Raw genomic sequence first — 144,179 nt, forward strand, 5'->3', positions numbered from 1 at the left:
TCCACCACATATGGACCTTTCCACTGCATCAACAGCTTGTTGTTGTCAGTTGGCAGCAAAATTAACACCTTATCTCCTTCCTTAAGTACTCGCTTCTTCGTTTTACGATCATATTAACACTTGTATCGGTTCTGTGCCTTCTGTAATTCTACTCGAGCAATCTCTAAAGTCCGTTCTAACCGATCTCTCAACTCAAACACATACTGGTGACATCTTAAATATGGCATATCAATTTCCACCATGGCGACTGGAACCCTTCTTACAGTACGATCAACCATCAATATATGACCCATCTTTTTTGTATACTGGTCATCTGGTACCAAGCTCTTCTTTACTATAATGCCATTACACCCAGTGTCTCTCAACATGGTCACAGCTGTGTCACCAACCTTCCCTTGACCCACAGGAAAAGTCCTGTCCTCCACAACACCACTCCGTTACATACATGCACCATTCACAACCTTTAACTGCTCCCTCGATGCTAACCACAAATGGTCTTTCTCAATCATTTTAGGCACATCACTGTTAATTTGAACAGCACAGCTAGCACTGATATTAGACTCCTCTTTAACCACTGCAGCTGCACCAGTAGTAGTGCTGGGTTTGACACTCTTTCTTTCTTGATCCCTGTGTTGTCCACTACGGCAGAACTTAGCCACATGTCCCATGGCACCACACTGAAGGCACTGTTTACCTTTGTCATGATTGACATCAGTAACGTGGGATGGACATTTTGCTGCTCGATGACCAACACCCTGACATACAAAACACCGGATACTACTGCCCTGTCCCACATCAGTATCTCTAATGGCAGTCTTATTATCATTACGCCTCACCTGGTCCTTCGTGGATAACTGTCGACCATGTGCCACTAGGTACTGCTTTGCTATTACCGCCAACTCATCTAAATTTTTGGGTGCTCTTTCTTTAAGATAAACTGCAAGATCTCTTGTACAGGCACCAATAAACTGCTCCTTCACCATCAAGTCGGTAACACCACCATATGTGGCTGCAGTGAATGACAACTCAACGCATTTAGCAAAATAATTCTTGAGCCGCACAATTAACTGGTCAGGACTCTCGGAACTTTCAGGTTTAATTTCACAGAATCGCTTCCTGCACCCATCCTCTGTGAAATCGTATCTTGTCAACAGCGCCACCTTCACACGATCATAGTCAACTGAATCAGTGTCGGACATTCTAGAATATACTTCCAGTGCTCTACCAGTCAACAGCGCACTCAATTTTGTGGCCCATCCATCTCTATGCCAACTCACATTCGTTGCAAACCTCTCAAACCGCAATAAATAACTATCAAGTTCATCCTTACCATCAAAAAATGCAAGCAACTTTGGTGACTGTGCATCACTGACCACATTTCGTTGACCGCCAAAATCAGCCTGTTGGAACCCCGGCATTGCTGCTTGCAGCTCTAATTTTCTCAACTCAAATTCTCTTTCCTTTTCTCGCTGTTCTGCTTCCATTCGCAATTTCTCTCTTTCGCCTGCTCCCGCTTCCAGCCGTAACTTTTCCTTTCTTTCCTCAATCTCCTTTTCCTTTTCTCGCTGTTCTGCTTTCGCTTCCAGCCGTAACTTTTCCTTTCTTTCCTCAATCTCCATTTTCCTCACCTCTGCTTCTATTTCCATTTTTGCCTTTCTCTCTTCCCTCGCCGCTTGCCTGTCAGCCCGCTGAGCACTCAGTTGCTCCAAAATAAATTTCCTTTTGTCTTCTCCAGTCATTCCCAGTTCATCCGCCCATTCCATCAACTCTTGTTTCGACATATCTTTTATCTCGCTGGCCATGTTGTCTTCTATATGTCTTCACTGTTCCCGGACGAGCCCCCAGATGTCACACGCAACGTAATATTACCATAATTGGTATAGTACAGGTGTGATGGTTCAAATACCAAAATGGCAACAGTAACAGAAAGACTTCCCTGGCGGCGATGATAAAACACGAACACGGAGCCAACAGATGAGGTTTCAACTGGTACTGGTATTATTATACTCTGCAAACATCAAGTACAATAACGCGGTAAAACTCCACTACTCCAATAACTAGATACTTAAACTCCAATACAATTCAACAAGATCTCCGATCTGATCTCAGTGCTGAACAACTCCCCTATATATACCCCCACTGTCTATAAATAGACCATTACATCAGCATACATAATGAGTCTGGAACTTACTACAAATTTCTAGAATGTTCCATTACCTTCTATTGCCTTCTACAGTGTTCTATTACCTATTCAACCAGTTCCTAAAAATCTAGAATATTCTACCCAGACACAGTACGTTTCTAGAACATTCTCAGTGACACGGAAGTGGTAAACAAGTCGTATGCGAAACATGGTTTAGAAAAACAGTGAACAGAATTCTTCGAAATCCAGTAGTGATTTAATATATACAGTCACAAATTTATTGCAGTCATTTCTGTTAAAAAGGGGCACAATTTAACACCAATGCAGTACTGCTACGGGCATTGTGGACATGAGAAACAATATTCATAATATGCGCCCTCATCGTCATCCAGTGAATGTTATGTCTCTAATTGTAAATGCATTTTCAAACTGCACCTTCAAACTTGTCGAGAGTGAAGAGTCACTTTCTTGTTGGGTCTTTCAGAGGGACATGGATTTGTATAAGAATCTGTGTTTAAGTCTGTTCCATCTTTGTTAGACGCCCGATCACTTCCATATCATCATGATTGCTGATGAATTTTATGTCAGAGGTGTTTGTATCTCTTTACAAACGTTTCAAAAACCTCAGACTACTATAGAATCCAGACATCGTCTTCAAACGACCGATAACGACCGATAGTAGAGTGGCTTAACAGAATAACAACAAGAGTCGCATAGATATATAATACTACACAGGCTGGAAGTCTATTTATAATCAACTCCTATAATAATATGAGGTTATTAGTTACAGCATGCCGTAATTTTGTGGTATTTTACATGGTATTTTCATCCTACCAAAGCAATGGTTGAAGAATCAAAATCACTATACATGTGTAGTGATTGTTCTTGTATGTACCAGAACACATGCATATTAGAGAATATAATTATTTCGTTGCAAAAATACTCAGATGTGTAGCACAATTTAGAAAATCTATTTCATTTCATGATAAAATACAGTCCAATGTATTCATCCATTTATAATCAAACAAAAATATTAAAATTTACATGTCCTCATTCATATTGCATCTTGAAAATTGAAATTGAAAAAACAAACAAATTGAGATTTAAAAAAAGAATTAAACAAGACATGAATTTCACAGTCCTCATTATTTAACCATAAAATACTCATGTTAAAATAATACATGGAACATCTGCAAACAATTGATTTAATATGTACTCTATGTGGGTACAACTCATCATAAAGTGATTTCCCTTAATCTGATAACTGAAAACTTTCATTGACCTGGGTCCAACATCTCAGAGTACACAAGTGCGACCAAACTATGTCTCATACATGCTCAAGAAACTGCATTCACAAATCTGAGTAAACCTTGATGTACCTTTAATAACGACTTGACTTCTTTGTTAATTCAGGTATTTGTATATTACCAGGACCTGGATTCGTTTCATTATCACGACTATAATTCCCATCAAAATGTAGCCCCGACACCCCTCAACATTTCCCACTGAGATTGGTAATGGTACGACCCATCTGTCACTGATTCAGATCAAGGTCATGACCAGGTCATGACATCACTAAAAATCCAAGCATTACAATCTAAGCTAATTATTTATTCTGAGCATGCTCAGTTGCTCTGTCAGTGCAGGAGGGAGGGGTAATTTTGGATGAAAATCTTGAAAGTTACGTGCATACTCGGCAAATTTCAAATTTCATCTATATCTATATCTGAGACGTCACAGACGGAAAATTGAAATAAGAATTAATAGTCGCCTTTCAGACTGCGTATGAAACGGGGACTAAAAGGATAGTTTAAAATGAGTATAGTCATAGACATCTTTGAAAGAACACATATTGGTTCATAAAACATATGTGCCAATCTGAGTGGTTCTAGAGATTAGTATCACAAGATTTTACTCTACTTGATTCAATATCATGTATAACGCTGTGTTGACAATGGCCATACAGGCATCGCTATGCAATCACAGTAGTTTTTTATTCTTTAAGTGGCAGAATTATTAGAAGGAAAACAGAAATTATTTGTTTGAGTGACCGAATTGTCAGAAGTGTATTTTGAGTGGTTGAATTATAGATTAGTATAAATTCTAGTATTATAACTGAAATGCAGGATTGAAAAAGAAAAAGGACTAGTAACTACCATTTCAAGAAGAGAATGCAACAGACGGCAGCACTACATGCACCACCCACAGAGCTTGCCAAGTTTTGTAAACAAATTATGTATTAGTTCATTCATGCCAGTTGTAATTTATAACAAGCAGCCTGTCGGCTGAGATAGCTCCACTGTTAGCAATACACATTGCAATTAAAGAACATATCAAAAGCAATCGGACTTGCTGTTTTCAACAAGAATTCAAAAATATCACTTTTCACCAAAAATATTCATCAAAATTAGATCATTGATATATCACCATGAAATGAACAAATCTGAAAAAGGCCCACATGTAGGACCTATATATGTAATATCAAAGCAATCGGACTTGCTGATTTCAACAAGAATTCAAAAATATCACTTTTCACCAAAAAAATTCATCAAAATTAGATAATTGAAAATATAACCACGAAATGAACAAATCTGAGAGAGGCCCACATATAGGACATATATATGCAATATAAAAGCAATTGGACTTTTAGCAAGAAGTCAAAAATAGCAAAAACATTCGCCAAAATTAGAGAATTGAAGATATCATCATGAAATGAACAAATCTAACAGAGGTATACCCAAGGTACATATACAAAAGTAAAACATTGACACGGACACCGTCTCCACTTTGTCTCCTCATTAGCATAGTTAAAATAAACTCGGCTCCACTTTATTTGCAGTAAACAATAAATGCCTTTAAACTGCCCATGGAGATTAAAACAATGCAGTTATTTACTATATCCATACAAATATTCACTTAAATATATGTTTTGATATATGAATAAAATCGCCCCATTGGTGGCTGCAATAAGAGCAAATAACTGCATTGTTTTAATTTGCATATTTTTGGGAGTGCTTGGTCATTACTGCTAAACGCACATATACTTATTCTAAGGTGTAATCATACCAAATATGAATAAAATCGACATGGTGGTAGAGATAGCAGCAAATAACTCCATTGACCTAATTTGCATATTTTTGGGAGGGTGTGGTCATTACTGCCAAAAGTACATCTACTTGTTCCAAATGTAATCATACCAAATATAAATAAAATCGACACTGGGGGTTGAGATAACAGAAAATACCTGAATTGATCTGAATTGATCTAATTGCATATTTTGGGGAGGGCGTGGTCATTATTGCCAAAGCACATCTACACGTGCCAAGGTGTAATTCTACCAAATATGAACTAAATTGGCCCAATGGTTGCTGGGATAAGAGCAAATAACTGCATTGATCTAATTTGCATATTCTTGGGAGGGCGTGGTCATTACTATTAGAAGCACATCTACTTGTGTCAAGGTGTAATCCTACCAAATATGAACTAAATTGGCCCAATGGTTCCTGGGATAAGAGCAAATGACTGCATTGATCTAATTTGCATATTTTTAGGAGGGTGTGGTCATTATTGCCAAAAGCACATCTACTCGTGCCAAGGTGTAATCATACCAAATATGAATAAAATCGACGCAGTGGTGTTAGAGATAGAAGCAAATAACTGCATTGATCTAATTTGCATATTTTTAGGAGGGTGTGGTCATTATTGCCAAACGCACATCTACTCCTGTCATGGTGTAATTCTACCAAATATTAACTAAATTGGCCCAATGGTTGCTGGGATAAGAGCAAATAACTGCATTGATCTAATTTGCATATTTTTGGGAGGGTGTGGTCATTATTGCCAAAGGCACAATCGACACGGCCGTGGTAGAGATCGCAGCAAATCACTGCATTGATCTAATTTGCATATTGGGAGGGCGTGGTCATTACTGTAGAAGCACATCTACGTGATCAAGGTGTAATCATACCAAATATGAACGAAAGTGGTTGCTGAGATCAAAGGAAATAACTGGATTTAGCTAATTTTCATATTTTATGGGTCGGGTGTGGTCATATTAATAATAACCTAAAAGATGACTTCCGATGATGAGGAAGCTATTTTGAAATTGGGTTCTGAGAAGTTGGTTCTGAAGTTCTGCAAAGTTGGTTCTGAGTTCTGAAAAGTATACACTACTACCGATCAAATACATTTAATGAACTTGTGAATCTGAAATCAATAATTCATGAATCTGAATCTGACCACAGCAATTTATTCTGAGCATGCTCAGTTGCTCGTCAGTGCAGTGGGGAGACGTAATTTTGGATGAAAGACCCACATAGGTTTTTCAGATCTAGAAAAAAAAATACGTGCGTACTCAACAGAGACATATTCATCATATCCTGCACAGAAATGTATATTGGTTATGATTACTAGAATTGTTTTCATTGGTGAAATAAAATCATATCATATCACATAGTCCCCATCATGTTTTTAGTGACTTTGTCAAACAAATGAAAAGCATAGTCAGATTATGTTCAAATATTAATATAATAGTATTTAGCCTTTTCACTACAAATGTGCATTAAACTAATCATGTCTTTGGATTACCTCAATGAACCAAATGAATTATTATACAAATTAAGAAATAATTATGCATAGATTTAGGTCTGTATATTGTTTCAGGGTGCACATTTTCATTATAATGTGATGATTAATAACTAACTAATTTAGTGGAAAGCTGAAAAGTAAATTATTCTGCAAATTGGATAATTATTATAGATGTATATAAACCTAAAATTAATTTGATCATCACATTGTGTTAGAGTACATATGCACCTAGCTATACCAAGTACTGTCACAGACCATCTATGTACGAAGTTTCATTCAAATTTGTTTAAAACCCAAAATTATGATTTATTGCGCAAATTAGGTAATTACCATGATCTGATTTTAATTCAAAACTGAGCGGATCTGTGCATTGTTCTGGCGCATCAATGTACCAAGTTTCATCAAAACGGAATAATTAGTACATGTGATATCAGAGTAAAAGCAAAAAATTGGCTAATTATGGAAATTAGGTAATTAATATGCACTGATTTCGCCTCAAAACTAATCAGGTCTGCATTATCCTAGAACATCTATGTACCAAGATTCATTGAAATGGAATAATCAGTACTTGCGATATCAGAGTAAAAGCCAAAAAAATTAATCAATTATGCAAATTAGTTGATTAATATGCACACATTTGTACTTAAAATTAATCTATGTACCAATTTTCATTGAAAAGTAATGATGTAATAGTACTTGAAATATCAAAAGCTGAAAATTGATTAATTATGCAAATTAGCTAATTATAATTTCACATATCTGTCTCTACATCGTCATATGTATCTATGTAAGTTTCATTGAAATGTGATGATTAATACCTGAGATATCAGTGGAAAAGCCGAAAATTGACTAATTATTATGCAAATTATGTTAATAATATGCATGGTTTTTTAATTAAAACTAATCACATCTGTGCATTAGTCATGCGCATCTATGTACCAAGTTTCATCAAAATCTAAGGAATGCATGGATTTCAACAAAACCTAATCATATCTGCACATTAGCCCAGAGCATCTATACACCAAGTTTCATTAAAACCAAAATACGGTTCTTGAGATATCAGTGGAATGGACATACACACACACACACACACACACAGACAGGGTAACTGCAAAGACTTCCATTGTGTGCTTTGCACACGGGAGTCAAAAACAAGACTATTTGTCATACACGTACTTGCTTCAGAAATATCATTCATAAAACTGAGTGACCCCTGATGTTCAGTATATAGGTATTTACTATACATACAGCATCATTTATTAATAAACTGTAAATACAGAGCCATATTTTCAGGGAAAGTAATAATTCAAGAACACAGTAACAGTGCAGTCATATTTATCAGTGATATTACTAAATTCAAATTACATGTACAATGTTTTATAAGATTAATATTACTGTGCTTGAATAATATGCCTCAAAGGGCAGTACTGTTGATGAACCACTATAGGGTAGTATTGACAAACTACTACAGGGCATTAGTGAAGTTAAGCCACTACAGGGCAATAGTGAAGTTAAGCCCCTACATACAGGGCAAGGTCAATGTTGAGCCACAACAGGGAAATATTCATTAATGTTGAGCCACTACATGGCAATATGTTTAGGATAATGTACTCGTGTCGTGCAATCGTTCAAATATTGAACTTCACAGTGCCGAAGGCCCTAATGCTTACTACTTGAAACATCAAAAGCTGAACATTAATTATGCAAATTAGGTAATTAATATGCACTGATATCACCCTAAAAACTATCAGGTCTGTGCAGTGTCCTATGACATCTGTGTACCAAGTTTCATTGAAATGTGATGATTAGTACTTGATCAGTTGAAAAACCGAAAATTCACTAATCATTATGCAAATTAGGTAATTAGTAATTAGGTAATTTTCACCAAAAACTAATCAAATCTGCGCACAAGTTCAGAGCATCTATATACAAAGTTTCATCAAAATCCAATGAGTGGTTCTTTAAATATCAATGGAACAGTCATGGAACGGCTAAAATTAGCTTATTATCACGCAAATTAGGTAATTAATATGCATGGAATTTTACTAAAACCTAAGCAAATCTGCGCATTGGTCCAGAGCATATATGCACCAAGTTTCATCAAAAACTGATGTATGGTTCTTGAGATATTAGTGAAACAGACGAACACACATACACACACACACACATACATACAGGTGTCCCATGAATTGTGGAGCCACCATTGAATTAACTTTTAATATAGTTGAATTAACTTTTAATATAGTTGCGATATGAACTTGATTAAAACGCGTTCCTATATAGGGTTGCGTATTAATTGGAGTTTAATTAAACTCAATTACAATGCAATACAATGGAGAATTGCACTTTAATTAAGTTTAATTAAACTAGAGTTGAATATCCCGTGACTGAACATAGAAATGTTTGCGAAGCTTAGGTTTAGTATCGGGGTAAGGTATGGTATATTTATATTAACATTAATATTAATATAACGTGAACCATACCTTCCCCGATACTAAACCTAAGCTTCGCAAACCTGACTTAAATTCGATTAAATATTAATATAAATTATGAAACATTGTGGAGCCACCAATTTGGGGCTCCACTTGTACAAAGGGCTCCACTTTGTTTGTGTGTGTCTGGTCTACTGGCTCTACTTCTGCGTCTACACTTTGTTTTAAACAGGAAACAATGTGGAGCCCGAGTGCAAGGCGTCACTTTCAGGAGGGGCTTCACATCGTTGGTGTGTAAACAGGCCAATGGCTCCACATTTCATGGTTTACTAACGCACACACACACACACACACACACATTCTCGCATTACTATATGCTCAGAGGACTCGGTTTCTAGACCAGTCTCCGAGGACGTCACTTTCTAGTGGGTTTACAGGCTTGATATTTAATTACATAATATAATATTATTGTAGGTATACATGGGTTAGTAGAGTTTAGCAATCAGACCATTTCTTCAAGGACCTGCGTTTGACTATCATACTGAGGACCTCCTTTCTGAGGACGCGATTTTTTTCAGAGGACGTGGAAAATCTCGGGGGTGTCACTCCCACATGTGCAAAGTGTCACTTCACATGTCCTCGAACTGATATGAACAAGAGCATAGCATTCACACATATAAGTGCAATTCACAAATGGCAGTATAATTGTTATAGAGAATTGAAACTCGTACACTCAGTTACCAGCAAATGCGAGGTATGTCTTCTCTGTAACAAAAATCAGATCGAAAAAATGAAAAACAATTTGTGATGCCTTGCCCTGTCTATGCCCAGCACAAAAACATTCCATTTATGTATACAAAATATTCACAAATTTGCTTGAGCAATAAATCTCTGTGAATACCTTTAGTTTAATATTTGTAAATCTGTTTTGAATTTAGACAGCAACACTTCCTAAATTTTTAATTTTTTTTTCTTTGTCATGTCACTTTTCATCTATCCATTATCATCCATTCCAATGGATGTTAAGTAATTAAGTGTATAAATAAAAATAGGTGTGGATATTTTTGTATATACAACATCGTCCAATAACTTAGTGGTGCTGAAAATTGGGTAGGGAAGGTAGCTGCTCCCCTCTCGTTCTGCACAATTTTATTAGGGAAGCAAGCATTTCTTTTTAACATTTTTTGTACAAAATGGCAATGTACATCTCCAGTAGGGGACAACACTGATAGTTGCATAAACTGCAACTGTAATTCTCAGAGCAATGAACTCCTATCAGTATTTATCTAGCATTGTTTCCAAATTTTGAATTCGCTGAAATAGAATAGGGTTGGAATCTGGTTGATACAACTTTCACACAGAATATCACGCTATTTTCTAATAACCAACTTTATTTGCAATAGTTTGAAGGAATACATATTCCTTTCTTACATTATAATGAGCAGAGATCAAAGTGTACTTGTTAATAGTATAGGCAGGGAGTTTTCCATAGTTGTGTTTTTTCTCAGCCACATGTGGCATTATGTATAGAAAATTTGTAAATATTTTTAGTATATTTTTTCGTTTCTGTTGGAATGCAATATCAAACAAAATGTTTATTCTTATTTTGAAACTTCCAGCATGAAAAGGTGGTAATTTTCCATCCCAAATTTAGGTGAGATAGAGCATATGGTACTCCAAAATTTAAACAAGACCATGTTGTGGATGACCACAGATAACTATGGTAGTGGAAGGAATAAACCTGTTTGGAACTCAAGTACACCTAAGATCAAATGCACAAAATGATCATTGTAAATGATCTAAATGCTTATGCCCATAAACTTAAAGGGTGGTGGTCGGCGCAGCGGGTGTTTGAATTACACGTAAACAATGTATTTCACACGCATTGTATGCATCGGTACAAGTCCATTATCAACCAGGCCATGGCGCAACGACCACCTTGCTTTAGGATTTATTTAATGAAAAACAAAATATATGGAGGTAGAAATACATGAAAATATTAATTAATCATAACAAAGAACACAGGAACTCCATTAATGGAACCATGAATTCAGTCACTTATTTCAGAATGAGCTCAATTCAATAACATTTACATTAATTTTCTAGAATCCAATTATGTTTTTATAATTCATCCCAAGTAACAAATGATGTACACAGAATATCTCAAACTTGCTATTGGCTTTTGGAGCAAAGCATGATTTTGATTGACATGATTACCATAAGACCAATCAGTGTAACATGTTTTTTAGAATGTAGGACAAGTGCACATGTAGAATACTACTGAGTAGCAGAGATAGGTTTGTTTCACCTGATCACACATTCAGTTCAGTATAAAGACATAAATTTTTTGTGACCACTGTAGTTAAAATGACAATAGCTGCAACTATCGATATTTTCATTTTTATAAAACATTTCCTGCAGACACTGAAAGCATAGCATAAACGGACATTGTACATTAAATCATTGTCAGTGAAATAGGGGGGGGCACGGTTGCGTTATGGTCTCCATCTATTGAATTCCAGTTTTGATGAAAAATTACAGTACATGATAACTTACTGAAGGCCCTGGGTCAAATACGTTCCCAGCTTGAAAGGCTGACCGATCTCCACGCAATTATGTCTAAAACAGTATTTTGGTAATCTTTATGTAGGTATATTTAAACAAAATTTTTCAAAATCTATTGTCGCTTTAAGAACCTGTCACTGTTTCTATAGTACCAGTTATCAGAAATTAATGAAGGTATGACCCAACTGCAAAGGTTACAACAACTTGCATAGATTTGACCACAATATCTGACAGTGTGAGATTCATTGCAATAACAATGAAGTGGCCTTAAGGTATAGATGCATGTTCGTGGGCACTTTGAGTGAATTTTTTTTTTTTTTGCTTTTTCTTACCCAGACAGTCTTGGCTAGATAATGTTAAAATTTTGGAGCATTGTCAATGCTGAAACACTCAAAAAAAAAACGATTTTAAAATAGAGGGAACCGAGGCACACATATGTGATTAAATGTCCCGAAGTTTGTTTACGTTGCTTACAGTTGTAAATGATAAGTAAACAGTTTCACCCTTATCTCGCAACATGTCAACAACTTCTAGCCTGGCATATTGTTATATTACTAAATATTTTTGTTTTCACACATTTTTTTTCTCCCAAGGTATTTTAAAACTGAAGTATACAAAGTAAACATTTTTCGTTTTGCTGTAGAGATCACCCTGCTGATAGCATTGCAATGCAATGGATAAACACCATTGCTGTGCTGTATCGATAACTTTTCAATGGCATGCTCGGAAAAATGCTCGGTTAATTAAAAATAAAAAAATACCCTGGAAATTAGAGAAAAATTGCCAACAAGATTCTGTTTTTAAGCACCACGGAAAAATGAAGCACTCTGTGATGCCATCTTGGTTACCTCAATCGGAAACCCCCTTGTCAGCTAGCATGCACCTGTAGCGATGTCGAAAAGTACGTTCTGCAACCTCTGGTACTAAGGCACTCTATAAATCGGGTACTTCCAGAGGTCAGGGTTCGTTTAATTTTTATCGACCCATCTCATCTTTAGTTGAATGAAACCTGTCTCGATTTACAATATTTTCCCTCCCATTTAGATTTTTTCTCACAGGCAGTTGACCGATTGAGTAGTAAAAACTGCAAATAGCCGTTGTGTAGCAAAATATTACGGCCCATTTCAAACTGGTCGTCTAACTTCGCATGGTCCATTTCACTGGAGATCACGAAAAACTGAGTCATACAATGTATTTTTTTTAAGGTTTGAGGGAAAGTAAATTTAGACTCAATCCGCAATGTTTATATAACTGTATGAATATCTCATCAGCTTTACGTGATCCATTGTGCCCCTCCCTCAGTGGAAATGATAACACGACACCGTGACAGTTTTCGTGCAAGGTGTTGACTCTGCAGACAATTTTACGTCCGTTTCCCTTGAATTGTAAATATTTTTATTTTATTTTTTATCTGACGATTGAACATCAGCAAGCATCGATGTATGATGGATTTTGGCATGTCGTTGTGATGCAATAGCCATTTTTGTAGACGATTAACGTCACTTTCATAAAACAGGCATTATCTCCGTTCGTGTTTTCTGGTTAGTCACAGAGATTGGAAATTAATTAGCTTCCACAGTTTTTGTCAGTTTGTCTTGAAATTCTCACACTATTTTGACAACAACCTATTATTGTTTTGAAAAAAGTTAAATATAGTGCATAATATGGAGATCCCGTCATTACTTTTTTCACCATGTTTCTTTTTGATTATTTATGTATGTAGCCTTGCCTAATCTTGCTAAACATTCAAACAAGCAGCCTGTCGGCTGAGATAGCTCCGCTGTTAGCAATGCACATGGCAATTAAAGAACAGAAGATATCATTAGAAAATGAACAAATCTGAGAGAGGTCCACATGTAGTACCTATATGTATAATATATCAAAGCAATTGGACTTGCGGTTTTCAACAAGAAGTCGAAAATATCACTTTTTACCAAAAATTACAAAAATATTCATCAAAATTAGAGAATTAAAGATATCATCATGAAATGAACAAATCTGAGAGAGGTCCACATGTAGTACCTATATATAATATCAAAGCAATTGGACTTGCGGTTTTCAACAAGAAGTCGAAAATATCACTTTTTACCAAAAATTACAAAAATATTCACCGAAATTAGAGAATTAAAGATATCATTAGAAAATGAACAAATCTGAGAGAGGTCCACATGTAGTACCTATATATGTAATATCAAAGCAATTGGACTTGCGGTTTTCAACAAGAAGTCAAAAGTATCACTTTTTACAAAAAATTACAAAAATATTCACCAAAATTAGAGAATTGAAGATATCATCACAAAATGAACAAATCTGAGAGAGGTCCACATGTAGTACCTATATATGTAATATCAAAGCAATTGGATTTGCGGTTTTCAACAAGAAGTCGAAAATATCACTTTTTACCAAAAATGACAAAAAAATTCACCAAAATTAGAGAATTAAAGATATCATTACAAAATGAACAAATCTGAGAGAGGTCGACATGTAGTACCTATATATGTAAATATCAAAGCAATTGGACTTGCGGTTTTCAACAAGAAGTCGAAAATATCACTTTTTACCAAAAATGACAAAAAAATTCACCAAAATTAGAGAATTAAAGATATCATTACAAAATGAACAAATCTGAGAGAGGTCCACATGTAGTACCTATATATATATAGTATCAAAGCAATTGCACTTGCGGTTTTCAACAAGAAGTCGAAAATATCACTTTTTACTAAAAATGACAAAAATATTCACCAAAATTAGAGAATTGAAGATATCATCATGAAATGAACAAATCTGAGAGAGGTCTACCCAAGGTACATATACACCAAGTATCAAAGCATTCAGGCTTGTAGTTTTCAAGAAGAAGTCGAAAAAGTAAAACATTGACACGGACGACGGACGACGACGACGGACGACGACGACGACGGACAATCACTCATATGATAAGCTCCGCTCGACAAAGTCGACAGCGGAGCTAAAAAGAGAATGTTTGTACCTGTTTTCTATAATTTAAAATCGTTTTTTGAGTATGTTCCACTATTCACAATACTGCGAAATTTTAACAATCTATAGCCAAGACTTTGGATAAAAAAAAGCAAAAAAAAAACAAAATTCACTCCCAAGTGCCCAAGAACCTGTATCTATACCTTAAATCATAATCCTGCTGGAACGAATCCCTTTCTATAAAAAGAGTTTAATACTACCATGGCCGAGCACCTGATGAGGTGAGATGTAGAATCAGGTGTGGTAGCAAATATGAACTGGCGGCTCTTTAGCAGTTCTTTACAGTTTGATGTATACCACATTATTATATAACATCTGGCAGCAAAAATAACAGAATTCATTTATCCTTCCGCGTTTTATGTACCGTAATCAAATTACGAACACAATCTTTTACATTTTTCCAGGACCTATGGCACAAAACTGGATTCTGTTGTAAACAACTACTGCAAGCAGCCTTTCCAGGCACGTGTAGAAGTCTAATATCTTGCGAAAAATAATTTGTAACAGCCATCTTTTCTTCAACACTCCATATCTTATATTCTGCACCTAACACAAAAAGAAAATATCAAGTAAATCTACTGTTACAAAGTAACAAGGTAAATAGACAGCCGCAAATCAAAATCTGTTGCTGCAAAATTGTTTAGATTTTCAAAAAGAAGTTGTTTGAAATAATAGTTGAAAAATTGCCATCACTCAAAATCAAAACAAGGTGTATAAGTAATATCCTATGAGTAATTTCAAATTAAATGACATTTTCATATGTTGATTTTTTATGGTTTTGTAAATGACCACCAGTCAGTCAAACATAACAAAAACAAATCAACATGGATATGTAATAAATGATGTAATGCAATTTTAAAGTAAACCTTATATTTAATTATATTATAGCATTATCAATATCAGTGGATTTTATGATGTCAATGCAGCAGATTATTCGCAATAATGTATCCCATTATTGATCCCTGTACCATGGATTTGATTACAATGTAGTTTTCGAAAATGAATAAAGGAGAAACTATTTAAAAAGAGAAATTGCAAGCATCCTCGTTAGCTCTCTACGTTAAAGCATGCTCGGTTGAAGCATTTCATCTAGTAGGCATGCTTCTAGATTCCACGACTGATGCCGCTGTCATGTCCCTAATCGTGTCAATGAACTAAGGTTAACCCGGGATGATTCATCCAAGCAGATGCTGCTATGTTTACAGAGTGTGAGTACAGAAAAATGAATAGTAGTACTACACTTATTTGTGAAACAAGATTGTTGTCAGGTGTCTTTTTTTAGTCCCTGTTCGAACGAAGTCCGAAAACGGGGACTATCATTTTGGGTTAGTTCCATCCGTCCATCCGTCCGTCCGTCCATCCGTATGTATGTACGTCCGGAGCTATATCTCAAACACCAATTGACTGATTTCATTCAAACTTTACATGAAGACATAATATCTTACATATACGCGTCAAGTTACTTTATTATCGGAGCAAAAATGGCCGACTTGTGGCCATTTTGGATGTAAAATTTGCTATTTCTGATACCTAAACGTGTCTGCAGCAGTTTCTCGGAGATGACTGGGCCGATTTGGATCAAAGTTGGTATGATGATCATACATATTGGTTTGTAGTTGCACGTCATTTTTTTATCGTGATTCGAACAAATATGGCGGCCATCTTGTTTTTCATGGTACCCATGCTACTTTATCTTGAATGCAATGAATGTCTCTGTTTAAAGTTTGTACAAAGATAGTATACCAAGAGATTCATCTGCACCAGCATGGTTTTTGTGATTCAATTCGATATGGCTGGCCGATGCCCAATTTTAATGTATAAGCGCTAAATCGTCATTTTCACATGTCCGAGGCTGTTTCTCAAAGATGACTGGGTCGATTTGGATTAAACTTGGAATGATGATCATACACATTTGGTTATATGTGCACGTCATACTTTTTTCGTGATTCAAACAAATATGGCGGCCATTTTGTTTTTCATGGTACCCATGCCTACTTTCCTATGAATGCAATGAATATTTATGTTTAAATTTTGTACAAAAACAGTATACCAATAGATACATCAACACGAACATTATTTTTGTAATTTGATTCAATATGATTGTCCAATTCTCATGTAAAAGCAATAAATCATATTTTTTTTTACAAATCCATCTCCTATTAATGGTTTCAATCTAATCTCAATGACTTCATCAGCATCAAATTGATATGTCAAATCACAAAATTTTGGACGGGGACTGTGTCGTTAACAATGACTTGTTATTTATACAGCAAGATTAAAATCACTGTTTGTAGGATGGCTAACACCCACTAGCTTTCCAGCCATGTTCACTCACTCGCTACGCATTCGTTTGGCTTGAAGTATTCATCAAATCATGGGCCTCTCGTAGCATTTGAAAATAGCTATTACAGAACTGTAGCCAATAAAATCCACCTCAATGGTTTGAAAACACTTGCTGGATTGGGTAACAATACGACAACGTACATGTACCCATGGTACACACTCCTACGCACAGTCAATTCCGTCAGTCCATAGGCGGCCGTCTAGCATAGCATAGTGCAAGGTCGTGACGGACACCAAAAGTACTAGTCACTGTGTGCCGTTCACTCGGGCGACCACTACAATGCTACTCCACACCACACTGTAAATTATTTAATTACAAGAATATTTGATGGATAAAAACTAGTTTCTTTCTTAGTTTGCCATATGAGATTGTGAATACAATTTTCAGAAAGACATTTTAAATTATTCAGATTCACAGCCAGTGACTGCGAAACAGTTCTGTTCACTGTGGATTTTTCTCGAAATTTTCCATTTTTTAGTGGCAGCAAATCCACTGATATTGAAAATGCTTCAAAAAATAACAATAATAAATTCTTTGTCAACTCATAATGGAGTAAGCTTTCGTCCATTATGGGTTGGCGGGTCGTTCATTATTGTTTAAATAGACATCATAAAGTCATAGTCTATGAGGTGCAATACACATTGAAATTTTGGCAGCTAAAGACATACTGAAACAGTTCCATACCTTGAGGCATCTGTCTGCTTTTTTTCTTTACACTAGATGAAGTCTGAGTGAAAGAAACATCACTTTTGCCAGATGCCCTTCTTTTAGGATAAGCAAGCTCATGCTGAACTAAAAGGAAGAATCAAGTAAAATGTAAATGAAAAAGAAAGAAGAAAAATGAATCCTGCAATTCATATATGTTAGTTATAAATTGAAATTCTGCCAGCTTCATGCATGCTGAACAATTTGAGCCAGAACGAATCAACACCCATCATTGTAAGGATAGTAATATCTCCAGAAAGTGTATATATGAAGGGACTGCACATAATGATAAAAACGTATGTTACTTGATACAAAGCATGTTTCCAACTTACCAATCTGTCAAAATGTGGCACACTTACCTGGATGTGCTTGTTTAGCTTTTTTTTGCTCTTCAGTCTGAAGCAATGGTTCATTTGTGTTTGAGTTTTGCTCTTTAACACCTGCAAGAACAGCCAGCCATTTAATTCATGAAAGTCAATTATAAAAATTTGAAAACAGTGTATTTAAAAAAAAAAACAATATTGGCATACGATATGAACCCAAATGACACTAAATTACACACTATGATTTTAAAAGTTGTTTGCATTTCTGATTTTATTTACTTTCAAAATCACATAAGAACTCAAGAAAAGTATATACTTAAAATTAAAAGGAAGAAATTCTGAATGTGGGTAACAAACATGAAAGCCAATACTATAAAGTTAACACAAGAAAATCCAGTTATTTTTTCAAGAGAGAATGTCTTATTTACCTGATTCTGAGAGCCAATATACGATATCTTCTCTGAGTTCAAAAACTTTGTCCATTCTATGCAATAATTGTGTGTATTTTTCTTTTGCTAAATACTCTGCAAACTTAAAAATTGATATACATGTAAATCATAGAACATGTATAAATAACTACATGCCCACATTATTTTTCATCCGCCAAAAAGGCTTTGACAAAATAAAAATTACAAATAGGCAAAGCAATGCAATTATTATTACTGGCAACAGAAAAATGATCATAGACATCAGAAAGTGAAAAACCTCACAAGATGAAACTAGACAGCAGTCAAAGAAATATGAAATGTCTATTTCCCTCATGCATGAGCCATTTATTTCAGCTCAAAACTTGTTTACCAAAATGTGTTAATGCATGTTAACTTGATGTTAGCTTTGCATCAGTGTAACATAATGTTAGCATATTCAGGGTTGTAAAGTTGATTCTTATTCAAAGTTTTTAAATATAATTAAAATAGTGTTTGAATCAAAAATATAATACATTTGAAAGGGTAAAACACAAATACAACTGTGCTCCAGAAAGATAGATATTTTATACTTTGCAGCCACATGTTTTTTCAGTAATCATGTTTGTCAAATAATGTATCTACTATCATCCAATCCTTGATCTGTACTAGACGAGTGGCAATAGAACTGCTTTGATATAATCTATAGATTTTAACTTGCGTACAATCAAGTATCCGTAATAAATTGGCCATTCTTATTAATACATTCAAAGACTATTACTACTGTTATTTTTACGAGAAGTATTTTTGACAAGTGGAGATCGTTACTGAATTACCCTATAGAAACTTTATTGACATCGTAGCAATGTTGAATTACGACAATGGACACTATTTACATGTAATTTTCGTCCTATATAATGTGATAATAATAAACTATAATTCTCATTTCAAATATGGATTGATTTTGTACAGTCCTTGCGCAGAAAATTCAAAGGGAAGTCATGGACTGATGTTTCAATTCATCTGTAATAAATAATGCATCAAACACAGTAAACCACTGTTGGGTGACAGTGAATGTACCAACAGGGACTGCAAATCTAAATGTTGTCTTGGCGCTGGCATGAGGCCATGGCAAGCAATCAATCAGAGTTGTGAATTTGAATAGTTGTTTTGACAACTTTTTCCTATCCCTGATAAGTAGCATGTAATCTAGTAGTAGTAATCTAGACAACTTATTTTCATTCTGCTATATTTTATGCCCACTGTTTTTATCAACAAATATTTTTGTGAGTATTTCCATACAGTCACAGCCTACTGTTAATACAAAGCTTACATTCAATAATGTAGAGTTAGCAAGGTCATAACACGATTTTAACAAAGCATTAGCACATTAGGTAAGTAAGTATTTAGCTGTACTGTAATATCTATTTATATCTATTAAATTTCAACTGACACACGATGAGGTTTCCTGGCTGTAACACTAATACACATCAAAATATTCAAATGATTCAGGGATATATCCTTACCTCAATGACAAAAACTCCACAAGAGACACTTGCACTGCATGGTCAATTGTTGATACTTTGTAATTTCCATCTTCTTCTTTGTTAACTGCAAATTTACTAAAAAAAAGTGAAATATTTCAATCAAAAACTGTTAGAAGAGTAAAAGAACAGTGGAGGACAAATTTTTAGCTTTCAGAAGTGACAGTATCCAATCACCATAAACTAAAAATAAAGGTGTTTTCATTGCCATAGTCCTGTTCAAATTATGTTAACCAGTAAGTAGCAGATGAATTTACTAATATGATTGCTGTAAAACAGACACAAAGTAGTAAGTGTATTTGCAGAAGTGAAAAGTTACTACTTCAGCATTCATTAAAACCATGTACATGTTGATGCCATGCATGTACTAAACAATTTTGAATGGACGGATGAAAACAAAATATTGACCAGCCACGATGTGCATCACCCCCCCCCCCCTAAAAGGTAAAAGTTTGACTGAAATAAGTCCACACATGCCAAAAATGTGGTTCCAGCCATGAAAAATAGTTTGATTTTTAGATGCAAATTAACAACCAAAACTAATGACAGTCCATCCTTGACCACATCTTTATATGTACAATCATGTATGTCATGTACTATCCATGTACAAAAAATGAATTGAATTTCTTTAGGCCTGTTCCAGATGTGTGTCCTGAATACCATCCATCAAAATAAAAGTGGCCACCAGTTGGCTGTATTAGATCAACAATGGCAGCAAACTTTGACAAAATAAAAATTACAACTCGACAATGCAATGCAATTGTTATTACTGGTAACAGAAAAATGATCATAGACATCCGTGACACTGAAAAACTTCAGCACTGGTAAAATTTGAATGATGTTGGCCAAACTGCATCCAAAAACTGGCTCCCCAACATACTTGTACACATGTGTGCATAGATGGCCAGGACCTTAAGATTTTCCAAAGCTCATACAGGAATGGAAAAATTTAACTTACACATACATGTACCAAAATTGTACACACAGACCCAAGGCTTGAACATCCAATTTTAAGACCAAAAAATTACCTTATCAAGCCCTACAGATCAGAAACAGATTAGTACCAACAGTTGACTTATGGAAAACAATACATGTACATAATATAGACTAATACTCACTTCCAGTTCTGCTGAATTTGATTCATTTTCTCTTTGCTTTCCCCCAAAGAATTGAGATATAATATTTTGCGCTCCATTTGATTTACTTCCTGTCAAAACAATCATTAAAAAAAAGTGTTTTTATATCAGAAGCTTTATCATTAGAAGTATGTGTGTTTCATTTATATATAGACTATTATTCAAAACAACAGAATATATAAATAAGTATATCTATACAGGCAAGTCACATTCAAGAGTTCAACAGATAAACAAAATCTGTGTCAGATGCGTATAAGATATTAAAACAGAAAATGTGCCCCAATTAAAACAAGTCATAGTTGTATTTGGGTGAATTGACATTTGAGGACTAAAAATTATCTTTTGTCTGTCATTTATTGTGGCATTCAAAAAGACTCAAGAGCACAAAATTTCCATTCGGTCAACAGTCAAAAGTAATCAACATGTATACGCATTCACTGTGACACAAAATCGGGACAGGAACATTGAATGTTGGAATTGTTGACATGATGAAAAAAAAATGACATAGTTATGAGGAACAAGTCATTGAAAATTACACAGTCCCCATTAAATTTTTGAAAGTTCTCTTTATGCTCGTCATATTAAAGTGAAGGTGTTGGTTGTTGCGAGCGTGTCCTTGAAACTTGAGTCCCAAGTGGCAAATACAACAGATAGTTTATTTACATCAAATTCGAACATGTGTTGCGTGACAACCCCTCTGGTTTAAGATATAGCAGAGAAAAACAAAGATCACAAGTGAAAGTAAAACAAATTGAGGTGCACTCTGTTATTGCACTTGCTAAAATTGTTTAAAGTATGTTTAAGAAAATGCATGTCTGAAGATAGGAATGAGGCACTACAATTAAAAATTTTGAAATGCAACTCTGGACGGACAGACAAACGTACGAACGCACAGACAGTTGGATGCACTGACGAACGGAGGACATATCCTAACATGTATGATCTATGTAAACAAATTTGAATAAAAACTGAGAAAGCATGTCCAAAATATGACATTTTCAAAAAACAAGATGACTGCCAGTTGGCCATTTTGAATTGAAACTCATTGACTCGCTCAAACTGAGTCTACCATACACATAAGTCGTGATATTGGCATCTTGGAATAATTAGTTCTATTTTGCTATAAATAAGTGGGCATATATTTATGATGTTACTACATACTAAGAACAACATTGTCTTTATTATGACAGGAAATTATACTCATGATATTGCATGTACCATGGGGGATGTGTGGATAAATTCCTACACCATAGAAGCATGTATGCATGTGCATATATCCAATACGATGCATGATGAAAGCTCAAGACCTCACTGAATATAAGCCTCTAAGATTGTGCACTGTTGTCCCAGTTCAAGAAAAAGCTGAATATAAAAACAGTCTGAGTGCATATAAGCAGTATAAACTACCAGTTGTAGTTGTCGTGTGCAGATGAATAGAAATGTTGTAATATCTGTAAGGTAATTTTAGTTTCCAGTGCACAGCAACAGAAATATTTTTCCTAGTTACAGCTACCTGAATTCCTGTATACTGTAACCTGTGCAGTGAGTACTGCCAATATTTAATAATTGCATGTTGCAAAAAACTGTCTATCAAAAAATATATAATGCAAATAGTTATTTTTGCAGTAATAGTTGCCAACAGAACTAAAGTGCATAAAAAGAAATGAATGAAACAATTTTTGCACAAAATACCATTTTTCAAACATAAGTGTTCACAAAATCAGAAGGATGTACCAAAAGATTGACAGGTAGAGGTGCTTTGCACGACATAGCCTCCTATTCGTGTTCTACAAATTCAGTAGACAAGTAGGCAAAGATACTGAGAAAACTGCAAAGTGACAGCAAGATTTAATGAGAAAATTGAAATCAGTGCTTTGTTATCTGTATTACTGAATGAAAGATTATTATATAAATTTGTATATTGTATATACATGAGAATGACTAAGAAAAATTCTTAAATATTTACCACAAGAGTTCAGTGTCCATCTTGTATAATACCACAAATATTTTGTCCACCTTCATACATAGTTCCCATTATCAAGTCATGCTTGGAAAAATCAATCTGTAAGTGTAAATGAAAGTAGACAAGTCATTGTCAATGACACGTCCCCGTTCCGTTCATATTTGAGTGACATATACATTCAAAGCAGATCATGACCGAAATGCACCTGCATATGTACAACACATTGTACTAAATCTGAACAAAATCCATCCATGCATGACTGAGATCCGATTATGGAATTGTGAAAATACGTGATTTTGATGCATTTTCGGCCTTAAAATGGCCATCATTCAGCTATTGTTAAGCGGATCATGAAACAAATGCACATACATATTTGTGACATGATGTACCATGTGTGTGTGAAGTTTGAACTTGATCAATCCAGACATGTCTTGGATACGGATCCAGAACTGAATTTATTAAAACAAAATGGCCACCAGTCAGCCATTTCGAACTTGATCCGAAAAAAAAATGACGTGCATCAAGGTCCTATTATGTTTAATGTATGTACCAAATTTGAACAAAATCCGTCCATGCATAACTGAGATCCGGGTTCGGAATGGTGAAAATGTGCGATTTCAATGCATTTTCGACCTTAAAGAGGCCGCCATTTGGCTATCGTTAATGAAATCATGAAACAAATGCACATACATATTTGTGACATGATGTACCTTGTGTGTGTGAAGTTTGAACTCGAACAATCCAAGCATGTCTCACATACGGATCCAGAACTGAATACTTTAAAACAAAATGGCCGCCAATCGGCAATTTCAAACCCGATCCAAAAAAAAAAAAATGACGTGCATCAAGGTCCTATTATGTTTAATGTATGTACCAAATTTGAACAAAATCTGTTCACGCATAACTGAGATCCGGGTCCGGAATGGTGAAAATGTGCGATTTTGATGCATTTTCGGCCTTATTCGGCTATCGTTAATCGGATCATGAAAAAAATGCATGTGCATACAATGTATGTCCCATATAATGTGTGATGTATGAGTGAAGTTTGAACTTAATCGGTCCATGCACGTCCGCACACACGGACGCACGCACGGACGCACACAGGGCAAAACATAAGTCCCCGTTTTCGGACTACGTCCGAACGGGGACTAAAAGCAAAAATGAGTGAAGAGTATGCAACTTTGATAATAAAAATAAAAATAAGATCTTTTATACATATGCAGAATAGACACATGTGAAATTTCTATTTACTCGACATGTATACTGCTAAGAATGAAAACATACATGAACTAGTTTAGACAAAGTTTTATAAAATAAAGGTCACAAAAACTTTTAAAGCTTGATAATCTTACCTTCTTTGGATAAGTGGTTTCACCCCTCAGACAAATGGATGACATTAAATTATGGTCAAAAAATTTGATTCTCTGAGAAAAAAAATATCAAGAATATAGTTATCAAATTGACTTGAACATCATAGCTTTAATGATGCTCAGTTTAAATCACAAAGTTTAACTTAATTTAGAGCTATTAGTGATATAGAATAACAAATATTTCACAACTTGTAGTCTTCAGCTGGAAAAGTGGTAACAAAATTTACCACATACATGTGGAGCCTGGACATGTATAGGATATAAAACTAAACATGAAATTATGAATAAGAACTCAAATGAAAACAAATGGTGTTCAAAATAAAGTTTGAACTCCTCTGCCATCTAATAATTCTTTTAAGAGTGAGGTTATCTTCAGTTGTCCAGAAGAGAAATTGTTGAGCTATGCATAGCAATAATGTACATTAATGTACAAGAGAAGCTTTAACAAACAAACCAATGCCATTAATCCTGAAATTTAGTTTTTCAGATTTTTAAATTTGCCAAGACACCAATAGGTTGAACACATCTTTCTGAAAAAAAACCGAAATAGTATAATGTCCCCTATTGTATTAACAATTTAAACAAGATTTAATTTAGCTTTTATAATATTATCATTTCTATTTTTTAATTATATTATCTAGCACATGATAACTGTACAGCATGCTATAGTGTACACAAATTATTTCTTATCTAATTACAATGATGTGACACAGACTGTGAAGTAATTAATATAACTTTAAATTAATATAACTTTAAGTTACCTCTCTTTTTTGAGTGGCAGGATAGACAGCAGAATTGACAATATCATCAGAAAGTTCATTCCCATTCTTGAGATTCCTAAAACTGGATTCTAGTATCAAATACGGTTCTATCTTACATACAGCTAAATCTGCTGTTTTCTCAGTAGGTGCTGAAAAAATACCAGGTATAATGAAAGTAATAAAGATTCGGAAATGTACTGATCTGTGACAGTGTGTGCAAACACAGACGCTGTTCATGAAGAATAACGTAATGTAATAGTTTCATAGTTGGATTTTATTTCCCCTTTATAAAAAACAAGCCATGCATGGCACAGTCCCAGTTAGTTATCAAACTTAAGATGTATAGTTTTGTTTATAGTAATATAGTTGGAACATAAACATGTCAGAGATATGGATCCAGAAACTGATGCTTGATTATGATTTTTTTAACACCGAAATGATTGACATTCAGCCACCTTGTTTCTAATCGTCAATCCATCCATAAATTCTTGATTTTCCAGTATTATAACTCTCACATACCTTCAGGAGTCTTGATATCAATCAGCACTGATTCTTCATCATCTGAAATAAACACACATATTGATGAAGCATACAATAGTAATGAGAAATTAATTTTTTTTTGATGTAAGAACATCCATTTTTGTTTAGGCATAAATGTGATTTACGATTTTTAGAATAACATTTAAAAATTTCAAAACTGCAGTTGAAAACCATTTTGCCAACCACAGGAACTGTGGCTTTGGCATAAATACACTTTCGAAATGACTTCATCCAATCAGGAATTACTTTCACGAATATAGGGCGGTAAAAAAGAACATACCATCACCACATTCATTGAAAATATTCTGGCATATATGTACGTTAAAGTAAATCCATACTTACCATTCAAGTCAATCTCTATGTCATCAAGTGATTTGTTCTTGTACTTTTCTACAGATCCTCTTTCACAAGCAAGTAGAATTCTGCTGACTTTAGCGATCTGCAGGGTGTTTTGTGGGAGCCTATAAAACTTCCTATGAACTCTGATGTAATGACCCCAAAAAACAGCCAAAATTTCCTGTCCATTGTCTTTCAAGTTGAAAAGTTGAGACATAGTTGCAATTTGCTTTCTTAAGATTGGTTGAGTTGAAACATTCAGGGCAAGTCAAACCACATTTCTGTGCATATTTGTTCAAGCACATGGTAGCACGTATTGGATTCTCAAGCATAGTGAAGAACCAGATGTAGCTCATGTGTTGAGTTTTAAATCCAGAAGTGCTGAAAGAAAATTGCTGTGGCAAAAGCTAACAAAGGAAATCATGCAAATAATGTTGAAGTACTCAAGGCAGGAAAGGGTTTTCTAATTCCCTTTAAAAAAACCATCATATCAGATAGGTGCAACTAAATATGTTCCCTGTCCAGCCTGTTTGGGATATTTCATCCGAACTGAATTATGAAAACATCACAAATCATGTACAGCCATATTCTGAGTCAGTATTGTTCGTAAAAACATTCGTTAATGGAGCAGCGTTCAAGTGACGATCAGTAACAATCTCAGCTAACGGGCTACTAATTTCATCGGATGATGTGTGGTCTGACGATATGTCACACTGTGGTACTTGACACTGGATTGACTGAGTGGTGATTCCATCTGGTGTTGTGTGGTTGGTATTACATCACATCCTGGTACTTGAGACTTGGCTAACTGACAACTGATTCCATCCGGTGAAATGCAGTCTGGTAATATGTCAGAACCAAGTACCTGAGACTTGGCTAACTGACAACTGATTCCATTCGGTGACAACTGATTACATCTGGTGATGTGTGGTCTGATAATATGTCACACCCTGGTACATGAGACTTGGCTAACTGACAACTGATTCCATCTGGTGATGTGTGGTCTGGTAATATGTCACACCCTGGTACTTGACACTTGGCTAACTGACAACTGATTCCGTCCTGTGACGTGCAGTCTGGTAATATGTCACACCTTGGTACTTGAGGCTTGGTTAACTGACAACTGATTCCATCCGGTGATGTGTGGTCTGGTAATATGTCACACCCTGGTACTTGAGACTTGGCTAACTGACAACTGATTCCGTCCTGTGATGTGCAGTCTGGTAATATGTCACACCTTGGTATTTGAGGCTTGGCTACCTGACAACTGATTTCATCCGTTAATGTGCGGTCTGGTAATATGTCACACCCTGGTACATGAGACTTGGCTAACTGACAACTGATTCCATCCGGTGATGTGCGGTCTGGTATTGTGTCAGACCCAAGTACCTGAGACTTGGCTACCTGACAACTGATTCCATCCGGTGATGTGTGGTCTGGTAATATGTCAAACCATGGTACTTGAGACTTGGCTAACTGACAACTGATTCCATCTAGTGACGTGTGGTCTGGTAATATGTCGCACCTTGGTACTTGAGACTTGGCTAACTGACAACTGATTTCATCAGATGATGTGCGTTCTGGTAATACGTGACACCCAGGTACATGCTGGTATGACATAGCAGATCCTTGTGTTTGTTGCAAGTTTAATATCTACAAAAGCAATACAAATAGAAGAAGACAAAGATTTTAGAGCAATAAATATTTATATTTAATCTCACTCAACAGCATACAAGAAAATCAAGTCATTGGAAATAGCACAGCTATTTCACGTTACTTTTTCAACATAATGTTTTAAATACCATTATATGTGAAAAATGCATATACCATGTAGTAAACAAAATCTGTTCATGTATGAGCGAGATTCAGTTCCATATATATGGAAATGTACAACAGTAAGTTTGATGCTTATGTGATGTTTGAAGCATGTTCAAGCATGTCAGTGATCTGGTAAAGAATTCATAAAAAATGGCTACCAGTCAACAATTTTGTACCAAAGCAAGTCATTTCATGATATGACAAGAGTCATCCTTATTTTAACAGTAAACATAACTGAAATTAGTCAGCCACTTTGAATCAGAGCATGAAAGAAATGACATAGGAATAGTAGTTTGATTGCCATCAATCAATATATGTCAGAGGCATACTTTATAACAGCATTCCACCATTCTGAATCAGATCCATCCTGGTCAATTAATGTCAGATACAGCTCTGAAACCACATTCATTACAACAAAATGCCAACCCCCCCCCCCCCCCACATTCATAACTAACAACAAAATGACCACCAGTCAGCCATTTTGAATCCAGTCTGAGAAACAAAATTACTTGCAAACGTTCAATGTACATGTATGTATTAAGTTCACACAAGATCTATCCATACATGACCAAGGTCTGGAATCGGAATGGCATTGTTCTCCCCAAAAAAGGTGACAGGCATAATGCAAAAATTTTTCTTGTTTTGAATACTTAACCAGCTGCGAAAATTTACTAATGGACACGTGGGATAAAATTAGGTCAGCTTTTCTATAACATATTTCAAAAGCTCTACAAGCCCTACTACCGGTACATTGTTTACAAGTCATTGAAAATGACACAGTCCCCATTAAATTTTTGAAAGTTCTTTTTGTGCTCATCCTATTAAAGCAGAGGGGTTGTCGCGAGCGTGTCCTTGAAACTTGAGTTCCAAGTGGCGTATACAACAGATTGTCTATTTACCGTACTCGACCGCGTTAGCGCCCATGCCCGGGCAAGCGCCCACCCCCCACTTTTGCGCAATTTTTATATTTGGGGTCACATTCGGCAAAGCGCCCACCCCTTCAAAATGCAACTAATTTAAAACTTGGTCTTGCGTAACGAATCTTGGTAAGCGTTTTTATATGATACAGCGTGGACATCGACCGCTGTGAACATGTTGTGAATGCGTAGAACACGGTAACCGTGCGTAAACTATGCTTCGACAATGACCTGTTATTAATTAATACAAGTAAAATGCAATACATATTTCATGCCATATTCAGTCTAATTCTCAAAAATGGGTAGTTACTAGTTTTTTGGAAAAACCATGTCGTTTATTCGCTGAAATCAATTCCAACAGATCGTACTTCAACATCGATTATTCACTTCCGCATTGCGTTACCGGAAAGTCTTTGGGAATTTCCGAAGAATTGCGTCAGTACAACACAGCATTCTGAATAGTTAATAACCAACTTTGACCCATTAGGTCAAACGACGCTGCTGTAGGTCAAATCTGCAATTGCATCATGGCGGAAAGTGATTTTCATCGAGAGTTTGCGTACGATCCAACAACTTCGTCAGTGGAAATAATATGACAATTTTGACTTCGACTGTGTTCCAAAAGACTCAAATGTTTTTAATTCCGTAAATTATGGTGGTACGTAATTAATATTGTAATAAAATGTGCATATTTTTTGTGATCATTTCTGTTTCTTCATTGTGAAAATCAATGACGACGCAAATTAATTTAGTAATTTGATTTTCCCTCAAAGACGTAATCTGTCACTTGATGAATCAAATCTTTCATTTGCACTCCTTTTCGAGGGGGGTGCTCGGGTAAGCACCCACCCCTACAAAATCGTGATTTTCTGAGTTGAGGCCTCTGGGCGCTAACCCGGTCGAGTACGGTACATCAAAACACGTGTTCTGTGTAGTAGTAATATGGCCAAAAATAGAAACAGCCATTATTCGGCCATCTTTGATCTGATTATGAAACACACTGATATGTATGATGTATGTGCCAAATATGAATGAAAATAGTACATAAATTGTGGAAATATTAATAGTAGTAAGGCCAAAAGGTCAGATGGCTGTCATTCAGATTTTGAAACAAATTGTCATGGACATGCATCCTAACATGTATAAAGTACATGTATGTGCCAAATTTGAATGAAAACTGACAGAGCACGTCCAAGATACCGCATAAAAAAAAAAAAAAAGAAGATACCGACCATCTTTGATCCAATTACGAAAAAAATCGGCATGGACATGTAACCTAACATGTATAATCTATGTACCAAGTTTGAATGGCAACTGACAAAGCATGTCCAAAATACAACATTTTCAAAAAACAAGATGGCTGCCAGTTGGCCATTTTGAATCGAATCGCTAAACCACTGCATGTGCGTATCTCCCACATAAGGCACAAGGCACATGCAAAGAATGAACGGAATCGGTCTACAGGATTCTGAAATATGACTCAGAACAGACTGACGCACGGACGGACGAACGGACAGACTCAGGAACTCACAGACGGTCGGGGACATGTATCCTAACATGTATGATCTATGTACTAAATTTGAATGAAAACTGACAAAGCATGTCAAAAATACAACATTTTCAAAAAACAAGATGGCTGCCAGTCGGCCATTTTGAATCGAATCACTAAACCACTGCATGTGCATATGTGCCACATAAAGTACAAGGCACATGCAAAGAATGAACGGAATCGGTCCAAGGGATTCTGAGATACGACTCTGGACGAACGCACGGACTTCGTTCGAACGGGGACTAAAATACACTCCAAATTACAGCATGTTGTAAATTAAAAAAAAACTGAAATGTTTGTCCCATTACCATCTCTGGGGAGAATTTTGCCATTCATGACCTAATACTCCCTTTCGGAATACAACTTCTCAACTTTGTGATCTTAGAAAGACGATTTAACAACTCCTGTGTCTTATCAGTAACATTCACTTCAGTCTTGTATATTGACATAGTTTCTAGCTTGCAATCATGATATCCCAATTCCAAATTGGGCTGTTGTTGTAACCCAATAATCATTTGTCTTGAAAAAACCAGTTTAGCTTTGCTGATGACATTAGATACTAGCAGGATCTTTTGAATATTTGGGGCATTACGCAGTTTTCTGAATGAGAGCCGATTTCTATCTGAAGCAATTTTTTCAACTGATATACTGATTATCCTTTGTGCATCAGTTGTATCCATGTTTCTTTTTGAATACTGTAAAGGGATTAAAGGTACATGCTCAGTGAATGGTGGCCCAAAAAACTTGTTTGCTAAAAATATGTTAAAGATTGGGTGGGGTCTCTCTCATGGGTAAACGGGCATTAACAAATGACTTCTCTGGCAAATGAAAACTCATATTTGGATCAAATGTAGCTAATTAATTAATTAATGTTTCAAATCGTATGGCACATTGTTCATTCATAAATGCAACTTGAACTGTGACCTCTTGTTATATGATTTGAATACTCAGATCTTTGTTATGATTTTAGCAAATTAAATGTAATATTTTATATCATGGAAATTGAAGTCAGCTTATTGAAACACGACTCGAATGACATAATCATGTTCGGTTGTATTATCCACAGCCATTTGCCAGTGTACCACACCCACATGCTCAACCATTTTTAGCACTGAAGTAGGGAAATTCATGAATTTTACGGGTTTGCTATTGGATTTTTTTTTTCAACACTTCAAGGTAATAAATGCATAGTTGAAATGAACCAATACATTGATTTTAATGACTGTTTCACCTTGAGACAACTTAAATTTTTTTTTGGTTTAGCAATGAAAAATCAGAAAATATATATAATAAATAGTACCTCAATAATTATGGTTCTCAGTCGTCACATTGTTGTACATTATTCCCAGGAATTTTAGTCCAGGTTTGTCCTGTTTTAGCTGATCTTGCTGAATGATAGATATTGGTTTTGACTGTCCAAAACTCAGTATGGGCAAACTAATAGCGAACAACATTCCAAAAAATAGGCATTTTCAAACCATTAAAAATATTTTTCTGGATATATCTACTGACATACTGCCATACCATACACATGCAAAATTAACAAATACATGTAGCGAGTGCAAGGTCAGGATGTATTTTAGAAAATTAGAAATATTTCACTCAGTCCATATTCTTTTTCATGGGGAAAACCGGAATAATTATACAAATCTTGAACACATCATGACAAGTCAACGATCAGAAGAAAAAAATATCACACCAATGGACTTTGCAAACCAGACAATCCTACTGTACTTGTGTTTGTGGTAGTACATGTGCAAGTGTATGTGCAATTTCGAATGGAATCAGTTAAAGGAATGATGTGAACAAATATTACCCATTTCAGACTTTCACCAACTTCTCAACTGGAAATTGTATATAAATATATTTATAAGGCATATGCTGTTATAACATTATTATGAAAATAAGCATTATCTTACCTTATGCTCCCATGGTAATTTGACTGGTCCATAATCATATAATATTTCCTCATTGACGTGAATGTCTTTTACAGCAAATAGTGCCAGGTATGGCTGTCCTTTGAATTCAAGTGTTTTCATTCTTGCATTTGGAGATTTTCTTTCATGGTTTACTAGCCGCCCATATTTAGGTCCATTGCCAGGTTCATTAGTAGAATCGATACTGCAACATTGGCAAAATATAGCTTTTGAAAAATATATAGCAAGGTAGATTTTTTTTATGGACTAAGAGTTAAAAGATTATTTTTACTGTCACAATCATTCATTTGATATAGACTTAAGAATGACCAGCAATCCCAAGTTATTGATAATAGTAAATTGCATACAGTCATATATGGTCATCCACTACATTAAAAGAAATAAATGAAGAAATATTCTTTGTGGCTAACATGGCAAAGTTGTTAAAGCTTTACTATTACATAAAATAAGAATTTGATATTTGTTACAAATATTGGTAGATGGGGTTACTGGCCTTATTTGTTCATGTAATTTATTGGTGATAGTAGGTATGAATTAAAAAAACACCACATGTCTTGTGTTTGAGTTTGAATAATTTCTGTGGCTGTGGTACAGGGTCACATAGTAGTCACAACACAGACATGTACACAGTACTATGGGATAGGCTAATATTAAATGCAGTTTAAATGAGTTTCATATGAAAAGATTGTAAAGATGTGGACACTAACCAATATGTCTTACCCTTGAATTTAAAAAAAAGTAACGGAATACACTGCCATCAGAAGACTTCACGAATCTCTCCCTCCGACCCACTAATAAGTTCACCATCGTATTGCAATAAGAAATTTCTTTTATTGAATTGCTTTCCAGCAAGAACACCTCTACCTGGAATAAAATAAACCATAAATGATAAACTAGTCATTACACTTGTGACTTGGATATATTTCGAAATACAAGTTAACATGAAGCAGTGATGAAGCCGTTCAGTTATTTAGGACATTGAGCACCGTGGTAAACGGCAAACAGTCAGATTAAATATATTCTCATCTGAGGGACATCAAAGAATCGTACAACGAACAGCTGAAATACTTGCTGATTATCGCTAAAAACTATAAACAAACGTCTTTTTCAATATACTGAGATCTGAATGCACAAATCTAACGCAGACTGAAGTAAATTTCGATTCCACTGCCATGGTTCGAACGGCACAGGGTCTTCGAAAAACGTGCTGTCAGTCTTTGGTTTAGAATATAATGTGTTGTCAACTGACAGGAAATTGATTGCATATTATTAATCGCGCCGAACTGAGCACAAAAAATTTGTTAATTCTTTACATTATTACCTTCCTGAATAACTCCATTCACAGCATATCAAAAAATCACAGCTGATCAGAACAAAACTGCCATTTTTTATTGGGACCCCCTAAGCTCTTAAGACCAAAGACTCCCTAAGTTTTATTATAGAATTTTGTATTTGGAAACTGGTGTAATATCAGTGTTCTTACGGCTAATCTCATTTTTGTGTCTAAACAATAAATCACAGTTATTTTTGTTTTAGCATGCACTTTCATTGCCGCCAGATATTAATGCGTACTGCCGAAATACAAAAACAAAACAACGAGAACGCGTACAAAATAAAAAAATAATTAGATAAAAAAAATATTGTCACTCAGTTTGAAATTATTTTACAGTAAGTGCACTCTACTATAAAAGTGTTCTGATTAGATTACTAGTATTCGATATGGTAACACCTACGCGCTTGGTCCCAGCATTTAGCACATTGTCGCTGAAGACAGACAACAAATAGAAACAGTAAAGTGAACAGTGGAACGTCTGTTAAGACTTCAAACGTGTCCTTGACTTCAAAAGTGTCCCCCTATTTTCTGTAGAAATTGATTGCAGCATAATCTAATAATACTTGTATTTATATTTTAGTATAAAGTTGTTAATATTTATATTATGCACATTACGAATCTGTTTTGCGGTTCTTTAGTGATAATGCCCTCACTTTAATCGTTGTTTTAACTTTCAATATCATTTTATCATCCGACACTGGTGCGAAATACACGTCGCAATTTTTCACTAGCTTAGGGGGGGGGGCATAGAGAAGACATTATGGGATATTTCTAGTTCGTAGTATGGCCGTTTTTCAGAGTGTCGCTGCATGACTATATTTCATTCACTGACGGTAAGTTGTGGCATTTAAACGTATTATTTGACAATAGGGTTGATACTAGAAACCGTGTACACTCGTGTGTCAGCGAGTGTGCTGTATACCGTATTTTCTATGCTCAACTTAAGTGCTTGTGATACGGCGGTAGTCGGGGACTGTGGTGGTAACGGCTCAGAGATCAAACGCCTGTGATAGACTTTAAAATTTGACACATCAGCATTAATCCTTACCAGAACGAAGAATTCCCGATTTATTCATTACCATAAATTTCGTATAATAAATCAACCAGTAATAATTATCGAAAATTGTTTGTTGGAAAAGGAGTTTGGAGCTATCCGGCAATCAACTGGCAACATCAAGTCTAGTCGCCAATTGTTTGATATGGTCAATTTACTTGCCACTTAGCTGTATGACTCATTTGAATCAAAATTACAATGTTTTGTGTTGGTCCTTCGTCCACAACTATGTCCACACCTCATCATCTCATTAGTCCTTGTTTAAATAAAGTCAGAATACGCTGACTTATAAATTTCACTTCCGTGCACTTCTGTGTCCTGTCCGTCAATCTGTCAGCTTACAGCTACCAGTATATCTCAAACTTCATACATGCAATAATACAGTAACTTCATATATTTTGGGATGTATAATCATAATCTAAATTACGATGGCAACCATTTTAATGCCAAAAATTCATTAAAATCAAGCATGTCTGTCATTTCGGAACCAGATCTTTAAAAATAAAACACACAATTTATATAATGGAGATATTCATGCACATCCTTTTGTTTCTCTGATCAGATTTAATATGGCCGTTTGGTGGCTGTTCCAGAGCTACATGTACCCCGGTATATCTCTGACATGCCTCGAGCAATCATATTTCAAGCTTCACATCCACATATAAAACATGTTGCACATCATGTACACATGCACTTCTACATGTATGTGTACTTAGATTGAAAATAGGCAGAGACTACCTATTTTGTTTGTTTGTTATGGGATACTTATTTTATTTTATGTTCTAATAATAGGTCCAGAAAACGGGCTGATTTTTACTCACTTGGTAATTTGATGTGTTTAAGTAGATACATGTACTCATATTAAGTGTCCAATTTTCAGGTGGTTTATGTATTTGTAATGCTCTGTATGAATACCGATATATGTAGTGAAATTTTAAAGTTGAATCATCTATGGCGAGATAAATAGAGGAAGAAAAGCTTGTTGTACAATTAAATGTTTGTTTTATTCATTGATCGATTTAATTCTCAGACAAAATCCTGACTTTAAATTACACACATGTAAAACGGAATAATTTTACAACAGTGAGTTTTTATGGTATTCAGTGCATTGCACTTGCATGGCATTGTCTGCCGTTTAGTGGTGCAGTTTCACTTCGACAGAAGTTGGAAAAACAGACTGTAGCTGGACTCAGAATCTTTTATTGAATTATTAGTCCCCATTCGGACACAGTCCGAATGGGCCATTCCAGTTTATATCTGCACCCCCCCTGTTGATGAGGTCGGATTTCCAGCACTGTATGATGGGGAAAATACCCCGGAATTCCAACTGTATATGGAGAAACAGAATCTGGAAATCCAGACGTGTATGGAAAAAATTTTCCTGGAAATCCAGGCAGTTATGGCTACTAAATTAAATGTGGCCTTGTTTATCTCGCCACATACCGGTTGATGAGGTTGGATTTCCAACACTGTATGACTAAAAAAACTTGGAATTCTGATTGTATATGGTAACACAATTTGGCCAGTATGAAATATTTATTACTGAAATTAGATAAGGATGGCCACTCAACAGAATGGGTCTAATAATTATCTTTACATAGCAGTTGATGAGGTTAGCTTTCCAACATTGTATGGCAAAAAGGCAAGCTATGGCAGTATTTAAGCTATATCTTTGAACTCAAGTTTAGCTGCCACTATATCAAATGGGAATCTGTTTTTAAGTTTAAACTTAGGAAAAAGATGAAGGAAAAGATGATTGAATCTGTCTGACAGGTACATTTTTTAATCCACCAATTTGTTACATGTATCATGAAATAAATTGCAAACTATCTCCTGCAGGAGCCACAGGGTAGCCACACATCAAATACTCCATGGTTATCGTAACTGTGTTTAATTAAGACTGTTATAAAACACACAAATGATACTACATTGTATTTGATGAAATATTTGTATCTAGTTAACACACTTAATTTGTGGCAGGCATGGGTAATAATATACACCGCCTTTTGGTTTAAGAGTGGTATATGAAATAGTCTGTGCATATAATATTAATATCATTGTTATATTGCTTCGTTTGTGATGTTACTAATGTCATATAATGTTATAGTCTTCATAGTAAGACTTTTAAACATTTTATTGACATTGTAGACACTCTGAAATCATTATAACATCACAAAGACTAAGGAAGTAAACAATTTCATGACTTCAATACTAGTACGGTATATGCACCAGACCAGTGTTTTTTTAAGGGCAGTAAGCAGGTAAATGTTACCGCAGTTCTCCAGCCATTTCACCCCCCCCCCCGAAATAGATGTAAGGATAGGATATGAATATTTTACGTGTTTCCTCCAAATTGTTACTTATGTTTCCCTACCTTAGCAAAACCACTGCATGTTGTAAGACAGGTTGCTCAAATATTTAGAATATTATACCACTGCACATAAAATAAGAATTTTCTTGTGTGCTCACTGGCCAAAATAACACTTTTTACATACCATGTTTTATTTATTCAGCTTTAGGGGAGAGTAGGAAATCAAACGAATGGTGATCACATTTTATGCAAATGTATGCATAGATTCCATGATGCCAGTTGACCACAGTCGTCTTGTATGTTAGTTGCGCGTGGAAAAGGTGAGGCGCAGTTTTATATATGCCACTCAGCGCGTACGCGCAAGTCAGACTTTCGCATAGCATTCTAATCATAATCATCGCTCAAACCAGACTTGCGTGCGGCAATAAAATACAAGTTAGAACAAAGGAAATGTACGCGAAAATGAAATGAAAGCACAAAGGATCCAGAAAGACATAGAAATCAACATAATATAAAATATGATCGCATGATTATGTGAATATACATCATGCATAGTCTAAGAAAATGTTTACAAAGATTAATGTTTCGCGTAGACCATAATCACGCAAAGTATAAATTCAAAGTGTTTTAATACATTGGTGAGAGATCGCATTTTACGTGAACAAGAACATGCACTAAGAAGGAAAAGCAAGCCAAAGTCGAAACGGGGTGTAGCATGGATTACAAAATATGCTGCGACATCATTTTGGAGCGCAAATGAACTTCAAGTACGTCTTTGCGAAACTTGCTTCAGGCGATGCTGACATCAAGTGTGTGTTGGCCGAAGTTTGACCTCCAAGTCACGCGCTGAACTGGCGCGTTACCTTAGCAACCTTTTTCTTTCGTGCTCCGCGCGTCGATCTATTGAAATTGTTATTATATCTCACAGCACTGTAATTACGCAACTCTCATCAGGATATCCACATGAAGTTACACAGATAGAAAAAAAAATGCAATATTAAGACAAGAAAATTATGCTGTTTTTGTCAAGGCTATATACTAAATTCCTTTATTTTGGGTGTACTTTTAAAATGTAATCATAGTACAAATGTAAAGTAAACAAAATTATCGAGTGATTTTGGATTTGTTGGAAAAGTACTTGAAATGCTGTGACATGGTCTACTATTGGTGGTGGGAATTACCAAGCCAGTTTATAAAACAAGACGGTAGGCTGGTTGGCATCCGCTCCGCTCAAAAACAAGTATCATGTTTTCGGCTGTTGCCATGGTAGGACATGAACGTGCAGCTAACGTCGGTTTATAACTAAAACCGGGCCCCGTATACAAGGTTCGCAAAAAAACGTTCAGACCTTAGAAGTCACTTTATTTTATTGCTAGGACGTATTCTGCTGTTAAATTTATTATTTCCAACCGTTTTGCGATAGTATTTTCTAGATTGAAACATGGAGGCATGATTGAAGGCAGCATTTACAGTTCATTCTTAGTTCAAAGTTGCGTTGGGATTACGTTGATAGAGTGTAACAATGTTGGCGCCGGTGATCTCTTACCAGTGCGCAACGTAGCCAAAATAAAAACAAAACATGATCATATAAACACTGCTATTTATAATAATATAAAGACTGGTAGGAGGTAATAAATTTGGGGCGAAAGTATTCAAAAATCAGTTTTGGGCTGTTGCTATGACAGCGGTGAGCGAGAATTTGTTTTCAGATTTTACAACCTAACTAGAGTGAAGGTGTGACTTGCCCGCCAAGTTTGAACCAAACGGCCCAGCCAAAAAAAATCACAGAAGAGTCAAATTTGTCGGTAATGAAAACAGATATCAAAAATTCAAATAATAACTTAGTGCCCACACTCAAGCTGAGTAGAATGAGCTATGTCTGAAGAGTTTTATCCTAAATTTGTAGGAGGAGACTCATTTAGCACGAAGCTATCCAGTTTTTTGGCTGTTACTGTGGCAACGATAGGCCAATTTTTTTCTTCAGATTTTACCTAATAACTAGGGTGATGGTGTGACCTGCCTGTCAAGTTTGAGGGAAATAGGCCAAGCCAAAACATTCACAGAAGAATTAATACGTGAAAACACCGGAAACCAGAAGTTTTAATACATTGGTGAGAGATCGCATTTTACGTGAACAAGAACATGCACTAAGAAGGAAAAGCAAGCCAAAGTCGAAACGGGGTGTAGCATGGATTACAAAATATGCTGCGACATCATTTTGGAGCGCAAATGAACTGTACTGGCTTTGAATATTTCAAAATCGTTTACTTAGTGCGCTGCTTTTCTATTTAGGCAAATTTGTTTACAATATTGTACCGGCTCTGAATAGTTCAACATTCTAATTGCTTTCACAATAATTACGCAAACTCAACGTATTGGGTCTGTGAATATTGATATATTACTGACTTGACAATGCGTTGCATTCGTAACAATTACGCAAACTTAAACATGGAGCATTTAATGCCAATAACATATGAAGATATAAAATATTATAATAAAATGTATACAAGTGTTGTAATGTTCGATGTAATAGCTAGATGTTGAGTTGAGTTTTAAATTTGAATGTGAACTATTCCAGTTCATGGGTGCCAATAAAAGTTGAGAAAAACTGAAAGGTACAAGTCAGACTCTTTGAAAGGAATGAATCAAGAGTATACACATGACTTATTTGCCCCAACACATTGGTTTATTCTTTATTCTAAGTTGCGTCCGTATAAATAAGTATCGGCAGTCGAACTTTTGGGAGTTGTCAACGTATTTGCCAACACCGAAAATCTGGGAAAAATCGCAAAAAGGTGCAAAATAGCTGCCTGCATCGTAAAAAATAAATAAGTAAACAATCTCTTCCATAATCACACCAAAACATGCAGAGATGGCTGTTGATTCATTTGCCCAATGCACTGATGTTGCGTTCTCCCAGTGATAGTTCGCAAAGAACATTCAGTTTTCAGGAGTCACTTCTCTTACCAGCGCGTCCAGGGAGCGCGTCCATCGTTAAAATTGTATTCACGCAACTTGACCTTTTGACATAGATTTGATGATGATTATTTTATTTCAGCAATATTCTGTTTGCATTGTTGAAAAGTTTTTATATTCGATATCGTGGAAGTCGTGGAATACTATTGTTGTTGCGATAAATATACATTCCTCTATTCGCCGAGTTTATCAAACAATGTTTTATTCATTGTTATCGTACACTTTATTGTTTCATGGACGCATATACTCCACATTTTAATAAATTAATTTCATTTTGAACGTTTTATAAAAATAATAAACTCGTTTATTTTTAAGGAAGACATCTAAAATATAATGGAATCGCCAAGGCATTGTGCAACACTTCCGTCCTAGGCTGGTTTGGTTACGTCCCAGCAAGAGCAACGGCCGACGTCAGCTAGCCTTATTATAAAATTTTCGAATTAACTGTATTTTGTTATGCATTCAAAATGTCGTTGTTGCAAAACATGATATCGGAGGGTACAACGCGATGGTATAGAGGTGAAACTAAAAGTAAAATATTCCAAGGAAAAATTGACTGGCAATGGGACATGCCATTAAACGGGAAACTGAGTACCTGACACTCGCAAACCAATATTACCATAGACCTTAATGATATTACTAATACAAAGTAAATGACAACATCAAATATCAACAAACTGCCAATTACTGTTGCTTTTTAATATCCATTTCAGTGTTAAAGCAATGTTTCGTATACCCATAAAAGCAATGGAATAGTCCAACTACGCCGTCTCAAACGACCTCACATCAAAGGCATACCGCGTCCGGTGTTTTGAAGTTCTCAGCGTTTGCAACTACAAGTATTTTGCGCCAGCTTTCCCCACATGCTTGTTCGCGCTATACCAGCCCGGTTGCTATAGGACCGAAGTTGTTTATTTTAACAAGTCTTGTTTCGCCAACAAGCCTGAAACAAATCAGTTGTAAATAATTCACAGGCCACTCGAACTAGTAATGTTAATACTGCAAGGCAAAAAAGTGGCGCGGTGATAAATGTTTCTGCGAATGACAGGCATGAAACACTGTAAAATCAAACGAGTGGATGTGTATCATATTTGATACACATACATTTTACGTACAGCTGAAATTCATTCATCTCCACAATTAAGAATGAGTAAAGCGGACCACTGTGTTGTATTTCGTGATTGACTGAAATAATAATTGGAAGTTTACCAAAGCTTAGGGATTGGTCAGTTACTTCGGCCTAGGGGGGTCGGTGGATCAGTGGGGGGGGGGGGGTTACCCTGTTTTTGATATCATGTTTTCCAGAATTAACACGTGCTCATGCATATATTTATAATAATTTTATTTCAGAACAAACGATAAAAAAGTTAGTCGTACAAATGTATTCTTAATAATAACTATTACTTATATTGCCTATAAATTTGTTGATGCAAAAAATTGTATAGACTAAATATTTTGAGGTTAAAGTTGCCAAATAACTAACAGATTATGCAATGCGGCTAGAACCCCAATTATACAGTTAAGTTTTAAACACATCCCAAGTCCATGTGCTGCTGATATCAGATTATTTTATTTAAATCTGTAGTCACTCACCATTGTACAAGATATTTACTGGATTTATCCAATTATAACAGGAGACGGAAAGACAACACAGCAATTAGTACAAAGAGCAGTGACAGTTTTTTGTTCAGCAAGTCAAAAAAGTTAAATTTGTGAAAATGCTGATATATAAATTCAAATATAAGGGCGTATATCGAGTGAGTACTCCACAGCTTTGCTTTTATTTACTATCTTTAGCAACATAGATTTCCCTCCTTCCTGCAGCCTTTTCTGTAGTTGTTTTTTGGCTTTATGCTTCCCCTCCCCTCCTAAGGTCTATTAAATGCAAACGCTAAAAATTATGTCAAAATTATGGCAAACCATGATATTTTCAATGCACATAAAATACATTTTGTAATCATGTCAGAGTCAAAACTGTTAATGTTTCTTTGTTTTTTTAAGGGGGGGTCAGCATGTTTTAAGTTTTAAAATATGTTTTGGCGGTGTCACCCACTTTTTTTTATTTGATAAGGGGTGGGTCAACTGAGATTTACAGCTGGCAAAATGGAATCTGCCGATCCCCCCTAGGCCGAAGTTACTGACCAATCTCTTATGTATAATATTGTATCAATAAGGATCTTTAACCAAATGGGTGGTGCATGTTAATCAATATGGAGTGAAGACTAGTGCAACTTCTTGCAATGATTTCGCTGTATTCTCAATATACTTAATACTTCCATATTTCATTGGCATTTATAATTAGATAGCCACATGCAAGCCCACACACCCACAAGTCTGATATTTGCGCGTACATTTCTTTTGTTCCAACTCAGCGAACTTCTGGTTTGCGCGCAGGTTATGATTAGAATGCCACGTGCTAGTCAAATTTGCACGTACATGCAGAGTGGCATATATACAACACTGCGCCTCACCTTTTCCACGCGCATCTACACTCTCAAGTCCCAAATAAACATACCCCACGGACAAATCTTCAAACCCAAATAAACATACCCCACGGAATAAACATATCCCCCGAAAAATTTCCAAAATGACTGGGGTAAATTGTTCCCTTGCTTCTAAAATGTGCTCTTACTGGTGTATATGCAGACTTTTTACTGTTCCCTGTAATAGGAATACAAGTATACAACAAGTGATGCATTTCTAGAAATATACAAATCTTTGTTTGTCAGGCCGCGAGATATAGTCAAACAGCAAACCAATCACTACAGTGATGATGTATTTCACAAAATTTGATCAGTTGTAAGGACAAAAGTTTTCTCGATTTGCATGTCACTGTGTGTTGATAAAAATGCACGGGCTGGTCGGCTTCATCGATAAAGTTCCTCTAGTGTGACATTCGTGGCTGACGAAAAGCAAGATACCGTATAATCTTTTAAATAGGCGCACTCTAATTAAGACGTCACAGGAGTGAAAGGCCTTAATTAGGTTTTACAATAGGCGTCATGAAATTTTGAAAAATTACAGTCAATCAAAAAAACTTCACATTATAAAAAAAATATATAATATACATTATTTTTTTTAATTTTGTTGGTAAAGTATTGAATAAACAAGCAGCCTCTCGGCTGAGATAGCTCCGCTGTTAGCGATGCACATTTCAATTAAAGAACAGAAGATATCATTAGAAAATGAACAATATGGATAGTATCAATGCAATGGGACTTGCTGTTTTCAACAAGAATTCAAAAATATCATTTTTCACCATAAATGATTGTGGTATTTAACAAGAAAAAAATATCACTTTTTACCAAAAATGACAAAAATATTCACCAAAATTAGAGAATTAAAGATATCATTACAAAATGAACAAATCTGAGAGTGGTCCGCATGTAGTACCTATATATGTAATATCAAAGCAATTGGACTTGCGGTTTTTAACAAGAAGTTGAAAATATCACTTTTTACCAAAAATGCCAAAAACATTCACCAAAATTAGAGAATTGAAGATATGATCATGAAATGAACAAATCTGAGAGAGGTCTACCCAAGGTACATATACACCAAGTATCAAAGCATTCAGGCTTGTAGTTTTCAAGAAGAAGTCGAAAAAGTAAAACATTGACACGGACGACAGACAATCACTAAACATGAATGCACTGCTTAGTAGCAAATAATCATGGTACGCAATCCGGTCATGAATTTCACAAGTGAATACCTTACTTATTAAGTGTTGCAATTGTTGATTATTACTCAGTAGTAATTGCGATACGATTTCCACAAATTGGCTTTGATTTCGATGGGGAATCTGCACGATTTTTTATTTAAAACAAATTTTTTGTTTTTTAATTTAAAAAAATCAATAAATATACGATCCAAAATAAGAAAGTACCGGTACGTTTATTTGAAACTTGGGTAGTGGCCGCAGATGAACGTGGTGAACCGCCCGTTTGATTTCCTTTCTGATTTTGATAGTCCTGTAGACAATTTTTAGCTCTATTGTCATCGAAGATGACTTAGCAGAGCTCATGGTATGACTGATCATCCACATCCAACTTTACTGTTCATCTTCTTTTCCAGAACCGCTTGACCAAATGCTTTCATATTTCCACCAAAGGTACTTGGGCTGATTCTTAATCAAAGTAAAATTTGTGTCAAAATGACATTGTATGCAAAACTCTATTTTTAGTGAATTTGTTTGTAAAATTCATCTTTTCGACTTCTTCTCCAAAAAGTCAGACATGTAGAAAAAATGTAGACACATGTACAAAGTTCTCTCAAAGTTGTTCATTTGGTGAAGCTATCTCTATTTTTTAATAAATCTGACAGAAGACTACTTCAAGTATATTTGCCGCAAATATGAAAGCAAATGGACTTGCAGGTTTGGACTAGATGTCAAAAATAACATTTTCCCCAAAAAATATTCACTAAAAATCCAGATTTGCATATTTTGACAAAATCTAACAGAGACCACCCCAAGTATCTTTGCTGTGAATATGAAAGAATTTATTAAATATTTCTTTTGAATACATTCATTAAAGGTTGTTTTGATTGATAAAACATCCTCTCAAACAAAAAACTTTTTTCAACAAAATTTAATGTGCGAAAATATTACGATTAATATATGTTTGACTCCCAGTCATATTGAAATTAAAGTTTGAGTCGTATCTGATGTTTAATTTTGCCTACATGTATCTGCGAGGATTATTTTTAAACACGAGGACAGCGTGATTACAAATGTTTCAGCAGTCATTGTTTATTAGGTTCAACAATCACAAATTTATGGAATATTTTGAATGGCAACCCTGTATATTGTATTTGTGTAACGTTATGTGATCAGGGGCGGATACAGGATTATTTTATGGGGGGGGGGGGGGGGTGTCCAAACTTTAAAATCGCCAGACTAAGTTAATGATTTTTTTATATTATAAAAACAAATTGAATAGATTTTTCAATGGGGGGGGGGGGGTCCCCGGACCCCAAGAACCTCCTTAGATCCGCCACTGGTGATGTACCCCTGGCCTTGTCAAGCTTGCCTAACTTACAGACAATCTGATAGTCCCCCGCGCACTCACGTTTTAATTTGTGGGTGATGTGAGTGGAGCTTATCATATGAGTGATTGTCCGTCAGTGTCCTTTGTGTCTTCTTGAAAACTACAAGCCTGGATGCATTGATACTTGGTGTATATGTATATGTAGTCTTGGGTAGACCTCTTAGATTATTCATTTCATGATGATATCTTTAATTCTCTTATTTTGGTGAATATTTTTGTCATTTTTGGTAAAAAGTAATATTTTCGACTTCTTGTTAAAATCCGCAAGCTCGATTTCTTTGATATTACATATATAGGTACTATATGTGGACCTCTCTCAGATTTGTTCATTTCATGATGATACCTTCAATCTCTAATTTTGGTGAATATTTTTGTCATTTTTTGTAAAAAGTGATATTTTCGTCTTCTTGTCAAGTCCGATTGCTTTGATACTATACATATTGTTCATTTTCTAATGATACATGTATCGTCAGTTCTTCAATTGAAATGTGTATTGCTAACAGCAGAGCTATCTCAGCTGACAGGCCACTTGTTTTAAAATGCTAATTATGTGACTAATATGATGTCCCTCCCCTTTACCGCAGTTGGAGTTTGAACTTGGAAAATTGGCATCATATGACGAGAGTTATATTTGGAAATCCTGCTCTGTATGGTGGCATGAATGAGCTCATCAACACCGTGAATCAGGACTAGTTTGGATTTCCATTATCAAATATAAAATTTTGAACTTGGTAAATTAGCATATGATGAGAGTTATATTTGGAAATCCTACTCTGTATGGTGGCACAAAGGAACTCATCAACACCATAAGTAGGAACTATAGTTTTGGATTTCCATTACTGTATGGTGAATGGTGATTTGGAAATACAACTTTGTATGACTTATACACCCATGGAAATTATACCCTGTATGAACTAAACACATAAACTCATCAACAGGGGGGTGCAGATATAAACTGGAATGGCCCAATACGGGGACTTATAATTCGGTCTCCGTCTGTCTGTTCAGAGTCATATTTCAGAATCCTTTGAACCGATTTTGTTCATTCTTTGCATGTGCCTAGTACTTTATGTGGGACATATGCACATGCAGTGGTTTAGCAATTTGATAAAAAATGGCCAACTGGCAGCCATCTTGATTTTTTGAAAATGTTGTATTTTGGACATGCTTTGTCAGTTTTCATTCAAATTTGGTACATAGATTATACATGTTGAGACACATGTCCTCTGACCGTCTGTGCATCCGTTCGTTCGTCTGTGCGTCGTCCATCCGAGGTCATATTTCAGAATCTTTGAACCGATTCTGTTCATTCTTTGCATGCCTAGTACTTTATTTGGGACATACATGTATGCACATGCAAACATTTAGCGATACGATTCAAAATGGACATGATTTGGCACATACTTTATACATGTTAAGATACATGTCCATGACAATTTGTTTCAAAATCGGATCAAGGATAGCTGATTGACAGCCATCTGACTTTTTGGCCTTACGACTATATTTCCAAGATTTATGTACCATTTTCATTCGTAATTGGCACATACATCAGACATGTCACTTTGTTTCATAATCAGGTCAAAGATGGCCGAATAACGGCTGTTTTTATTTGCAGCCATATTACTATATCTCTGTCACCCATGTAGCATTTTCATTGATATTTAGCATGTCATAAATGGATACATGTACATGTCAATTCAATTTGTAATTTGATCAAATTTGGCTGGCTGTTTGTTTGAAATGTGATAACTTGGACATGCTTTCACTTGTGATCTATGTTTTTCTTTGCTATGTCTTAAATCGAAGGGGTCATCACGCAACACATTTTCGAATTTGATGTAAATAAACAATCTGTTGTATTCGCCACTTGGGACTCAAGTTTCAAGGACATGCTCGTGACAACCCCTCCACTTTAATATGACGAGCACAAAGAGAACTTTCAAAAATTTAACAAGGACTATGTCATTTTCAATGACTTGTTGATTAATGATTTATTATTATTTTATTCTACAAATGTCCATTCCAGGATCTCTAGTGGGAACACATTTTGTGTTCTTGCCTGGTAATTTTGTTAAAAAAACTAATATTGTGTATTTTCAGAAATGACTCGTTTTGAAGCTTTTTTTGCAAGACCAAATAATCAGTATGTTCGACAGCCCGATGTTAAAGATTCTGATGAAGAAGTAAGTTGTCTGAACAATTTGTCTTTCGTAACTACATGTATAAATTAATTTTTAGTTTAATTGGCTCATTCTCAATGAAAATATATACGTGTAGATGTTTTGTTTGATTATTTTGACAGCAAGATTACCAATATCATTGCACATTTTGTTTCTTTAAATTTGTTGACATATACTGTAGTTTCATTATGCTTGCTTTTCGCATGATCAATCACTAGTGTGTCCATTATAGTTATTTTTTAATATTTTTTTTTTTATCTTAAGTGGAATCTACAAAATAAGTTTCCAACACTTGAAAGTAGGCAAGCGTTTTCTAATTTATTATTTTGGTAAATGAAATTTGTAGTAAAGCCAGTAAAACAAGTTTTGAAGCAGCACAATGTTGCATCGAAATATAGCAAAGCATACTTCTACATTATATGAAATAAATGACAAGGTTATGATAAAGCTGCAAGCTAAAACAAAGCTGACAGGAAAAAAATAAATCTTGGTTGACACTAACATGTATAATGTGGAAATGCTAATATAAAGAAGAAAGTATATCAGTGGTTCTCTCTATCTGACCCAACCAGCACAACTCATGCTAAAGAGAGAGACAGGTGATAAGCAGGTCATCTCAAAATTGATTAATTAATTCTTGTAACCATAATGAGTTAATAGCATACAGGCAATAAAACATTGTGCAGATTAAGTGTTATAATATTAATCATTTTAATATAACACAGGTTTTTCTAGAAAAAACTGCAAGAGGGCACACTGCAATCCCTGAATATATTTCATAGCAGACACTGATAGGGTTCTACCTTTAAAACAACCATATAGACTAGAAAAAAATGATGGTCTGAAACAAAAAACAAGACATTAAGACGTTGGTGATGAAACTAAATGCTCAGGGCAAATGCGCATATTTAGTCCCCGTTGAACGCAGTCTGAAAACGGGGACTTATGTTTTGACCTCCGTGTGTTCGTGCGTTTGTGCATGCGCCCGGACCTGTATCTTAGAAATGCCTGGACCAATCACAATCAAACTTCACACATACATCAAACATGATATTATACATATGCACGTCAATTTGTTTCACAATCTGATTTAAGATGGCCGAATGGTGGCCATTTTTGTGCTAAAAATTAAGCATTTCTCGGCTGTTTACAGATGGATTTTGTTCAAACTTGGTATATACGTTAGACATTGATGGGACCTTGATGCAAATAATTTTGTTTTTCAGATAAGATTCAAAATGGCCGACTGGCAGCCATTTTGTATTAATGAATGTGGTTCTCGTGCCATATCTCTGACTTACTTTCACTGATTATGTTCAAATTTTAAATATTCATTATACATCATGTCATAGATAGACAGATATACTGGTTTGACGATCCTATTTAAAATGGCCAAATGGTGGCTATTTTTGTGCTAAACAATCATCAAATATCAAGCATTTCTGGCATTTATGGATGGATTTCGTTCAAACTTGGTACATATATTAGACATTACAGGTTCCTGATGCACATCATTTATTTTTCAGATCGGATTCAAAATGGCTGTCTGGCAGCCATTTTGTTTTAATAAATGGGCTTCTAGACCCATATCTCCGACTTGTTTTGACTGATAATATTTTCAAATTTTAAATATTCATTATACATCATGTCATAGATAAACAGATATATTGATTTGACTATCCTATTCAAAATGGCCGAATGGTGGTCATTTTTGTGCTAAAAAAATCATAAAATATCAAGCATTTATGGGTGGATTTCGTTCAAACTTGGTACATGTACATACATTAGACATTACGGGTTCCTGATGCTCGTAATTTTATTTTTCAGATTGGATTCAAAATGCCTGACTGGCAGCCATTTTGTTTTAATGATTGGGCTTCTAGAGCCATATCTCTTAAATGCTTTGACTTATTATATTTAAATTTGATATATTCATTGTACGTTATATATATACATGTAATCAAAATGGCTGATTTTGAATGCTGTTCCAGAGCAATATCTCTCAATATGGACATGTACTTGTTTGACGATCAGATACAACTGTCAATCATTTTAATGTTAAAAAATCATATTCCTGTCATGGTTATATTCCAGCTATATTACTATAAACAAAACTATATATCTTAAATTTGATAACTAACGGGGACTGTGCCATGCATGGCTTGTTGATTAGGTTTTGGTAAAAATCCATACATATTAATTACCTAATTTGCATAATGATTAGTCAATTTTCGGATTTTCAACTGATATCCCAAGTATTAATTTAATCATCACATTTCAATAAAACTTGGTAGATATTTGTCATAGGAAACTGCACAGACCTGATAGTTTTTAGGGTAATATCAGTACATGCTAATTACCTAATTTGCATAATTATTTAATTTTCAGCTTTTTCACTGATATCTCAAATATTATTCATCGCATTTCAATGAAACTTGGTACATAGATGCTCTAGGACAATGTAAAAACCTGATTTGCATAATTAGTTTTCAAGTACAAGTATTTTTTCAATGTGTCTCCAATACCCTCAGCACACAGGAGTTCTTTCAAAGCTTTCTTTGATTCTAGACTTGACAAAACCATTTCATTGATAGGTGTGCTGTCTATGATTCACTATTTTATTGTGCTGGCCACAATTATTTGCAAGTTATTCTGTATTAACTTGATCTACTAATATAATTTATAATTTTTTGTAATAAGTAATAAGGGCAGTTGATTATTAACTGATACTGATGCAAAGCATGTAATTTGTTCATTGCTGCAGCAACCACTCCCCTCAAAATTACTAATTTTTAGCTCCGCTGTCGACTTTGTCGAGCGGAGCTTATCATATGAGTAATTGTCCGTCGTCGTCGTCCGTGTCAATGTTTTAATTCTTCGACTTCTTCTTGAAAACTACAAGCCTGAATGCTTTGATACTTGGTGTATATGTACCTTGGGTAGACCTCTCTTAGATTTGTTCATTTCATGATGATATCTTCAGTTCTCTAATTTTGGTGAATATTTTTGTTATTTTTGGTAAAAAGTGATATTTTCAACTTCTTGTTAAAAAACGCAAGTCCAATTGCTTTGATGTTACATATATAGATACTACATGTGGACCTCTCTCAGATTTGTTCATTTCATGATGATATCTTCAATTCTCTAATTTTGGTGAATATTTTTGTAATTTTTGGTAAAAGGTGATATTTTCCACTTCTTGTTGAAAACCGCAAGTCTGATTGCATTGATACTATGCATATTGTTCATTTTCTAATGATATCTTCTGTTCTTTAATTGAAATGCGCATTGCTAACAGCAGAGCTATCTCTGCCGAGAGGCTGCTTGTTTTTATTTTTAAACATATTCATGTACAAATAGCTGTCACTTGTTTATATTTTTGCCAACCAGCATGCAATTGTCTGATAACAAATTTCGTTCACCATGAAGTTGTCTTATTACTAGAAACACACAAATGTAATTTAATAAACAGCAGTCGTAATGCTATTATTACCTTGCCCGTATCATCAAAGATGGAAGGGAAAGATATATTGAGGGGAGAATGTCTGTTGTCGATGTTGTCGTCATCGTTGTTAATAATTGTCAATGTGTGCACAATAACTTCACTAATTCTATTCCAAAGTTTATTAAACTCAGTCACCTAATTCGCCAAAATAAAATCTTGCCTTAGTTCAAACGACAGATGACCTGTGTAAAAAAAATCGTGAAAAAATTGGGAAAATCTGATAAAATACTTTGACTGTTTCTACTTGACTGATCACTGGTGATACACATTCAAAGGTCACTGATCCCAGTGGGAATATGCATTGTTGTATGTGTTCAATGAAGTAAATCATTTATCTTATAAAAATATCAATGGTAATGTACCGTAAAAACTTTAAAATTTCGACCAGTTTTAATTAGTTTTTTTTTTTTTGATAGTCGAATTTTTAGACTCACAAAACCAACAAAAATTGTGGACGAAATTTTGGAAGAAATATTGGTCGTTTTGGAATAACCTGGGAAGCTTTTTGTATTTCTTAAAAGTGGAATAAACAACGATAGTACGGACAAATTTGTTTGCTATAACGCGCTGTACATGCTGAGCTAGGGGTCACGACCTACATGACCTAATTTTAATACACAAGAGTGAAATAAAAACAAGCGCGTACGATAGTGCGGACAAATTTGTTTGAAATAATGCGTGCTAGATGCTGAGTTAGGGGTCACAACCTACATGACCTAATTTACACAAGAGTGGGAAAAAAAAAAAGGCCGTTTGATTTGTGCAGCAAAATATATTGCGGATGTTGGTGAACACCTCGAACCACAGTCCCTCCACAAACAGCTTGTTCGTTCTGTGTGAGGCTATTCTCACTGCCATCCAGTGCATTGGTTATGTGGATTAGCGGATGTCCGGGCGGATGTGTTTCACTCTGTCCCAATGTGCGAGACTGGTATTACCGGACGCTGTCGTTTGGAAAATCACTGCGGTGAAACTGTAATTTTTGGAGGTGTCTACATGAGGGAAAATAAACTGTGAATAGGCCTACGTCGCTCCAAAATACGCAAACCGGGAAGTCAAATAAGTGTTGAAGTTGGAAGCTTGCGAGCTTAGTTTCCAATTTATTTACTTACTCAATTTTTGTTTTATTCCATACCGAGTGTTTAAAATGCATGGGAGTTTGGCCGATGTAAAACGTACTCCGGGAAATTACATTATTACATTAGCTCATTACAGCTCCTTGCGGGGACATTCTGCTTACATTCGAGTAATTTCTGTACTCGTTCTAGTAATAATCATACTGTACTCTTTGGTCGCCCACGTCTGTAAATTTTGACTTATTTGACGATGACACAAGTCAAGCGTCTAAGCAATCACAGAACCGGATTCACGCAATGGGGGCTGTCCTTTGCTTTATATGCAAATTGTTTTTCTCAATGACTGGCAAAAACGTTGCGTCTGGTTTTATTTAGGATCAACCTTTTTAAGAGCAAATACAGACTGTGATTGTTATTCGAATCAACCTTTTTTCAAAAGCAAATACAAACTCTGATGTTTTTTTTATTAAATAATAAATTTTATAGATATATAAATAAATACATGTGACTTCAATGTTATTTTAGTTCATGCAAATTACGTGGAGGCAAACCTGACCTAGCTCACACTCGACGAGTACAGGATTACAGAAACCCGTAATCTGACAGAGTTGGTGCGAATTACCAAGAGCTCCGGAATATGAAAGTTTGGTCGAATTTTCAGAGTCGCTAGGTTGTAAAATTACGTAAACTCGCCAAAAACACCGGTGGCCGAATTTCTAGAGCTTTCGAAATTTTTTACGGTATCTCCCAAATCCCATGGGAATACTAGACTGGGTTTCAAAACCAACTCATGAAGAGAGTTTTTGCACAGTCTGATACACATTTGCAAACTTACCAATAAAATCTTTACAGAAAACAAGATGTCAGAAAATCAATATAAGCACTCCTATGAATTGGGTGCCAAACTTTTTATTAAGATCTGCAGTCAAAAGAAAATCTGTTAACGCTAAAATACATAAAAAGCAAAAAGTTGCATCCACATTTTAAAAGAAAAAAAATGTTTTGTTGAAATGTATAAATTTTTTAAATTAAAATTCACAGGAATTTGTTTCAGCTATTAGAACAGAATGATATAGCTTTTATAATGCTAATTTAAAAATGTACTTCAAAAACAAAGATTGCAGTGTTTGAAAATGTAGATTCTCAAGAGGGAACAGTATTGTTGACTTCGCTTTTCACTGGACACCAACCAACAGTTTGATTTAATTTACATACAAAGCAGATCTTGATAAATGCGAAATTATAGTTATTCCTAGAGGGTGTTTTTTTTTATTTTTCAAACAATACAGTAGTCACATACAAGGCAGTTCATATTTGTCTCAGTGAATCATTAATTTTTGACAGACACCTGTACAAAATACTTGGACAAAAGCCAGCTAAGATATTCTGTTATCTTGCATGTTTTATGAATTTATGCGTGTCTAAATGCAGCACTTTTTTTCAGAGATATCAGAATTTCTTTGAATAAAGCTTAAAATAATTAAACAAATTAGATATCAATTAAGAGCATTCCCACTGCCGTTTCATTCCCAAAACTTGTTTTAATTCAAAATTGATTATGACTATGATAAAGGAATAACATTATATAGCAAAGGGCAAAGTCACCAGAGTTCAACTATGTTTTTATCTTCAGGTGCGAATACATTGTTATAGCCAACCAGTTACTGTGCACACATGCAAGCACAAAATGTAAACCAGTATGACAGCATATAAACCCTCCCATAATCAGATTGCCCTGCATCAGTTCTAATAATCAGTGCCTTTAAAGTTTCTTAAATCATGTAAAAGTGATTGCTTCCAATCATGCAGATATTCATAGCAACATTCAATTTATGAATTTTTTTGACATATACTCTTTCCTTTAAAAGTTGTAGTTTTGCTCAACTACTATCTCCTTTTTTTTCTATCTAGTTCCTCTTGCCAGTGTTCAAAGTCATGTTTGAAGAAAGTATATAAAAGTGTTCTTACCAAATGAACAAAGTTTGCTGTAGAAAGAATACCATAACGAAAAACTACAACACAACCATGCAAAGCAGTTGTAAGTTTCCATTAGAATCAATTTCAAATATCTTAATATGAATAATTAAAGCCACAAGTAGTATCAGTTGGGCCCAAGCTTTCAGGCATCTGTTTCATAATTAATGAGGTCACATGTTGCCATATTTTCACCATGTTCTGTTGATATTGGTTGTCCTTATATTAGTGCTGTGTTTAACAGTGAAAAACTCAAAGATTGAATTATTAAAAGTACATATACAGAAAATGTACTGTTTCAGGTTTTATATGCTCTACTGTTAAAGATGCACTTTTGATACAAGTACAGTATATATATTTAAAAAGATCGAAATATTTGTAATGGACAGAAGCATTCCATTGCATACTGAGTGAAAGCCGATTTCATTTTGAATTAATGCCATATAGGTAAAACACATGTTTACATCTATTTGGAATTTCAAGCATTTTATTTTCTCCATAGGAATATATACAAAATGAAAACAAATACGGGAAACATTTTGTTGCTAAATCCTTCTACAAATTACATACAAATTGCAAAACCACCTAATTAGGCACAAAGACTTTATAAAAAAGTACATTGTTCAATTCAACATATTGTAAAAGGAAACCCTTAATTTTGTATGGTTATGGCAGTGACTGCATACAAATACCAGTAAGAATATGTGACAACTGTTATGAAATATGATTAGTAAAATTATTCTGCCTGTTACTACAATGGGGCATGTATGCATGATTGATTGGAAAGTGTCTTGTGTGGAAATTACAAAAAACGTTTGAAAAGAAAATTGTGTGTAGGAAGCAAGATCTATAAAGAACTTCAGAGAACTTTTTTTCAATGCCTTCTCCCCAATATGTGTATAAATATATTTGAAAAGGCTATTCTTTTGTTTCAGGGTTCAGAACAACTCCTCCTTCAACTGGAGAGAAAAATATATTTTGCTGAAGAGAATGACGGAAAGGTATTTAGTTTTGTATAATATGCATCATTTATCCAATGCTAGCTTATTAACTATTATATCCAAGCATCAATGTATCATTTTGCAAGTTGATTGTAAACTTGCCAATGAAAATTTCTGATAGTGTCTCCCAGTGTAAAATTGTGTTTTGTCATTGCATACTCTTGTAAATGTTCACATTTGGGGTGATATGTATTTCTTTTTTTTATTTGAAACTGTATTCTTGTTTGTGCTACTGCTTGTTATGTGATATATTTATGATACATGTACTATTTTATTTTTCAATATTTTTGAGGTGTGCAAGATTTTTGTGTACACCCCCCCCCCCAAATTGTAATGATGGAGGAAGTGATTGATTCACCAATGTAATGAGTTACTTTTTTATTTTAGCCCAGGTTTAGAGTAAGGAAAATGTTTATTAAGCAAAAATTTATTACATGTTGCAAGGTGTTCAATGCATGTTGATTATAATATACTTATATCATTCATACTATACCACAGGGAAGCTTATAATAGTTTCACTATGTTATTTTTCATAAAACGTACCTATGTATTTATAATATATGTTACTGCCTTATTTACAGTTTTGCAACCAGATTTGTGCAAGATTTCTTGCTTAAAGAAGCAATAGCATTTCTAGTGGCAAGAAAGATGGGTACATGTATATCATTAAAAACAGCCGATGAGCATTGCCAGCAAACAGAGATGCTAAAAAGATAAGGTAACTACATGTAAATACAAATCTGCTTGAATTCTATTGTATCCTTATACCAACACTTGAGAGAATGCATTAACAAAATTATCTCTGTTTTGTCATTAGGTGGGAAAAGCCAGACTTCAATAGCTTCATCAGACATTACCACAATCCATGAAAAAATAATTATTTTTGGGAGTGATAGAATTATTAGAAGAACAACATTAATTATCTTTTGAGAAATGCATTTTGAGTGGTTGAATTATAAGATTATAATTCTAGTAACTAAACTGCAGGATTGGAACAAACATTAGCGTTACATGTACCATCCACAGAGTTTGTCAAGTTTTGAGAACAATGTATTAGTTCATTCATGCCACTGTAACAACCATGTGCTGTGAAAAAATTTTGAATAAAAGTTGTAATTTGCAATAAAAATAATAACACTTACACTTGCTCAATCTTTTTCTCATACATTTTATTGGTACCACTCATCTCATTTTGCAGGAGTTGGGTGGCCCTGAGAATGACTTCAAAAGTGTCCCTTAATAGTTTATTTTAATAATTAGCAATTATGCCGCCCTTAGTTGTTCTTAATTATAACAAATTAATATGACTTCAAAAGTGTCCTTTAATATTTATAATTTAATAATTTGCATTTATGTCACCATTACTTGTTAATGAATATAACAAATTAATATGACCTCAAAAGTGTCCCCCATGTCTTCAAAAGTGTCTTTTAATATATATAATTTAATAATTTGCATTTATGTCACCATTACTTGTTAATGAATATATACAAATTAATATGACCTCAAAAGTGTCTCCATGTCTTCAAAAGTGTCCTTTAATATTATTAATTTAATAATTTGCATTTATGTCACCATTAATTGTTAATGTATATAACAAATTAATATGACCTCAAAAGTGTCCCCATGTCTTCAAAAGTGTCCCTCAATAGTTTTAGTTCAATAATTTGCATTTATGTCACCATTAATTGTTAATGAATATAACAAATTAATATGACCTCAAAAGTGTCCCCATGTCTTCATAAGTGTCCTTTAATATTTTTGATTTAATAATTTGCATTTATGTCACCATTACTTGTTAATGAATATAACAAATTAATATGACCTCAAAAGTGTCCCCATGTCTTCAAAAGTGTCCTTTAATATTTTTGATTTAATAATTTGCATTTATGTCACCATTAGTTGTTCGTGAATAGGACAAATTAATATGACTTCAAAAGTGTCCCTTTGTCTTCAAAAGTGTCCCTGAATAGTTTTAATTTAATAATTTATATTTATGTCACGATTAGTTGTTCGTTAATGGAACAAATTAATATGACTTCAAAAGTGTCCCTTAATATTTATAATTCAATAATTTACATTTATGTCACCATTACTTGTTAATGAATATAACAAATTAATATGACCTCAAAAGTGTCCCCATGTCTTCAAAAGTGTCCCTTAATATTTATAATTTAATAATTTGCATTTTTGTCAGCATTACTTGTTAATGAATATAACAAATTAATATGACCCAAAAAGTGTCCCCCATGTCTTCAAAAGTGTCTTTTAATATATATAATTTAATAATTTGCATTTATGTCACCATTACTTGTTAATGAATATAACAAATTAATATGAACTCAAAAGTGTCCCCATGTCTTCAAAAGTGTCCTTTAATATTTTTGATTTAATAATTTGCATTTATGTCACCATTAGTTGTTCGTGAATAGGACAAATTAATATGACTTCAAAAGTGTCCCTTTGTCTTCAAAAGTGTCCCTGAATAGTTTTAATTTAATAATTTATATTTATGTCACGATTAGTTGTTCGTTAATGGAACAAATTAATATGACTTCAAAAGTGTCCCTTAATATTTATAATTCAATAATTTACATTTATGTCACCATTACTTGTTAATGAATATAACAAATTAATATGACCTCAAAAGTGTCCCCATGTCTTCAAAAGTGTCCCTTAATATTTATAATTTAATAATTTGCATTTTTGTCAGCATTACTTGTTAATGAATATAACAAATTAATATGACCCAAAAAGTGTCCCCCATGTCTTCAAAAGTGTCTTTTAATATATATAATTTAATAATTTGCATTTATGTCACCATTACTTGTTAATGAATATAACAAATTAATATGAACTCAAAAGTGTCCCCATGTCTTCAAAAGTGTCCTTTAATATTTTTTATTTAATAATTTACATTTATGTCACCATTACTTGTTAATGAATATAACAAATTACTATGACCTCAAAAGTGTCCCCATGTCTTCAAAAGTGTCCTTTAATATTTTTGATTTAATAATTTACATTTATGTCACCATTACTTGTTAATGAATATAACAAATTAATATGACCTCAAAAGTGTCCCCATGTCTTCAAAAGTGTCCTTTAATATTTTTGATTTAATAATTTGCATTTATTTCACCATTACTTGTTAATGAATATAACAAATTAATATGACCTCAAAAGTGTCCCCATGTCTTCAAAAGTGTCCTTTAATATTTTTAATTTAATAATATGCATTCATGGCACCATTAGTTGTTTGTGAATATAACAAATTAATATGACTTCAAAAGTGTCCCCATGTCTTCAAAAGTGTCCCTTAATATTTTTGATTTAATAATTTGCATTTATGTCACCATTACTTGTTAATGAATATAACAAATTAATATGACCGCAAAAGTGTCCCCATATCTACAAAAGTGTTTTTTAATATTTTTAATTAATAATTTGCTTTTGTGTCACAATTACTTGTTAATGAATATAACAAATTAATATGACTTCAAAAGTGTCCCCTAATCCTAATATTTTTAATTTAATAATTTGCATTCATGGTACAATTAGTTATTTTTGAATATAACAAATTAATACGACTTCAAAAGTGTCCCCATGTCTTCAAAAGTGTCCCTTAATATTTATAATTTAATAATTTGCATTTTTGTCAGCATTACTTGTTAAAGAATATAACAAATTAATATGACCCCAAAAGTGTCCCCATGTCTTCAAAAGTGTCTTTTAGTATATATAATTTAATAATTTGCATTTATGTCACCATTACTTGTTAATGAATATAACAAATTAATATGACCTCAAAAGTGTCCCGTTTCTTCAAAAGTGTCCCTTAACATTTTTAATTTAATAATTTGCATTTATGTCACCATTACTTGTTCATGAATATAACAAATTAATATGACTTCAAAAGTGTCGCCATGTCTTCAAAAGTGTTCTTTAATAGTTTTAATTTGATAATTTGCATATATGTCACCATTACTTGTTCATGAATATAACAAATTAATATGACTTCAAAAGTGTCCCTTAATATTTTCAATTTAATATTTTGCATTTATTTTGCTCGCACTAGAAATACATATTTGAACTAATTTTTATCACACTTTCAAATTAGCCTCAGTCACTAAATCTTAACAATCTCTAAACGAAACTTTAATATGTTATAAATATTAAATTATAAATAATATTAATTGTGTTTGTTTAAAATGTGAAGGGTTATAAAACTATTTTGTAGGTTACGACCTGTATATATCATTTATTTATAACCTAATATTTATATAATAAACTATATATCTCTTCGATGTTTAGTGTCTGCTAGCATTGCTGTCATTTCACTATGCTGACTTACTACATCGTCACATGGGATACACACCGAGCATAACCCCCTATCTTACTGCATTTACGCTCCGGGACACTTTTGAAGTCAAGGACACTTTTGAAGTCTTAACATACGTTCTATATCATCTGCTTCAACTACAAGCAGATGATACGCAATCTTCCGGTTGTGATACGTTCTATGTCATCTGCTTCAACTACAAGCAGATGATACGCAATCTTCGGGTTGTGATACGCTCTATATCATCTGCTTCAGCTACAAGCAGATGATACGCAATCTTCGGGTTGTGATACGTTTGTTAAGCGTCCGTAGGGGTTTTTAACGCCGTAGGGAAATCGGCACCATTAAACAGTGTTCTAGGTAGTCTGGTTTTGGTTGTATTGAGTCAAGCTATCCACCAATAAATGCCACAATGCAAGTCGACAATAGATAAACACAGAATTATTTATATGATAAAGTGACACATTATTGATACACCCAATTGGGAAAATAAGATTTTTGCAAGTCTATGAAATAGTTGGGGTATGTATAACTAAAAACCTGATTCCACACTGAGTATCAGATGTGTGAGATGGAACTTGTGGAATAATTTTTTTCTTTTTTTTTTTCAAATTTTGGAAATGACCTTAGAAATACTGATACACATCTTAGCATGGACAACTGTTGAAAAACACTTTTCCAAAATTTTGTATTGACCTTTGACCTACTTTCGCAGTTACACGCATTAACATGGATGATGCACCTCATTGAAATATTGGAAATGACCTTAGAAATACTGATACACATCTTAGCATGGACAACTGTTGAAAAACACTTTTCCAAAATTTTGTATTGACCTTTGACCTACTTTCGCAGTTACACGCATTAACATGGATGATGCACCTCATTGAAATAAACCTGTTTGCCAGATGATGCATGACTCATTAATATGCTAAATGCTGGTCTAGGGTGGAATTTGGGGGCGACAATTGTCCTACTTCAATCCAGTAAATCAGCATCTGCATCATTTACAATCAGGGTCCAGCAGAGACTTAGGCCAAGTTCATAGAGATCAATTCCATCCATACCAAATAGGTTTTGCATTAGTTCTGCTCGTTTCTATCCAATTGTTACCTTACACTAGTGGTATGTACTACATTTAAATGTAATGAAACGGCACAGGTTGACATCAACAACTATTCCAATATTGCAAATAAAGATGTTAATTTTATTGAATCGCCATATTGGGCATGATATGGATAATCGATATTCTGCAGCTATGTTATAGAAACTACTCTGAGACACCAATAACAATAATATGAATAACTTTATTACACAGCTGTAAAAAAACATAACAGGAACACTCAATTAAATGGGATGCAAGGCTTTCCCATCCAACAAAATGTTTTTCATGGCATTATGTATCCTGGACACCTGGAAGACCCACTATTGACAAACAATATTACCAGTTAATATTACCAGTTTGGTACAAATGACTAATAAACTTGCAAGATTATAATCTACGAAATCCAGACAAACAAATAAAACCATATCAACCAGGGATACCAGATAATACGAGCCATCAAACCTAATAATTGCAACCCTAAGGTGTTGCGATAATGATTGACATACATGTAACTGTCACTACCAGTTTGGTACAAATGACTTATAATGCAAGAATGTACTCTACACACAAAATAATATTGTAATTATTCCAGTACTTTCATATATATCAGGGATACAATAATAAATGAGGGCAAACCCCTATGGCGTTAAATGTAGCCCCTAAGGCGTTACATATCTTATTTGTATAACTATCATTACCAGATTGGTTCAAATGACTTATAATGCAAGATTATACTTAACTCACTCTTTACACACTAAATAATATTGTAATTATTCAAGTACTTCCATATATATCATGGATACCATAATAAATGAGGGCAAACCCCTATGGCGTTAAATGTAGCCCCTATGGCGTTACATGGTGTGAGGTTTTAATATAGAGTAATCCCCCAGGTTTGTAATCGTCGGATTGTGATACGTTCTATGTCAACTGCTTCAACTACAAGCAGATGATACGCAATCTTCGGGTTGTGATACGTTCTATATCATCTGCTTCAACTACAAGCAGATGATACGCAATCTTCGGGTTGTGATACGTTCTATATCATCTGCTTCGGCTACAAGCAGATGATACGCAATCTTCGGGTTGTGATACGTTCTATGTCAACTGCTTCAACTACAAGCAGATGATACGCAATCTTCGGGTTGTGGTACGTTCTATGTCAACTGCTTCAACTACAAGCAGATGATACGCAATCTTCGGGTTGTTCGTATCACAACATTGCGTTCTATGTCATCTGCTTCAACTACAAGCGGATGATATGCAATCTTCGGGTTGTGATACGTTCTATGTCATCTGCTTCAATTACAAGCAGATGATTTGTAATCGTCAGGCTGTGATACGTTTTATGTCATCGTGAATGAATCATGCGTTTGAACCAGCGGATACGAGGTATATTGAACTGCGTTTCATGTGATTCATACCCATGATTCGGATGATTTGTGTCTGCTTAAAGCACATGATTCGAACAGGATGGGGTGTCTAAGTCCTCAGATCATATAGCAAAATAAGTATGAATCATACACTTGCAATTAATTTGTATACGGTTTTTATAATACGCAGAAAAGAAACGTCCTCGGAGACAGGTTCTAGAAACAGTCCTCAGATCATATAGCAAAATAAGTATGAACCATACACTTGCAATTAATTTGTATAGGGTTTTGATAATACATAGAAAAAAAAAACGTCCTCGGAGACAGGTTCTAGAAACAGTCCTCAGATCATATAGCAAAATAAGTAAGAATCATACACTTGCAATATATTTGTATACGGTTTTTATAATACACAAAAAATAAAACGTCCTCGGAGACAGGTTCCAAAACAGTCCTCAGATCATATAGCAAAATGAGTATGAATCATGTATTTTAAATTAGTTTCGATAATACACAGGAAAGAAACGTTCTTGAAAACTGGGTCAGACCCTCCTAGGGACATTTTCTGGCCATAAGTAATTTGGAGCTACTCCATTTAGTCAGTTATTAAAAATGCGATATCTTATTTCGCCTTCCACAAGGACTGGACGTTTGTTCATTTACCTGTCAAAACTAAAATCTTTTTTTGTGAATGAAGTATTTCTAATGAGTACATTGGCATCATGGTATTGTATTACCATACTTCGCTGTCTGAACGCGTTTTTTAGTAAACATGTTACAAAAGTATGTCGTGCGTCCAACTTTCATGAATTCGGCTGTAAGACGTAGCACTCACGTTAAACGCAAAGAATTGCGCAAGCGAGGACTTTAATGTTTTTCGAGGAATTATTTTTTTGCGGGTAAAATGGTGCTCAGACCGCGAAAGCGAGAATATTGGGGAACACATGGTTCCAGTACTTGTCTTTCAATGTAAAATGGAAAACGCATGTGAAAGCGAAGAAATGTTACTACTCGCGTGGACGTGCGCATATTATGGGCATGGAGAAAAGGCCAACAAGTTAAGCATGGCGGGCACTCGAAGCACACGACGGTCACATCGACTGCTCTCTTCTAAAGAAGATCAAATAAAAGTGGCAGAATATTATATAGCCAAACAAACTGACCAGCCAGGATTTTATGAGACGATTGTGCTATGGAAAGGTATGACGTTCCACTGTTCACTTTACTGTTTCTATTTGTTGTCTGTCTTCAGCGACAATGTGCTAAATGCTGGGACCAAGCGCGTAGGTGTTACCATATCGAATACTAGTAATCTAATCAGAACACTTTTATAGTAGAGTGCACTTACTGTAAAATAATTTCAAACTGAGTGACAATATTTTTTTTATCTAATTATTTTTTTATTTTGTACGCGTTCTCGTTGTTTTGTTTTTGTATTTCGGCAGTACGCATTAATATCTGGCGGCAATGAAAGTGCATGCTAAAACAAAAATAACTGTGATTTATTGTTTAGACACAAAAATGAGATTAGCCGTAAGAACACTGATATTACACCAGTTTCCAAATACAAAATTCTATAATAAAACTTAGGGAGTCTTTGGTCTTAAGAGCTTAGGGGGTCCCAATAAAAAATGGCAGTTTTGTTCTGATCAGCTGTGATTTTTTGATATGCTGTGAATGGAGTTATTCAGGAAGGTAATAATGTAAAGAATTAACAAATTTTTTGTGCTCAGTTCGGCGCGATTAATAATATGCAATCAATTTCCTGTCAGTTGACAACACATTATATTCTAAACCAAAGACTGACAGCACGTTTTTCGAAGACCCTGTGCCGTTCGAACCATGGCAGTGGAATCGAAATTTACTTCAGTCTGCGTTAGATTTGTGCATTCAGATCTCAGTATATTGAAAAAGACGTTTGTTTATAGTTTTTAGCGATAATCAGCAAGTATTTCAGCTGTTCGTTGTACGATTCTTTGATGTCCCTCAGATGAGAATATATTTAATCTGACTGTTTGCCGTTTACCACGGTGCTCAATGTCCTAAATAACTGAACGGCTTCATCACTGCTTCATGTTAACTTGTATTTCGAAATATATCCAAGTCACAAGTGTAATGACTAGTTTATCATTTATGGTTTATTTTATTCCAGGTAGAGGTGTTCTTGCTGGAAAGCAATTCAATAAAAGAAATTTCTTATTGCAATACGATGGTGAACTTATTAGTGGGTCGGAGGGAGAGATTCGTGAAGTCTTCTGATGGCAGTGTATTCCGTTACTTTTTTTTAAATTCAAGGGTAAGACATATTGGTTAGTGTCCACATCTTTACAATCTTTTCATATGAAACTCATTTAAACTGCATTTAATATTAGCCTATCCCATAGTACTGTGTACATGTCTGTGTTGTGACTACTATGTGACCCTGTACCACAGCCACAGAAATTATTCAAACTCAAACACAAGACATGTGGTGTTTTTTTAATTCATACCTACTATCACCAATAAATTACATGAACAAATAAGGCCAGTAACCCCATCTACCAATATTTGTAACAAATATCAAATTCTTATTTTATGTAATAGTAAAGCTTTAACAACTTTGCCATGTTAGCCACAAAGAATATTTCTTCATTTATTTCTTTTAATGTAGTGGATGACCATATATGACTGTATGCAATTTACTATTATCAATAACTTGGGATTGCTGGTCATTCTTAAGTCTATATCAAATGAATGATTGTGACAGTAAAAATAATCTTTTAACTCTTAGTCCATAAAAAAAATCTACCTTGCTATATATTTTTCAAAAGCTATATTTTGCCAATGTTGCAGTATCGATTCTACTAATGAACCTGGCAATGGACCTAAATATGGGCGGCTAGTAAACCATGAAAGAAAATCTCCAAATGCAAGAATGAAAACACTTGAATTCAAAGGACAGCCATACCTGGCACTATTTGCTGTAAAAGACATTCACGTCAATGAGGAAATATTATATGATTATGGACCAGTCAAATTACCATGGGAGCATAAGGTAAGATAATGCTTATTTTCATAATAATGTTATAACAGCATATGCCTTATAAATATATTTATATACAATTTCCAGTTGAGAAGTTGGTGAAAGTCTGAAATGGGTAATATTTGTTCACATCATTCCTTTAACTGATTCCATTCGAAATTGCACATACACTTGCACATGTACTACCACAAACACAAGTACAGTAGGATTGTCTGGTTTGCAAAGTCCATTGGTGTGATATTTTTTTCTTCTGATCGTTGACTTGTCATGATGTGTTCAAGATTTGTATAATTATTCCGGTTTTCCCCATGAAAAAGAATATGGACTGAGTGAAATATTTCTAATTTTCTAAAATACATCCTGACCTTGCACTCGCTACATGTATTTGTTAATTTTGCATGTGTATGGTATGGCAGTATGTCAGTAGATATATCCAGAAAAATATTTTTAATGGTTTGAAAATGCCTATTTTTTGGAATGTTGTTCGCTATTAGTTTGCCCATACTGAGTTTTGGACAGTCAAAACCAATATCTATCATTCAGCAAGATCAGCTAAAACAGGACAAACCTGGACTAAAATTCCTGGGAATAATGTACAACAATGTGACGACTGAGAACCATAATTATTGAGGTACTATTTATTATATATATTTTCTGATTTTTCATTGCTAAACCAAAAAAAAATTTAAGTTGTCTCAAGGTGAAACAGTCATTAAAATCAATGTATTGGTTCATTTCAACTATGCATTTATTACCTTGAAGTGTTGAAAAAAAAAATCCAATAGCAAACCCGTAAAATTCATGAATTTCCCTACTTCAGTGCTAAAAATGGTTGAGCATGTGGGTGTGGTACACTGGCAAATGGCTGTGGATAATACAACCGAACATGATTATGTCATTCGAGTCGTGTTTCAATAAGCTGACTTCAATTTCCATGATATAAAATATTACATTTAATTTGCTAAAATCATAACAAAGATCTGAGTATTCAAATCATATAACAAGAGGTCACAGTTCAAGTTGCATTTATGAATGAACAATGTGCCATACGATTTGAAACATTAATTAATTAATTAGCTACATTTGATCCAAATATGAGTTTTCATTTGCCAGAGAAGTCATTTGTTAATGCCCGTTTACCCATGAGAGAGACCCCACCCAATCTTTAACATATTTTTAGCAAACAAGTTTTTTGGGCCACCATTCACTGAGCATGTACCTTTAATCCCTTTACAGTATTCAAAAAGAAACATGGATACAACTGATGCACAAAGGATAATCAGTATATCAGTTGAAAAAATTGCTTCAGATAGAAATCGGCTCTCATTCAGAAAACTGCGTAATGCCCCAAATATTCAAAAGATCCTGCTAGTATCTAATGTCATCAGCAAAGCTAAACTGGTTTTTTCAAGACAAATGATTATTGGGTTACAACAACAGCCCAGTTTGGAATTGGGATATCATGATTGCAAGCTAGAAACTATGTCAATATACAAGACTGAAGTGAATGTTACTGATAAGACACAGGAGTTGTTAAATCGTCTTTCTAAGATCACAAAGTTGAGAAGTTGTATTCCGAAAGGGAGTATTAGGTCATGAATGGCAAAATTCTCCCCAGAGATGGTAATGGGACAAACATTTCAGTTTTTTTTTAATTTACAACATGCTGTAATTTGGAGTGTATTTTAGTCCCCGTTCGAACGAAGTCCGTGCGTTCGTCCAGAGTCGTATCTCAGAATCCCTTGGACCGATTCCGTTCATTCTTTGCATGTGCCTAGTACTTTATGTGGCACATATGCACATGCAGTGGTTTAGTGATTCGATTCAAAATGGCTGACTGGCAGCCATCTTGTTTTTTGAAAATGTTGTATTTTTGACATGCTTTGTCAGTTTTCATTCAAATTTAGTACATAGATCATACATGTTAGGATACATGTCCCCGACCGTCTGTGAGTTCCTGAGTCTGTCCGTTCGTCCGTCCGTGCGTCAGTCTGTTCTGAGTCATATTTCAGAATCCTGTAGACCGATTCCGTTCATTCTTTGCATGTGCCTTGTGCCTTATGTGGGAGATACGCACATGCAGTGGTTTAGCGATTCGATTCAAAATGGCCAACTGGCAGCCATCTTGTTTTTTGAAAATGTTGTATTTTGGACATGCTTTGTCAGTTGCCATTCAAACTTGGTACATAGATTATACATGTTAGGTTACATGTCCATGCCGATTTTTTTCGTAATTGGATCAAAGATGGTCGGTATCTTCTTTTTTTTTTTTTTATGCGGTATCTTGGACGTGCTCTGTCAGTTTTCATTCAAATTTGGCACATACATGTACTTTATACATGTTAGGATGCATGTCCATGACAATTTGTTTCAAAATCTGAATGACAGCCATCTGACCTTTTGGCCTTACTACTATTAATATTTCCACAATTTATGTACTATTTTCATTCATATTTGGCACATACATCATACATATCAGTGTGTTTCATAATCAGATCAAAGATGGCCGAATAATGGCTGTTTCTATTTTTGGCCATATTACTACTACACAGAACACGTGTTTTGATGTACCGTACTCGACCGGGTTAGCGCCCAGAGGCCTCAACTCAGAAAATCACGATTTTGTAGGGGTGGGTGCTTACCCGAGCACCCCCCTCGAAAAGGAGTGCAAATGAAAGATTTGATTCATCAAGTGACAGATTACGTCTTTGAGGGAAAATCAAATTACTAAATTAATTTGCGTCGTCATTGATTTTCACAATGAAGAAACAGAAATGATCACAAAAAATATGCACATTTTATTACAATATTAATTACGTACCACCATAATTTACGGAATTAAAAACATTTGAGTCTTTTGGAACACAGTCGAAGTCAAAATTGTCATATTATTTCCACTGACGAAGTTGTTGGATCGTACGCAAACTCTCGATGAAAATCACTTTCCGCCATGATGCAATTGCAGATTTGACCTACAGCAGCGTCGTTTGACCTAATGGGTCAAAGTTGGTTATTAACTATTCAGAATGCTGTGTTGTACTGACGCAATTCTTCGGAAATTCCCAAAGACTTTCCGGTAACGCAATGCGGAAGTGAATAATCGATGTTGAAGTACGATCTGTTGGAATTGATTTCAGCGAATAAACGACATGGTTTTTCCAAAAAACTAGTAACTACCCATTTTTGAGAATTAGACTGAATATGGCATGAAATATGTATTGCATTTTACTTGTATTAATTAATAACAGGTCATTGTCGAAGCATAGTTTACGCACGGTTACCGTGTTCTACGCATTCACAACATGTTCACAGCGGTCGATGTCCACGCTGTATCATATAAAAACGCTTACCAAGATTCGTTACGCAAGACCAAGTTTTAAATTAGTTGCATTTTGAAGGGGTGGGCGCTTTGCCGAATGTGACCCCAAATATAAAAATTGCGCAAAAGTGGGGGGTGGGCGCTTGCCCGGGCATGGGCGCTAACGCGGTCGAGTACGGTAAATAGACAATCTGTTGTATACGCCACTTGGAACTCAAGTTTCAAGGACACGCTCGCGACAACCCCTCTGCTTTAATAGGATGAGCACAAAAAGAACTTTCAAAAATTTAATGGGGACTGTGTCATTTTCAATGACTTGTAAACAATGTACCGGTAGTAGGGCTTGTAGAGCTTTTGAAATATGTTATAGAAAAGCTGACCTAATTTTATCCCACGTGTCCATTAGTAAATTTTCGCAGCTGGTTAAGTATTCAAAACAAGAAAAATTTTTGCATTATGCCTGTCACCTTTTTTGGGGAGAACAATGCCATTCCGATTCCAGACCTTGGTCATGTATGGATAGATCTTGTGTGAACTTAATACATACATGTACATTGAACGTTTGCAAGTAATTTTGTTTCTCAGACTGGATTCAAAATGGCTGACTGGTGGTCATTTTGTTGTTAGTTATGAATGGGGGGGGGGGGGGGGTTGGCATTTTGTTGTAATGAATGTGGTTTCAGAGCTGTATCTGACATTAATTGACCAGGATGGATCTGATTCAGAATGGTGGAATGCTGTTATAAAGTATGCCTCTGACATATATTGATTGATGGCAATCAAACTACTATTCCTATGTCATTTCTTTCATGCTCTGATTCAAAGTGGCTGACTAATTTCAGTTATGTTTACTGTTAAAATAAGGATGACTCTTGTCATATCATGAAATGACTTGCTTTGGTACAAAATTGTTGACTGGTAGCCATTTTTTATGAATTCTTTACCAGATCACTGACATGCTTGAACATGCTTCAAACATCACATAAGCATCAAACTTACTGTTGTACATTTCCATATATATGGAACTGAATCTCGCTCATACATGAACAGATTTTGTTTACTACATGGTATATGCATTTTTCACATATAATGGTATTTAAAACATTATGTTGAAAAAGTAACGTGAAATAGCTGTGCTATTTCCAATGACTTGATTTTCTTGTATGCTGTTGAGTGAGATTAAATATAAATATTTATTGCTCTAAAATCTTTGTCTTCTTCTATTTGTATTGCTTTTGTAGATATTAAACTTGCAACAAACACAAGGATCTGCTATGTCATACCAGCATGTACCTGGGTGTCACGTATTACCAGAACGCACATCATCTGATGAAATCAGTTGTCAGTTAGCCAAGTCTCAAGTACCAAGGTGCGACATATTACCAGACCACACGTCACTAGATGGAATCAGTTGTCAGTTAGCCAAGTCTCAAGTACCATGGTTTGACATATTACCAGACCACACATCACCGGATGGAATCAGTTGTCAGGTAGCCAAGTCTCAGGTACTTGGGTCTGACACAATACCAGACCGCACATCACCGGATGGAATCAGTTGTCAGTTAGCCAAGTCTCATGTACCAGGGTGTGACATATTACCAGACCGCACATTAACGGATGAAATCAGTTGTCAGGTAGCCAAGCCTCAAATACCAAGGTGTGACATATTACCAGACTGCACATCACAGGACGGAATCAGTTGTCAGTTAGCCAAGTCTCAAGTACCAGGGTGTGACATATTACCAGACCACACATCACCGGATGGAATCAGTTGTCAGTTAACCAAGCCTCAAGTACCAAGGTGTGACATATTACCAGACTGCACGTCACAGGACGGAATCAGTTGTCAGTTAGCCAAGTGTCAAGTACCAGGGTGTGACATATTACCAGACCACACATCACCAGATGGAATCAGTTGTCAGTTAGCCAAGTCTCATGTACCAGGGTGTGACATATTATCAGACCACACATCACCAGATGTAATCAGTTGTCACCGGATGGAATCAGTTGTCAGTTAGCCAAGTCTCAGGTACTTGGTTCTGACATATAACCAGACTGCATTTCACCGGATGGAATCAGTTGTCAGTTAGCCAAGTCTCAAGTACCAGGATGTGATGTAATACCAACCACACAACACCAGATGGAATCACCACTCAGTCAATCCAGTGTCAAGTACCACAGTGTGACATATCGTCAGACCACACATCATCCGATGAAATTAGTAGCCCGTTAGCTGAGATTGTTACTGATCGTCACTTGAACGCTGCTCCATTAACGAATGTTTTTACGAACAATACTGACTCAGAATATGGCTGTACATGATTTGTGATGTTTCCATAATTCAGTTCGGATGAAATATCCCAAACAGGCTGGACAGGGAACATATTTAGTTGCACCTATCTGATATGATGGTTTTTTTAAAGGGAATTAGAAAACCCTTTCCTGCCTTGAGTACTTCAACATTATTTGCATGATTTCCTTTGTTAGCTTTTGCCACAGCAATTTTCTTTCAGCACTTCTGGATTTAAAACTCAACACATGAGCTACATCTGGTTCTTCACTATGCTTGAGAATCCAATACGTGCTACCATGTGCTTGAACAAATATGCACAGAAATGTGGTTTGACTTTCCCTGAATGTTTCAACTCAACCAATCTTAAGAAAGCAAATTGCAACTATGTCTCAACTTTTCAACTTGAAAGACAATGGACAGGAAATTTTGGCTGTTTTTTTGGGTCATTACATCAGAGTTCATAGGAAGTTTTATAGGCTCCCACAAAACACCCTGCAGATCGCTAAAGTCAGCAGAATTCTACTTGCTTGTGAAAGAGGATCTGTAGAAAAGTACAAGAACAAATCACTTGATGACATAGAGATTGACTTGAATGGTAAGTATGGATTTACTTTAACGTACATATATGCCAGAATATTTTCAATGAATGTGGTGATGGTATGTTCTTTTTTACCGCCCTATATTCGTGAAAGTAATTCCTGATTGGATGAAGTCATTTCGAAAGTGTATTTATGCCAAAGCCACAGTTCCTGTGGTTGGCAAAATGGTTTTCAACTGCAGTTTTGAAATTTTTAAATGTTATTCTAAAAATCGTAAATCACATTTATGCCTAAACAAAAATGGATGTTCTTACATCAAAAAAAAATTAATTTCTCATTACTATTGTATGCTTCATCAATATGTGTGTTTATTTCAGATGATGAAGAATCAGTGCTGATTGATATCAAGACTCCTGAAGGTATGTGAGAGTTATAATACTGGAAAATCAAGAATTTATGGATGGATTGACGATTAGAAACAAGGTGGCTGAATGTCAATCATTTCGGTGTTAAAAAAATCATAATCAAGCATCAGTTTCTGGATCCATATCTCTGACATGTTTATGTTCCAACTATATTACTATAAACAAAACTATACATCTTAAGTTTGATAACTAACTGGGACTGTGCCATGCATGGCTTGTTTTTTATAAAGGGGAAATAAAATCCAACTATGAAACTATTACATTACGTTATTCTTCATGAACAGCGTCTGTGTTTGCACACACTGTCACAGATCAGTACATTTCCGAATCTTTATTACTTTCATTATACCTGGTATTTTTTCAGCACCTACTGAGAAAACAGCAGATTTAGCTGTATGTAAGATAGAACCGTATTTGATACTAGAATCCAGTTTTAGGAATCTCAAGAATGGGAATGAACTTTCTGATGATATTGTCAATTCTGCTGTCTATCCTGCCACTCAAAAAAGAGAGGTAACTTAAAGTTATAAACAGCGTCCGGATTACTTTCGGAAATTCCGTCGCGTTTCGGAAAGTTTTAATTTTCAAAACTTTTGAATATTTATTTGTGCTTTTAGGTTAGTGAGAAGGTTATAATAATTCTTCATTTCACTTTAACACTGTTTTTACACCCCTCAGACCCCATTAAAAAGTCACTTCTGGCCATTATAATGGCCACTATTTTCTTAATGGCCAGAGTATTGACCAGAATATTTTAAGTGGCCAAAATATTTACCAGTGTTTTTAAAATGGTGGTTTTAATGACCCATGTTTTTTATACTGGTCAGAATAATTACAATTGCTTTTTAAATGATGGAGTTGATGAACATTTTTTTTTTATGGGCAGTATAATGGTCATTTTATTTTTCATTACATACATAAAATGACCAGTATTTTTGTTCATGTCTCTAAATATAATGGCCCAGAAAACAGCCTCAATATACGTGTGGGAATTTATTTTTCCCAAGTTTCACTGGCGCTTCCAAGTACACTTAAATGAAATTTCGCGAATATTGCCTCGATCCCCAGTGAAATTTCATAGTAACGCTGATGCCAGTGACTGCTGGTGGACTGCATAACCTGCGGAGTATTTAGATGGTGTTGAATCATAGGACGATTGCAGTACTGCAACTGGCACATCAAGGTATGAATTTGTAATTATTTTACCATTTTACAATGACTTCAATACAATATTAGATACTTTTGTTGTTGTTTATGTAGCAGGATAGTCTTTTGGGGCTTTCGTTTTTGTTCAGTCATGGCACACTGTGTAAGTAATGCTTCATTATTATTCATAATTGTCAAACAACAAGCTCAAGTAGGTGTTAATGAGGATTAGCTCCTATGTTTGTTAATACAAGAAAAGTATAAACAAAATTTATTTCCAACTCCTGAAATCTGCAAAAAAACATCAACGTAAATTTGTTTCCATTCATGGCAATGTTTTCAAATTATTTTAATATAATAATTTAACTGACTGCAAAATGTTTGTTTTTTTTAAATTTTTGAAGACTATGTATATTGTTGTTTTTTTTCTCCTCAGACAATACCAGCAATAGTGTACTGTACACTGGGAAATCTAATTTAGTAATCATGTATTAACTATACATGTATATATTATGCCCATAACATCAAATACCATCCAGAATCCCTTTTTCCTGTAAACTAGTATAGATGATATATGTCTACAGTGTGCAACAGTTCATTTTTCTTTGCGCACAAAAGAAAAAAGTAAAACTCATACTCAAAATAACTTTTAATTTAGCATGGATTTAAACTAAATTTCAATTGAATCTAATATTCTTTGCTCATCTTTGATTTGATTTGAATGAGTTGTAGAGATCAATATAAAGGGGAAGTGAATCTTAATGTATGCACCTAAGGTAGAAATAAACAGAAGACACTTATTCGTAGATTCACGTAGAGCTCTTTAGCAAAGGCTAAGAGGTCCAATACCTTAACCTGTGCTAAAAAAATGTGCATGAATACAGGCTAAGAAATACTAGGTACAGAGTAAATCTGGTCAAAGCCTTAGCACAGGCAAAACAAAACAAGCATGAACGCTTAGCTCGGCTAAAAAAACCATTGTATTTAATGTTCATTTAGGAGATTTACTACTATATTCATAACTTTTTATTTTGGTGTGCCATTTCCTGCATGACAATCAACGCTAACACATATAGAGAGATTGACTCAAGAAAAAATGTACCGATGATGAGATACTGTGCTACTTCCTGTTATTCTGCAATTTGCACTTTCTGAATTTGCTTTGGTATTGTTTTATAGCTGTAGAACTAACCTTCCTACTTATTCTTACTGAGCACTCATAGTTAAAATTTCTGAAGATTTTGCCTATTCTTAATAAGTTTGGGCGTTCCTTACCCCGTGCTAACCATTGTTTCCTTCTGTGCATGAACTCAAACATATGAGATTAGCTTAAATCTTAGCCCGTACTTTGTGTAGCATGAACACTACTTTTGAAGATACAGGGGGCAAATGGGCGAGACTTAAACAAAATATAATGAAGGTGTAATATGCAGTCAGTAAATGTCCTAGGCATTTCTGGGTCAGCCAAATTGATCATGGGTACTCTTGCTCAACTTGGACAAAAAAATATTTAGTCTATATAATGGTACTTAAATCATAGACCTTAGAGAACAGGGACATGCTACTGTGGCTACCCCTTTCATGTAACCTTAGTTATAATCCCCCTACCCAAATTAACACCTTAGAGAAACTGATAATAAATCTATGTCAACACCACTGTTACATCCTCTCCTGTTTCATAAGCCAAACATGGCTGCCAGGGTGTAGCTACACAAAATGAGACAATTTTGTGGTTGGAATATAATCAGAAAAATTAAATTTGATCAAAACTTGAATAGCCAAGTCCATTCTATTGATGCGAGTGAAACTAAAAATTAACAATTTTTATTCCACTATGAAATCAGGAAAGGGAAACAAAAATGGTAAGTTTTCTCTGCAAGGAAACAAAACTGCCTAAAAGTAAACAATGACCTGTGGAAATTTGTGTCATTATAACAAGTGGATTTTTCATCATATTTAGAACAGATATAGCATAGTGCACTTGTTATACACTGACTAATGGGAATACTAGTAAAAACTGTTTCAGATGTATAAATCTTCTAGGTACATGTATATGTATTAATGAGATTATACAGGAGGTTATAACCCACATTGCACATTGTCTCAGACAGAAGTTGCATGACCCAGTTTTCTAAGGTCATGCTTAAATCATAACCATCTGAATACCATTATTTCACTTTTCAAACTAAACTGTTTTTATATTTTTAATATCATTTTTTTGATTTTGAAAAAAAAATATAGAAACAATATTACACTTAACATAATTACTCTATTAGCAGCACATGCACTTAGGTAATTTACAGGGATCTTCAATGGTCGAAATATGTAATATTTTCATGATTTAGTATCCACAAATGTAATTTTAGAGCAAATATGGTATTGTATTGGATCATAATTATAATACAATTATTTATTTTGTGAAAGTACCTGGGGATCGATGAAGTTGTACATGCATGGTGGCATTCCCATTGTGGAGGGACTCTATAATTTTGTATGTACACAGCTTCCTACTTTGAAAGACAAAATCATGCAGCTGCATTGTTACATAACTTTCTTTTGTCTCTTGTAGGAAGTTAAATCCCCCTATTGTTCTCAGAAATTAGGTTCCCAAGTACAGCAATGTACTGTCCACAGAGGGACTGTGTACTGTCCTAGTCTCTCAAGAGACAAACTGTGTGTATATATGGCACAACCCCTAATATATTCGGTTAGGAAACAATTTGATGTTATTCTGTTTTATTTGATATTTATATTTTTTCAATCAGAATGTACCGGGTATCATCTTTTTGGAAGTATATCTGAGTTGCATAGGGGAAAAATTGACATATCACAAGATGTCATTTTATCCACATTGTTATTAGTGAGGACAGAAATATGCCAAAATACACAGACACCACAAATTTTTGTTTCCAAAATTGATTACAAAGTGTCTTAATTAAAAACTGGTCATTGTAAGCTAATAGCAATCTGAATTATTTTTTGCAGATAATGACAATTTAAAAAAAGGAAATACTATATAAATGGAACGTAAGAAGTTGAAGAACCAGAATTTATGGACGTTAAGGGAAAAAAAAAGTTTAACCAGTATTGATGGATGCAATGGTTTAGCATTTGCATGTTTATCAGTTTTACATTTGCACACAGATTTTGAAAGTTCCAAGTGTGTAGAGTTACTGTACATTCCTTTTTTTATGTTTTCCCTCAAATAAAAGTGACATCTTTCAACTGGTATTTCATGATTTTCAGCTATCTTATATAGTTCTTCTTGCTGACCCTTTTGTACACACCCACACTCACTCCACAATCTTTCATCTTTTTAATAATAATTAACAGGAAAATATTATTGAAAAAATCCTGTAGAGATCAAAAACATGGACAAATTTGACACGCCTACATCTTTGAGAAAAAATATTTTACACTAGAAAAAGAATAGCACAAAAACAAAGAGGAGAAAAAACATTTTGCACAGCCCCCTCCTTAAGCTAATCGCCTCTCAAGAAAACTTGATGAATATCTGGAGGAGTATGACATTGCAAACCTAAAATATTATTATCCACTAAAACAGTCTGTATGGCTGTGCACTACATCATGATTTTTAAAAAACAAAACAAAATATTGCTTACATATTCTTGTTTTGTCTAATGTTTTCATTAATTATCCAATTTCTGTACTTTATGTGTTTGTACACTGAGCTGAATAATTAAGATGATGTTTTGAAGCACAGTGATAGAGGGACTGTGTTTGAAGCAATGTTTTAACCCCCCCCCCCCTCACCACCCCCCACCCCCATATGACATTTTTACTTTGCAAAGCTGTACCTCCCAGATCTTTAGTTGTTTATGCATAGATGGTCTTTGGTTATAGATTATTTACTTTCCAGTCATTTTTGAAGTGTAAACCTTTGTCATACTTTCTGCTGTGTTGACTTCCTGTCACTATGCTTTTGTTTCCCTTTGGTTAGCTAAACATATGAACGCTTGTTGAAAATCACACTTGGAAGTAAGAGTTTCTAATGGAATAGCAAGCAATCTAATCTATTCCTGAAATTGTAAAATTATATATAGTGTTATTTGAAAATGTCAAAATAAACTTCTAGGAATCTGTTATTCAGTTCAAAAAATAAACTAGTTGCATGCAGAATCTCAGAGAAACAATTGCATGTACATGCAGGAATGGTCGGATGTTGCAGCAGCAGAAGTTTGGGCCTGGACATTCCAGTCACATTTTTAAAATGATTTTAAATAATGTACGTATTCTTAACAAACTGTTACATGAGAGGGGGCAGAGCATGAAATAATATTTTAGTTTTGGAAACTATGCAAAGATGTGTGTTCAGTAATTCAATACCTTTGATGAGCCATTATTAATAGCACACATTAGGTTAGATTTGAATAGATTCCTAGTAAGATTGGTGCATTCTTAATTCAAAAAAACTTAAAAAGTTTTAATACTACTAAATTATACATATGTTTGATATAATTTATTGTAAAACATTATTGTTGTTGTGAAAATAGTTTCATACAAAACGGTGAAAATTTGCCAAAATCCTTGTATGTGTTGCCAGTGATATGCTAGTTTCCATTGTTATTTAAATGTACCGTACTCATCAGGGAGGTAATCCATTACAAAACATCACTAATCCACAGTAGTCTGGTTTCAGGCTACACCAAGTCATAGTCATAAGAGGGACTTTGACCAAGTACAGGCTAAGATATAAGTGAATCCCAAATGTTTGCATATCAGCTATACCCAATTGTGTTCACTCACAGGAGGGCCCAACAGTTATAGCACAGGCCACAGTGTAAGGGTCTGTGCACTGGCTAACAACACCCAAACTTGTTTCCCAAGGGAGGCAGCAATTATGAACAAACAATTAAACAGCAATGGTACAGTTCTATAACTACACTGTTAACCTAAATAAACCAACCACAAATTATCGAAACCACCATATATTTTTCTCCCTTAAAGGCCCAATTCACTTGCCCTGGGCAAGTGTGAATTGGAGGTGTGGCTATTCTAATGCATGGTCTTAATCACTTGCATAGCCTATGACGCATCCTGTTTCAGCGGTCCAACATCACGTGACTTTGATTGACAGTAGTAATTATTCAAGATGAGTCGCGCATCCCTTTCCCCGGTTCATGTTTTTTACTTTTATCCGCCAAAATCTCAGCTCGTACACTATTTATTGTCATAAATACTACACACAGTCACTGCTGTGATATTCATAGTCACATGCATCCACTTTGGCACGACATAATAGACATGTAAGTTCGAGAAAACGCGTTTTTACTGGAGCTTGGCTGGAGCTGTTTACTACAGCAGGACAAGCAAGGAAATAATCCCTGTTGTTTAGGAGCGTATTTAAAGTATACCTGGGCCTTTAATATTTTTTTTTTTTTCCATTCCTTTTCCATGTTTTATTGATTTATAATGCTTATTTTTTTTTATTAATATCATCACCAGTTTTTTCAATTGTTTTTTTTTTAAACCATTGTGGTGCTTCCGATACTAGTTTGCTGATAGTTGTTAGAAGGGAATTTTTGTGATGTTGATTGGTACACTCAAAAGCAATATCACATGTGCAATTTACGTTACACTCCAAAACGGCATGCGTGCGCATGCGAAACACCATATCTTCGACTTCTGGGGAAGTCGTCAACTAGTATCCCACCAGTCATTAATTACTCCGTACACGCTTCCACACTGATTGGGTCGCTGTAGTAGAGCATACAACAACGCCAATTTAGTTCGCTGTCTACAACATGCACTAATAAAACTCTGCATTCTGTAACGCCGTTATATACTGTTCCTGTGCATCCAAATAAATCGGTCTGTCTACGCTCGTGTTCCAGTGCACTTCGCTTCATAAATTAGAATGAAACATGTCAGCAGCAGAAATTTTGCGTTCGTAAACAGCGCCCCTTAGCCCGTGCTAAGGACTGGCCCTCCCAATGCATGGATGCAATTGGGTCTAGTCAAAACATCAGCTAAAATCTTAGCCAGTACTTCATGTAGCATGAACACTATTATTGTACAGCATTATAATACCGTGAACAAACAAACATGCCATTCACTGCTAAGTCAGCTAGCTACACACATGGAGCTCTATGCTAGGACCCCCCCCCCCATATAACTTACTGAACCACCCAACACCGTTTTGTACACATGCAGTAGTCGTGGAATATTTTCACAGATAATTTTCATATCACATTAAACCATTCATAATAGAGAAAATAGCAAAATATAAAAATAAAGCAGAGCATCATGGGTATTTTTTAGTTGACTGTGTCTTAGCCACTTTAAAATCACCTTCCATCAACCCTTCAACATAAACTTCTACAGTTTATAACACATGTTATGAAAAGTTACTGGTTAAGTATTTCAATTTAAAATGTTATAGTTTCGGTGTATTTGAAGACTAAACTTTAGTTTTTTGTCATTATTAAAATGGGAATTTTGTTTATGTTTATAACCCCACTCATAAAGACAGGCTCATTTTCGGATTAATAACTCGCTGTTTATGTGACTTTTTGGAGTAACTCCCTGTGACTTTTTGGAGTAACCAGCTGTTTATGTGACTTTTTTTGGTGGAAAGTCAGTTGCTGAGTATGTTTGGGGTTGCACCCTTTTCGAAGGTTCAGTAGTGAATGTCTTGTTTGTTTGTTCAAGGTATTAAAATGCTGGACATTGCCTTTATAAGAACAGGATGTAGTACAGAGTCTCATTGTCAGTCCATTTTTATCTCAAGAATAATGTCACAGAATGTGCTTGTATTGATTGTCAAGTTTAGTATAGTTATGAATAAGAATAGTTATGAATATAATAGTTAAATTTTCAAATGGACATCAAGTACAATGGTATTTTGGGTGATTAGCCTGGGCTCAATGTTTGCACACACTTCATTAGCACCCGTGATAAGGGTCTAGACCGAATTTTGAAAACGAGTCATCTTCTATGTTCAATAACCTATTGCATTATACTACTAGTATATATTATTAAGTCAACAGTATCAAGTGCATGATTTGTTGTGATTTTAAAAACAAATTAACCCAAAACGTCATATTTTTTCAAGATATATAATTCCATATTTCAAATTTTTCAAAATCTTGTATTTTACGTTTACCTACAATTGTACTGGCTTAAAATTGAAGCAAACTGAAGCGAGTGAGGGAAAAAGAGGAGAGCTGTCAATCCCCATGTGCCATTACCGGGTATTATCTGTGACATGAAAAAAAAAATGACCATTTTATTCATGTAATGAAAAATAAAATGATCATTATAATACCCATTAAAAAAATAGATTGTCACCCACTCCATCATTAAATAAAAAATTACTATTATTCTGACCAGTGTAAAAATAGTGGTCATTATAACTACCAGTTTGAAAATACTGGTCAATATTTTGACCATTAAAAAATTTCTGGTTGGTATTCTGGCCATTAAGAAAATAGTGGCCATTACAATGGCCAGAAGTGACTTTTCAAAGGGGTCTGAGGGGTGAAAAAAACAGAGTTAAAGTGAAATGAAAAATTATTATAACCTCCTCACTAGCCTAAAAGTATGAATAAATATTCAAAAGTTGTGAAAATTAAATCTTTCCGAAACGCGACGGAATTTCCGAAAGTTATCCGGACGCTGTTTATATTAATTTAAAGTTATATTAATTACTTCACAGTCTGTGTCACATCATTGTAATTAGATAAGAAATAATTTGTGTACACTATAGCATGCTGTACAGTTATCATGTGCTAGATAATATAATTAAAAAATAGAAATGATAATATTATAAAAGCTAAATTAAATCTTGTTTAAATTGTTAATACAATAGGGGACATTATACTATTTCGGTTTTTTTTCAGAAAGATGTGTTCAACCTATTGGTGTCTTGGCAAATTTAAAAATCTGAAAAACTAAATTTCAGGATTAATGGCATTGGTTTGTTTGTTAAAGCTTCTCTTGTACATTAATGTACATTATTGCTATGCATAGCTCAACAATTTCTCTTCTGGACAACTGAAGATAACCTCACTCTTAAAAGAATTATTAGATGGCAGAGGAGTTCAAACTTTATTTTGAACACCATTTGTTTTCATTTGAGTTCTTATTCATAATTTCATGTTTAGTTTTATATCCTATACATGTCCAGGCTCCACATGTATGTGGTAAATTTTGTTACCACTTTTCCAGCTGAAGACTACAAGTTGTGAAATATTTGTTATTCTATATCACTAATAGCTCTAAATTAAGTTAAACTTTGTGATTTAAACTGAGCATCATTAAAGCTATGATGTTCAAGTCAATTTGATAACTATATTCTTGATATTTTTTTTCTCAGAGAATCAAATTTTTTGACCATAATTTAATGTCATCCATTTGTCTGAGGGGTGAAACCACTTATCCAAAGAAGGTAAGATTATCAAGCTTTAAAAGTTTTTGTGACCTTTATTTTATAAAACTTTGTCTAAACTAGTTCATGTATGTTTTCATTCTTAGCAGTATACATGTCGAGTAAATAGAAATTTCACATGTGTCTATTCTGCATATGTATAAAAGATCTTATTTTTATTTTTATTATCAAAGTTGCATACTCTTCACTCATTTTTGCTTTTAGTCCCCGTTCGGACGTAGTCCGAAAACGGGGACTTATGTTTTGCCCTGTGTGCGTCCGTGCGTGCGTCCGTGTGTGCGGACGTGCATGGACCGATTAAGTTCAAACTTCACTCATACATCACACATTATATGGGACATACATTGTATGCACATGCATTTTTTTCATGATCCGATTAACGATAGCCGAATAAGGCCGAAAATGCATCAAAATCGCACATTTTCACCATTCCGGACCCGGATCTCAGTTATGCGTGAACAGATTTTGTTCAAATTTGGTACATACATTAAACATAATAGGACCTTGATGCACGTCATTTTTTTTTTTTTGGATCGGGTTTGAAATTGCCGATTGGCGGCCATTTTGTTTTAAAGTATTCAGTTCTGGATCCGTATGTGAGACATGCTTGGATTGTTCGAGTTCAAACTTCACACACACAAGGTACATCATGTCACAAATATGTATGTGCATTTGTTTCATGATTTCATTAACGATAGCCAAATGGCGGCCTCTTTAAGGTCGAAAATGCATTGAAATCGCACATTTTCACCATTCCGAACCCGGATCTCAGTTATGCATGGACGGATTTTGTTCAAATTTGGTACATACATTAAACATAATAGGACCTTGATGCACGTCATTTTTTTTTCGGATCAAGTTCGAAATGGCTGACTGGTGGCCATTTTGTTTTAATAAATTCAGTTCTGGATCCGTATCCAAGACATGTCTGGATTGATCAAGTTCAAACTTCACACACACATGGTACATCATGTCACAAATATGTATGTGCATTTGTTTCATGATCCGCTTAACAATAGCTGAATGATGGCCATTTTAAGGCCGAAAATGCATCAAAATCACGTATTTTCACAATTCCATAATCGGATCTCAGTCATGCATGGATGGATTTTGTTCAGATTTAGTACAATGTGTTGTACATATGCAGGTGCATTTCGGTCATGATCTGCTTTGAATGTATATGTCACTCAAATATGAACGGAACGGGGACGTGTCATTGACAATGACTTGTCTACTTTCATTTACACTTACAGATTGATTTTTCCAAGCATGACTTGATAATGGGAACTATGTATGAAGGTGGACAAAATATTTGTGGTATTATACAAGATGGACACTGAACTCTTGTGGTAAATATTTAAGAATTTTTCTTAGTCATTCTCATGTATATACAATATACAAATTTATATAATAATCTTTCATTCAGTAATACAGATAACAAAGCACTGATTTCAATTTTCTCATTAAATCTTGCTGTCACTTTGCAGTTTTCTCAGTATCTTTGCCTACTTGTCTACTGAATTTGTAGAACACGAATAGGAGGCTATGTCGTGCAAAGCACCTCTACCTGTCAATCTTTTGGTACATCCTTCTGATTTTGTGAACACTTATGTTTGAAAAATGGTATTTTGTGCAAAAATTGTTTCATTCATTTCTTTTTATGCACTTTAGTTCTGTTGGCAACTATTACTGCAAAAATAACTATTTGCATTATATATTTTTTGATAGACAGTTTTTTGCAACATGCAATTATTAAATATTGGCAGTACTCACTGCACAGGTTACAGTATACAGGAATTCAGGTAGCTGTAACTAGGAAAAATATTTCTGTTGCTGTGCACTGGAAACTAAAATTACCTTACAGATATTACAACATTTCTATTCATCTGCACACGACAACTACAACTGGTAGTTTATACTGCTTATATGCACTCAGACTGTTTTTATATTCAGCTTTTTCTTGAACTGGGACAACAGTGCACAATCTTAGAGGCTTATATTCAGTGAGGTCTTGAGCTTTCATCATGCATCGTATTGGATATATGCACATGCATACATGCTTCTATGGTGTAGGAATTTATCCACACATCCCCCATGGTACATGCAATATCATGAGTATAATTTCCTGTCATAATAAAGACAATGTTGTTCTTAGTATGTAGTAACATCATAAATATATGCCCACTTATTTATAGCAAAATAGAACTAATTATTCCAAGATGCCAATATCACGACTTATGTGTATGGTAGACTCAGTTTGAGCGAGTCAATGAGTTTCAATTCAAAATGGCCAACTGGCAGTCATCTTGTTTTTTGAAAATGTCATATTTTGGACATGCTTTCTCAGTTTTTATTCAAATTTGTTTACATAGATCATACATGTTAGGATATGTCCTCCGTTCGTCAGTGCATCCAACTGTCTGTGCGTTCGTACGTTTGTCTGTCCGTCCAGAGTTGCATTTCAAAATTTTTAATTGTAGTGCCTCATTCCTATCTTCAGACATGCATTTTCTTAAACTTACTTTAAACAATTTTAGCAAGTGCAATAACAGAGTGCACCTCAATTTGTTTTACTTTCACTTGTGATCTTTGTTTTTCTCTGCTATATCTTAAACCAGAGGGGTTGTCACGCAACACATGTTCGAATTTGATGTAAATAAACTATCTGTTGTATTTGCCACTTGGGACTCAAGTTTCAAGGACACGCTCGCAACAACCAACACCTTCACTTTAATATGACGAGCATAAAGAGAACTTTCAAAAATTTAATGGGGACTGTGTAATTTTCAATGACTTGTTCCTCATAACTATGTCATTTTTTTTTCATCATGTCAACAATTCCAACATTCAATGTTCCTGTCCCGATTTTGTGTCACAGTGAATGCGTATACATGTTGATTACTTTTGACTGTTGACCGAATGGAAATTTTGTGCTCTTGAGTCTTTTTGAATGCCACAATAAATGACAGACAAAAGATAATTTTTAGTCCTCAAATGTCAATTCACCCAAATACAACTATGACTTGTTTTAATTGGGGCACATTTTCTGTTTTAATATCTTATACGCATCTGACACAGATTTTGTTTATCTGTTGAACTCTTGAATGTGACTTGCCTGTATAGATATACTTATTTATATATTCTGTTGTTTTGAATAATAGTCTATATATAAATGAAACACACATACTTCTAATGATAAAGCTTCTGATATAAAAACACTTTTTTTTAATGATTGTTTTGACAGGAAGTAAATCAAATGGAGCGCAAAATATTATATCTCAATTCTTTGGGGGAAAGCAAAGAGAAAATGAATCAAATTCAGCAGAACTGGAAGTGAGTATTAGTCTATATTATGTACATGTATTGTTTTCCATAAGTCAACTGTTGGTACTAATCTGTTTCTGATCTGTAGGGCTTGATAAGGTAATTTTTTGGTCTTAAAATTGGATGTTCAAGCCTTGGGTCTGTGTGTACAATTTTGGTACATGTATGTGTAAGTTAAATTTTTCCATTCCTGTATGAGCTTTGGAAAATCTTAAGGTCCTGGCCATCTATGCACACATGTGTACAAGTATGTTGGGGAGCCAGTTTTTGGATGCAGTTTGGCCAACATCATTCAAATTTTACCAGTGCTGAAGTTTTTCAGTGTCACGGATGTCTATGATCATTTTTCTGTTACCAGTAATAACAATTGCATTGCATTGTCGAGTTGTAATTTTTATTTTGTCAAAGTTTGCTGCCATTGTTGATCTAATACAGCCAACTGGTGGCCACTTTTATTTTGATGGATGGTATTCAGGACACACATCTGGAACAGGCCTAAAGAAATTCAATTCATTTTTTGTACATGGATAGTACATGACATACATGATTGTACATATAAAGATGTGGTCAAAGATGGACTGTCATTAGTTTTGGTTGTTAATTTGCATCTAAAAATCAAACTATTTTTCATGGCTGGAACCACATTTTTGGCATGTGTGGACTTATTTCAGTCAAACTTTTACCTTTTAGGGGGGGGGGGGTGATGCACATCGTGGCTGGTCAATATTTTGTTTTCATCCGTCCATTCAAAATTGTTTAGTACATGCATGGCATCAACATGTACATGGTTTTAATGAATGCTGAAGTAGCAACTTTTCACTTCTGCAAATACACTTACTACTTTGTGTCTGTTTTACAGCAATCATATTAGTAAATTCATCTGCTACTTACTGGTTAACATAATTTGAACAGGACTATGGCAATGAAAACACCTTTATTTTTAGTTTATGGTGATTGGATACTGTCACTTCTGAAAGCTAAAAATTTGTCCTCCACTGTTCTTTTACTCTTCTAACAGTTTTTGATTGAAATATTTCACTTTTTTTTAGTAAATTTGCAGTTAACAAAGAAGAAGATGGAAATTACAAAGTATCAACAATTGACCATGCAGTGCAAGTGTCTCTTGTGGAGTTTTTGTCATTGAGGTAAGGATATATCCCTGAATCATTTGAATATTTTGATGTGTATTAGTGTTACAGCCAGGAAACCTCATCGTGTGTCAGTTGAAATTTAATAGATATAAATAGATATTACAGTACAGCTAAATACTTACTTACCTAATGTGCTAATGCTTTGTTAAAATCGTGTTATGACCTTGCTAACTCTACATTATTGAATGTAAGCTTTGTATTAACAGTAGGCTGTGACTGTATGGAAATACTCACAAAAACATTTGTTGATAAAAACAGTGGGCATAAAATATAGCAGAATGAAAATAAGTTGTCTAGATTACTACTACTAGATTACATGCTACTTATCAGGGATAGGAAAAAGTTGTCAAAACAACTATTCAAATTCACAACTCTGATTGATTGCTTGCCATGGCCTCATGCCAGCGCCAAGACAACATTTAGATTTGCAGTCCCTGTTGGTACATTCACTGTCACCCAACAGTGGTTTACTGTGTTTGATGCATTATTTATTACAGATGAATTGAAACATCAGTCCATGACTTCCCTTTGAATTTTCTGCGCAAGGACTGTACAAAATCAATCCATATTTGAAATGAGAATTATAGTTTATTATTATCACATTATACAGGACGAAAATTACATGTAAATAGTGTCCATTGTCGTAATTCAACATTGCTACGATGTCAATAAAGTTTCTATAGGGTAATTCAGTAACGATCTCCACTTGTCAAAAATACTTCTCGTAAAAATAACAGTAGTAATAGTCTTTGAATGTATTAATAAGAATGGCCAATTTATTACGGATACTTGATTGTACGCAAGTTAAAATCTATAGATTATATCAAAGCAGTTCTATTGCCACTCGTCTAGTACAGATCAAGGATTGGATGATAGTAGATACATTATTTGACAAACATGATTACTGAAAAAACATGTGGCTGCAAAGTATAAAATATCTATCTTTCTGGAGCACAGTTGTATTTGTGTTTTACCCTTTCAAATGTATTATATTTTTGATTCAAACACTATTTTAATTATATTTAAAAACTTTGAATAAGAATCAACTTTACAACCCTGAATATGCTAACATTATGTTACACTGATGCAAAGCTAACATCAAGTTAACATGCATTAACACATTTTGGTAAACAAGTTTTGAGCTGAAATAAATGGCTCATGCATGAGGGAAATAGACATTTCATATTTCTTTGACTGCTGTCTAGTTTCATCTTGTGAGGTTTTTCACTTTCTGATGTCTATGATCATTTTTCTGTTGCCAGTAATAATAATTGCATTGCTTTGCCTATTTGTAATTTTTATTTTGTCAAAGCCTTTTTGGCGGATGAAAAATAATGTGGGCATGTAGTTATTTATACATGTTCTATGATTTACATGTATATCAATTTTTAAGTTTGCAGAGTATTTAGCAAAAGAAAAATACACACAATTATTGCATAGAATGGACAAAGTTTTTGAACTCAGAGAAGATATCGTATATTGGCTCTCAGAATCAGGTAAATAAGACATTCTCTCTTGAAAAAATAACTGGATTTTCTTGTGTTAACTTTATAGTATTGGCTTTCATGTTTGTTACCCACATTCAGAATTTCTTCCTTTTAATTTTAAGTATATACTTTTCTTGAGTTCTTATGTGATTTTGAAAGTAAATAAAATCAGAAATGCAAACAACTTTTAAAATCATAGTGTGTAATTTAGTGTCATTTGGGTTCATATCGTATGCCAATATTGTTTTTTTTTTTAAATACACTGTTTTCAAATTTTTATAATTGACTTTCATGAATTAAATGGCTGGCTGTTCTTGCAGGTGTTAAAGAGCAAAACTCAAACACAAATGAACCATTGCTTCAGACTGAAGAGCAAAAAAAGCTAAACAAGCACATCCAGGTAAGTGTGCCACATTTTGACAGATTGGTAAGTTGGAAACATGCTTTGTATCAAGTAACATACGTTTTTATCATTATGTGCAGTCCCTTCATATATACACTTTCTGGAGATATTACTATCCTTACAATGATGGGTGTTGATTCGTTCTGGCTCAAATTGTTCAGCATGCATGAAGCTGGCAGAATTTCAATTTATAACTAACATATATGAATTGCAGGATTCATTTTTCTTCTTTCTTTTTCATTTACATTTTACTTGATTCTTCCTTTTAGTTCAGCATGAGCTTGCTTATCCTAAAAGAAGGGCATCTGGCAAAAGTGATGTTTCTTTCACTCAGACTTCATCTAGTGTAAAGAAAAAAAGCAGACAGATGCCTCAAGGTATGGAACTGTTTCAGTATGTCTTTAGCTGCCAAAATTTCAATGTGTATTGCACCTCATAGACTATGACTTTATGATGTCTATTTAAACAATAATGAACGACCCGCCAACCCATAATGGACGAAAGCTTACTCCATTATGAGTTGACAAAGAATTTATTATTGTTATTTTTTGAAGCATTTTCAATATCAGTGGATTTGCTGCCACTAAAAAATGGAAAATTTCGAGAAAAATCCACAGTGAACAGAACTGTTTCGCAGTCACTGGCCTGTGAATCTGAATAATTTAAAATGTCTTTCTGAAAATTGTATTCACAATCTCATATGGCAAACTAAGAAAGAAACTAGTTTTTATCCATCAAATATTCTTGTAATTAAATAATTTACAGTGTGGTGTGGAGTAGCATTGTAGTGGTCGCCCGAGTGAACGGCACACAGTGACTAGTACTTTTGGTGTCCGTCACGACCTTGCACTATGCTATGCTAGACGGCCGCCTATGGACTGACGGAATTGACTGTGCGTAGGAGTGTGTACCATGGGTACATGTACGTTGTCGTATTGTTACCCAATCCAGCAAGTGTTTTCAAACCATTGAGGTGGATTTTATTGGCTACAGTCCTGTAATAGCTATTTTCAAATGCTACGAGAGGCCCATGATTTGATGAATACTTCAAGCCAAACGAATGCGTAGCGAGTGAGTGAACATGGCTGGAAAGCTAGTGGGTGTTAGCCATCCTACAAACAGTGATTTTAATCTTGCTGTATAAATAACAAGTCATTGTTAACGACACAGTCCCCGTCCAAAATTTTGTGATTTGACATATCAATTTGATGCTGATGAAGTCATTGAGATTAGATTGAAACCATTAATAGGAGATGGATTTGTAAAAAAAAATATGATTTATTGCTTTTACATGAGAATTGGACAATCATATTGAATCAAATTACAAAAATAATGTTCGTGTTGATGTATCTATTGGTATACTGTTTTTGTACAAAATTTAAACATAAATATTCATTGCATTCATAGGAAAGTAGGCATGGGTACAAATGTACCATGAAAAACAAAATGGCCGCCATATTTGTTTGAATCACGAAAAAAGTATGACGTGCACATATAACCAAATGTGTATGATCATCATTCCAAGTTTAATCCAAATCGACCCAGTCATCTTTGAGAAACAGCCTCGGACATGTGAAAATGACGATTTAGCGCTTATACATTAAAATTGGGCATCGGCCAGCCATATCGAATTGAATCACAAAAACCATGCTGGTGCAGATGTATCTCTTGGTATACTATCTTTGTACAAACTTTAAACAGAGACATTCATTGCATTCAAGATAAAGTAGCATGGGTACCATGAAAAACAAGATGGCCGCCATATTTGTTCGAATCACGATAAAAAAATGACGTGCAACTACAAACCAATATGTATGATCATCATACCAACTTTGATCCAAATCGGCCCAGTCATCTCCGAGAAACTGCTGCAGACACGTTTAGGTATCAGAAATAGCAAATTTTACATCCAAAATGGCCACAAGTCGGCCATTTTTGCTCCGATAATAAAGTAACTTGACGCGTATATGTAAGATATTATGTCTTCATGTAAAGTTTGAATGAAATCAGTCAATTGGTGTTTGAGATATAGCTCCGGACGTACATACATACGGATGGACGGACGGACGGACGGACGGATGGAACTAACCCAAAATGATAGTCCCCGTTTTCGGACTTCGTTCGAACAGGGACTAAAAAAAGACACCTGACAACAATCTTGTTTCACAAATAAGTGTAGTACTACTATTCATTTTTCTGTACTCACACTCTGTAAACATAGCAGCATCTGCTTGGATGAATCATCCCGGGTTAACCTTACAGTACTCATTTCGCCGAACCTCCCGCCCGCTTCCGGATTTCGATCGCTTTTTTTTCGCTCGCTTTGTTCAATTCGACCGCGCAATTTCCGCTTTTTTTCCGACCGCGCAAATCCGGAAGTATCCGCTCGCGGAATCGCTCGCTCGCTCGCTCGCCTGACAGCGCAACCGCCCACATTTACAGTTCATTACCTACTGTTTCATGTACAAGTGTATCATTTTTGTTTTTATGATGTTAAAATAAGAATAAATACAATCAGAAGTTTATAGAACGACCGTTGAAAAAAATACGGTGGATCACACGGCCATATAAAATTGGTAATAATACATACGCGTAGTAATAATGTCCATCATAAACAAGATCGAACCAAACATGTGAAATCAAATACGACACTGACACAGACACAACTAATATGAAATAAAACCATTCTATTTTTGGTGGAGAGCGAAAAATGTCTACTGTAGAGTACGGTATTCGTTGAGTAACCGTGTGTAGGGTGACGGTTGTCATGCACGCATGGTTTGGGTTTAACACGGGTCAAGTTGTAGTTATGTTAAAATTCGTGGCACCTATAACAATTGAAGAATATCTGCAGGAATAGTAAGACTGTGAAAAAAACGACTGATCGATTGTTATAGAATGACCGTAGTGTACAATTTGTCAAACAAATACAATACTTGCAAATGTAATGTCGGCCAGCGCCCATCTTACTTGTCCGAAGTTGTCGAAGCCGACATCACTGGAGATCGCGTTTTTTAACTAGGCGGCTGGCAAGCGGACTAACACGTTACATAAACCTGTTGAATTACAATTATGGTTTTTATGTTTGCGCCCAATGTCTCGTTATAAAATAAAGGATTCAAATTTTGCAGGGTATTCCGTTTTTTGCGAACTCTGGGCGAAATACTTTCATGAGCTGTAGTAGTTCACTTACAGCCAAAACAAAGTCAGCTTGAACATTAAGATGTGCGACGCGACAAAACAAATGCTGCCAGTGATAGATTACGTGACTAAAAGAACAAAATAAACGCAATCAAAGGCGCCGACCACGCGCTTTGGAAATTAATAGAACGCGTTGCTAAGAGGAATCGCACCTGCATCTCGACGACGTCTCCGGACATGAGCAGGGTTTGCCGCGTCTTAGAAAAATTGAAAGTTAAAAAGGAATCAGTGTCAGGAACCATTCACAATGTTTGCATGAAAAATCCCACGCGAAAGCGTTTTTTTTTTTCCTGTTACAAACACTATGATACCTGAATCCCGATTAATTCATAAATATGAATCGGTAAGGGTCAATTTCCTGCAATCCTTCAAGCACAGGGAGCCCAGGAACTATGATCAACTGTACGCACTCCCTATGAGCGGGGGGGGGGGGGGGGGGGTTTATCGGCTAGTATCTAGTGTAAGAAATAGACAAGGGATGAAGGCTCCAGTCAGCTCACATTTTTTAAACTCGAAAAAATAGACGAAAAAAATGAAAAATAAATTCTAAAAAAAATACCAGGTTGAAGAATATTAGTTGCTCCTTCGAATTTCGCCAAAGCCTTACCTACATTTTACCCATATCTGCAGAAAAAATCAAGAAAACTACACAAATTGGCTCCATTTAGGAATTCCTAACGGTTAGTCCGACCGCACGACACCGTTGGAGGCGTGGCCTGTTCAGCATTTGTCAACAACCAATCACAAGACTGGTTACGAACCAGTTGAGCAAGGCTAACCGAGTCGTGACCTCGATGTGGTTCGTAACCATCTTGTGATTGGTTGTTGACAAATGCTGAACAGGCCACGCCTCCAACTGTGCCATGCGTTCGGGCAAACCGTTAGGAATTCCTAAATGGAGTAAATTTGTGTAGTTTTCTTGATTTATTCTGCAGATATCGGTAAAATGTAGGTAGGGCTTTGGCGAAATTTGAAGAAGCAACTAATATTCTTCAACCTGGTATTTTGTTTATATTTAATTTTTCATTCTTTTCGTCTGTTTTTTCGAGTTTAAAAAATGTGAGCTGGCTGGAGCCTTCATCCCTTGTCTATTTCTTACACTAGATACCAGCCGATACCCCCCCCCCGCTCATAGAGGACTGCGTATTACAGTTGATTATAGTTCCTGGGCTCCCTGTGCTTCAAGATTAAATTTGCCTCCGAAAATCTTTCTAACGATGAGCTGGAAGATTGCCATAATTGAGTGCCACCATTTCTGTTCTAAGATTTATTCAGTATAATAATACAAATGTTCACCCCAACAGAGGTGGACATACAGTTTTAGCGACCTGAAGAGCTCGTTGTCAAACAAGGCGAAGCACTACGATAAAGACTTTCCGTTCCAATAAATAATAATTCTCGTTCCCGACATTATGAAATTCTTTCGTTTTGGGGAAAAAAACCTGGAAAAAAAACTGATTTTGACAAAATAATTTAGAAATTGATATTAAGAATAATTCATAACGAAATCAATATGTACCCATATTTTTTTTTCATAATTACTGATTACACACGAATATTACAGAAAAAAATAATTTGCTATATTATCTATATTTGCGCCTTTTATTTGTTTTGAATCGTGACTGAAAGGAGCTGGATGAAATTACAAACTATATAGTGTGTTCGACAACTCATGTATGAACAACAATTTTAATAAATATGATTTTACTTGGTAAAATTACTGTATTTTTCTACATAAAAACAAAAGAATTTCATAATGTCTAGTATGTTATCATAGCGTTGTTGGTAATAGTTGAAAATGATACATCCACGTGAACCTGCTTATATGAGATCGAAGGAGTCTCTGTTTACAACAGCCGTATACATCTAACTGCGTCATCGCTAAGTTTCCTTGTGGACCACGAGCCCTGTTGCTTGTTTGCACGTTATCATGTTCACACAATCGCAGACATTATTTGTAAGGGTGCCCTTTGAAATGGCACATTTTCTCGATGTTTTAGCGAGTACTCCGCGGGTATATGGCTTGTTCTCACATCAGCATAATTTTCCTCGAGTTCACTCATCGCTTTCCCACATGCACTTCTCGTTCTTTGCTGCTAACTTTTTTGCACTCTAATATGTTGTTGTTTTTGTCTTTCTAAACATCGAGTTTATTTTTGACATTCAACGAGATCGCTTGAATTTTGAATTTGATGACGGTTCGAATTTATCCACTTTTACAGTGATCAACATTGCGTTCGAGTAGAGTTACTAGTAATTACAAGCCTGATTTACATTTTTCTTGCGGTGTTTTTTGTCAATGTATTAAATATAAGGGCTTTGGGAAATAACATAATTACATTGCGCGAGTGAAAGAGTTTGGTGAGACTGTCACAACACGTTTTATTTATTTCCAACGCGCGTGTTCGGCGCCTCTGATTGCGTTTATTTTGTATTTTTGTTTTCAAAATGTATCACTGGCTGCGTTTGTTTGTTTTCCTCAACAAATTAACTGTTCCGGGATCTCTTTCATTTTTCGCCCGGCTGCTGCCAATCCAATAATTCGTCGCCGCATGTACTCAGACAAGCGATTAATCGTCACAGTCATTATACTAGTAGTTTAAGTCCAATTGATTTGTAGAAATTCAGCTATGCGATAATTATATGTGCAGTTTTGTTTTGCGCACCCAGACACGAGCAAAAGTTAACCAATAGATTTTCTGAACTACAGCATTCGTATTACTTGTGCAAATTGAGTAAGGGTCATAGTGTGAGTTGCGTTCGCAAATAACAAAGTGTCAAATTATTTTGAGCGCCGTTCGGAATAAATTTAGTCAAAATCACACACAGAAACACACACACAACACACAAATACTGGTACTCAATACATATCGCGATTGACCAGTTATATAGTTGAACTACACACACAAGGACGTAAATATGTAAATACAGGTCACAGTTCGACTTGCGTAGCAAACGTTACAATGTGTCAAGTGATTTGAAGGCGTCTTTGTTCCAACGCAGAGAAGCAATAGGCGTTGTGTTTTGAATCGTCATTAAAACCTAAATTTATTACGAATAAAAACTTAAGTTTATATATACAATGTACGATCATTGTTACTCCAGCGGTCGGTTGGCAAGCGGACGATGTTTTTGAAGCCAGCCATAGCAGGAGCGAGCGAGCGAACAAAAGCGAGCGAGCGAGCGAACAAAAGCGAACGCGAGCGAGCGGAAAAAAAGCGGTCGGTTTCCGGTCGGAAAGCAGCGAGCGGTCGGAAATTAAGCGATAAGCGGTCGGAAAAAAAGCGATAAAAGCGGGAGGTTGAGCGGAATGAGTACTGTAGTTCATTGACACGATTAGGGACATGACAGCGGCATCAGTCGTGGAATCTAGAAGCATGCCTACTAGATGAAATGCTTCAACCGAGCGTGCTTTAACGTAGAGAGCTAACGAGGATGCTTGCAATTTCTCTTTTTAAATAGTTTCTCCTTTATTCGTTTTCGAAAACTACATTGTAATCAAATCCATGGTACAGGGATCAATAATGGGATACATTATTGCGAATAATCTGCTGCATTGACATCATAAAATCCACTGATATTGATAATGCTATAATATAATTAAATATAAGGTTTACTTTAAAATTGCATTACATCATTTATTACATATCCATGTTGATTTGTTTTTGTTATGTTTGACTGACTGGTGGTCATTTACAAAACCATAAAAAATCAACATATGAAAATGTCATTTAATTTGAAATTACTCATAGGATATTACTTATACACCTTGTTTTGATTTTGAGTGATGGCAATTTTTCAACTATTATTTCAAACAACTTCTTTTTGAAAATCTAAACAATTTTGCAGCAACAGATTTTGATTTGTGGCTGTCTATTTACCTTGTTACTTTGTAACAGTAGATTTACTTGATATTTTCTTTTTGTGTTAGGTGCAGAATATAAGATATGGAGTGTTGAAGAAAAGATGGCTGTTACAAATTATTTTTCGCAAGATATTAGACTTCTACACGTGCCTGGAAAGGCTGCTTGCAGTAGTTGTTTACAACAGAATCCAGTTTTGTGCCATAGGTCCTGGAAAAATGTAAAAGATTGTGTTCGTAATTTGATTACGGTACATAAAACGCGGAAGGATAAATGAATTCTGTTATTTTTGCTGCCAGATGTTATATAATAATGTGGTATACATCAAACTGTAAAGAACTGCTAAAGAGCCGCCAGTTCATATTTGCTACCACACCTGATTCTACATCTCACCTCATCAGGTGCTCGGCCATGGTAGTATTAAACTCTTTTTATAGAAAGGGATTCGTTCCAGCAGGATTATGATTTAAGGTATAGATACAGGTTCTTGGGCACTTGGGAGTGAATTTTGTTTTTTTTTTGCTTTTTTTTATCCAAAGTCTTGGCTATAGATTGTTAAAATTTCGCAGTATTGTGAATAGTGGAACATACTCAAAAAACGATTTTAAATTATAGAAAACAGGTACAAACATTCTCTTTTTAGCTCCGCTGTCGACTTTGTCGAGCGGAGCTTATCATATGAGTGATTGTCCGTCGTCGTCGTCGTCGTCCGTCGTCCGTGTCAATGTTTTACTTTTTCGACTTCTTCTTGAAAACTACAAGCCTGAATGCTTTGATACTTGGTGTATATGTACCTTGGGTAGACCTCTCTCAGATTTGTTCATTTCATGATGATATCTTCAATTCTCTAATTTTGGTGAATATTTTTGTCATTTTTAGTAAAAAGTGATATTTTCGACTTCTTGTTGAAAACCGCAAGTGCAATTGCTTTGATACTATATATATATAGGTACTACATGTGGACCTCTCTCAGATTTGTTCATTTTGTAATGATATCTTTAATTCTCTAATTTTGGTGAATTTTTTTGTCATTTTTGGTAAAAAGTGATATTTTCGACTTCTTGTTGAAAACCGCAAGTCCAATTGCTTTGATATTTACATATATAGGTACTACATGTCGACCTCTCTCAGATTTGTTCATTTTGTAATGATATCTTTAATTCTCTAATTTTGGTGAATTTTTTTGTCATTTTTGGTAAAAAGTGATATTTTCGACTTCTTGTTGAAAACCGCAAATCCAATTGCTTTGATATTACATATATAGGTACTACATGTGGACCTCTCTCAGATTTGTTCATTTTGTGATGATATCTTCAATTCTCTAATTTTGGTGAATATTTTTGTAATTTTTGGTAAAAAGTGATATTTTTGACTTCTTGTTGAAAACCGCAAGTCCAATTGCTTTGATATTACATATATAGGTACTACATGTGGACCTCTCTCAGATTTGTTCATTTTCTAATGATATCTTTAATTCTCTAATTTCGGTGAATATTTTTGTAATTTTTGGTAAAAAGTGATATTTTCGACTTCTTGTTGAAAACCGCAAGTCCAATTGCTTTGATATTATATATAGGTACTACATGTGGACCTCTCTCAGATTTGTTCATTTCATGATGATATCTTTAATTCTCTAATTTTGATGAATATTTTTGTAATTTTTGGTAAAAAGTGATATTTTCGACTTCTTGTTGAAAACCGCAAGTCCAATTGCTTTGATATATTATACATATAGGTACTACATGTGGACCTCTCTCAGATTTGTTCATTTTCTAATGATATCTTCTGTTCTTTAATTGCCATGTGCATTGCTAACAGCGGAGCTATCTCAGCCGACAGGCTGCTTGTTTGAATGTTTAGCAAGATTAGGCAAGGCTACATACATAAATAATCAAAAAGAAACATGGTGAAAAAAGTAATGACGGGATCTCCATATTATGCACTATATTTAACTTTTTTCAAAACAATAATAGGTTGTTGTCAAAATAGTGTGAGAATTTCAAGACAAACTGACAAAAACTGTGGAAGCTAATTAATTTCCAATCTCTGTGACTAACCAGAAAACACGAACGGAGATAATGCCTGTTTTATGAAAGTGACGTTAATCGTCTACAAAAATGGCTATTGCATCACAACGACATGCCAAAATCCATCATACATCGATGCTTGCTGATGTTCAATCGTCAGATAAAAAATAAAATAAAAATATTTACAATTCAAGGGAAACGGACGTAAAATTGTCTGCAGAGTCAACACCTTGCGCGAAAACTGTCACGGTGTCGTGTTATCATTTCCACTGAGGGAGGGGCACAATGGATCACGTAAAGCTGATGAGATATTCATACAGTTATATAAACATTGCGGATTGAGTCTAAATTTACTTTCCCTCAAACCTTAAAAAAAATACATTGTATGACTCAGTTTTTCGTGATCTCCAGTGAAATGGACCATGCGAAGTTAGATGACCAGTTTGAAATGGGCCGTAATATTTTGCTACACAACGGCTATTTGCAGTTTTTACTACTCAATCGGTCAACTGCCTGTGAGAAAAAATCTAAATGGGAGGGAAAATATTGTAAATCGAGACAGGTTTCATTCAACTAAAGATGAGATGGGTCGATAAAAATTAAACGAACCCTGACCTCTGGAAGTACCCGATTTATAGAGTGCCTTAGTACCAGAGGTTGCAGAACGTACTTTTCGACATCGCTACAGGTGCATGCTAGCTGACAAGGGGGTTTCCGATTGAGGTAACCAAGATGGCATCACAGAGTGCTTCATTTTTCCGTGGTGCTTAAAAACAGAATCTTGTTGGCAATTTTTCTCTAATTTCCAGGGTATTTTTTTATTTTTAATTAACCGAGCATTTTTCCGAGCATGCCATTGAAAAGTTATCGATACAGCACAGCAATGGTGTTTATCCATTGCATTGCAATGCTATCAGCAGGGTGATCTCTACAGCAAAACGAAAAATGTTTACTTTGTATACTTCAGTTTTAAAATACCTTGGGAGAAAAAAAATGTGTGAAAACAAAAATATTTAGTAATATAACAATATGCCAGGCTAGAAGTTGTTGACATGTTGCGAGATAAGGGTGAAACTGTTTACTTATCATTTACAACTGTAAGCAACGTAAACAAACTTCGGGACATTTAATCACATACGTGTGCCTCGGTTCCCTCTATTTTAAAATCGTTTTTTTTTGAGTGTTTCAGCATTGACAATGCTCCAAAATTTTAACATTATCTAGCCAAGACTGTCTGGGTAAGAAAAAGCAAAAAAAAAAATAATTCACTCAAAGTGCCCACGAACATGCATCTATACCTTAAGGCCACTTCATTGTTATTGCAATGAATCTCACACTGTCAGATATTGTGGTCAAATCTATGCAAGTTGTTGTAACCTTTGCAGTTGGGTCATACCTTCATTAATTTCTGATAACTGGTACTATAGAAACAGTGACAGGTTCTTAAAGCGACAATAGATTTTGATAAATTTTGTTTAAATATACCTACATAAAGATTACCAAAATACTGTTTTAGACATAATTGCGTGGAGATCGGTCAGCCTTTCAAGCTGGGAACGTATTTGACCCAGGGCCTTCAGTAAGTTATCATGTACTGTAATTTTTCATCAAAACTGGAATTCAATAGATGGAGACCATAACGCAACCGTGCCCCCCCTATTTCACTGACAATGATTTAATGTACAATGTCCGTTTATGCTATGCTTTCAGTGTCTGCAGGAAATGTTTTATAAAAATGAAAATATCGATAGTTGCAGCTATTGTCATTTTAACTACAGTGGTCACAAAAAATTTATGTCTTTATACTGAACTGAATGTGTGATCAGGTGAAACAAACCTATCTCTGCTACTCAGTAGTATTCTACATGTGCACTTGTCCTACATTCTAAAAAACATGTTACACTGATTGGTCTTATGGTAATCATGTCAATCAAAATCATGCTTTGCTCCAAAAGCCAATAGCAAGTTTGAGATATTCTGTGTACATCATTTGTTACTTGGGATGAATTATAAAAACATAATTGGATTCTAGAAATGTAAATGTTATTGAATTGAGCTCATTCTGAAATAAGTGACTGAATTCATGGTTCCATTAATGGAGTTCCTGTGTTCTTTGTTATGATTAATTAATATTTTCATGTATTTCTACCTCCATATATTTTGTTTTTCATTAAATAAATCCTAAAGCAAGGTGGTCGTTGCGCCATGGCCTGGTTGATAATGGACTTGTACCGATGCATACAATGCGTGTGAAATACATTGTTTACGTGTAATTCAAACACCCGCTGCGCCGACCACCACCCTTTAAGTTTATGGGCATAAGCATTTAGATCATTTACAATGATCATTTTGTGCATTTGATCTTAGGTGTACTTGAGTTCCAAACAGGTTTATTCCTTCCACTACCATAGTTATCTGTGGTCATCCACAACATGGTCTTGTTTAAATTTTGGAGTACCATATGCTCTATCTCACCTAAATTTGGGATGGAAAATTACCACCTTTTCATGCTGGAAGTTTCAAAATAAGAATAAACATTTTGTTTGATATTGCATTCCAACAGAAACGAAAAAATATACTAAAAATATTTACAAATTTTCTATACATAATGCCACATGTGGCTGAGAAAAAACACAACTATGGAAAACTCCCTGCCTATACTATTAACAAGTACACTTTGATCTCTGCTCATTATAATGTAAGAAAGGAATATGTATTCCTTCAAACTATTGCAAATAAAGTTGGTTATTAGAAAATAGCGTGATATTCTGTGTGAAAGTTGTATCAACCAGATTCCAACCCTATTCTATTTCAGCGAATTCAAAATTTGGAAACAATGCTAGATAAATACTGATAGGAGTTCATTGCTCTGAGAATTACAGTTGCAGTTTATGCAACTATCAGTGTTGTCCCCTACTGGAGATGTACATTGCCATTTTGTACAAAAAATGTTAAAAAGAAATGCTTGCTTCCCTAATAAAATTGTGCAGAACGAGAGGGGAGCAGCTACCTTCCCTACCCAATTTTCAGCACCACTAAGTTATTGGACGATGTTGTATATACAAAAATATCCACACCTATTTTTATTTATACACTTAATTACTTAACATCCATTGGAATGGATGATAATGGATAGATGAAAAGTGACATGACAAAGAAAAAAAAATTAAAAATTTAGGAAGTGTTGCTGTCTAAATTCAAAACAGATTTACAAATATTAAACTAAAGGTATTCACAGAGATTTATTGCTCAAGCAAATTTGTGAATATTTTGTATACATAAATGGAATGTTTTTGTGCTGGGCATAGACAGGGCAAGGCATCACAAATTGTTTTTCATTTTTTCGATCTGATTTTTGTTACAGAGAAGACATACCTCGCATTTGCTGGTAACTGAGTGTACGAGTTTCAATTCTCTATAACAATTATACTGCCATTTGTGAATTGCACTTATATGTGTGAATGCTATGCTCTTGTTCATATCAGTTCGAGGACATGTGAAGTGACACTTTGCACATGTGGGAGTGACACCCCCGAGATTTTCCACGTCCTCTGAAAAAAATCGCGTCCTCAGAAAGGAGGTCCTCAGTATGATAGTCAAACGCAGGTCCTTGAAGAAATGGTCTGATTGCTAAACTCTACTAACCCATGTATACCTACAATAATATTATATTATGTAATTAAATATCAAGCCTGTAAACCCACTAGAAAGTGACGTCCTCGGAGACTGGTCTAGAAACCGAGTCCTCTGAGCATATAGTAATGCGAGAATGTGTGTGTGTGTGTGTGTGTGTGCGTTAGTAAACCATGAAATGTGGAGCCATTGGCCTGTTTACACACCAACGATGTGAAGCCCCTCCTGAAAGTGACGCCTTGCACTCGGGCTCCACATTGTTTCCTGTTTAAAACAAAGTGTAGACGCAGAAGTAGAGCCAGTAGACCAGACACACACAAACAAAGTGGAGCCCTTTGTACAAGTGGAGCCCCAAATTGGTGGCTCCACAATGTTTCATAATTTATATTAATATTTAATCGAATTTAAGTCAGGTTTGCGAAGCTTAGGTTTAGTATCGGGGAAGGTATGGTTCACGTTATATTAATATTAATGTTAATATAAATATACCATACCTTACCCCGATACTAAACCTAAGCTTCGCAAACATTTCTATGTTCAGTCACGGGATATTCAACTCTAGTTTAATTAAACTTAATTAAAGTGCAATTCTCCATTGTATTGCATTGTAATTGAGTTTAATTAAACTCCAATTAATACGCAACCCTATATAGGAACGCGTTTTAATCAAGTTCATATCGCAACTATATTAAAAGTTAATTCAACTATATTAAAAGTTAATTCAATGGTGGCTCCACAATTCATGGGACACCTGTATGTATGTGTGTGTGTTTGTGTATGTGTGTTCGTCTGTTTCACTAATATCTCAAGAACCATACATCAGTTTTTGATGAAACTTGGTGCATATATGCTCTGGACCAATGCGCAGATTTGCTTAGGTTTTAGTAAAATTCCATGCATATTAATTACCTAATTTGCGTGATAATAAGCTAATTTTAGCCGTTCCATGACTGTTCCATTGATATTTAAAGAACCACTCATTGGATTTTGATGAAACTTTGTATATAGATGCTCTGAACTTGTGCGCAGATTTGATTAGTTTTTGGTGAAAATTACCTAATTACTAATTACCTAATTTGCATAATGATTAGTGAATTTTCGGTTTTTCAACTGATCAAGTACTAATCATCACATTTCAATGAAACTTGGTACACAGATGTCATAGGACACTGCACAGACCTGATAGTTTTTAGGGTGATATCAGTGCATATTAATTACCTAATTTGCATAATTAATGTTCAGCTTTTGATGTTTCAAGTAGTAAGCATTAGGGCCTTCGGCACTGTGAAGTTCAATACTTGAACGATTGCACGACACGAGTACATTATCCTAAACATATTGCCATGTAGTGGCTCAACATTAATGAATATTTCCCTGTTGTGGCTCAGCATTGACCTTGCCCTGTATGTAGTGGCTTAACTTCACTATTGCCCTGTAGTGGCTTAACTTCACTAATGCCCTGTAGTAGTTTGTCAATACTACCCTATAGTGGTTCATCAACAGTACTGCCCTTTGAGGCATATTATTCAAGCACAGTAATATTAATCTTATAAAACATTGTACATGTAATTTGAATTTAGTAATATCACTGATAAATATGACTGCACTGTTACTGTGTTCTTGAATTATTACTTTCCCTGAAAATATGGCTCTGTATTTACAGTTTATTAATAAATGATGCTGTATGTATAGTAAATACCTTTATACTGAACATCAGGGGTCACTCAGTTTTATGAATGATATTTCTGAAGCAAGTACGTGTATGACAAATAGTCTTGTTTTTGACTCCCGTGTGCAAAGCACACAATGGGAGTCTTTGCAGTTACCCTGTCTGTGTGTGTGTGTGTGTGTGTGTATGTCCATTCCACTGATATCTCAAGAACCGTATTTTGGTTTTAATGAAACTTGGTGTATAGATGCTCTGGGCTAATGTGCAGATATGATTAGGTTTTGTTGAAATCCATGCATTCCTTAGATTTTGATGAAACTTGGTACATAGATGCGCAGGACTAATGCACAGATGTGATTAGTTTTAATTAAAAAACCATGCATATTATTAACATAATTTGCATAATAATTAGTCAATTTTCGGCTTTTCCACTGATATCTCAGGTATTAATCATCACATTTCAATGAAACTTACATAGATACATATGACGATGTAGAGACAGATATGTGAAATTATAATTAGCTAATTTGCATAATTAATCAATTTTCAGCTTTTGATATTTCAAGTACTATTACATCATTACTTTTCAATGAAAATTGGTACATAGATTAATTTTAAGTACAAATGTGTGCATATTAATCAACTAATTTGCATAATTGATTAATTTTTTTGGCTTTTACTCTGATATCGCAAGTACTGATTATTCCATTTCAATGAATCTTGGTACATAGATGTTCTAGGATAATGCAGACCTGATTAGTTTTGAGGCGAAATCAGTGCATATTAATTACCTAATTTCCATAATTAGCCAATTTTTTGCTTTTACTCTGATATCACATGTACTAATTATTCCGTTTTGATGAAACTTGGTACATTGATGCGCCAGAACAATGCACAGATCCGCTCAGTTTTGAATTAAAATCAGATCATGGTAATTACCTAATTTGCGCAATAAATCATAATTTTGGGTTTTAAACAAATTTGAATGAAACTTCGTACATAGATGGTCTGTGACAGTACTTGGTATAGCTAGGTGCATATGTACTCTAACACAATGTGATGATCAAATTAATTTTAGGTTTATATACATCTATAATAATTATCCAATTTGCAGAATAATTTACTTTTCAGCTTTCCACTAAATTAGTTAGTTATTAATCATCACATTATAATGAAAATGTGCACCCTGAAACAATATACAGACCTAAATCTATGCATAATTATTTCTTAATTTGTATAATAATTCATTTGGTTCATTGAGGTAATCCAAAGACATGATTAGTTTAATGCACATTTGTAGTGAAAAGGCTAAATACTATATTAATATTTGAACATAATCTGACTATGCTTTTCATTTGTTTGACAAAGTCACTAAAAACATGATGGGGACTATGTGATATGATATGATTTTATTTCACCAATGAAAACAATTCTAGTAATCATAACCAATATACATTTCTGTGCAGGATATGATGAATATGTCTCTGTTGAGTACGCACGTATTTTTTTTTCTAGATCTGAAAAACCTATGTGGGTCTTTCATCCAAAATTACGTCTCCCCACTGCACTGACGAGCAACTGAGCATGCTCAGAATAAATTGCTGTGGTCAGATTCAGATTCATGAATTATTGATTTCAGATTCACAAGTTCATTAAATGTATTTGATCGGTAGTAGTGTATACTTTTCAGAACTCAGAACCAACTTTGCAGAACTTCAGAACCAACTTCTCAGAACCCAATTTCAAAATAGCTTCCTCATCATCGGAAGTCATCTTTTAGGTTATTATTAATATGACCACACCCGACCCATAAAATATGAAAATTAGCTAAATCCAGTTATTTCCTTTGATCTCAGCAACCACTTTCGTTCATATTTGGTATGATTACACCTTGATCACGTAGATGTGCTTCTACAGTAATGACCACGCCCTCCCAATATGCAAATTAGATCAATGCAGTGATTTGCTGCGATCTCTACCACGGCCGTGTCGATTGTGCCTTTGGCAATAATGACCACACCCTCCCAAAAATATGCAAATTAGATCAATGCAGTTATTTGCTCTTATCCCAGCAATCATTGGGCCAATTTAGTTAATATTTGGTAGAATTACACCATGACAGGAGTAGATGTGCGTTTGGCAATAATGACCACACCCTCCTAAAAATATGCAAATTAGATCAATGCAGTTATTTGCTTCTATCTCTAACACCACTGCGTCGATTTTATTCATATTTGGTATGATTACACCTAGGCACGAGTAGATGTGCTTTTGGCAATAATGACCACACCCTCCTAAAAATATGCAAATTAGATCAATGCAGTCATTTGCTCTTATCCCAGGAACCATTGGGCCAATTTAGTTCATATTTGGTAGGATTACACCTTGACACAAGTAGATGTGCTTCTAATAGTAATGACCACGCCCTCCCAAGAATATGCAAATTAGATCAATGCAGTTATTTGCTCTTATCCCAGCAACCATTGGGCCAATTTAGTTCATATTTGGTAGAATTACACCTTGGCACGTGTAGATGTGCTTTGGCAATAATGACCACGCCCTCCCCAAAATATGCAATTAGATCAATTCAGATCAATTCAGGTATTTTCTGTTATCTCAACCCCCAGTGTCGATTTTATTTATATTTGGTATGATTACATTTGGAACAAGTAGATGTACTTTTGGCAGTAATGACCACACCCTCCCAAAAATATGCAAATTAGGTCAATGGAGTTATTTGCTGCTATCTCTACCACCATGTCGATTTTATTCATATTTGGTATGATTACACCTTAGAATAAGTATATGTGCGTTTAGCAGTAATGACCAAGCACTCCCAAAAATATGCAAATTAAAACAATGCAGTTATTTGCTCTTATTGCAGCCACCAATGGGGCGATTTTATTCATATATCAAAACATATATTTAAGTGAATATTTGTATGGATATAGTAAATAACTGCATTGTTTTAATCTCCATGGGCAGTTTAAAGGCATTTATTGTTTACTGCAAATAAAGTGGAGCCGAGTTTATTTTAACTATGCTAATGAGGAGACAAAGTGGAGACGGTGTCCGTGTCAATGTTTTACTTTTGTATATGTACCTTGGGTATACCTCTGTTAGATTTGTTCATTTCATGATGATATCTTCAATTCTCTAATTTTGGCGAATGTTTTTGCTATTTTTGACTTCTTGCTAAAAGTCCAATTGCTTTTATATTGCATATATATGTCCTATATGTGGGCCTCTCTCAGATTTGTTCATTTCGTGGTTATATTTTCAATTATCTAATTTTGATGAATTTTTTTGGTGAAAAGTGATATTTTTGAATTCTTGTTGAAATCAGCAAGTCCGATTGCTTTGATATTACATATATAGGTACTACATGTGGGCCTTTTTCAGATTTGTTCATTTCATGGTGATATATCAATGATCTAATTTTGATGAATATTTTTGGTGAAAAGTGATATTTTTGAATTCTTGTTGAAAACAGCAAGTCCGATTGCTTTTGATATGTTCTTTAATTGCAATGTGTATTGCTAACAGTGGAGCTATCTCAGCCGACAGGCTGCTTGTTATAAATTATAACTGGCATGAATGAACTAATACATAATTTGTTTACAAAACTTGGCAAGCTCTGTGGGTGGTGCATGTAGTGCTGCCGTCTGTTGCATTCTCTTCTTGAAATGGTAGTTACTAGTCCTTTTTCTTTTTCAATCCTGCATTTCAGTTATAATACTAGAATTTATACTAATCTATAATTCAACCACTCAAAATATACTTCTGACAATTCGGTCACTCAAACAAATAATTTCTGTTTTCCTTCTAATAATTCTGCCACTTAAAGAATAAAAAACTACTGTGATTGCATAGCGATGCCTGTATGGCCATTGTCAACACAGCGTTATACATGATATTGAATCAAGTAAAGTAAAATCTTGTGATACTAATCTCTAGAACCACTCAGATTGGCACATATGTTTTATGAACCAATATGTGTTCTTTCAAAGATGTCTATGACTATACTCATTTTAAACTATCCTTTTAGTCCCCGTTTCATACGCAGTCTGAAAGGCGACTATTAATTCTTATTTCAATTTTCCGTCTGTGACGTCTCAGATATAGATATAGATGAAATTTGACAGGTTGATGAACAAGTCTCTGCCGAGTATGCACGTAACTTTCAAGATTTTCATTCAAAATTACCCCTCCCTACTGCACTGACAGAGCAACTGAGCATGCTCAGAATAAATAATTAGCTTAGATTGTAATGCTTGGATTTTTAGTGATGTCATGACCTGGTCATGACCTTGATCTGAATCAGTGACAGATGGGTCGTACCATTACCAATCTCAGTGGGAAATGTTGAGGGGTGTCGGGGCTACATTTTGATGGGAATTATAGTCGTGATAATGAAACGAATCCAGGTCCTGGTAATATACAAATACCTGAATTAACAAAGAAGTCAAGTCGTTATTAAAGGTACATCAAGGTTTACTCAGATTTGTGAATGCAGTTTCTTGAGCATGTATGAGACATAGTTTGGTCGCACTTGTGTACTCTGAGATGTTGGACCCAGGTCAATGAAAGTTTTCAGTTATCAGATTAAGGGAAATCACTTTATGATGAGTTGTACCCACATAGAGTACATATTAAATCAATTGTTTGCAGATGTTCCATGTATTATTTTAACATGAGTATTTTATGGTTAAATAATGAGGACTGTGAAATTCATGTCTTGTTTAATTCTTTTTTTAAATCTCAATTTGTTTGTTTTTTCAATTTCAATTTTCAAGATGCAATATGAATGAGGACATGTAAATTTTAATATTTTTGTTTGATTATAAATGGATGAATACATTGGACTGTATTTTATCATGAAATGAAATAGATTTTCTAAATTGTGCTACACATCTGAGTATTTTTGCAACGAAACAATTATATTCTCTAATATGCATGTGTTCTGGTACATACAAGAACAATCACTACACATGTATAGTGATTTTGATTCTTCAACCATTGCTTTGGTAGGATGAAAATACCATGTAAAATACCACAAAATTACGGCATGCTGTAACTAATAACCTCATATTATTATAGGAGTTGGTTATAAATAGACTTCCAGCCTGTGTAGTATTATATATCTATGCGACTCTTGTTGTTATTCTGTTAAGCCACACTACTATCGGTCGTTATCGGGCGTTTGAAGACGATGTCTGGATTCTATAGTAGTCTGAGGTTTTTGAAACGTTTGTAAAGAGATACAAACACCTCTGACATAAAATTCATCAGCAATCATGATGATATGGAAGTGATCGGGCGTCTAACAAAGATGGAACAGACTTAAACACAGATTCTTATACAAATCCATGTCCCTCTGAAAGACCCAACAAGAAAGTGACTCTTCACTCTCGACAAGTTTGAAGGTGCAGTTTGAAAATGCATTTACAATTAGAGACATAACATTCACTGGATGACGATGAGGGCGCATATTATGAATATTGTTTCTCATGTCCACAATGCCCGTAGCAGTACTGCATTGGTGTTAAATTGTGCCCCTTTTTAACAGAAATGACTGCAATAAATTTGTGACTGTATATATTAAATCACTACTGGATTTCGAAGAATTCTGTTCACTGTTTTTCTAAACCATGTTTCGCATACGACTTGTTTACCACTTCCGTGTCACTGAGAATGTTCTAGAAACGTACTGTGTCTGGGTAGAATATTCTAGATTTTTAGGAACTGGTTGAATAGGTAATAGAACACTGTAGAAGGTAATAGAAGGTAATGGAACATTCTAGAAATTTGTAGTAAGTTCCAGACTCATTATGTATGCTGATGTAATGGTCTATTTATAGACAGTGGGGGTATATATAGGGGAGTTGTTCAGCACTGAGATCAGATCGGAGATCTCGTTGAATTGTATTGGAGTTTAAGTATCTAGTTATTGGAGTAGTGGAGTTTTACCGCGTTATTGTACTTGATGTTTGCAGAGTATAATAATACCAGTACCAGTTGAAACCTCATCTGTTGGCTCCGTGTTCGTGTTTTATCATCGCCGCCAGGGAAGTCTTTCTGTTACTGTTGCCATTTTGGTATTTGAACCATCACACCTGTACTATACCAATTATGGTAATATTACGTTGCGTGTGACATCTGGGGGCTCGTCCGGGAACAGTGAAGACATATAGAAGACAACATGGCCAGCGAGATAAAAGATATGTCGAAACAAGAGTTGATGGAATGGGCGGATGAACTGGGAATGACTGGAGAAGACAAAAGGAAATTTATTTTGGAGCAACTGAGTGCTCAGCGGGCTGACAGGCAAGCGGCGAGGGAAGAGAGAAAGGCAAAAATGGAAATAGAAGCAGAGGTGAGGAAAATGGAGATTGAGGAAAGAAAGGAAAAGTTACGGCTGGAAGCGAAAGCAGAACAGCGAGAAAAGGAAAAGGAGATTGAGGAAAGAAAGGAAAAGTTACGGCTGGAAGCGGGAGCAGGCGAAAGAGAGAAATTGCGAATGGAAGCAGAACAGCGAGAAAAGGAAAGAGAATTTGAGTTGAGAAAATTAGAGCTGCAAGCAGCAATGCCGGGGTTCCAACAGGCTGATTTTGGCGGTCAACGAAATGTGGTCAGTGATGCACAGTCACCAAAGTTGCTTGCATTTTTTGATGGTAAGGATGAACTTGATAGTTATTTATTGCGGTTTGAGAGGTTTGCAACGAATGTGAGTTGGCATAGAGATGGATGGGCCACAAAATTGAGTGCGCTGTTGACTGGTAGAGCACTGGAAGTATATTCTAGAATGTCCGACACTGATTCAGTTGACTATGATCGTGTGAAGGTGGCGCTGTTGACAAGATACGATTTCACAGAGGATGGGTGCAGGAAGCGATTCTGTGAAATTAAACCTGAAAGTTCCGAGAGTCCTGACCAGTTAATTGTGCGGCTCAAGAATTATTTTGCTAAATGCGTTGAGTTGTCATTCACTGCAGCCACATATGGTGGTGTTACCGACTTGATGGTGAAGGAGCAGTTTATTGGTGCCTGTACAAGAGATCTTGCAGTTTATCTTAAAGAAAGAGCACCCAAAAATTTAGATGAGTTGGCGGTAATAGCAAAGCAGTACCTAGTGGCACATGGTCGACAGTTATCCACGAAGGACCAGGTGAGGCGTAATGATAATAAGACTGCCATTAGAGATACTGATGTGGGACAGGGCAGTAGTATCCGGTGTTTTGTATGTCAGGGTGTTGGTCATCGAGCAGCAAAATGTCCATCCCACGTTACTGATGTCAATCATGACAAAGGTAAACAGTGCCTTCAGTGTGGTGCCATGGGACATGTGGCTAAGTTCTGCCGTAGTGGACAACACAGGGATCAAGAAAGAAAGAGTGTCAAACCCAGCACTACTACTGGTGCAGCTGCAGTGGTTAAAGAGGAGTCTAATATCAGTGCTAGCTGTGCTGTTCAAATTAACAGTGATGTGCCTAAAATGATTGAGAAAGACCATTTGTGGTTAGCATCGAGGGAGCAGTTAAAGGTTGTGAATGGTGCATGTATGTAACGGAGTGGTGTTGTGGAGGACAGGACTTTTCCTGTGGGTCAAGGGAAGGTTGGTGACACAGCTGTGACCATGTTGAGAGACACTGGGTGTAATGGCATTATAGTAAAGAAGAGCTTGGTACCAGATGACCAGTATACAAAAAAGATGGGTCATATATTGATGGTTGATCGTACTGTAAGAAGGGTTCCAGTCGCCATGGTGGAAATTGATATGCCATATTTAAGATGTCACCAGTATGTGTTTGAGTTGAGAGATCGGTTAGAACGGACTTTAGAGATTGCTCGAGTAGAATTACAGAAGGCACAGAACCGATACAAGTGTTAATATGATCGTAAAACGAAGAAGTGAGTACTTAAGGAAGGAGATAAGGTGTTAATTTTGCTGCCAACTGACAACAACAAGCTGTTGATGCAGTGGAAAGGTCCATATGTGGTGGAGCAGGTAATATGTGAAAACGATTATCGAGTGAGGGTAGGTGACAAAGTGAAGATGTATCATGTAAATATGTTAAAGTTGTATGTTGAGCGGAAGATGTCACCTCAACCAGATGTAAGTGAGACAAGTTACCCACCAAACAGCCGTAGTCAGATGAAGAGAATGCTGTAGACGAAGATGATCTTCTAGATTTAGGAACTTGTACATCCAAGGAGTCAGGTAAAGATGTTCAAATTGGTACAGACCTGACAGAACACCAGAGGAAAGAACTGGTGGGTTTAGTCAATACTAATGATAAGGTGTTTACTGATTTGCCAGGAAAGACTAAGATAATCAGTCATAAGATTGACCTGACAAATTATACACCAATACGATCTAAGCCATACTCACTACCATATGCAATAAGAGAGAACCTTAGGCAAGATATTGAAGATATGTTAAAAATGGGAGTAATCAGGAAGTCCACATCACCCTATGCGTCACCGGTGGTGATTGTAAAGTAGAAGGATGGATCGAATCGCATATGTGTAGACTATAGGAAATTAAATAAGGTCACTGTAACAGACCCTGAGCCAATGGTAACGACAGGGGACATATTTCAGAGACTACATAATAGTAAGTTCCTGTCAAAAATTGATTTAAGTAAGGGTTATTGGCAGATACCAGTGGCTGAAGAAGATATACCAAAGAAAGCATTATGAATTTTTAAAGATGCCATTTGGAATGAAGATTTCGGGAGCTACTCTGGTGCGGGGAATGAGGAATTTATTGTCAGGTATGGAGGGGGTTGGAAGCTATATAGATGTCCTGATAGTTTATTCAAGCTGTTGGGATGAGCATGTTCAAGTATTAGCTGAGTTGTTACGAAGACTGGGGGCAGCGGACATAACAGCTAGACCATCCAAGTGTGTTCTGGGTGCAACATCAGTAGAATTCCTGGGTCATGAAATTGGACACAATTGGGTGAGTTCAAGTCACGACAACATGGAGAAAATTCTAGAAGCCCAAAGACCAACGACCAAGAAAGGTGTCCGATCATTCTTTGGGTTGGTCAATTACTACAGAGACCACATCCCCTTATTCGCAACTATTGCAGCACCCCTGAGTGACCTACTAAGGAAAGGACAACCCAACAAAGTTGTATGGGGAGAGGCCCAAGAGAAAGCATATAACACTTTGCGGGAATACTTATTGGGCAAACCAATTCTGAAGTTGCCAGACCCACAGAAACCATTTGTGTTGCGGACGGACGCGTCTCAGGTAGGAATTGGAGCAGTACTTATGCAGAATCATGGTGAGAAGCTTCATCCAGTTGCTTATGCAAGTAAGAAGTTATCCGATGCAGAAATGAAATATTCAACTGTAGAAAGGGAATGTTTAGCCATAGTTTGGGGCGTGAATAAATTTCACCTATATTTAGCTGGTGTGGAGTTCATTTTACATTGTCTTACCTGGATAAAGCCAAGTTTGCAAATGACCGGGTGATGAGATGGGCGATGACTCTCCAAGGATATAGTTATCGTGTTGAGGATATTCCTGGACAGGACAATAAACCATTGTCGCTTTATCTGAAACCTGGCTTTATCTGAAACCTGGCAAATCAATGATTCATCTTATTTTAATAACCAAAAGTATACTCTTATCATGAAATGTCGTACTGGTGCATTTGGGGGAGGGGTGGCAGCATATATCCACAATTCGGTTGATTACCGTGTATTGAATTCTAACATTATTCCCCAATCTGAAACCTTGTGGCTAGAATTACACTTGAACTCTGGTTATTTTAACATAGGCATTATATATAGGAAACCAGGAACAAATGTGGATGACTTCAGTACTGGCCTAGAAAACCACCTTATGAATATAAATGTTACTAAATCAAAGTGTGGTGATTTTAATATTGATTATAATAATCAATCAGCTACAGTAAATCAGAATTACATCAATTCTATGGCCAGTATCAATTACAAACAACTAATCAATAAACCCACACGTTCAACAAATAGCTCATCAACAATAATTGACCACATATATTCAAACTTCTATGATTATTTTGTGCACTGTGGCACTATTCTGACAGATATAACAGATCATTTTCCCATTTTTGCATTCATTGAAAATCTTGACAAAATGTACCAAAAGCAGAGTGTATATTATACTCGAGACTTTTCCCGGTATAATATTGAAAATTTTCATCTGAAATTAAACAGTGTCAACTGGTCTAACGTCTCAAACAGCTTGGATGTAAATAATGCGTATAATACTTTTTCGTCTATTTTTAGCACTATTTGTGACAAAGTGGCCCCCTTAGTCAAGATGAAAAAAAGATCAAAACTACCCAAGAAGCCATGGATAACGAGGGGCATTACAAAACCAATCAGACATAAAAATAAACTATACGAGAAAGTGATTAAAAGTAATTACAATCCAAATCGCCTGTCTGCTTACAAAACCTACAGAAATATTTTAACAACTATTCTTAGAAAATCTAAAAAAAAATATTACTCCAATTTAATTAATCTAAATAAAAACAACCCGACTAAACTCTGGAAAACGATAAATGATTTAACAGGAAGGGCCACTGGGAATGGTGGTAGACTGCCTAAACTACTTACCATAGACAACCCGCTTTCTCAAACCATGAATATTCATGACCCAATAAAAATAACTAACTGTTTTAATAGATTTTTTGCTAATATTGGGGAGGAACTTGCTATGAATATTAACACATCTGCCGATCCCTTGGACTACTTCACAACTACCAATTTGAATTCCTTCTTTCTCCAACCAGTTACCATCCATGAAATAGAATCTGATCTAAAATTATTAGACCCGCGTAAATCTTGTGGCCATGACTATAATTATTCTCGTCTTCTAAGAGATGCTGCCCCTTTCATTAAAATACCTCTTTTTCACATTATAAATCAATCCTTTATGTCTGGTGTGTTCCCCGACCAACTAAAAATAGCCAAAATTACTCCTATTTTTAAAAAAAGGTTCACCCTATTTGCCTGGTAATTATAGACCCATCTCAATCTTACCCGTTATCAGTAAAATTATTGAAAAAACTCTGCACAAACAATTATCTTCCTTTCTTAACAAATTTAATATTATCAATAAGCACCAATATGGATTTCGCAGAAAGTACAGTACCAAGCTTGTGTCATGAATTTGTTTTCGTGTATCTGTTGATCGACTTAATTAGCTGATTACGAGCGAATTGCTGTGTTATGTTTGTCATCGTTTAGGCCTATTTGAAGTTTTGGACGGAACTTGGCTCAGTGATTTGGAACTAATTACGAGATAACCGTCGCTATTCAGACTACTAATTCTGACAGTTGGTATTCGTAGTTATTAATGTAGTGAACGATTAATTAAAAGATATGACGTATTCAGTACTTAGTGTGATTGGCTTTATGATTGAAAGTTACGCCCTAGAGTCTTTTTACTGCTTTGTAATTGGTTAGGGTTTTGAAAATGAATAATGAGAGTTTGAGTTGGTCTTTACGAGTACACCATGATAGACGCAGTAGAGAGGCAGTCCTGGAGAGTCGTGGGGCGAATCTTGACATAGTCTTGGGCTAGCCTTGGGTCAGCCTTGCGATAGTCTTGGGGATTTTCCCCCAGGGCGCTGTGTCTTATATAGTGCTCGACTGATCGACTAAGACGAGAGTTGAACCGTATTTCGTTGTGTGCGTCTTATTTGACTGTAAAAGTATAAGTGACTTTCCCGATCCCGTACCTCAAGGGGACGCGATAGAGAGACGAGACGAGATTCCCCCCTGACACGTGTGGAGAACCCCAAGGAGAAGCATTTACCCCTGATACTTGCGTTAATAGATCTTTTCTATGAATTAATTAATAAAATTGATGATGGTAATATCGTGATGGGGGTATTGTGATAGGTATGTTTGATGTTTAAAAACCTTTCACTTAGGTAACCGGGATTCGGTCGTTTTCCACGCTAGACTCACAAGAAACACACACACAAGCGCCATTCATGTTCCAAACGATTCTCCTCTAAGTCCCTGGTTTTCACCCGAGACAGCATTAAATCACTCTTTATTTCTTGTCACTCCTTAACCAATTACAATCAGTATAAGAGACTCCAAGGCCTTGCCTTCAAACAAACAACCAATCACATGAAAGTTTTACACATCATAATCAATTGATTAATCGTCAAGCTATTTAGAAAACCACTATTATATTGTCAACACTAACTAATATTTATGGGGTAATAGTCTTGCAATAACATTCCACAAAGATACCATATGAGTTAGAATCGCAAACAAGATTGGTTTTGGATTACAGCTACCATACTGTAATCTTTTAAAAACTGCAGACTCATAAGATGTCTTTGGCTGATTTCGACTAGCTCGCCATCTGGCCTTGTCATTAACCCTTATCAGTAGATGCCATGGCAACCACCGTTAGGCTGAAATATAAATCATGACAGTATTCCTGGATTTTACTAAGGCCTTCAACATGATAAATCACAACATTCTTCTTTCCAAATTAAGTTCCTATGGTATTCGTGGAAAACCTTTAATGTGGCTTGAAAACTATCTATTGAATTGAAAACAGTTTGTTCAAGCTGATGGCCATACCTCCTCCACTCTCCCAATCAATTATGGTGTGCCACAAGGTTCCATCCTTGGACCGTTACTTTTTCTAATATATATAAACGATATTCCTGCGTCATCAACTTACTTCCAAATTAAATTATTTGCTGATGACTCAAATATTTTTCATTCATTTTCCAGTAACAGTATACCCAGCCCTGAAGTTGATTTACATTTAGATATGGTGAACACATGGTGCAACACTAATAAACTTACAATTAATACCAACAAAACTAATTACACGCTGTTTTCCACCTCTAAGAAACAGCTGGTAAACAAACAAAACATACATTTAAACAATGCAGTTCTCCAGGAAGTCGATACTACTACTTATCTTGGTGTGGTGATAGATAAACATCTTACATGGAAGCCGCATATTAATAGAGTTTTAGCAAAGATAACTCCTTAATTGGTTTAATTGCTAAGTTCAGACATACACTTCCCAATTACGTCCTTATCCTTCTGTATAATTCTCTAATTCTTCCTCATATCTCCTGTGGTTTAGAAGTGTGGGGTAGTACGTATCGCACATTTCTAGACCCTATATATAAACAACAACAAAAACTTGTTCGTATCATACTATTTAAAGACTACTGTGCACATAGTAAACCTCTTTTTCAGTCACTACGTATTTTCAATATATATGACCAATTTAAGTATCAGCTATGTACATTTATACATGACCTACAATTTCACAGATTGCCACGTGACCTTAATTACTATTTCAATTTCCATACTCACCATTATCACACCAGGTCAAGGGAAAATTCAAACTTTCTTCTACCAATGAAAAAGACAAATTTGGGTCAGTTTTCAGTCGATTACCAGGGAACTAAAATTTGGAACAGCTTACCCCCGGATATCCAATTGATTCGTATTCGAGCAAATTTTAAGAAAGAAGTGAAAGACTATTTAATCTACTGTAATCATCCATAGTTATATTCCAGTATGTATATATAGAGGCATACAAACATGTATCTGTGTGTAAGCAAACCATTGTAAATAAGTTTTTTTCTGTCTACTTGATTGCCCTTTTTAATAAATAGCTATTTAAAAATACATTTTAATGGGAAACAGACTAGACTAGCTCTGCATGAGCTAATTTCTGTTTCCCGGCCATAGATTAATATTATTATTATTTATCAATATTTATTAGTTATTAGTTATTGTTGTATTGTTATTCTTTTATGTAATCTATGGCAAATAAACATTATTATTATTATTATTATTGGTAGCGAACTACCTGAGTAGATTGATGGACTGAGGAACTTTTTGAACAGTATAGTAGAATGTTATTCGTTTGTGACTATATTTCGTATTTTATTATATTCTACTGTATGTGATTTTCGAATTTATGTACTCAGAGCTTTATTCAGTTTGATTTAATATATTGTATTGTTGTTTTATTTGCAATTGTTATCGTATTCGTATTATTGACGTCGTTGCTAGTAATGTAATATTATATGTTATAATATTCTTGAGAGGGGAGGCATGTCGCATACGACTTGTTTACCACTTCCGTGTCACTGAGAATGTTCTAGAAACGTACTGTGTCTGGGTAGAATATTCTAGATTTTTAGGAACTGGTTGAATAGGTAATAGAACACTGTAGAAGGTAATAGAAGGTAATTGAACATTCTAGAAATTTGTAGTAAGTTCCAGACTCATTATGTATGCTGATGTAATTGTCTATTTATAGACAGTGGGAGTATATATAGGGGAGTTGTTCAGCACTGAGATCAGACCGGAGATCTCGTTGAATTGTATTGGAGTTTAAGTATCTAGTTATTGGAGTAGTGGAGTTTTACCGCGTTATTGTACTTGATGTTTGCAGAGTATAATAATACCAGTACCAGTTGAAACCCCATCTGTTGGCTCCGTGTTCGTGTTTTATCATTGCCGCCAGGGAAGTCTTTCTGTTACTGTTGCCATTTTGGTATTTGAACCATCACACATGTACTATACCAATAACGGTAATATTACGTTGCGTGTGACGCCGTGTTATTATTACAATCCAATGTGTCCAGTGCAGTATGTATATCATCCGTGTTATCGAGGATGTATAAAATATTCCGTAAAACTCGGAGTAACTCGAGTAACTTGAATAAAGCCACACCGACTTAATTTTATGGATGACATCCGCGCGCGCATTAGTTTTCCCCGACGACGAGTCTCCACAGATCGGTTTTCTGTCCGGAACTTGCCGACTCATATTGTCGCAAAACGCCAGCTTGTCGTAAAACTTTTTGTAGACTATCTAAAACCCTGCTAAATTTGTCTTACATGATCTCCTGCACATGCGTATTGCGTTGCTGGGAATACGTGAGCATAAAAGTTCAGAGGAAAAACTAAGGAATTGTTGTGGACTGGTACGCAATTGACGCCGGCCAAGGAGATGTGACGTTTACACAGCTATACGAGAGATTGGTTAAAGCTAACCCCTACTGTGTAGACAGGAGCAAGCAAGGACATTTCTGTATCATTGCAATGTTCTGTTAGTAGTTATTGTCATAAAGTAGTGATATGTACATTCTGCCTTGACTTGTACTGAAAATAGTGTTCATCCTGTACCTTGAATGCAGTGTTTCTAACTGAAGGTACTTCATCATGACTACATGTACTAGAGCTTTTCTCAGGCTGAAATGGTTATACCTGTGACAGTAATACAGTACGAGATGTGTATATCAACATGTGCCTCCTACAAATAAAGACTTCTTGTTGTCTTTTGATACATTGTGTTCTGTGGTTCAATTCGTAATAGCAGCTCCGTAGTGCTGTGGTTTTAGGAGGATTTTTTTTTTTTTTTTTTTGGCAGGAATTTTTTTCGCCCTCTCGCATTAGTTTTGGGGTCTCCAGAGGATGTCATCCATAAAATTAAATCAGTGTGGCCAAACCAATTTATCTAAACGTACTGAACAAAAAACTAAGGATACAAATGTGTCTACACTGTACTTTCACATCATCTCCTTTATTCACGAGAAGTTCAATTATCTTGCCTGCTTTCTCGAATCCATAAAACAATGGGGTCTTTACGTCTCTATCTGCAGTGGTGTTTTAATGTGTAATGTGCGTTAATGTAGCAATAACTCTTCAACAAGATTGTAGTTACATTTCAGTACAGCCCAATTTGTTTCTGATACACACCAAACAACAATTTGTTATGTCCTGCGCCCCGCTTTCCAACACGTTTGACAGCTTCTACATTTCCTGACATGTACGCAGGACTGTGGTGGGGGACATCTATCAACCGAACGCGTCCCCGTACACACAGCACTGTATGCAGGGTTAGCATCTTGCTATTACTTGTAATCCAACGCTGTAATCATGTTTCATTCAGTTCAAGCGATTTGCCACCCATTGAATTGTTCTTATTTCGCTTCTCTGAGTTATATCATTCTAAACCGAGCCTCACCAAAGACTGGATCAAATATAATTTGACAATTATTAGATTATGAAATGGTCCGAGTCAACAATCACATTCATACGTGATTTGTCGCCTAGATGGGTCATTTTACCCCTACAACGTTTAACCCTTAACATGGGTCAGATTTTCCGGCTATTTTCATTTTTCAAAAGAGTTTATTCCTAGACCAAGTTCGATGTTTTAAAGTGCCTGTGAAATGGCTGCTATGTTCACGCCCAAAATTATCCATTGACACATACATATTATTATTTTTTTATGTTTCTAAGCATGAATTATTTTTTTAAGTTTTAAACTCAATCTACGGCAACTTTATTTTTGTGTATTTTAAAACGAGGCCTACTCATAAATATAAAAAAAAACCTGAATTTATTTATTTTGCAATAAATTGTACTCCAAGGCAATATAAGGATATTGACCTAAAAAAAGTTGTAGATCACCAGCCATTTTTTCGAGAGATTGATGGTTGTATTTTAGTGGAAAGTCGCCATTTTGACACTACTATAACACTTTTACCACAGGATCTTATGGCATAGATAGTATGCAATATCTCAAAATCTAGCCCGGTGACATAGACTGAAAAAATCATATATTGTTAATGATGGAGTACTTTTTGTTGTTCTGAATTATTTAAAAAATCTGGGTTTTAAAAAGTGTCAAAAAAATTTTTCTTTAACATTGTGTTCTATGGAACTGTTCTAAAAATATCAATTTTCAAGAAATATTAGGACACGTTTCTCGAAAAGCATAACTGTAACACACAAAATATTGCTATTTCATTGTACCATGAGACATTAGCTTCATAATAAACTAATGAACATTGTCATGTGATTTATGACCAATTTTGTCAAAAAATATGACTAGGCTTCTACCTTAAGTTCGAAGGACAATTTTATGTCCCTGGGTTATTTTATGCGCTTCATTTGAACCTATTTAATTATAATAAAGAACGTAACCGAAGCAACGTTTCAATTATAAAGCAGAAGTCGTTAAGGTCGTACAATGACGTCATTGTAAACAAAGAAATAGAATACGCCATCTCATGAGTGCTTCATGGAATGGAGAGTGGAACCGGCGAAGTCTTCCATGGCATTGTGTGCTCAATGTTTCCTGAACCTCCAACAAGGATACGAAATGGTTATGGGTGTTTTTATAAATAGTTCAAGTCAAATACCCTGAAACCCATTCCGTTACGATTTTAGTACTATATCTTTTTTATACTTGCAAACTCCAAAATAATTACATTGCTTACTTCCTTTATTATTACTCTACTTTCAAACTCTACTGCAAACCTACACAAATTAGTCGGGCAATTTCAAGAAAGTGAGAGACAAAGTTGTTTTATTGAATCTCAGCAGTGGTTATCGAACAGAGAGGACGATGGTGGTTCTTCGAACAGCAACACTTATTACACGGCCGGCATTAATGCGCATATTAGAACAGAAAGCGCCTTTGATTTTTGATGGTCTGGAGTCCCATATTTTATCTAAGTTTTTCGTTATGAAATATGCGCGGAGTCAATTTTAATGGGGTTCTGAGTATGCGGTAACTTCTGAGTTGATTAACTATAATTTACCACTTTCTTCTGAATTCGAATTTGCTTTCAAATTGCACATGTTTTTCAATTTCATGAGATTCATAACAAATATTTGTTTTGAGATGTGTCATGACAACAGCAGAGGGCTGACGGGTTATTCCATTCTACCGCCTGTAAAGCTCTACGCTAAAGAATGGGCTCGTCTAAAATATGTTACAAGGCATCTTGACAGACACCACAGGCGGCGCTCTCCTATCTGTGTGCCAGGGGATCAAGCAGTTTTTTAAACACGAAAGATGCGAATAATTCATGGGTTGGTAGTACACAAAAACAGTTAATTGGAAAAACGTAGAGTTTTGTGAACGACATTTGCCATCTTATAACGACATTATATAAGGTGCCGTGAATACAGTGACAATGTGGTGTACCTGAAGCGTCTATGAAGCGACTGCACAACATTTTGGTCATATTGCTGTCAGGCCCGTAGTTTTTGGGGGGGGGGTTCGAGGGGTTCGTTCGAACCCCCTAAATTTTGGAAGTGAATAGCTAGCGTAGATTAGAACACAATAAAACAAACAGTATTAATTAAAATAATTATCATTGTTTAAATAACTTGACTCCGTGAGGTAACTATCGTAGTAATGTACTGAGTAATGCATAGTAATGAGCATTTAGGTGGCAACGAGCTTTAAATGTCAATCGTGAAATTATGCCGTCTCAGCTCAACAGCAGCCAACCCAAACAGGTTATAAATAGGCAAGCTTTTATTCGGTTTTCCGCGATGGTGTAATGAAGATCGCGTTCAAGCACCTGATGTTAAATATTAAAACAACATTGAAACAGTAATGTAATGATAGTCACTCTCTGAATAGGGCAGTTTATCTTGTGCTAATGTTCGCTCAGTTAGTAAAGTGTGGGGATCGAACAAGATTGACACGACAGCACCACTCTGTACTTTCCTAGTTTGGTTCATTAGTTTTGTATTCTTCAAGTTAATGATGGCATATATACTGTTTTGTTCCAAGTGTATCAGCCAAATGTAGTTAACTTATTGTATTAGTACGTGTAGCCTGTGTTATTGGCAATAGTGTACAGCTACGGGTTGAACATATCATTAAAAAAATGCCGAAGATTTATCATCACGAGTTGTATAGGTCGAAGAGCTTCTTGCAGCTATCAGGGGTAAAATCTTCGGGGGGGGGGGGTATCGTCTCGTCTCTCTGTCGCGTCCCCTTGAGGTACGGGATCGGGAACGTCACTTAAACTTTACAGTCAAATAAGACACGCACAACGAAATACGTTTCAGCTTTCGTTTTAGTCGGTCAGTCGAGAACTCTATAAGACACAGCGTCCTGGGGAAAAGTCCCCAAGACTATCGCAAGGCTGACCCAAGACTCTCTCTAGACTGCGTCTCAAGACTTGCCCCAAGACTCGCCAGGACTGCGTCTCTCCTCGTGTACTCGCCAAGACCAACTCAAACAACTTTATTCACTTTCAAAACCTTAACCAATTACAAAGCAGTAAAAAGACTCTAGGGCGTAACCTTCAATCATACAGCCAATCACACTAAGTACTGAACACGTCATATCTTTTGATTAATCGTTCACTACATTAATATCTGCGAATACTAACTGTCGGAAATAGTAGTCAAAATAGCGACGGTTATCTCGTAATTAGTTCCAAATCACTGAGTCGAGTTCCGTCCAGAACCTCAAATGGGCCGAAACGATGACAGACATAACACAGCCATTGTTAGTAATCAGCTAATTAAGTCGATTAACAGATACGTGCAAATAATTTTATCATACAGCCAACAATTTACCGCACAGTGTTGCTTCAGCACTGAAACTATGCGATGAATTATAAATTGCAAACATATTTTTTTACACTGTTTTTTTCTGGTTTGAAAAGCAAGTTGGAGATACTGCAAATTTCTTAGGGATATTTACTCAAAAAATAAAAAAAAATAGTGGCATGCCTCAATTTCACAATCATCCAGGCTGTGTACTTTTGGAAAAATCAAAGTAGTATTATAACCTGGGAGATTTATTGGCAAGCAATTATAGACCAAAATATATACTGACGAGTTTTCGCTGTTTTGGCCATAAACATAATGTTGAATTAGGCAGACACACAAAAATACAGTCAATATTTTTTTAGTTTTTGCACTGATACGTTTGAATTTGGCATGGTAGAAAATGAAATTCACTTTGTTTTTATATGTCCATTTTATAATGATCTAAGGGCTGATCTTTTGTCTATAACCCTATGCAATTATGCAAATACTGACAGTCTGGGCTTACTTCGTCGCTATACAAACTGCCACACCATATATCGAATAGCTCTATATCTTTTAAAAGTTTTCAAGCGACGAGATGAATATGAATTCAGCTTAACTTAGTACCATATGTTTACATGGATGTTGTATTGTGTTTAAAACGTGCTACGCACTTTTCTACCCATTACATTTTGTACGATAGACTGAGGCCCTGTACAGAAATAAAATTACATAATACAAAATTGACTAATACTAAAATGAATAATTGTAGACAGATTTCGACATCTGCGAAGAGCGAAAAAACTCGTAAGTAGCCTTCTACCTTAAATTACTCAGATAATAATGCTAAGATACGTACAGTCTTGCCTTTTTTGTGTACAACATTTTGCCGTAGTGGATCAATGGTGTGGATGTATTTGTCTGTAGGTGAGGAATGGCTCAGGACCCCTTCTCTAAAATGGTAAAATAATTCAAAGATGTTATGTGAAATATCTTACCAATAAAATTTAATTTAAAACCGATAATATAAAAATGTATGTAACAGAGCTCAAAAACACTTTTTGAATATTAAAAAATTCACACATTTCACATCAAATATATAATTGCTGTTTTCGAACCCCCTATTCAAAAGTGCTGGCTACGGGCCTGGCTGTGACTGTCAATCATTTCAAGGTGTGAATAAAAATAATATTATTTATATAACACGTATACGTCAATGAAATCGGTCAACAACTGGTCACTGTTGTGTTTAATTTGCATGTTTAGTGCACAGAAAGTGTACACACTAATTTTCAACTACGAATGACGAATATGGTGTGAATATGGTGATAGACACATCGGAACAACATATTTAAGTTTTAAATACTGACTATTGCCTACTTAATTCACCACCTGGAATTAATCGTTACTACAAATGATGCCACTTCTGAAGTCAGCCAATGACCGACCAGATATGTCAGCTGCGTTAAGACAGATGTGAATCTGATGAGTTTAAAATTTACATATATTCTTCACAGACAAATTTAAAATTATGGTGAGTATAGACGTCTTTTTTCTTCTCTCTGTCAAAATCGTTTCATATAACCCAAAACGTGTTTAATCTGACCCTTTTCCACATAGTGTGATACTAAATTGCATGTTGTAATCATATACATTATAAATGGCATTTTTAAACGTTCCCAAGTCAAAAATAAGTACCGTAACACCCTTCGCTTCAGCTTCGCATTAACAAAATGATAGCCTTACTACAATGTTATCAATGTCGTTTCCGTTTGCGTTCGCTTCACGTAGCTTCGTTTCAGCGCTGCTACAGAATTAATTGTAGGGACATTATGCACTATGTTTTATTGTGTGTGTGTGTGTGTGTGTGTGTTTGGGGAGGGGGTACTCGGCCCAAAGGTGGATAAGCATGTACGTTACGGAAAACACCACGTGGAAAGAATGTCGTGAAATATCAATGTCGTGTCTTCTATCGTACTGATATTGCAATGCATGCTGTAGAATGCAAAGATAACTCAATTATAATCCGTGAAAATACAATTACTGTATTTAAACTGACTGTGACTGCTGACTGGCCCACGACATAATGGATTCATAACTACAGTGGGACAGTGGCAGAAAACTATGCACAATACTGGTTTATGATAATTCTTTTATTTGATTATTTCACTGTAATTATTTTGTATTTTCAGTCTATTTTTTGTCTAAATAGGGTGTGCAGAATTTTGTTTGTTACTGATTCCAGCACAATTTTTTTCAATGATCTTTTCTTGTTCAAATTATCTGTGTTCACATATAACACATAAATGTATTTCATTTGTTATCAGATCTATATTTTATAATATTTTTTGTATATTTAAAATAAATAAAATGATTGCATTACTCTTGATTGCTGAATGTTTCCTTCATTCTCTTTCTTTCTATATGATCCTTTTCTGATTTCCTCACCACCTCTCACTGACTCTTCCACAACCTTTTGCAGCTATTTGTTTTTGTACAACCTGTACACTACTTTGAATCTCATCACTTGAAGATGACATTAGTGTAACATTTGTCTGGATAAAAGTACACAATGCATTAGAAAGGTTGTAACGTATTATATTTTAGTTACAAAACCACTCTAACAACAAAATTCATTTGATTTATTAACGACTGGGCTTCTGATAATCTTTTGCCTGTCGCCAATGACAAATAAATTTTGAACAATAAATTCTGTGAAATTAAAAAAAAGAAGCATGTCATCAAAAGAAATGTGAATTGAACATCAGGAAAACGTGTTGGTTGATATAAAGTGCATTCTACGCTTTGACAGTTAGAACTGATACACGTGTATTTGTGTTGCACATGTCAAGTTACAGAAACGCAAGTATATGGCATTTTTTTCAAACTTTTATTAATTCAATTCCTGGGCAGCAAATAAGCCGTAGCTTTTCGGACACCATAAAACCAACAAATTTCTATTACAAAAGAAATGACTTCAATTTACTGTTCTGGAAATGTCTGAAACTAGGGAGACCAGATGAGTAAGTTCAATTCCCAGACTTAATCATCATTCTCAAGGATAGACAACAATGGATTTCCCTCAGTTTCCACGTCGCTAACAAACTTTGCCCCACGCTAACGAAAACAATTTGTCTTCTACTAAATGGTCTACTGTTCAGTTTTTTTAAAAAACACAACCTACAGTTAAATAATTGGATAGCAAAGTTTGTTTAGAAAAAACATTCGGTACTTCTTACTCTGCCATTGTTGCGATGACCTATGACAACCATTTTCTGTATTCGTAACCTGTATTTCCAGCAATGGCGGATACAAACTAGGTTTACAAACTCTTTACAGCGCTGTCATGTTGCCATGATTGAACATATTGCACAATTCACATACATATTGCATCTTTAAAGAGATTACAAACTGTTAGTATGTCATCACATATGATTTACTGTTCAATTTTCTTATAATTTGATTCAATATGACAGAATCAGCAATTTTTTTAGATGTACCAGACAGATTTTTTTTAGTTAGTACAGTTGAAAATGATAAACATTGATATTTGTTTTTTTCCCGCCATGATGACCTTTGTCCAACTGGTGACATTTTTATCTCATAAATGCCATTAACATTTTTTCATGAATACAAGGATTAATATTTCAAATCGGTAATATCACAAATGAGAGATTCCTGATTGAGGAACATCTATGTGATTTGATTCAATATTCAACGGCAGTGTTTGTTTATGCATTTTTTTTTTCTATTATTGATTTTGTCCAAATTTGTCACAAAGACAGGTACAATGTATATTTTGAATCCTCAAATGTTAATCATCCATTAATGGTTTCCAAAACCCACAGATATTCAAATTTAACAAAGTAATGTGCTTAAATTAATGTACATGTGACACAAATGTTTTTTTAAATAACTAATATTTATGTATTTTCTTTTTTTTCCAGGATAATACTACAAATGATAACAAAAGCGGGACTGGGGATGGAAGTGGGGATGAGGGAAGGAGGGCAGATGAGGGTAGGGGGGAGGTTGATAGGGGGCGGGTGGTAGTGGGTTTGGGCCAGATGTGGTGCGGGGGAGGGATAGGGATGGGGGTTCGTTGGGACCTGACCGGGAGGGGGGTGCGGGACTGTCCACGGGGTCGGGAGCTGGGGCCCGGGGAAGGGAAACCACTGGTAGAAGACACCTACCAGGTAAGCATCATTTTAATTGCATCTTACAGTTCAGCCTATTTTACAGTCGTGCCTGGGTCAATTCATGTAATGTTGTTGTCATCATTCATATACCCCAGACTCAATGTTTTAGTTTAACTGCGGCTTTGGGCAATTTTCGGGATGCATTTAGGATGTGTTTTTTGGGGGGTATGTGGGATGTATTAAAGGTATATTTGCGGTAAAATACATTTTTGGTCCATTTGTGGGTGTATTTTGGATATGAATTGAATCTTTGGGATGTAACTTGGGTACATTTAGAGTTTGTTTTGGGTGCATTCAAGTGTTAATGAGGAGTGTTTTGCCATAAATTGGGAGGGGGGGGGATTTAAAAGTGGGAGAATGAGTGAATGTGCACCTGTCCGTGTGTTTTTATCTATATAGGTCAAAGCATATATTACATTCAACAGTACCCCAATAACAAATCGTTTTCAGGTCTTGGTCATATATCGTCATATATCGTCATGTAACTAGCGAAGTCATTGTTTACAAAGTGACTGAGCTAGTTGTAATTGGCTAAAAAGATTTTGTAGTATCAGTATCAGGCATGCATTCATACAATAGCTTAATTTCCCAGTTTGCTATCTATAATTTCTTGATATATGAAATACAAATAATCAAGTTTGCCACAAATCAGTTTTAAAGTGAATTCACAAATCTGAATTCCATATACAGGCAAGACTTTGATAGTTTCTCTGTTTAGTTGCAGGTCAAGATAGAGAGACCTGGTACCAGTATAGGTTGCCCAGATTGTTCACCGGTCATCCCTTTGGAGGTGAGCAATACATTGTGATTATACCATCATGTTCTTTATCAAAATGCTTACTATTTCTCTGGATGCAATAACAATGTTTACATTGAACATTAAATACATGTACATGCAATTAAAGTGTCTGTTGCAAAACAATTCAATCGACAACCACAGACGCCACAAGTTTTTTGCTGGAGAGAGTTCTACGCGTAATTTTATTGCGTTCAATATTGTTTGATTTTAAAATGAACATGCACACAGTGATTTATCGAAATAATACCGACAAAAAATGTTAAGATTAAAAAATGCAGGAAATAGTGTTTCAGAGGGTCTAAATTTCAGATTTCCCATGCAAAATTTCCCATCATCGCCACTGTTGGCATTACCATTACCATTACTCATTGGTTACTGATACATGTTGTAATTTGATCGCAAAAAGTGCTGACCAGCAGCAATGTCTGTGCACTTTTTAGCAGATGTCAAATAATACAGATGAAAGAACTCGGCAAATGTGAGAACATGCAATTTACACCTTTTTCATCCTCCAGATATTTAACTTTTCATTAATTTATGTAGTCTACCATCTTGATTCTTCAGCAAAGGATTATAGGTAAAGTATGACATCATATCCTGTTGTCAGAAATTGAGTAATTAATTTCATCTATAACTTCAAAAGGTGAGCTTCAAATTGGCTGAAAGTTTAGAACATGTTAACATGCATGTTCCAGTATCAAACATGCATATAAAAATAGTTGTCATGAAAACAGAACTGTAAATATTTATTTTTGTGTTTTTCTACTAAATGCTCAAATTACCTTACAATTTATCAATGTGAGTAGGTTATATGGTTGATATATACATGTAGGTGTCATTCTACTTTTAAAGATTAAAATAATGATTTTTATTGTTTTTACATTTTTGGCAATATCTTCACTGTTTTATAACATTCTAATTTCTATTACTATAATTATATACATGTCATTGAGTAGTATGCACTATGAAAATTTGAAAAAAAAATTGCATCAGTATTTCTAGCGTTATAGATGAACACATTTTCACAACAGTGGATATGTCACACTTCACACTTCACCCATAATCCTTTGCTGGAGATTCAAGATGGTTACATACTACTGATCTGTAAAACAGATCTGTAAAAGAGAATCTGTAGAGAATGAAAAGTGATAAAAACTGTAAATTGCATTCTCCTACATTTGTGGAGGTCCTTCTTTAGGGAGCATTGTGTTTGGCTTGACTTCCCCTTGAATGATTTTCTGATAGTTTTAGCCTAATTTTGTTTAAACAATTAATGTAGTACAAATACAAGACATAATTTTGATGACCTGTCCCAAATGTTTATCACATTAATTCAGTCCACTTAACCTGATGTGTGGCAAAACGAGTAGTGTCTGCCCATCATAAGAAAGAATGTGGATTTGACTATCATGGTTGAGTGTACACTCGGAAATAAATTAATTTTTCTCACTTGCTGGGCTTGTGGCATTTGTATTTGGGAGAATAGCGTCTTTTCGGAGAAGACATATTGAATTTGCAGTCGGTTTCATGTACTGTTCCTACCCTCAGTGCTCGTAAAACGTCCAGTTTTCCCCTATACAACATACTGACGTATTTCTATCAATACATGTGTATGCTTGAGTTACTCCGTTCCGCATTTTCAAATCTGTAACCAGTTGAGTAGAAATAATTGTACGAGTGGGTTATATGCATCTTCAATCTGATTAATAGTTTCTAAATGGTCTAATTTTTATGTACAATATTGGCAAATTTAGTGAAAAGTAACACGTTTTCAACGTTTTCTTCATAACAGCTATTTGCAAGAAAATGCATCATTTCCAATTGACTGCAATGCAAGCTAATGGCAGAAAAGAAGCTCGGGTTTTCAAATGTCTAATTCATCCTGTGCAATATTGTGATACATTTGTCAATGACTTCTTTGATACCTCCAATCACCTAAAAAAATGCGTAATTAAACCTTGGTAACATCTCAATTTGTACTCAAAGTACCACCTTTTAAACTATTGTTTTTTTATTTTCAGGTTCACCACAACTGCATCCAAATCAGGTATGTGTCCATTTTTATGCCACGTTTTGACTTTGCTTCTGCTTATGTGTTATTGCCCATGTTTAACATTACATTTATCGCAATATTATAACCATAATGCATTGGCCAACAATACTACATGTACATGGATCATTAGTCAATTATAACTGAATTGATCATAAATTGTTGAACATGAGATTTGAGTATTTCATTGTAGTATATTTGAAGAGATGAATGTTACTGACCATATATGAAAACTGGCACATTATTATATATTAAATTTATACAAGCCGGGACAACAAGTAAATCAAAGTCAGAAAACGGGGACTTGTAATTCGGTCTTCGTCCATCCCTCCATCCGTCCGGAGTCGTATTTCAGAATCCTTTGGACCGATTCTGTTCATTCTTTGCATGTGCCTAGTACTTTATGTGGGACATGCAATGGTTTAGCGATACAATTCAAAATGGCTGACTGCCAGCCATATTGTTTTTTGAACATGTTGTATTTTGGACATGATTTGGTACATAGATTATACATGTTAGGATACATGTCCATGACAATTTCTTTCGCAATTGGATCAAATTGTTTTTTTTTTTTTAAATGTGGTATCTTGGACATGCTTTCACTTGTGATCTACGTTTTTTTGCCATGTCTTAAATCGGAGGGGTCATCACGCAACACATGTTTGAATTTGATGTAAATAAACAATCTGTTGTATCCGCCACTTGGCCGGGGACTCGAGTTTCAGGACATGCTCGCGACAACGCGACAAAAATTTAAAGCTCAGTATTATATAATTGTTAATTTGACGCTTGATGAACAGCTTGCTTAAATAGCACTATGTACTCGTTTGATATGTTTATTAAAGGCATCAATTTACATCTCGGGTATTCAAATGTGTATTTATATTTAGTTGTTACCATATTAATTCAAAATACGCTTTTTTTCAGCCAAGGTTTGATGAAATCAGGGTATGTAACACTATTACATGCGTATGAAGCAAATGTCAATTTGCCGTGAGGGAATTCAAAGGTGGAGGGGACGTGATTCATGATTAGAGAAAATGAAAGATAAAGAACTTTCACGCACACCAGTTATGCGGATCTAATAACATATTTACCATTTGCATCTAATAAATAATTATTTCTATACCAGGATTCTGATGAAGACTCACATTTTGAAGATCCTTTGTCAGGTAAGTTTGTGGGCATTTAAGGTGAAATGGGAGTAATTTGGAGGTGATGTGTTATACTTGGAATGTGTTGTGGTTCATTTTGCACATGATACATCACATTTTGCTGAACATCGAATGAATTTCAGGTGCCCTGATAAATAACAAAATATTGATTATGGAGTAGAAAAAATAATTAACACTTAAAGAAATATTTTCAACAATATAAATGTATATAGTTTATATGATTTACATGATACAGATAAAATTGGGGTAACTGGGGTAACGTCATTAATTTGTGTATGCCATCAACACTTGTGTATACGAATAGTCTATTGACAGTGATGAGAATGTTTTGTACACAGAGGGTATATACATGTAGGTGTATAAATGGAATGTGTCATTGTTATTTTTCATATTTTGATGAGTTTTAGTAAAAAAAATGGCCTTAACATTTTTATTTGGCTTAATTGTTGATACTTAATGTTTTTTATTTTTAAAGTAAAATGTTTTGTAAACCTTAAATATTAGTTTGGCGAAAGTAAATAAAAAATACGCACATACTTAATTTCATGCTTTTATTACAAGTTGAACAATTACTTATTACAGCAATCATGACTAAATATTTTGAGGCATGTTTTATCAGATGGATGAGTTTGTGGCATTTTTGCAAAGAGCTGCTCCACATCTTAAAATTGTCCTGCCTTCATCAACTGAACTGCCGAATAATTATTATTGAAAGGAGTGGCCCTAAAATAGATGTTGGATGCATTTTTTTCTGCATCTATTTTGTCCACAGTCCACAGTCCATGATAGAGTAAATTTATTTCATGGAAATATTACGAATTTATAAATCACATAACCAGGAGGTAACACAAGGTGTAATCACAAACGATATAATTTGAAGCTGGGTTCAAAATTGTATAATTAGTTCTTCCTAATCATCCAGAAATGCACTATAGTTAATGTCTGCTGTAATGTCATTACAACAATCTTTTTGATCATAAAATCTTTAGTATGCATTCATTGCTTTTATGCAAACTTATGGGTACCAGTTTGAGTGGTTAAATACATGTAGCTTAACACTACAAATGACTGGTGTCAGTTCTATAGCTGTCTTGTAACTACAGTGTAAATAAACATGGCTGGTAATAATATTTTGCTTGTTTCCTTCCACCATTTCATATTTATCAGAAAACCAGGTGTATAGTAGTGAATGTAATGCTGTTTTACAGATAAGCAGGTCAGACCTGAATTCACATGTAAAACTATAGTAAACCTCCCACATATGAAATCCATATACATACAAGGCTTTAATAATTTCATTCTTTCGTTACAGATCAAACGACGCGTCCAGAAAAACGCAAAAGCGTTGGAGGTGAGTAATAATTCACAACCAGAGATTAAAATAGAACACTGTCAATTAGTTGTTCACTTATTTGATTGATTTTGTGGGAAGTAATAAAATACAAGAAATTACATGCACGTCATTTTGTTTTATTACTACCCACTTGGTACACTTCTGTCAAATTTGTGCATTTGATATCAATTTATTAACAAAAAATCTTGAAACTTGCCCATCCTGATATTTAGTCTTAGTTAGATGCATTTGGGATTCTCTTATTGACCTTCTTGGGTTTGTCTGTTCTTGCTTTTATTTGTTCTTGCGATCGTCAGTTCTTTCTGACATGGCTTGGCCACAGCATTCAAACTTCACACACACATTATACATCTTGGAATACATATGTAAGTTAATTAATTCCATGATCTGATTTAAGATGGCTGAAGGGTGGCCATTTCAGTTACAGTTATCAGAATCAAGCATTTTTGCATTTCAAAACCAGAACTTGGTCGCGTATGCTTGGATTGTTCCTTTGGTGGAATTCTGTTATCTTGTATGTTATATAATATTTGAACTCTAGGATGTTACAATGGAATATACTGTAATCAATATTGATGAAGATTAATGTTTATGACCCCCTCAGAACCAAATTAAAATTTGCTTGCTGTAAAAAGGCAAAAAAAAAGGTATTTTTGTAATGGTCAAAATGGTTCGCCAAATTGCTTTAATAATTTATATGTACCTTGGTTGAACCACTATGAAATTGAATAATTTATTGATAACCTCCATCTAATAATTTTAATGAAAATAACTATTTGAATAGAATCTTTGGAATATCTCTGATTGCTGAAATGTTTGTATCTAGTGTATTTGGTTCATCAACAGTCCATCTCCATTATAAACTCAATTGAATGTGTTGTGTATAGTAAATCTTCATACTATAGAGAACTATTAAGCCTGTTAGGAACCTACAATGGTAAATGTCCATAGAAAATGGAAAGGTTTTAGGATTGCAAAAAATTTGGCTACCGATAGAGAAATTAATTTTTTGATAAAACAACTATAACAATGCGATTATGATTACAAAGTGTTAATGCTGCAATGTACATGTATTTAAATTTAGACAACGTTTCTCAAAATATTTAGTGCACCATTTTTGACCAAGTTGATATAATTAATCTTCGAATACAATGCAATCATGTAGGATGGACAGTTGACCTTTTTTGTTCTTATTTTTTAGATGAAAGGCCACCTAAAAGGGTAAGTGCTACCTATATTCCTACTGCTATTCTGCATACATGTATGTGTAATTACAAACTATTACATGTGTATGTTTGTGTGTCCACAGCTGTGTCTTTACCCATACATGCCTGCTTCAATGACGTTTGAAAATAATGCATACATTTTGGGTTATGTACGCGTTTCCTTGAAATGTACTTTATCTGAGGTAACAGATTACTGACCACAATAACTGGATCACCATACCAATGTACATGATGCTCATCACGACACCAAACATGTTATATTTTGCACATTTGCAATACAATTGCAACTACTGATATTGCCCTCGATTTTATTGGAAAAATGACCTACACAATTAGATTATATCAAAACACATTTGAACATGACAGACTTCAATGTATGTTGATGATAGAGCTTGATACTGGACCCTACTTGTGTTGAATAACAAATCTAGTCCAATTTTCTGTACAGTGCAGAACACCACAGTGCAGCTATAAAATGCACATTTAAACTGAATAGACAATGACACACGACCACACACAAAACTTAAACATCTCATAAGCGCATGTGCAAATAATAAATGCAAAAATTGTGTATCATTATGTCGCCATCCCATCAGGTGTTTAGGCAGCTGATTCTTTTACAGATTATGAACAGATTAAAAATGGGGACAAGATAATGGAATCTGAAAACACTTGAGCTGAAAAAATGCTTTCATTGCTTCTTTGAATATTTTAAATTTGGTTATTCCTATTTTGGAGTTAAAGGTACAACTTTACAATTGCATGTCTGAAACCACACAATCGCTTACGAGAGAAGCCATTTTGGATAAACTATACATTGGTTACAGATGTGTCCATCAAACATGGAAAAACACCTAAATTTACCAGAAATATATAATAATCAGTCAAAATACTAGTACTTCAGAAAAAAGACAATCAGAAATACAGAAACTATTAAGGCAAATAGAAAATATGAATTTCCTAAATAATATGTTGAATGCTGAAATATCACTTAAAGAAATCAATGAAGCTTTGAAAAAGATAAAAACAAGAAAATCAGTTGGAATTGATGGCATCCCATCTGAAATGCTAAAGCATAGTCATCCATTATCACACGATTGAAAAAACAAACCAATTCACATTTAATACAAATGGGGCAATGAACATGACCATGGAAAGATTGGTAGATAAAGCAAAAAAAGCTGATGCAGCAATCAAACCAGTATTAACATCAAACAAGTTAAACATGCTTTTACAATTGAAATTATTTGAGGGCATTCAGACACCAATTTTAACTTATGCTGCAGAAATTTGGGGAATCAATAGCAGACCAGAGTACTGGGACAAAACGTGTACAGAAAAATACCATTTAATGTTCTGTAGACGATTATTAAATGTTAATAACAGAACAAGTAACATTGGTAGTAGAATGGAAATTGGACGACTACCATTACTAGCCAAAATACAACTGAATGCAATCATATACTACCAAAATAATGGCCCAATCAGTCTAGTATATGATGCAATAAAAGATCAACAACAAAACAAATATAATGACACATGGTTAATGAATCTGCATAAAATAAAACAGCTGTATGATATTAAGAATTTAGAAACAATTAAAAAAGACCAGTTTAAACAAAAAAGTGAATGAATATTACAATTATAAATGGAACCAAGATAATCTAAGAACTTGTACATTACTGAAAAAAATATAAATACTGAACCATACATTAAAATCCTTGATATTAAAGAAAACATTGGTCTATTAGCAAAATTGAGACTAAGTGCCCATAAACTAAACCTCGAAATGGGAAGGCACAAAAGACCAAAAATAAAAACAGAAGACAGAAAATGTACTAAATGCAACCTACTTGAGGATGAAATTCATTACATCACAAAATGTGAACTTTACACAGATTCACATTTTTCAAAGAAAATTAACAATTTTCAACACTGTACAAACAAAGAAAAATTCATTCATATATTGAATACAAACAACAAATATTTACTAACAGAGCTTATCAAAATTATAAAAACAGCAAATACCATTAGAGAAAACCACCTAATGGGTCATTAATATTTTTTTTACATTATTCCATGTATCTGTATTGTAGTAGATATTAGATATCTAACTTGGTATGTTTATTTTAACACCTTTATTACATTTCATAAACCAAAATAGATATGTAATTCATTCTATAAGGCTGTATTAAAGAATTATCTTATCTTGTATAAATCACCCGTAAAGAAAAATAGAAAATTACAACTATAAATGTATTCAGCCCAAAAACACAATATCAACGCTACATACCAAATGTTATGTTGTTGTTGGGGGGGGGGGGTGAAAACCAGACATGAGAGTACTTTCAATAAAGATAGGAAACGTATGCAGTGCCAGAAATTAAGCAGTTCTATCCTTCTGAAACATAAATGCATGCCTCTTTTCTCTGCCTTGTTCATAAACTTGTTCAAAAACTAGGGCTACTTTTTTGGTCATGTCGATGCGTCTGCCTGGAGTCTTATCTTGGAAACACATTGCCTTCTTAATGATCTAAACAAAAATGACTACTTTGGACATACTTGCTATTTCTGATACTAAAACGCGTGTCCAGTGATTCCTCAGAGGTGACTGGGCTGATTTGAATTAAAGTTGCTATAAGTTCATAAATTTGGTTTTAGAAGTCAATTTTATTTTTACTCTCTTTTGATGCAGTAAAACGCAGTGGATTGATGTGCGTCTTGTGTAGTTGCTCTTGGATGCTAGATTAATTTAGAGCCGTAAACATGCATGTTAGTTACTTTGCATGAATTAAACTTGTAGTTATTCTTTGACAAACTACATAATAGTTTCTATATTACATACTTCAATAATGTGAAAGACTATTTTCGCATTCTAAATAAGATTATGGTTTTAAAGTCTAACCCGAAAATAATAATTTTAAATATATTCTATTTCTATTGCCAAACCCTGTATCTGAGGTGAAAAGGATCCGATCATTAATTATGGTGCTGTTTATTAAATTCATAAATTACTCATAATTCATATCTCATAAAAGTAAAAATTTTATTTTATAACATTAATGAACATTATACTTGTATATATGCTTGTTATTCATATTGTGGTATTACCATATTAATATGATCTATGTTGTTTATTTTTAGCCAAAGTTGGAGGAAACTATGGTATGTAGAGCCAGTACTGTGTAGGATCAAATAGTACACCACCCCAAAAACGTCTTGGTACAATAATTTTATTCTAGTAACGTTTTGGGATGATGAAATTACCCCTTTGTCAAACTGGAAATACAATAGAAACAACCATGAAAAATCAAGACTGGGCAAAAAGCATAAATAACTTGGTAGATCTAGGAAATACAATGATTTGATGTAGAGAGTACAAATAAATGTGAAAGTAACCTGAAATAGTGTTTGTGACTGGATGGAAAAAGAGTACACTTACTTATTTATACTCACATTAAAATAAATAAATATATAAATAAATACATATTTATTTGTATTTCCAGTTTGACAAAAGGGTATTTTCATCATCCCCGAAACATTACTAAAAAAAAGTGTTAGACCAAGACATTTTTGGTGTGATGTACAATTTGATCCTACACTCTAATTATTGTTGTATTATCACCACCTAGTAGCATCATCTTCAAGTTGATCCGTCTACCTGGTCTTCCCATCCATGGAACCGTTAAAAACAATCGCCACTATACTACCACCCTCATTACATTACTGTATTTGTGTTGGTTTAAGTGTGTCGTATAAAAGAATAAAGGTATCGTATATATATATATATACGTTTCGGTGTTCTCCACAAGCAGTTATCAAGTGTATTCATGGCAATGTTTCAATCGCCTGAATTCATTGTCGCCCGACGTTGTTGCCACTTATTGCTCACAATGCGCAACTACAGTGGTTTCTATTTACAGCTGTATTTTTAATAATCGTCTTCCGATCACAAAAGAAGTAAGTAAATCAAAACGAAATATATTAGCAGATTGCATGTAAACCCGAACAAAAATTAAAATTCTAACCCGTATTTACAACGTTTGCTCGATTTTCATCATGAAAACAGCATGAAGAAGGCAAACTGATTACCTTTTGGCCTAACCCATTCAGCGACCGTCCGCCACCCACCGCTGTTGGCGCTATATAACCATTTAGTATTTAGTATAAGTTGCATAGGAGAACAGCGCATTCTGGGTGTTTGTGTACTGAATCCGGAAAACATCAAACATGGCTGCCGGATAAGTTTACCGCCAGTATTTGTAATTGAATACACATTTTAGTTATCTTTTCCACATACTTTTTTCAATTTTATAAACATTTATGCAGACTTTTTCGAGAACATAGCAGATTATTTTATTTTGCCAATTGCTAGCATTTTTGCTTGAATTCCAAAACGTGTGAAAATACAACGCAATGTGTCGTGACCGTACATGCGTAAATGTATCGTACCGTCCGTCAGCACGGGTTAGTACTGATGCCACAAATAAAAATGTTATGGGTTTTATTTTGACAAATCATCCGTTTTGGCTAAAGGGACAAATCACCTCGTATATTTTCTACATTACAACTCAACTATGTTTTGTACTTACTCTTCGTTACTCAAATTTTATTTCATAAACGCAGAATAATTTGAGAACGTATAAATCACAGACTTTTGTAAAAATTGATATTGACCAATCTGTATTTCAAAAGATTGTAACATGTTTCAATTAAATTAAAAAAAAGAATAATAAATGACTTAGTGTGTAGGTAAATGATATGCAAATTTATGCTAATTAGACCACCCAACAGCTATTTTGGATCTTGGAGAACACTGCGTTTTCCACAATTATTTCAGGAAGCATAATGATTGGCTTCTGTTTGAACCTCATCACTGTTTCCTAGTTATCAATCTAACTACTGAATGTTGCATGAAAGCTGCAGTGAGTTTAAGTGGAGAAAAATATAAGTAACATTGATGCTAAAATATTGTTTATTATCAACAGGAACAGTTAAATAACCTCAGCCTCGATACGCAGCATGAGCGACAACAGCTTCAGCATGAGCGACAACAGCTTCAACAAGAGCGACAACAGCTCCAGCTGCAAAAGGAACAGCAGCAACAGCTGCAACAGGAACAGCAGCAACAGCTGCAACAACAACGTCGGCAGCTACGGCAAGAACTACAACAACAACAGCAAGAACAGCAGAAGCTGCAGGAGCAGAAACGGCAGCAAGAACAGCAACAACAGCAAGAACAGCAGAAGCTGCTGGAGCAGAAACAGCAACAACAGCAAGAACAGCAGAAGCTGCAAGAGCAGAAACAGCAGCAAGAACAGCAACACCAGCAAGAAAAGCAGAAGCTGCAGGAGCAGAAACTGCAGCAAGAACAGCAACAACAGCAAGAACAGCAGAAGCTGCAGGAGCAGAAACAGCAGCAAGAACAGCAACACCAGCAAGAAAAGCAGAAGCTGCAGGAGCAGAAACAGCAGCAAGAACAACAACAACAGCAAGAACAGCAGAAGCTGCAAGAGCAGAAACTGCAGCAAGAACAGCAACAACAGCAAGAACAGCAGAAGCTGCAGGAGCAGAAACAGCAGCAAGAACAGCAACACCAGCAAGAAAAGCAGAAGCTGCAGGAGCAGAAACAGCAGCAAGAACAACAACAACAGCAAGAACAGCAGAAGCTGCAAGAGCAGAAACTGCAGCAAGAACAACAACAACAGCAAGAACAGCAGAAGCTGCAGGAGCAGAAACAGCAGCAAGAGCAGCAAGAACAGCAACAACAGCAAGAAAAGCAGAAGCTGCAGGAGCAGAAAGAGCAGCAACAACGGCAACAACAAGTGTTACAGTGACAGCGACATCAGCAACGGCAGCTGCAGCAGTTACTGCAACAACAACAGGAGCTGCAACAACAACAACAACAGAGGCTGCAACAACAACAACAGGAGCTGCAACAACGACTCCAGCACCTCCAGCAACAGCAACGGGATCTCCAGCAGCTTCAGCAGCTTCAGGAGCTTCAGCAACAGCAACGCCAGCTCCAACAGCTCCAAGAACAGTGGCATCAGCTCCAGCAACAACACCAACAAAGACTAAATGTGCAGCAGCAGCAGCAGCAGCAGCAGCAGCAGCAACAGCAGCAACAATCACCAGAGCGACAGGTAATTGTGGAAATATATTTTTGCATATTTATTTTGATTTGTAATAGCAATTAGATTATAGTGAAGCTATCATAACTTGTTTTATAGAATTTAGGTCAAACTCGCATTGAATTCAGTTGTCATGTCCTTTCAGGGTGGCCTTCACACAAGAGACGTGATGTTATATTACAGTAAATTAATTAAGTCTAGATTTGAAGTTGTAGATGCATTCAAATAACTGTCTATGATAAAAATAAGAATTATTTCAATGTTCCAGCATATATTTCATATGCATACTTACGTTTTAGTGCCTGTTTTATGTGATTATGCTTAGTTTTGTCCATTTTACTCGATATGTCCAATTCTACAATTTTTAAATATGTGAAAATGAATATTACACGACCGACTGTCTAGTGCTGCAATTCACTGGTAAGATCTTTTACCAGATCCGGGTACTTTCATATGCAAATGATAGTCGTGCAGATGTCTATCATGTTATCGTGGCCAATTGTGAAAAGGGTCAGGGGCTGCTAGGATCGCCCACGACTTGTGCAATTTTTTTTTGTACTGTACTATACGCTATTGCGACACTTTTCACAGCAGTTTTTGATATGTCACAAACAAAACTTGACATGAACACCAACGCATTCAGGGGGGGGGGGGGTCATTTAGAATTAATTTGCATACATTATGTTAATATAATTTATTTCGTGACATCTGCATCAACTATGAATTATTCATATCAACTAGAAATCTGTAGATGGGGACAGTCTCTCGGGACTAAAGTCCCTCGCATGAAATGGTTCGCATTTCCAATCAAACTCTTTTGGCCCAAGGACGGTCGACAGTTTAACCTGTATACACACATCACATGAAATGTAATACAACACATGCTGTCAGAATTAAAAATGCCAAAGTCAAAAAACATCGCTAGTAATGTATAATGATAGGGTTTTCATGATTAGTTTATTTGTACATCCTAATAACCTGTTTTAGATGTTCTAATTATATTTCAAAAGCCACTTTTCAGATTGAAATGTAACTTAGTGCAGATAGGTGCCTGTCAGACTGATTACAATAGGGTTGAAATTCATTCATGTTAATTACTTGATTTGCATTTTTCTAATTGTTGTACAAGAAAATGTATTCCTTTCTGTTAATATTGTAATATTGTAGATTTCTATAATTTGTTAAAGGTTATTTCATTTTAATAAATCTATTTTTCTCTTGTATGCCCCCAATACATAAATCACAAATGGATCAGCAACGTACTGAAAGTTGAATATCCCGCTTAAAACCTAACATTTTACAACATACATGAATCGTACATTTTTTGCAAGCTTAATTGCCAACAAAGCTTAGTCCATTTTCGCTGCTCTTTCTTTTTCACATACATACTAAAAAACATCATTGATATGCTACTTACGGTAATAGACCAGTGATAGTATTAAATTAAACGTATAATTCAACTAATAGACATCAGTAGGAAAAACTAAAAACTAAGCTCTAATAAATCTTTGCATTTGTTGTAACGTCTAGATATTTATGCTAATTTTGTTTCCAAGTTTGATATACAAGTTTCTTGGATGGTTCTCTCTCAGATTTGTTCCTTTCATGTAAAAATCGTAGATTTTGTTTTTTTTGCAGGATATTTTAGTGATTTTTTTTTGGTCATAATTGATATTTTTGACTTCGTTTTAGCTCCGCTGTTGACTTTGTCGAGCGGAGGTTATCATACGAGTGATTGTCCATCGTCCGTGTCAATGTATTACTTTTTCGACTTCTTCTTGAAAACTACAAGCCTGAATGTTTTGATACTTGGTGTATATGTACCTTGGGTAGACCTCTCTCAGATTTGTTCATTTCATGATCATATCTTCAATTCTCTAATGTTGGTGAATATTTTTGTCATTTTTGGTAAAAAGTGATATTTTGGACTTCTTGTTAAAAACGACAAGTCAAATTGCTTTGATATTATTACATATATAGGTACTACATGTGGACCTCTCTCAGATTTGTTCATTTTGTAATATCTTTAGTTCTCTAATTTTGGTGAATATTTTTGTCAATTTTGATAAAAAGTGATATTTTCGACTTGTTAAAAACCGCAGATCCAATTGCTTTGATACTACATATATAGGTACTACATGTGGACCTCTCTCGGATTTGTTCATTTTGTAATGATATCTTTAATTATCTACAGTAATTTTGGTTAATATTTTTGTCATTTTTGGTAAAAAGTGATATTTTCTTCATGTTAAAAACCACAATCATTTATGGTGAAAAATGATATTTTTGAATTTTTGTTGAAAACAGCAAGACCCATTGCATTGATACTATGCATATTGTTCATTTTCTAATGATATCTTCTGTTCTATAATTGAAATGTGCATTGCAAACAGCGGAGCTATCTCAGCCGAGAGGCTGCTTGTTTGAAACCATAATTCTGAATGCTTTCTAATTTGGTATATGAGACAACTTGAGTTGATATCTCTCAGATTTGTTCATTTTTTATATCTTTAATTCTTTAATTTTGGTAAATATTTTTGTAATTTTTGGTAAAAAGGGATATTTTCGACTTTTTTAAAACCGTAAGTCTGATTGCTTTGCTATTTTATATATATATATATATATATATAATATTAGATTTGTTCATTTCGTGATGATATCTCCAATTCACTAATTTTGGTGAATATTTTTTACATTTTTGGTAAAAAAGTGGTATTTTCGAATTCTTGTTGGAAACAGCACGTCCAATTGTTTTGATACTATACATACTGTTCATTTTCTAATGATATCTTCAGTTCTTTAATTGTAATGTGCATTGCTAACAGCAGAGCTACAACTGTATCTCGGCCGACGGGCTGCTTGTTTATTACCTAGAATCCCTAACAGATAAGGTTGTAGTAGTTATTTCTGCATATCTTGCAGCCATATTCGCCAACTGACTCTCCAGCCAGTGGGACACCAGAGGCAAGTTGCGGTGGATCGTCGGCTGATTCTGTTGGATCTCCTGTTGCTTCTGGTGGATCTCCAGCCGTATCTGGCGGATCACAAGCTGATCTGCCAGATTTACCATTCGATCAACCGGGATCACCAGGCGTTCCTCCCGAATCACCACCCGATCCACCGGACATGGATGGCAATGGTGGGGCAGCAGGTAATACATAGTTTACATTAACATTACTAGTATAAAACCATCATGTGTATTCCGAACTTCTGGATCTGTTCATACATTGTTTGCTTATTTTTCAATTTGGAACCATACAGTTGAGTTGATTAAAATGGACAGATGTCATATGGTCGATGTTCACACATTTAAGGTCTTTAATTGGAAAAATAAAGAAATTATTTTTTTTGTTCAATAACAGCCACATATGTGAGCAATCTTGTGAGCTTCTCAATCATTAATGCATTTGATCCATTGATGCTAAATTTCAGATTTTCAATTCAATTTCAACGAAATGTCAAAGGTATAAAAAACCTATATTTCTGGTGATACACTGTTAATGTTGTATTTTCAGTAGCATTCTTTATGGAAATACAGCAGCAGGATACACTGCATGACTTGTGAAAGTATCTTTCATACTCCACAAACTAAAGCAGTATCTTGTATCAGTCACTGAAATGCACGCGTCTTCAAAACTGAATGGCAAAACAATCTACCTGAATCATGATTTAAAATGCCAATTTGCATATATCGCAAAAGAAAAGGAGGATGCATAATCATTTCTATTTAACGCCTCGGCTCGTTTTTCCTGCAAAGAAGGTGAAAACATGCAAAGTAATTTTTATGGAGTGACTTTCAAGGCATGGAATATGAATATTAAATCCATAGTATGCATTTCACTTGAAATTTATTTATATATACATACTCATTTGGTATAATCTATTTTTAGATGTTTGAACGTTAAGATGTATAACCTATGAGATGTCTTTCAGACAACACTAAATTGTTTCGTATTATGGTTTGCAAACAAATTTAATTTGTGGTATTAATATAATTCATTACTTTTTTTAGGTCCCAGATGCCCAACGGCTGGGTGCGATGGCACTGGTAAGGATATGTCAATTATTAATACATTACTATATGCTTTACAGATCAGATGATAGGGACTCATCTTTGGCGTGGTGTTTATGCATGCATCTGTACAAGTGTATTTGGTTATACATATGGTATAATGGAGGCAAATATATTTAATGTAATTAAGTTTAAGGGTGCAGCATTGAGCATTGCAATTAATTGGGAAACTGTTATGCATTGTAATAGGTCACAGAACAGGAAAGTACAGGCGTCATCACACTTTGAGTGGTTGCCCACGAGTTCCGCTGCCACCAAGAAGAGGTCGGCGGCCTGCACAAGCTGCTGCAAACGTAAGTTTTATATATTTTATGTTTTAGGCATATTTGAAGCAGAATTTGGTCCCACCCACAAAATGTTTGTTCGTTCTCTACAAACAATATTTGGTGACAAGACAAATTGCTTCGTTATTTTTTTTCAGTATTTTGGAAACTGGTGTTTCATCTCAAAGCAATTTATTAACCATACTACCAGTCTTTACTATGCCGATTTACTCAAACTTAATAAAATAAACGCTTTCTGCCAAGCACAGTGGTTATTCATGTGATTACTATGTTGCTGTACATGTATGAACGGAAACTTCATTTCCCAATGAAATATTAACACAAAATATGTAATAATATTTTCTTCCAACTGTTTCTTAGTTTTCTGAAAACATGTTATAGATAGATGCTTAGTGACTGGTACTATTTTTTTTCATGTTATCACCTTAAATTAATTGGGGTAATGATTTGTTTATATTTTGCAGAATGCACCACCTGACCAACAAGCAGGTAATGTTTCTATACACAAATTTACATCAATTGTTTGTCACTCGTAATCTATAAATGCTGAATTCTAAAAACATGCATTTGCATATATGATACTCAATCATTTCTTCTGTATCTCTGACATTACTACAGCCATGTTCAAACTATACAAATACATCATGCATTTGTTTCGTGATTCAATGCAAAATAACTCGCGCATATAATACATTATGCATCCTATCAGGTTCTGATTCAAAGTGACAGACTTGTATCAGTTTCTTCACTATTGCATGATGTAAACAAATATAACCAAGCTAGTCAAAAAAATAGACAGATGCTATACTTGAATTCAACATTCTAAAGCTGAAAAAATCCTTAAAGTCTGCGCTTGCTGACAAAAAATGTAAATTAAGAATTACGCAATTTACAATTGCTTGTCGAGATGTGATTCATACAGTGTACAATGTATGTGGTGTCTCGCTCACAGAAGTATTTATTTTCTTTCAAAAGGTAACTGCCCGACACCCGGTTGCGACGGAACAGGTAAGAATGTTAATTATCAGCACATTATTAGTCCCCGTTCGGACGAAGTCCGAAAACGGGGACTTATAATTCGGTCCGTCCGTCCGTCCAGAGTCGTATCTCAGAATCCCTTGGACCGATTCTGTTTATTCTTTGCATGTGCCTAGTACTTTATGTGGGACATGTGCACATGCAGTGGTTTAGCGATTCGATTCTAAATGGCCGACTGGCAGCCATGTTGTATTTTGGCCATGCTTTGTCAGTTTTCATTCAAACTTGGTCCATTGAATATACATGTTAGTATACATGTTCATGACGATTTATTTCACAATTAAATCAAAGATGGCCGACTGGCAGCCATCTTGTTTTTTGAAAATGTAGTTTTGTGGACATGCCTGTCAGTTTTTATTCAAATTTAGTACATAGATCATACATGTTAGGATACATGTCCCTGATCGTCCGTGAGTTCCTGAGTCTGTCCGTCCGTGTGTCCGTGCGTCAGTCTGTCCAGAGTCATATTTCAGAATCCTGTGGATCGATTCCATTCATTCTTTGCATGTGCCTAGTACCTTATTTGGTTTAGCGATTCGATTCAAAATGGCCGACTGGCAGCCATCTTGTTTTTTGAAAACGTTGTATTTTGGACATGTTTTGTCAGTTGTCATTCAAACTTGGTACATAGATTATACATGTTAGGATTCATGTCCATGACGATTTATTTCGCAATTGGATCAAAGATGGTCGACTGGCAGGCATCTTGTTTTTTTCATGCGGTAATCTTGGACGTGCTCTGTCAGTTTTCATTCAAATTTGGCACATACATGTACTGTTAACATATTGGGATGCATGTCCATGACAATTTGTTTCAAAATCTGGTCAAATATGGCTGATTGACAGCCATCTGACTTTTTGGCCTTGCTACTATATTTCCACAATTTATGTACCATTATTTGTATTTGGCACATACATCATACATATCAGT

At 35.1% G+C, this 144,179-nt stretch overlaps 2 protein-coding genes and 3 long non-coding RNA genes across 6 annotated transcripts; 4 read left to right on the top strand and 1 right to left on the bottom strand.

The window, feature by feature from the left end:
• Positions 1-14,155: 14,155 nt before the first annotated feature.
• On the bottom strand, positions 14,156-27,046 carry LOC146730237 (uncharacterized). 2 transcript variants are annotated; one of them, XM_085493840.1, is made up of 8 exons: positions 26,154-27,046; positions 25,791-25,832; positions 25,272-25,420; positions 24,493-24,564; positions 23,144-23,239; positions 21,160-21,248; positions 20,024-20,119; positions 18,587-18,624 (listed from the first exon to the last, which is right to left on the bottom strand). In XM_085493840.1, exons 1-5 carry the CDS (start codon positions 26,362-26,364, stop codon positions 23,153-23,155), a joined length of 561 nt encoding a protein of 186 aa, XP_085349966.1. In that variant the 5' UTR covers positions 26,365-27,046; the 3' UTR covers positions 18,587-18,624; positions 20,024-20,119; positions 21,160-21,248; positions 23,144-23,152. The 2 variants fall into 2 exon arrangements, with proteins under 2 accessions (XP_085349967.1, XP_085349966.1); XM_085493841.1 differs by lacking the exons at positions 23,144-23,239; positions 24,493-24,564; positions 25,272-25,420; positions 25,791-25,832; positions 26,154-27,046 and adding exons at positions 14,156-15,267; positions 17,750-17,857; positions 18,130-18,210 and having other exon boundaries at positions 18,522-18,624; positions 21,160-21,249.
• Positions 27,047-34,403: 7,357 nt separating this feature from the next.
• Positions 34,404-55,961, top strand: LOC102805049 (uncharacterized). The gene is made up of 6 exons (XR_014927450.1): positions 34,404-34,534; positions 47,191-47,273; positions 53,763-53,889; positions 54,761-54,826; positions 55,408-55,544; positions 55,644-55,961. It is a non-coding gene; the product is annotated as an uncharacterized LOC102805049 (long non-coding RNA).
• Positions 55,962-70,664: 14,703 nt separating this feature from the next.
• On the top strand, positions 70,665-86,770 carry LOC146730238 (uncharacterized). The gene is made up of 8 exons (XM_085494057.1): positions 70,665-70,875; positions 71,197-71,238; positions 71,609-71,757; positions 80,729-80,800; positions 82,054-82,149; positions 84,045-84,133; positions 85,174-85,269; positions 86,669-86,770. Exons 1-5 carry the CDS (start codon positions 70,665-70,667, stop codon positions 82,138-82,140), a joined length of 561 nt encoding a protein of 186 aa, XP_085350183.1. The 3' UTR covers positions 82,141-82,149; positions 84,045-84,133; positions 85,174-85,269; positions 86,669-86,770.
• LOC146730239 (uncharacterized) lies at positions 74,733-75,615 on the top strand. The gene is made up of 2 exons (XR_014927451.1): positions 74,733-75,097; positions 75,376-75,615. It is a non-coding gene; the product is annotated as an uncharacterized LOC146730239 (long non-coding RNA).
• A 679-nt stretch (positions 86,771-87,449) lies between the features above and the next one.
• Positions 87,450-94,448, top strand: LOC146730240 (uncharacterized). Its single transcript, XR_014927452.1, has 2 exons — positions 87,450-87,542; positions 94,298-94,448. It is a non-coding gene; the product is annotated as an uncharacterized LOC146730240 (long non-coding RNA).
• Positions 94,449-144,179: the final 49,731 nt, after the last annotated feature.

The sequence above is a fragment of the Saccoglossus kowalevskii genome, chromosome 19 (genome assembly GCF_978046115.1).
Source record: "Saccoglossus kowalevskii chromosome 19, keSacKowa6.1, whole genome shotgun sequence".
NCBI lineage: Eukaryota > Metazoa > Hemichordata > Enteropneusta > Harrimaniidae > Saccoglossus > Saccoglossus kowalevskii.

Excerpts from the sequence above, each read along its gene's own strand:
- LOC146730237 (XM_085493840.1), bottom strand. The coding sequence starts at position 26,364 with ATGTCTCAACTTTTCAACTTGAAAGACAATGGACAGGAAATTTTGGCT. Across the intron at positions 25,833-26,153 it reads CATAGAGATTGACTTGAATG|ATGATGAAGAATCAGTGCTG; the intron begins GTAAGTATGGAT and ends TGTTTATTTCAG. Across the intron at positions 23,240-24,492 it reads AAACCACTTATCCAAAGAAG|ATTGATTTTTCCAAGCATGA; the intron begins GTAAGATTATCA and ends TTACACTTACAG.
- LOC146730238 (XM_085494057.1), top strand. The coding sequence starts at position 70,665 with ATGTCTCAACTTTTCAACTTGAAAGACAATGGACAGGAAATTTTGGCT. Across the intron at positions 70,876-71,196 it reads CATAGAGATTGACTTGAATG|ATGATGAAGAATCAGTGCTG; the intron begins GTAAGTATGGAT and ends TGTTTATTTCAG. Across the intron at positions 71,758-80,728 it reads CTGCCACTCAAAAAAGAGAG|AGAATCAAATTTTTTGACCA; the intron begins GTAACTTAAAGT and ends TTTTTTTCTCAG.